The sequence below is a fragment of the Gobius niger genome (assembly GCF_951799975.1).
Source record: "Gobius niger genome assembly, chromosome: 8".
Classification (NCBI taxonomy): Eukaryota; Metazoa; Chordata; class Actinopteri; order Gobiiformes; family Gobiidae; genus Gobius; species Gobius niger.
Genome location: NC_136859.1, coordinates 6,700,555 through 6,844,733, shown reverse-complemented (window position 1 = coordinate 6,844,733; position 144,179 = coordinate 6,700,555). Strand labels below are relative to the sequence as shown.

Genomic DNA, 144,179 nt, shown 5'->3' with positions numbered 1-144,179 from the left:
TTTCGTAGAAAGGCGGCGGAAGTTGTGACTAAGACGTGAAGCCGAGGTGTGAAAGTGGTGCACAGAACGGGGAGCAGAGCATGGGGAGAAGATGAGGTGCAGTCCCCATCAGAGACGCTGCGGTCGGGACGCCGCGAAGCCAGGCTCCCCACATCCTGGCAAGACATGGACTCGTACAGGGATGTGACGTTCACGACTCAATCGGATCGGATTTTTTTTCTATCGTTGTCTTTTCGGTGACATTACAGCCGAGCATTCACCACGGTTAGATTGAATTAAATGTGGGACAAAGTCTAATTTATAATCATGCGTCACAGTGTTGCGGTTCTCAAAAAGATCATCCAATTGACCTTGAACTTTGGGTTGCCAGATGTCACGACCAAAACAGACGATGGTTGATCTAAATATCTGTTACAGGAGCGAAAGCATGAGCAGTCGATCCACTGTGATGTGTGGGTTGCCTTGAAACTGATAGTGGATGAGTCAGTTTGAGCAGGAGAAAGTGCACGGTGAATGAGTGTTTCAGAGCACGAGCGTTGGGACAATACCTTTGGCTGCGCTCAGGCGTGCTGTGTTTACATGCATGAGTCCCATGTGTGTTCATTAAAGGGACTATACAGAGTTTAAAATGTTAAAAATAAGTATTTTCCTCCCCCTACATGTTCCAACAATGTCCTCATGTGTAGAATGAGCTCAGACCTGTTCACCACAACTGCCTCTAAAATCCTGCACTGTCACTCAAAAAGGTTTTAATTCGGGTCCGAAGTGCCGTCATGCGCGAGCTTAATATAGAAGCTTACACGTATGGCCTGAGGTGGCAGTAGTGAGTTTAAAATGGCATCTAGCCCCTTTAACATACACTGTGTAAGAAATAAGTACATAATATACAAATACAAACCTCGTGTGACAGGTTGATTTTGGAGGCTGGCTGACATTGGGCAATGAAGAAAATAATACAATAATGATGTTAAGTACAGATAAAAGACATATTTTGTCTATGATGCTATACTGAGCAGTGCAATAACATTATCACAGAGCTGGAAAGGTATGCAAGAAAAAATAAAGTTGATATTTGTGCGTATTTGACCTTTGTAGTGACCCAGCGGCTGTCAGCGTGGCGTCTTTACTTTCGATCACGGTGGTCTCTACAATGTAAGTATGTAGGTGAGTGCTTTATTTGTCATTGTACAATTGTACAAAATTACGTTCAGGTGTTAGTCCGGAGCCGCTGCAACTGAGCGCTGGCATTTTTCTCCAACCTGACCATGTTTTTGGAAGTCGGGGAAACCGGAGTACTGCCTCTTTGCTCCTCTTAAATGGTGCACCGCCTCCTGGGTCTGTCCCTGTTTCAGAGCGTGGTGTCCTGCACTGCTAGGCTCCTCCTCCTCCTTCTTCCTCCTGCACAGCTCCCTCCGCTCCAAAACAGTCTTTCACCATCTTCTCCTCGTTTGCCCATTTTGTGTTTCCTGTATCGCATATTGTGATGCCTCCACTGTGCTGCAGGTGTGGGGGCTCTCGGTGCCTCTTCAGAAGAAGAGGTTTTCTGGTGAAGTGTCTGTTTGCTGTGAAAATTACCTTTTCTTTATCATAAAAAGTTATGCAACTTTTAAGGCAAAATCTTTTGTTGGCACTGAGATGCTTTTGTTATTCCAGGACCCCAAAGAGGGCTGCTATTCACCTTGTTCCAGATGTTCCATTGGGTGCCTCCATGAATTGTGCCCGCCCCTTCACTTGTATTAGTTTACATAGGACTGAAGACATCAAGAGAAAATCAGTTTCTACACATATACAAAGCCGTTTTCAGGCCCGCGCAGAGAAACAGTGCAGTGTTGACTTGTTGGAGCAAATGAACACTAGACATTTTACACAAATCAATCTACGAAACATTAGATTTTATCTGCAAACATCTTCCCTCATGTCCCCCCTCCTGTCTGTTCACTTAGTGAACAGACAGGAAGGAGGAAGTGCAGATCCATGGCAGAAAGAGGCAAAAGTGGGCTGGGCGGGATAAGGTGAATAGGATTAAAGGACCTAAATGTGCTGAAAATGGTCCCCCAAATGTTGCCTAAGTGTGGGCAGGACCATGACATGAGTGTATTACGCACTACACTCTGTTGTCAGCACCCTAATCTCACAGCAAGAAGGTCCAAGGTTCAGTTCCCAGGTGGAGATTGCATGAGTGTTTTGTGCAGGCGCTCTAGTTTTTCCCATGGGATACTGGCTATAGAAACACTGAACTGCTGCTGCCCACTGCTCCTGACAGGTTTAACCCCGAGGATGGGTCAAATTCTGAGGGCAAATTTCCCTACGATGACGAGTTAAGCCCCCCCTTGAGTCTTGAAATTCCTCTCCCCAGTGCTTTTGCGGCAGATGAATTCCCCTCCGGTGCAGACTCAGCAGGTGCCGGTCCCCAGCCCCAGCCCTCCGCTTTGGGGCAGATTATGTGGCGGCACCCGCTCCTCTGTGGTGCATCCGAGCTTACATTGTGAGGTCAGTCTAAATATGTGCTTATGAGAACATGACGCAGGTCTGCTCCGGCCGAACCACATCCGCAAACTTCTCCTCCTTACGACACTGAAAAGGGACCTACAGCTAAGTCTCACCATTCAGGCACAAATCATCCTGTGTGAGCGTATGTTCATTATCTAAAATGGCTAGTTAATGTCCCTCAATACTCCTCTGGAAAAGCATCTCGTCACTGAATATCCTTTATTTGCAATCTTGTTTTCCATCGCTACAAGCTCCATTTCTCCCATTTTCTCCATAATTGTGCAATAAATCTATAATTGTGCAAAGCAGTTCTCTTTGAGCTTTATGTTTTCATGCTGACACACTACAGCAACGGTCCACAATAAGAGGCATCAACATGGAACAACCTTAAAAACAATTCAACACACATGGTTCAGCTCTGATAAAGACAAAACCACAATCAATGTAAAGCACACAAGCAAAATGAGGTGAATCGCTGCTTTTAGGATGTAAACACGCTCACCAAGACCTACTGGGATATACTGTTAACCCTGTACTTTTGACTAGATATGCACAAATCCATCTCCAATACCAATATTTGGGGCTTGAGTATGTGCCGGTACCAACTGAGTGAGTGCATTCAAGAAAAAATATCCAGACTGTGCTACACATTAAAGCAGGGGTGGCCTGGCCCTCCAGCATAGAAGCTCTGGCCCTCGAGACGATCTAGAGAAATAACTTTACTCAAATCAGAGATCGAAGACCTGTTAATCTCTTAATCCTCACCTGAACCAAGCTCCTTTTCTCCAGTTTGGCCCAAATCTAAACAAACAAACAAAAAAGAGGATGAAAACTCAACAAAAGAGCGACAAAAATGTGACAAAAATGTGGTGAAACAAAAAAATAAAACAACTATGAAAACACGATAAAAATGTGGAACAAACACAGCGGCAACACAACAAAAAAGTTCCTAGCTTTCAAATGAGACTGGCCTGGCCTATAGGCTTTGACCTGTTACCTGCCGTCGACCCCTAACCCCCTTAGGGATTAGTTAACCCTAATCAGGATATAATTAGGATATGATTACGGCAACTGTAATGTAATTGTGTTTCACTCACACAGATCTCACACATATTTTTTAGAAACTAGAAGGTCTTGGCTTTCAAATGAGGTATCACACTGGCACATACAGTGGGGCAAAAAAAAGTATTTGGCCAACAGAAAGTCTATGGGGAACTGACCAAATACTTTTTTCCCCCACTGTAGGTTGTAAGCTCTCCAGTCAATACACTTTGAAATTTGGATATCAATCATTGTTAACCCTAATCCTAGTCCTAAACGTTAACAGGTTAAACTCAAATCCAGAAGCTTTTAGATTTGGGTTAAGCCGAACTGGAGAAAATGCAAGAGGTTAAAGTGCTCAAAAATGTGAATCATACAGTCAATTCAGTGTCATTTCTGAGCAGAATAACAATGTACACCTGGCAATTGTTAAAAGTGATGCTTTACTTCAGGTGACAACTGGGGGGTTCGGCCCTTTGTCTTGAATGAGAAAAATCGGGCCCTCCACCAAGCAAACTTACCTACCAATGCATTAAAGGAACAGGCCACCATTTTTCCATACTGAGATATGTTCTTACCTGAGCTTAGACGAGTTGATACGTACCTGTCTGGTCTTTGTGCCCATGGAAGAGCTTGGTCGCATCTAGCTTCACCCCGTTTGGAGCCATAGGAATACACTGGGAGAGGCCAAATGCGAACAACATCTTTGGTCATTGACTGAGGGCACGCACAAAGACCAGACAGGTACGCATCAACTCGTCTAAGCTCAGGCAAGAACATATCTCAGTATGGAAAAATGGTGGCCTGTTCCTTTAAGATGTTTCATATTTGGTTTGGCTTGAACAAATTCACTGAGATTAAGTCGAAGAAAGGGGAGACACTATACAGGCAAAACTATTTTTTTTTTTTTCAGTTTTCAGGTTTTGGGCCAAATTGGTCTCTGAACACATAAGCTTTCACCGGAAACAGAAAATATACCTAATCTTCACAATGACATGTTTAGATATTGCCCTGATTCCATGTTTGCCCATAGACTTATATGGGACAATGCAATTTCAAGGGCCTTTTTCTCAAAACACATTTTTCCGTCATTATGGCGACACTATGTCCACGTCAGTAGGACCGAAAGACTTCAAATTTTCCAGCCTTGGACTGAACAATATTTGGAAGATTTTTTCAGAGGGATTTTTTATTATCTAATCCCTAGCCTGATTTATTGAGTTGTGAATGTCAAAAAATAAGGCGAAAATAAAATTTGTACACATTTTTCCACTAAAAAAACGATTTTTTTAAAAAACTAAACAAGATATCCAAAATCCCCTGTGAAAACATCTTGGTAACTCATTTATCAATTAAATGAAACCATAAATTTGAATGTAGCTCTATCCATTATTCAGATTTATTCGCCGAAAAGATGTGAAATTTGGGGCATTTTTAGGCATTAAGCACCTTGTTCTTATATGAAAAGACACAATGACAGAAAACTTGAAATGTATTTTTTCCTCACATATTTGCCAGTAATCTACAGCAAAAGTTTCAAACTGATATATGTAAAAAAAAAAAAAAAAAATCCCTATTCACCTGCAATGTCTCGCCTTAAGTGTCTTCTGTGTCAGTGCAGTTTTCACCTCTAGAAAATGGCGCGTGTGGTTCTTGTCCGACTCTCGCAGTTCAGTTTTCATTGTTCCCTTGAATGAATACTGAATATAGAACAAAAGAAAAAACATCATAACAAAAGTTGAACCTGCTTCAAAACAAAGTCTAATTCCCTTGATCGTTATATAACGGGGTTTTTTCCCCCCTTTTTTTTAACGTTTTTAGTTCCTCATTTGTACAAATAATTTAGGAAGTCACAAAAAGGTAGTGACAGTTACATAGTTGCATCACATGTTCAAAACCTGATAAAAATCTGTCAAAAATGCCCAATCTCATGACTTGAAATTTAAAAAGTAAGTGCACAACCTTGTTACTCCTTTACTTCCATCTGAGTGTACAGCATGTTTTAGAAGCTCTGGGAAAATCACCCAAAATACCAACTTTAGATTGCACAATTTACCTCGTGTTTGAAAAGTGAATGGTTCAGACAGGCTGAAAGGGTTGTGGAAAACGAAAGTGAATTTTCAGTTTCTTCCACTGTGGATGCTTTTCATTTTGACAAAGCCCAGTGCAACTTGTCTGTGTTCAGGGGGCAACACTTTAACACTTTAACTGGACATGATTTGCGAGGGAGGCCATTTGAGCGCTGAAATGATCAGATAGAAGTCCAGTGAAGTGGCGCTCATCAAGTATGGGCAGCCCTTTAGCTTTTTGACATTTTGCCATACTATGGACCATAAACATGAATGTATTTACTTGAAATTTTATGTGAAAGACACACACTAAGTGACACACAATCGTGAAGTGAAATTTATACATGATTTAGAGTTTTTTAAATAAATAAAAAAATGAAAAGTGTTTTGTGCAAAAGTATAGGCACCCTTTACTAAACTTACTGACCGAGCAAGGACAGCACTGACCAGAGCTGTTACCAAGAAGCCTCTGATGACCCTGGATGAACTGCAGAGAGACACAGCTCAGGTGGGGGTAACTGTCCACAGAACAACTATCAGTCACACACTGCACAAATCTGGCCTTTATGACAGAGTGGCATTTTTTAAATAAAACCATAAGAAGTCCTGTTTGCTGTTTGTCAGAAGCCTCCGTGTGTCTTCTGACAAACAGAAAACGGGTCTTCTTTTGGTTTTCTTTCAAAAATGCCACTCTGTCATAAAGGACTGATTTGTGCAGACTTCATGATGCTTCTGCTCCACAATAATCTCTTCACAGACTTCTGAGACCATCAAAGAGCAGCTGTATTTGAACTGACATTAGATTACACACAGGTAGACTCTATTTAAGTCAACATGTGATCATTCAGAAATCATCAGGAAACCTCTGAAGGCAATACGAGCGATCACTGTTATTGTTTACTTCCGCAATTTTCACCGGATGTTTTGGTGAATGGTAGGCAACAGCTGATGCATCCAGGCCTCTAACTCGGTTTTATAAAATGATAGATCTGTTACAGCGCAAGAGAAGCAATGCACTGTTTATGGACATTGTTTTTGCTGATTATAGGATTTTAATAAAATGTTTATTAAATATGAAAATGTAAAATGCCTACCACGGCCAACGGATGTGACGACATTGCGATCGCTCGTATTGGTTGCACTAAAAGGAAAGGGGGAATATACTTCTGCCTTGCCTTGCCATTTCACTTCAGGATTGTGTGTCCCTTAGTGTGTGTCTTTCACATAAAATTTCAACTAAATATATTTATGTTTATGGTCCATAGTATGGCAAAATGTCGAAAAGTTAACCTCTTAACTCCCGCCTGAACCGAGAGGATCTTTTTCCTCACGTTATCAGATTTTTTTCCATCATTTTTTTGTTGGGTATTTTTTTTCATTCTCTTTCATTTTTTCCTCACTTTTTTTTCATTTTTTTTCCGTCAAATTTTCGTCTTTTTTTTGTGTCAAATTTTAATCACATTTTTGTCATTTTTTCGTCATTATTTTGTCACATTTTTGTCATTTTTTTTGTCATTTTTTGACACATTTCGGTCATTTTTTTGTCTTTTTTTTGTCAATATCTTATGACATTTTTGCCACTTTTTCATACATTTTTCATCACTTTTTTGTCAATGTTTTGTCACATTTGCATCACTGTTTTCGTCTCAGTTTTGTTGCTATTTTCACAGCTTTTTTCTCACTTTTTTTTCATTTTATTTTTTCATTTTTTTCAAATTTTCGTCATTTTTTGTCACATTTTGTAACATTTTTTTGTCAAATTGTTATCACATTTTTGTCACTTTTTTTGTCATATTTTGTCACATTTTTGTCATTTTTTTGGGTCATTTTTTGGTCACATTTTTGTCATTTTTTGTCACATTTTGTCACATTTTTTTGTCAAATTGTTATCACATTTTTGTCAGATTTTTTTTGTCATATTTTGTCACATTTTTGTCATTTTTTGGTCATTTTTTTGTCCATTTCTTATGACATTTTTGCCAGTTTTTCATAAATTTTTCGTCACTTTTTTGTCAATGTTTTCTCACTTTTTTGTTACCTTTCCATCACTGTTTGCGTCTCAGTTTTGTTGCTATTTTCACAGCTTTTTTCCAGAAGCTTTTGGACTGGGGTAAAGCCAAACAGGAGAAAATGTGCTCGGTTCAGGTGGGAGTTAAGGGGTTAAAGGGGGGCCCATACTTATGCACACCACTGTACCTGGATTGGAGCATGTTTCAATAATACTGCACATTAATTTCATCTTTCGCTCTCAAAACGCCAGCCCACACTCTGGTAAACGTCACACGGAGGAATCTACAAATCTCTTCTGTATTGGTCCAGACAACATCCACAAACTAGTGCTAATGCTGTTCATGGTCAAACTCTTAATTGTGCAGATTAGCATGTTTGCCCATTGATAATCATTTTCACAGTGTCAAAGAGGACGAAGTGCACCCTGGGCTGGCGTTATGTACAACTGCAGAGTACTTTGTTCGTATAACTATGGGTATTTTCTAGACACATGCTTTATTTTAAGTTATCAAAGGGGTTGTAAAAGGGGACTAGATATTACGCCAGGGCGAGTCAACATTTTTTCAGTCCAATACCCCAAATTGAATGCAAGATGAAGTGGGGGACCCGACTTTCCTTCCGTGTATCACATTGGATTTCTATTCCTTCTGTAGACACGTACATTTATAAATAGACAGGTACAGGCTCCGCCCCTACTTCATAACTGAGGCCCCTTTTTTGTTATAGTGATTTGACAGATAAATCTACATTTCTAAAAAATATTGATCTAAACTGAACAATTAAATCAAATAGGCTCCTGTCACCACCACTGTCGGGACCAGCCTTTTGCTTCACATCTTCCCCTTTTTGACTTAGTGCTAGATTGTCGGCTCAGGTGGGACGATCTGCTGTGAAAACTTCAGCTTCCAAGTCATAAATTAAGGTAAGGAACGTAATGTGTTATTTTCATTTTCAGACTAATCATATTGTATAGCGTTGCCAGGCCGTAATGTGAATGTTACCACGTGATAAAAATTGGGAACAAGATGAGGCCCAACAGTCTAAACAATCGGAAAAACTGTCCCGGCTAAACATCCCACTTCACTTTCATTAGTTCCAGAGGTACGTAGTACTTACTTTTACTTGGGTAATATCATCAATGTCAAATATCTGTTCTCTTACTTCAGTAAAAAAAGAAAAGACGTTCCACTGTAAGTTTTTAAGCAAATCTTCATCATAGCGACATTTTTTTTCCCGTAATTCTTTGAAAAAAAAAGAAAAAAAAAAAAAAATATATATATATATATATATATATATATATATATATATATATACCATATATATATATATATATATATATATATATATACCATATATATACCATATATATATATATACCATATATATATATACCATATATATACCATATATATATATACCATATATATATATATATATATATACCATATATATATATATATATATATATATATATATATACCGTATATATAAAAGGAACACGGGAAACTAGAGAAATACCAGGGGCTCAGAGAGGAGCTGGAGAAAACCTGGAGGGTGAAGGCATCAGTGGTGCCCGTGGTCGTTGGAGCACTCGGGGCAGTGACCCCCAAACTGGAGGAGTGGCTCCAGCAGATCCCAGGAAATACATCAGACATCTCGGTCCAGAAAAGTGCAGTTCTAGGAACAGCAAAGATACTGCGCAGAACCCTCAAGCTCCCAGGCCTCTGGTAGAGGACCCGAGCAGGAGGAAAAGAAAAAGAGACCGCCCGCGGAGGGTGAGGAAGAGTTTTTTTTAAATATATATATATATATATATATATATATATATATTATATATATATATATATATATATATATATTATATATATATATATATATATATATATATATATTATATATATATATATATATATATTATATATATATATATATATATATATATTTGCATTATTTTATTTTTTTCTTCTCATAATATATATGTGCATCCAGGAAGGGGAGTTGCGCATTAAGCCCAAAAAATTAAATATTTTGGAAAAAATGTAAAGGCACTTCAGAAGTTCATATATCCACAGAGATACTCACATATTTCTTTATTTGGTTACAACATAGAGTGAACGCCAACACATTTCATGATCATGGCTTACAGTCCATTTTTAATTTGGGGTTTTTACAAGTTATGATGTAATACATGTAATGAGTCTATCGTGTATTAGTTTCACAGTTTACGTTGAATAGCAGAAGTAAATGCACTTTTTTATGAGATTCTAATTATATGGCGAGCACCTGATGTCACTACTAAAACAATAATCAGACTTTTACTCAGTTACTCAGTTACTCAGTTACTCACACTACACAAGTCAAATGTTCATCACCTGCACTATGACCAATTATCCTGTTCCTCTTTTTTGCACATTTCCCTGCCTGTTTACAGCCTCGAGTGTTTACTGAGAGATGATGTAACAAGTGAATTCCTCCACTGTGAGATCAATAAAGTTGTATTTTTATTTTTAATTTTGAGTAAAAGTATCTTATGTCACTCTTACTTGAGTAAATATTTTGGCCTCTCTACCCACCTCTGGTCATCATAAAACATGCTTTCTCTTTACCCCATCATTTCTTCACCGGTGGGGCGGGTGGAGTGGGGGGGCCTCATGGATTGTTTATGCCCACGGTCCTTCAATAGCGCTAGAACCGGCCCTGTCCGCATTCTTTTCCTCTGACAATGATTTCGCTTTAGAAAGTGAATGAAATAATAGGGAGAATAAACGGTTTCAGGCGGGCAATGAAAGCGAATTTCTCCTTTCCCCTCGCCTGCCTGTGTGTGTGTGTGTGTGTGTGTGTGTGTGTGTGTGTGTGTGTGTGTGTGTGTGTGTGTGTGTGTGTGTGTGTGTGTGTGTGTGCTTCTCTCCCTCACACCTCCCGCTCCCTCCCTCCGCTTCAGCTCATGACATCAGAGCGGAGTTTCCCTTTCTCCTCTGACTTCCCTTGCCTCTCTCACACACATAAAAACTAGCTCTCCGACCTGGCAGCGCTTCATTCACTCGCAGGAGACGCACGGGAGCTGTAATTTCTTTATTTATTTTGGTTTGCACAAGCCTCAGAGAGACTTCGCCCGGCATGGTAGCCTACAGCCAGACCCCGTCCACCCCTGCACCTGAGGACCTGGAGAGGGGGGGCGACCACCTGCAGCACCCGGACCAGACCCTCGTCCTGGTGCAGTCCAAGACCTCCTGGCTGAACCGGACTTGGCAGATCCTGGCGGTTTTGTTGCTCCTGGTGCTGAGCCTCGCGGCGGTGTTTGCGGTGGTTTGGACTTGGAGCGCGAGGTTAGACGCAACGGTGAGTTAGATTTTTTTTTTTTTAATTGAAACTTGGTTTGCAACTTGTAAAAAATGTTAGTAGAGCGACATTAATAAGAGAACTGTAGGTCTTGTCTTTGCCAGTTTATGTTTGTTCTGTGGACACTTGAAATAGCGAAATAGTAAAAAAAAAAAAGGAAATAAAAATGCAAGGCAATGTAAAAATGTACTCAAAAAAGTAAATTCCATTTAGGAAAAAAAAAAGTAATTTTAACTTCTTTACCCCCGCCTGAACCAAGCACATTTTCTCCATTTCGGCTTCACCCAAATCTAAAAGCTTCTTGAACAAAGCATCAAAATAGCAACGAAAACGAGGATGAAAACACACCAAAAAAAAAAAGACAAAAACACACCAAAAATAATTACAAATGAGCAACAAAAACCTGCCAGAAAAGTAACAATAACACAATAAAAAAGTGACAAATAAAGCTTAAAAAAACAAGGGAAAAAAGTGATGAAGAAAGTCAAAAAAAAAAGAAAGAAAAAGACGGCAGAAAACTACAAAAACGCTTTCAAATAAGGCCTATAAGCTGTAAGCTCCAGTTGAGAAGCTTTTAGATTTGGGTAAAACTGAACTGAAGAAAATGAGCTCGGTTAACTAATGAATTGACTGCATGTAGCTTTAAAGAGACTAGATGCAAGTTGGCCATTTTATACTCACTGCTGCCACCTCAGGTCTTACGTGTAACTGCACCTTCTATGTTATGCTCGAACCGAATAAACAACTTCTACACTAGGACATGGCTGGAACATGTAGGGGGAGGAAAATACATACATTTCACATTTTTAAACTCTGTATAGTCCCTTTATATTGTTTTAGTTCATTAGGCTAATTGCAAACACTTAATATCGCTCAATGTTTCGCAGAGAGAGAGCTGTTTGCGGAGTTTTAGTTACGGTTTATTGGCTCTGAATAAGAAGTTCTCATTGTTTGCGAAGATATAGACACAATGGATACAAGTAGAAGAGGTTTGGGTGGAGTCTAAAGGAGAAACAATGTGATCAACCGGGAATCTAATAGATGAGAGCAACATTTACGTTAGCGCCCCCTGTGGGTGAAACAGAAACTCCCGTCCATTGAGATGAATGGGCAACGATCGTCTGAGAGTTTAGAATTGCATTTGTTTTATTTATCTGTTGCTTCAGATAATTAATAGAGACGCCTGTTAATGCTTTTAAACTGAGCAGATGAACCCCATGTGATGATGTAATGACAGGCTTGTATAACTTTTTTTTTGCGCTTGTTGGTTTTTAATGTCACTACAACACTTAAATACTCCATATTGTGAGAGCGAAATATATGATTCAGTTTGCAGGTAATCTACTGCTGCTATTGCTAAGAGTAACATATGTTTTAAGACACAGTTAATCATTAATAAGGCTGAATATTTACCAATTAAAGAAGTCACAAAGGCCATGATATACGGCCACCAGGTGGAGCTGTTTCCCCTATATTGCCACTCTTTAAACTGGCTCTTGTTTTTACATCCCGGATCGACTATTGGCCATCTCCTGTGGTTCTGACACAGGTTTGGAATATTTTAGAAAAGAGATTTTGTAGAATAAAATTAGCAGTTTTCTTTCAGAGGGGGCGGGACTTGGCAAAAGCGCCACCAATGTTGCGCTCATTTATTCATTTCCTCGCGAGGACGGCTGTGTGTCAAAAGCAGGAATGTGGATGTGAATGTGGTTTGGCAGTTCAATCCCAGGACCGACCAGTGCAGGCTGGCGTTCTGTCCTTGTGCACGACACTTCGCAATGTGGTGCATGAGAGAGAGAGTGAGGAGGTTAGCATGAACGGGTGTGGAGTGGAGAGATCATGAACAAAGTAAGGCAGGGGTGTGATCTTGCTGGATTCTGGGCTGATTTGTCTTCTTTTTTTTCACTGGTCAAACAAAGGAAGGTCGAGTCTTTCCTCATAGAAAATCCCCCTTATTACAAATGCTAGTGCTGTCTGCAACATTGAACTAACAGGGGATTCTGGGGATTCAAGAAAATTACAATATAGTTCCCTATTTTTTAATTCTATTTATGTATTTACACATCCTTTGAGTACTTAAACAGGCATTTGATAGCCCATATTTCTCACAATCATCTTTAAATGTTGTTCTCTGTTTATGACCTTGCAAACACACTGGCTGACCATGCAAAAATCTGATCTGATCTGGGTTTTGCTGCCGTCAGGTCTAGGTTGAGCAACACTTTGTGCCCAAAGAATAAGATCATCCTTCCATCAGTGGATTTCTTCTTCCCTGATGACGTGTACATATTCCAAGATGACAATGCCAGGATTCATTGGGCTCATATTGTGAAAGAGCGGATCAGGAACATCATTTTCACACATGGAAGAGTCCAGATCTTAACCTGGTGGAGAAGACTTTGCACTGCGGTCACACTCTCCCATCATCAATACAAGATCTTGGTGGAAAATGAATGCAACGCTGGATCTAAAAGGAACAGGCCACCGTTTTTCCTCCATACTGAGACATGTTCTTACCTGAGCTTAGAGGAGTTGATGCGTACCTGTCTGGTCTTTGTGCCCGTGGAAGAGCGTGGCAGCTTCTAACTTCACCCTTGTTTGGAGCTATAGGAATATACTTGGAGTGGCCAAATGCTAACAACATCTTTGGTCGTTGTGCATGACTGAGGGCACGCACAAAGACCAGACAGGTACGCATTAACTCGTCTAAGCTCAGGCAAGAACATATCTCAGTATGGAAAAAACAGTGGCCTGTCCCTTTAAGCTTATTGAAACATTGCCACATCTATAGTAAAAGCTAAATGCGGTACAACAAAAAGTGCGTGTGGCCTTTTCTTTGTGTGGCGACTTCTTTTTTTTTTGGTCAGGCAGTGTATATTTTAATGCTAAACATTACTTCCAAGTTGTGTTTTCAGTGGTTTGTTGATGTTTTGTTTTGCCGGGTCTAGCATTGTCGACCCCGGATGTAAAACCTCTTTTCCATCCCTTGTAATCAATAATGGCTGTTTTGAGTTTTCAGTATAAATTACAGATTGGGATCTAAGCAGTTCAAGGAAATGCTTCTCTAAGTACTGTCACTTGACCATTTCAGCTCCCCATTTGCTTCTATTACCAATATTCTTTTAGTCCATGTGCCTTGAGCATATACCATTTAGTTTGCAGAGACAGGCCCGAACAGCTTTCTCTTGTTTTCCACATGTTTTTTAAAGTTCCAAATCTTGAAAAACTGCCCAAACTCTGCTCCGTCCTTGGCCCTTTTCCAAGCGCATTAACCTGAGTCAGCAGAATGAGCGCAGGGAGGGCCAGGAAACCAGCAACTCCCTCTGGAAACATATTATGAACGACGCTACAATAACAATCCACTATGTGTGTGTTTCAAACGGACAAAGAGGCGAAACTTCCAGATGACGGGACGACTGAGAGCCTGCAGACATCATGTACTTTAACTCATTTCCTGGAGTATCGTTGTGAAATGGAAAGATTCGTCAGAAGCATCATGTGGAGATGATGAGTTTAGACATTTTTAACCACAATGGTCCTCCTTTTAGTCGTCATTGTGTACGATGTTTTTCTGGAAACGTCTTCACCAAATATGTATGAGCGTTTATTCCGGCTTGTGCAAAAAAAGCCTGACACACCTTGACTATTCCCACCAAATACGGACTAAACTGGGTCTAAAATTGAAATTCTCTCGAAGAACAAAGAGTTTTTTGACAAAGACGCTGCTTTTAATGTGAGACTTGTTCCTTTAGTGACTTGAGTGAATTGGATTTGATTTGGAAGAAGTTCCTTTTTTATTGTGGCCAAACTGTATCTGAGCAAACACATGACCTCAAAGACAAAGCACTTGTATTAACTACATATCGTAAGCCAGGGGTCTCCAACCTTCTTACATGATGAGCTACTTTTATGTAACAAAAGCAACAGAGAGCTACCAATGCTTATACTCTACTTTATGTACTTAAAGGGGCTGGATGGTGTTAATTTGGGTCCGAAGTGCCGTCATGCACAAGCTTAATATAGAAGCTGCAGTGATGCATAAGACCTGAGGTGGCAGTAGTGAGCACAAAAAGACTAACTTGCATCTAGCCCCTTTAAAGGAACAGGCCACCGTTTTTACATACTGAGATAAGTTCTTACCTGAGCTTAGACGAGTTCATTTGTACCTGGTCTGGTCTTCACGCGTGCCCTCAGTCACGTAAACACAGCACAGACGGCGTTAGCATTTAGCCTCCTCTCCTCTACAGCTCCAAACCAGGTGAAGATTTAAGCTACCAAGCTCTTCCACGTTTTCCCTTTTTAAATATAACACAAAAATTAAACAATGTGGATTTTCTAAGCGGATAAAAAAGGGGAACTGCATTGTAAGGCGTAATAATACCAGGAGTACTTCGGCGTCCGCGCAGTAAAGTGAAGATATTACGGCGCGGATCTCGAACTACTCCTTCTTTAAAAGTTTGCGGATTCTGCTCAAACTCTTCAGCACCCAAAGAAAATGAATCTAAAATGTGATTATGAAGTGTGTGTAGAAACGTTGAAAGCTTTGAGCGTGCGAGATCCCGTTATCAGCTGTTGTGGTATATTTGTGGTAATATTTGGTTAATGAAATGTGAGAAAATGCTTCGAATTTGAGAGTTTTGTGTCCGCCAAGTAATGATAATGAATATAATTTTGAAGAATTACCTGCGATTAATCAAAAATACAATGAAAAATGAATCTATTGACAGCACTAATATACTGTATAAGTGTATGCAAACCTGTTTTGAAATGCATTTAATTCTTGTATTCGATCTTTTCATTTTTCCTCAAATCCTAATGCTCCTAGACATGTAGAAAATGTTCATCTACATTGCAAATCACAAACAAAAGCCAGAAAACAATCCCTACACTACTTCTGCAAGTGACTGATAAAACTCCCTTTATTCTGCGCAGGTGCAGTCTGGCCAGAGGGAGGCGCTGATTCAGACCTCTGCAGAGAAAAGTGGTGAGTCCCGACTAAAATACGTCACTTTTTAAATGTGTTTTAGTCTCTATTTTGCGGGTCGTTAAAGTGAATTGTGTTCTGGTGCAGATCCACACTCCACTCTGAGGATCATCAGCAGCAAGGCCAAGGCCGCCATCCATCTAGAGGGTGAGTCCCCGCGCTCGCTATCTTCCTCTCTTTCAATACATCTCTTCCTCTTACTATCTCTGCCCCACTTCCTCCCCTTCTGTTCCGTTCCCTCCCTTTTTTTCTGCAGCTTCTCTTCCTCCTTCGCTCTTCTCTTAATAACAGTCTCACAAAGACCCTGTGCTGATCCACCCCACACTGGGTTTTCCCGGCGTTCATTACAGCCCTTGGCTCTTAATCAACACCCAACATGATACCCGCTCACTACAAATGTGCGGAGAAATCTTTATCAAGGTAAATCTGAACGTCGTGATGTTGATAATAGTCTCCATTCATTTCAAGAAGCCATTCAAAACTGGCTCAGTTGTTTAAGTGACCCCAGCCAGAAAAGTTATATTATCTAAGGGACAGTGTGTCTCAAGGGACAAGTCTATAAATTGCAGCTTTTGATTTAAATCATCTGACATGGCAATGGGACTGATTGTTGCATCATTTAATGAAAAGATGCCACAGCTCTCACTTGTGTGGCCTCAAAGATCTTAAATAAAACTCTAGATGTGGCCATAGTAGTGCGTAGGAACGAATGGCAGTTCTGGCGGCCATCTTGCGACTGGCCCTTCTAAACCAGTGCAATGTAATCAAATGGAAACACCATCTGCGTATTTCCTTGATACTGTTTTGATCTATTTTTACTTATTTCATGACTTGATTGTGACTGACCTTATGTCGCAAGAAAAAAAGTTTTTTGCAGTTTTTCAAGTTTCATTTCAGTTGCAGACTTCACCTACATTTGTTAATTTTCCTCTCAAACACTTCAAATCATTCACTTCTATTTATATCAAACATAACATTTGTTTCCTCCTTTAAAACAGTATTTCTGTCCTTTTTAACACGACATGACCAAAATTCTTTGAAGATGGGACAGTAAGACAATGCATGCTAGCCACTGAACCCTGGGAGTGGATGGAGAAAACAATAATACGATTTTCCTAAATCCAAGCGTGTGTCCTGGGGTGACCGAGCCTTCTCAGGGGCGGCCCCTAAACTTTGGAACAGCCTTCCTCTGCATGTGCGCTCGGCTCAGTCTATAGAGGAGTTCAAAACCAAATTAAAAACTCACCTTTTCGCTTTGGTTTCCCTTCGGTTCTATGTAAACCAGACACAGTTTGTACCTTTACCTGTGTTTAAGTTTTATTGTGTTTATTGTACATATTACTGTACTTTGGTCGACTATGGTTGCTTTTAAATTTGCTTTATACATAAAATTGACATTGACATTGGCTAAACAACACGACTAAAAACGAGACATTTCAAATAAATTACATCCTGACTGAGATACCTCGACTTAGAAGTAAGACAACCAATCACAAGCAATGTGTATTTCACATTCTGCCGTTGAACCAATGAAAATGTGTGCCTGGTTTTGCATTGGTTATTAAAGGGGTTAGCCTTCCCAGCCAGTCACAAGATGGCTGCCACGTTTGCCACGTCAACGGGTGTCATGTCCGAGTTCTATGAGATACCTTTGTGTTGCCTGCTCCGTTGCTGGGCTGTCAGGGTAGTTCTGGGTCAAACTGACTGAAACCCAATGAGTTTCCGCACGTTTAATTCCCCCTGCTGCCAGAGCAGGGCGCTCCAAGCTTCACTTCTGGAAAATCGCCCTCTCCAATCCATTTTCCTTAGTGTGTGAGGCCTCTTTAAACCGAATATTCTCCCAACTAACCCCTTGTCCCGTCTCCTCACAGGCAGTTACGATGACAGCGCCCCCTCTGGTCTGCAGTGGCACAGCGGGCAGGGCCAGGGCTTCGCTCAGGGCGGAATCGGACTCCGAGACAACCAGATCATCATCCCCGAATCTGGGCACTACTTTGTCTACAGCCAGGCGTCCTTCCGGGTGTCCTGCCAGCAGCACCCCCAGAACCAGCGCCCCGGCCCGGACGAGGACGGCCGGCAGCGCAAACCACTCAGCCACCGCGTCTGGAGGTAATTGACAGTTTATGTAGCGTAATGACATATCTGTCATTACAATATTGGCTCGACAGTTTTATTACATTTTTGTCGTGTCATTGCGTTATTGCCTCATGACGTTTAAAGCGACACTGCGGAACATTCCACTCAGTAAATGGCAGGAAAGACAAGTATCCGTTGATCAGCTGATTTGTTCATGTATTGTGTAAAGGGCCTATACATGAATTTTTGATTACAAACAATGACAGAGAATTCGTCACAGGGATGAGTTTATAGGAACATTTCGCAACTTGCAGAGTCACTTTGACAGAAATGCTACGAAACAAGTTCATGAATATTTTATAAAACAAAATAATGACGTGATATCGCAGGGAAACGAGCTCTCCAGTTCACACGAATGCATGAATACATGATCAGGTTCTCTTCCATATGCAAAAAATATAAATTAGTATAAAAAGGAATTGTCTTGGCTTGATTATTAGGAGCGCGTTTTAAGTGTTACAGCGGCTGCTCGTGTGACATAGTGAAATGTTGCCTGGAATATTCCATAGTGTGGCTTTAAATCAACCAAAATCATAATGTTTGTGGTCCTTATTCTGCTATTGGCGGACCTTCTTAAAGGGACAGTGTCCATTTCAGTTTTATTGAGTATTATCTAACCAACAGGTGTAAAATATGGATCAAGACACGAAAGACTTAAAGCAGTACTAAGTAACGTGTTTACCTTAATAAATCCTTTCCGTAGTCCCTGTGGGGGTAAAACAAGTGTTAATGGGATGATTGGAGGGTCTTTCATCTCCCCCTGGTGTCTCTGGACAGAAAACCATCTTTGCAACTTGACTGACACCGGACCGGAGCCACCAATACACACTAATGGAATCACGAAGAAGCGGCTAGCAGGCTAACGGGCAAAGCTAACTGTGGGCTAGCACCACTTTAAACAGTATTTACAGCCAAGTTTGAGTGAAAAAAAAAATTCCATTGTGTTATTAGATGCACAATATCCCTCTCTCCCTTCGTCTTTTCTGTCAGCGTAGTATTTACTCTCCAAGACAATTAATAAGCAAAAAAAATCGCAACTTGCTACGACACCTGCAGTTTCGCTTATGGCCTCTAGGGGCAAGAGTTACTTAGTACTGCTTTAATAATCCCACTTTAACAATGAAGAGGACGCATTTTCAGGATTAGGAAATACAAAGCAAGTTAATCGTAATTTATAATGGACTAATCATAAATTAATGCTTTAACCTCGTAACTTCTTAACCCCCCCACGACAAAGACGTGACAAAATAGCAAGACGAAAACAAGACGAAAACTAGGATGAAAAGAGCGACAAAAACGTGACAAAAAAGCAGCAAAAACGAGACGAAAAAGCGACAAAAATGAGATTAAAGCGAGACCAAAACAAGACGAAAACTAGGACGAAAAGAGCGACAAAAACGTGACAAAAAAGCGACAAAAACGAGACGAAAGCAAGACGAAAACAAGACCAAAACTAAGATGAAAAGAGCGACAAAAACGTGACAAAAAAGCGACAAAAACGAGACGAAAGCAAGACGAAAGCAAGACGAAAACTAGGATGAAAAGAGCGACAAAACGTGACATAAAAGCCACAAAAACGAAATGAAAAAGCAACAAAAATGAGACCAAAGCGAGACCAAAACAAGACCAAAACTAGGATGAAAAGAGCGACAAAACGTGACAAAAAGCCACAATAACAAGACGAAAACGAGATGAAAATGAAAATGAAAACACAACAGAAAAGCGACAAAAAAGCCACAAAAAGTGACAACAATGCAAGGAAAAGGATCTGTTTAGATCAGTTGTACAGTCGAGAAGCTTTTACATTTGGGTAAAGACGGACTGGAGAAAGTGTTAATAACAAAAATGGCCGCTCATAAAGGTTCACAAATGAATAAAACTTAGCTCTCTAACATTTCTTCATAGTGAGTTCATTGTGAGTCCGTTGTTAGTTCATGATTATCTTGTAAGTCTGTAATGGCCTGTGTCTCCTCACAATGATCTGAAACAAAGCCTCTGTGTTTGAACGTGTCCAGGTACTCGGAGTCCGTGGAGGGCGAGGTGTCCCTGATGAGCGCGGTCCGCTCTGCGTGTGCGGGGCAGCAGCAGCAGAGCGGGGCGGAGGCGGGGCACGGCTGGTACAACGCCATCTACCTGGGCGCGGTGTTCCAGCTGCACAAAGGGGACCGACTGTGGACCGAGACCAACTCGCTGTCCGAGCTGGAGACCGAGGAGGGCAAGACCTTCTTTGGGGTCTTCGCGCTTTTCTGAAAACGAGGACGATGTCGGAGATGGACGGGGAGTCGGGGGCGGGAATGAAGTCACGCAAACATTTTATACGATTCGAAATGTCTGTAGCTCTAAATTAGACCAAAACCTTCACCTCCTCTGACCCATCGTCCACCTCCCACAACGACCGAAGAGACATTTTATACTTTATTTTATTCATCATGTCGGTGAAACATGTTGGTCTCCATGGAGATAAATTCAGACTCATTTAAACTGTAGCAGTTTGAACTCAATGTGCACTTTTTATTATTTCTCTTGTATTATTGTTACTGTTTTCCTGTTTATGACTGTATTGATTGTACTGACTCCTCTTGAACACAGGCGTTTGGTCTGTGGCCTCTTCCTGTGACTGTCCTCCCATTCTCTTTTATTTAATATTTATTTTGTATTTATGTCGGGGCTGTGGTCTATTTATGTAATAAAAGTACAAAACTTAAGCAGGTCTTGACTGTTTTTCCACATGTCGTACCCAGAGTATGGAGTGGGGCTTCAGACTGTTCAGACTGATGGTTTGGTAGTTGGTGCATTACTTTCCCCTGAAGAATCCTGAAAACAGGACTGATGACCAATACTTCAACTGGGCAATTGCCATCTAATCTGTTTTCATTCATTTATTATTGTATAATAACTTTACATAATAAATAGTTTGACAAAGAAGCCACATCATTTTATGGATTAAAAAACATATTATTTATTTATTTTTATTTATTGGTTTATTTGGTGGGGACACTAGAACACTATCGCTCAAATTCATAAGACCATGACTAACGGCGGGTGATTTTTACCCGAGATAATCCACCCGATAAAATCAAATCTCAAAATCAAAATCTATCAAAACATGACAACACATGACACATTTGAGTCGCGTTCTTTTATACTAAACTGTGTCATGTCTAATAAAATGAAAGAAAAGCATCATGAGAGGACCAGATAAAAATGGGAACAAAATTACTGGAAAATTAGGAATTTGGGAACAAAAAAATCCTAAAAAATAAAATAGTGAAGATGGAAACTTGGTTTTTGGTCGACCCATTCCTGGGATCTGTGAGACTTCTCTGGTTCAGGCTCAGTGTCCGTGGCACAAACACTAAACACAAAAACTAAATATGTCATATTTTGAATGGGTGTAAATGATCAGCTGACTAAAATAACTAGGTGTTACTCACTTTCTGTGAGGCCTGAGACGCCGACTCAGAGAACAGAGAACGTTCATGTTTTTAAGAGCAGCTCAAGACCCGCCTTTTTAGGTTATCTTTTAACTGACATCCATTTATTTAGTCCGAATATATAATATATATGGGAGGTTGTGCCAGGCGTATTGTTTTAAATGTTGTAAGCACTTTGTGATACCTTTCGGTATGAAAAGCGCTTTATAAATAAAGTTTGATTGATTAATTGAACTCTGCGACAGGAATGTCAACCTTAAAAGGGAACAAGATTGCCTGATTAAATACACTAACCCTAACCTTCCTTCTATCACTATCACTGGGTGAAAATCACCCAAACATGTGCCTGTAGGAAAAAGTGAAAATCACATAATGTATTTGCTCGGGTGAAAACCACCCGGCAATAGCGTTCTAGCGTTCTAGGGTTAATGAATACCCATGGGTCTCATGCAAAACACGCCACACCAGATTGTAGCTTTGGGTTAATTTCCATCCGTCGTCCCACCTGTGCCCTCTCAAACACACTCTCATTCATCCTGGCCTTGTGTTGTGAGTATTAGGGGGAAACCGCCTGGAATACCCAGAAGAAACCTACGCAGACATAGGGAGAACATGCAAACTCACACAGTCCATGTGGGAACCGAACCCGGGACCTTCTTGCTGTGAAGCACAAGCACTAACTGCTGTGCGACAGTGCCGTCCACATTATACATTACATTATAACACTTTCACTTTGCTGCACAACGTCTGAGACAAGGTCGACTGGTTATGCCACCCCTGCAACAGAAAACAGCTTTAGGTGCACAAGCTCCGGTATGTGGTGGCCGTAGTTAAGGCGCTCACCTCACATCAGGGAGGTGGTTTCCCATGAGAATGGAGAGATAATGCTGAGCCAGAATGTAGCAAACAAGCTTGTTCAGTCGTAACAGCTGTTTCTAGTCTCGCTTCGAGAACACAAACAATCCAGCTCTTGTTTAGAAAGCACGAGTTACGACTAACTAAACCCATTACATTGCATGGTGAGTAATGCAGTGTGACAGAGTGGACACATTAATGTAAAAATCTGTAATAAACAGGATGCTTCTTTCCCCCCACAGCGCCTCCTGTCGGTCACTCGCACAGAGGTTTAGCTCGGTTTAGACTAAAAGCAGTGAAACGTAAACCTGCAGGTGAAGTCCCACCAAAACAAACTGCTCTCAACTGTCTGGTCCCACTGCAGCTTTCCCTTTGAAAAATATGCACAGTAAACTTATCCTCCAGCGAGGTGAAGCTGACCATCATTACGAGGTATTACGGCTTGTTTTGAATCTTTATTACCCTAAAGCAGGTTAACTATCCCAGGGTTTAGATAGGCAGCAGTTAACAACTATATTATAATGCCACAACCATAAAATGTCTTAATTAATGAGGGAAAATTTCAAAATTCAAAACCAAAAGGGAATTGACAGAAAACAGTAAATACTCATGTACAATTTCAGCCAAAACTGCAGCTGAATGTGTTTGGGACAATGATTTCTGTATTGGTGATTAACTTGGGCAGCAAAATTAATCGAGCAATCTCATTATATTCCAAGAAATGTAGATTTAGTGCCAGCTGGGATCCATCTAAATCTTAAAGCAGTACTATGTAACTTGTTTACCTTAATAGTTTAGTTTAGTTTAACAAAAACTTAGACAAATTAAATGGCTTATACTTGAACAAGAACTTAAGCCTTTCCTCATCGGACATTTCAAACAAATGTATAATAAATCTTTTCCATAGTTCAACGGGGTAAGTGTTAATGGGATTATTGGGGGTCTTTCATCTCCCCCTGGTGTCTCTGGCCAGAAAACCACAATTGCAACTTCCCTGCACCGGGTCGGAGTCACCAATACACACTAACGGAACCACGAAGAAGAAGCTAACAGGCTAACGGGCACGGCTAACTGCGGGCTAGTGCTACTTAAAGGGATATTTCTGGATTTTTGACATAGGGCCTAATTTCCTAGTTATCCAGAGCGTTGTTGATTTCTGGGGATATTTTTTTTCTTTAATTCATGCAATCCTTATATGAGAAGAGTTTAGCGGTGCTAGGCTAATGCTAGGCTAGCGCAAGTCCATGGTAACTAGTAGCCGTATGTTTGACACTCCAGTGTAATTGGATGTACAATATCCCTCTCTCCCTTTTTCTTTTCTGTGAGCGTAGTATTTATTCTCACGGACACTTAATGAGTAAAACAAATGGCAACATGCTACGACACCTGCAGTGCCGCTTATGGCCTCTAGGGGCATGTTACTTAGTAATGCTTTAACAATATGTACAAGTATTTTCATACTGAAATTTCCAGACTTAAAACTATCAACTGATTTTTATTGTTGTGTAGTTTTCTATCACAGCAGTATTAACACATTGTAACCTTGTGCTTTGTGTTCAGTTTGGGCTGAACAGTGTGACCAGAGTGATACAAAAATAAACACTCCCGTCAGACCACCCATAGTACTGTCATTAAAGGATTAAACAATGAAAGATGCAAACCTTTAAGGATATTCAGAACAAACAGTGAGCCACCTGCAGCAGCTCGAGCCTGAAACACTATACAACAAAGCCACTGGGACACCTGCACCTCCCGCCCTCCCTCCCCCCCTCCCTCTCCCTCCCTCCCTCCCTGACAGGACATTCCAGCGCAGTGCAGTAGGAGCAAGATCGCTGCATTCTTTTGCCGTGAGCTCAAGCTGAGGGGGAATTTTCGGAGGCTTTGGTTTTTACAGCAGAGTCAGAGTCGGGCCACAGCCACAGCCCGGAGCGGGATTTCCCCAACAACACACAAACACGAGCGCCTCCCTCCCACTCCGACTCCTCTGTTCAGCTGATAAAGGAGAGACAAAGGACCGATGCACCAAGCCAAAGAAACCACATCAAACAGTGACCGATTAACCATGGCAGAATATTTGTACAGCAATTTCAACAAAAAGTGAAATTACCTCAGAAGTTTGACATACTGTATAACCAAGAGGCTGTGGAAAGGCACGAGTTACTTTAACCTCAGACTGATATGAAAAACACCTACACTCACACTCTCACAGTTGATCAAGATAACACGCCTACATAAAACATCTGCAGGTAAGAGAGTGCTTCAGGTTCAGGCTTTAAAGTGTCATTGAGAGCAGTGTGTTTCAGTTCTTTCAGACTCCGGAAAGCTCTCTAAATGAAGGCCTTAACCCCTTAACTCCCACCTGAACCGAGCACATTTTCTCCAGTTTGGCTCTACCCCAGCCCAAAAGCTTCTGGAAAAAAGCTGTGAAAATAGCAACAAAACTGAGACGAAAACCATGATGGAAATGTGACAAAAAAGCGAGAAAAGATTGACAAAAAAGTGAGAAAACATTGACAAAAAGTGATGAAAAATTTGTGAAAAAGTGGCAAAAATGTCACAAAATGTCACAAGAAATTGACAAAAAATTGACGAAAAAAATGACAAAAATGTGACAAAATGTGACCAAAAAATTACAAAAATATGACAAAAAATTTAGAAAAATGTGACAAAAAAATGACAAAAAAAATGACAAAAAAGTTACAAAAATTAGTTGAATACCCAACAAAAAAAAAAGATGGAATAAAAATCTGTGGGTGTTAAGAAGTTAAATGCTGATGCTCCATTATTTGCTAAAAAGCTGTGTCCGATTTCCTTTTCGACGTTGAAATTTCCCCTAATTCCCCTGTTTGATTGAATGTTTGCACATCATGAGAAATGAAATAAGCACAAATATCAAATTACTTGAGTGTGAGTACGGGCAGGCAGTGGTTGGATGGAGTTTGGAGCTTGGACTAATTGCTGAGTCCACAAACATCTGCTTCTGATCTGAGGCTGAGAGTCCCACCCACCGCGTAAATAAACACCCGGCTACGCTCCAGGGACGTAAAGGCAGAAGTTAAGTTAAACTTATCCAGGGCATTTGACCCATTCTTTCATTACGCTGCACATTTCCTGCAATGACAGGAAGAAGTTGGGTCAACAAATGGGAGAATAGTGAGATGTTAAAGCTTTCAGACTCCTCCAGATAGTCTGAAGTTCGAAGCAGCCAGAGGGAAAACAAAGAAAAAAAGTACTTTCTCCCACCACTACTTTAACCCCGCCTGAACCGAGGGAATTTTCTCCAGTTCGGCTTTACCCAAACCTTAAAAGCTTCTCGACTGGAGAGCAACATTGTAATGCCTCATTTGAAAGGGAAGGGAATCTTATTTGTATAGCGCTTTTCATATGACACAAGTCACACCCGCTTCACATGAAAGGGAGGGGGTTCTGTGGCTTCATTTGTAGCCACAGTTTCCCCTGGGGCAGACTGACAGAAGCGAGGCTGCTCACATCTGCACCAACGGTCCCTCTGACCACCACCAACCACTCACACATAGGCATTTGGGTGAAGTGTCTTGCCCAAAGCTAAGATGAAAGCTAAGATCTACAAACGATTGGAACTTTTTTTTGTAAAATCGTCAGTGTGTTTTTGTCACATTTTTTAAGTGTTTGTGGCATTTTTTTGTCATATTTTTGTTGCATTTTCGACCCTTTTTTGACGCTTTTTTATCTTGCTTTTTTTTTTTAGCTTAAAGATTTGGGTAAAGCCAGCTTAGTTCAGGTGGGGGTTTAGAATAGATGAATAGATTTTTCTACTAAATAAAAATACTGAGAAATCAAGGGGAGCAATGTGGTTCAAAAGCCCATAAATACTTTAAAAACTGACAATGCTAACTGGAAGCTAACGTTAGCTCATGCTACTTAGGCTAACGTTAGCAACAAGTGTGGTTTTTTCGCTTCAACTGAACAACTTGCTGTGAAAAAAACATCCATATGGACTCGATTTCGACTTGACTTTCTTGGTGTGTGTTAAATATGTTTATCGTCCGTCAGAAAATGGCTAAAAGTGGGAAAAAATGTGATTCCCATGAGACGTTTTCTTCCCCCTCGGCTAGGCCACGCCCCCTTGTCTGACGAGTTGCCGTCTGCATCCAGGCGAAAAAATGGAACAGAACTTGACTTTCTTGTTCTGTTCATTAAAGGCCTCTCCTTTAATGAACAGAACAAGCTTCATTATCTTAAATCACTGTGCCTTAACCGAGCACATTTGCCCTGGTTCGGCTTTGCAAATGTTCAAATTTAAAAGCATCTTGACTGGAGTTAAACGCCTATAGGCCAGTGTAATGCCTTATTTGAAAGCTAAGACCTATACTTATAATTTCACTGGATTTTCTAGCACTTTTATGGCTTTTTTGTTCTGTTTCTGTCACTTTTTTGTCGCTCTGATGATGTTCTTGCTTTGCCATTTCATCCTTGTTTTCGTTTCATGTTTGTTTTCCAGGAAGCTTTTAGATTTGGGTAATGAGAAACTGGGGGAAATGTGCTCGGATCAGGTGGGGGGGCTAAGAGGTGAAACTACTTCCAAACTTTCCAAATGCTTTCCTATAACATGCACTTTTCACAAAGCAGAGGGAAATCATTACAGGACTGATCGCTCTACCAGCCGGCTCCGAGCTAACTGTTTTTAGCGTTGGTGCTACTTCCAGGTTTACAAACACTCGTAATACGCTGGAAATACCACGTTGCGGTCTCTTCACGAATAAACATTTTACTGCCGGGGGGCAAAATGGACTTTACGCTGGGCCCGATCACGGGTTATGATTAGGGTTAGGCTAGTTGACTCGCTGTAACATTTGTCCCGGGCAAAACACCCTCACATTGACCCTGGACGCTTAATTACTCTGGTGACATCAGATCGACCTTGTTGTTGCATGAGTAGAGCAAAAACCTCATTTTGAAGTACTGAGTGTGCATGCGGGACAAAACATCATGAAATAAGCATAGTACGGGGTAAGCTTTGTCATTTAGGGGTCAGTGTAATGTGGGTCAGTGCAATATCAGGTCTGTCTGGGCATGCGCAATATTGGGGGTTGTGCAATACAGTCGATGCATTTTCGTTACAGATTTCAGAAAACATTTTCCCTCGTTCTCCGTTTAACCTCTTAAATCCTGCCTGAACAGAGAGCATTTTCTCCAGTTTAGCTTCACCCAAATCCTGTAGGCCAGTGTAACACCTCATCTGAAAGCTAAGATCTACAAAACTCATCTAAATGGATCTTTTTCCTCACGTCATCAGATTTTTTTTCATCTTTTTTGGGGGGGTATTCAACTCATTTTGTAACTTTTTTGTAAATTTTTATTTTTATTTATATATTTTTTTAAATCAATTTTTTGGCATTTTTTGTCACATTTTTTGTCTTTTTTTAATCAATTTTTTGTCATTTTTGGTCACATTTTTTTGTCTTTTTCTGTCCATTTTTGTCACATTTATTGTCACATTTTTGTCAATTTTTTTGTATTTTTTAAATCATTTTTTTTGTCATTTTTTGTCACATTTTTTTGTCTTTTTTCTGTCCATTTTGTGTCACATTTTTGTCATTTTTTCATCACTTTTTTGTCAAAGTTTTCACACTTTTTTGTCACATCTTCATCATTGTTTTCATCTCAGTTCTGTTGCTATTTTCTGTATATAGTGTCTCTGTATGTTTTTACTAACTTGTGTGTGACACCAACCTGCCAGGGGGTCTCCAGATGGAAAATTACATAAATGATATTATTATATTATCACCAAAGGGGTAACACTTTATTTTACACTACCTTGATAAATTGTACCTAACTAAATTTAGTACAGTGTAATGTGCTCTGTAACAATGTGTAATAACTTGTGTTTATGGGTTAGATACACAATGGAATAATGTGTATTTGTAGTTTGTAGGTATAATAAGACACAACTCTAACCCTAACCTTAAAGCCACACCGCGTAGAATTTTAGCCAATAAATAAAATTGAAATACAAGCACTTATTTTATGACAGATATTTTCATCACTGAGAAATACCTCATAAATGTACAAACAAACATTTATGAGGCTCACCCCTCCTAAGGTATGACTGTAAACTTTACTGGGAGTGGGTACGTCTCCAGCTCGTCTCCATGGAGATGTGACGAAAGGCAGTAGAATTTGAGATTTAAACAGGTTTCTCATCCAAGTCCATTCTTTTATTACACACTGCAGAAACAGCATCCTCTATGTCATTAGGAACAGGTTTTGTTTTGCCGCAACAGCACAGTCCAAAATGTTACGCAGTGTACCTTTGAGGGTCTTGTGTCCTAACACATTATGTTCTCACTAAGTACTAATACAAGTGTAGTACAAGTGTATCTAGCCAATAGGTACAAGTTATTACAGATTGTCACAAAGCACATTACATTGTACTAGATTTAGTTTGGTACAATGTATCAAGGTAGTGTAAAAAAAGTGAGACCATAAAATACATACATATTTTTTAATATTCTGACATGAAAACCAAGATAGCCAAAAATCTCCACTTCAACCACTGAAAAGAGAAAAATAAATACTTTCACTTTTTGCCTTTGGTCAACATCACCATGGAGACGAGCTGGAGACGAGCTGGAGACGTCCCACTCCCAGAAAAGTCACAGTCAGGTCATTTTTCAACTAAAGATAAAACTAAATAAAATAACTGTTTGTACTTTATTCTAATTATCGGGTAAAATGTTACACTTTGTGGCTTTAAACACTATTTTTATGGTATTTTCTGAATGATTTTTCAATATATAATTCCTAGTCTGATGTATTGACCTTGTACTCCAAAACATAATGGCAAAAACTGTATTTAAACATGTTTCTTTTCTCTGTTCACCTGCTGCGTCTCGCCTTAAAACCTCACATTCCTCAACGTTAAAGAATCTCCTGAAGCTCATGACTTTCACGTCTTTAATGTGTCAAATTTGAGTCTTTGGTGGATAATTCACTTATCATTGACCTGTTTAAATGCTTAGAGGAAATAGGTTTGCATAAGTTTCTAAAGCAGGTGATTGTACTTTTTCCATGACCCAAAACAGCAGCAGCGCATCGACTTCCCTTAGCAACATCTCAGAAAGTTGTTTGTCAAACTTTGTGTCACCTCGGTGTCCGTGAGATTTACGGCTGTGGGCGGGTTTGGAGTTTCCAAGCGCTCGGATCGACCTGACTCCGGACTTCATCGCGCTCGCTTGCACTTTCTCAACTTCAGAGGTATTTTCAGAGGCCATAAACAGCCGGTGATGTCATCGTGTCATCATGTTAAGTGTCGGCTCAAATGGAACTCTATACAAACCAATACATGTGTGCACAAAAGGGGGCAGCAGAGCGAGGGAGGAGGAGAGTTCAGCCTGGTGGATGAAGCATTTGTGTCAAAATAAACTAAAATGTTCACTTAATTGTGTAATAAAAACAGATTTTGTAATAAACTCATTATGTTGTGCTATATTTGGTAACTTTGCATTATAAAGCTGTTTGTAAACACTTTATTCATCATTTATTACTCATCTTTACGACCATTGTTTACCCTGAAAAAGCACCCGGATAAACAGTAGTGGACAGTCCCTGTGTCTGGTAAAGGTCATTAAGAGCTCAGGTGAGGAAAAGGGTTTTGCCGACACATATTCACGGGCTGAGCAATAAAAGTAATTACAACTTATTAATGATTAGCAAATACTGGAAAGCTTTGCAAGATTTAGAAATGATGAAATGAGTATTTAAAAATAGTGCAGTCATAAAGTGTTCCCCTTCCATTGTGTTGCTTTATGAAAAAATACAGTCCCTCTGAAATGGCAGGTGGGGGTTAAGAACAGTTGAATAGATGACAGATGGTCGAGTGGGCCCTGTCCTGATCATTGTTGAGCAGTCTGACACAGTCCACAGAGAAGAGCTCGATCTCCAGAGAGCAGACGATGGCTTCTACAGGGACAGACTTGGAAATGACAACCATAAAAAAGGCATAAAAAAATAAACTGTATTTATCTGCCATGAAGGTTCTTGAGTCATCGTCTGTACTCTGTAGTAGGAGTGTCGGACGTTTCGCCTCTCATCCAAAAGGCTTCGTCAAGGTTCGCTCAGCCCACAGCCCAGATAAAGACCACGGGGAGGAGTTGATCTTGGCCCAGCTCGTCCCTCGCATGTGAGAACAGAACGGAACGGAACGGAACGGAACGGAACGGAACGGAACGGAACGGAACGGAACGGAACGGAACTGAACTGAACTGAACTGAACTGAACTGAACTGAACTGAACTGAACTGAACTGAACTGAACTGAACTGAACTGAACTGAACTGAACTGAATAGAATTCGATCAGCACTGCCCTAATCTACGATGCTCACTGCTAATTACCTGCATATTGATCTGTCGTTGGCTGAGGGGCCGCCCCATTAGCCCAAGTCCTGTCTGCCGGCTGTGAATGAGATGAGCATAAAGTGGGAAAGATTAAATCTGAGCCCGACATTCCGGTTCGAGGAAGGATTTTCTTTCTTGACGGCTGTATTTATCCAAAAACACCGAAAAGTCTGCAGATTAGGAACGGAAATGTCATCTGCCCTATACTCAGGTAAACATTTCCGGAAACATTTGTACAAAAATGTTCTCATTAATGTGTGTTGAAGTAGAATGCCAAATCAGGACCAAAACAAATGCTAAAATGTAGGCTAAAGGCTAAAAAAATAAAAAATAAATGTGTAAATAACAGTCAGATGGAAGAGCTCAGAGATTTAGTGATGTATTGTGGCTTCTTGAGTTATGGATACTGCCTTATCTATTATCGCAACATTAATTTGGTGATATATTGTCCCTATCCCTATCTGACCCACAGGCATGAAAGACCTTTGAAAGCCAAGCAATAGATGATGCATTTACAAATGTCGAGCCAAATCCACCTGTGGTATCGGTCCCACAGTGGGCAGTTCAAGGTAAAGTCTAAGAAGAGTTCTCGCTCCGGTTTGTCCAGGTACAGTCCTGGCCTAGTTTCATTCTGGTATAGAGAAATCCCAAAGTATGTGAGCACTTCGCCTGGGGCAATATTTAAGACGATAAAGAAAGTGATGTTATTCAATGTTATGTCAGCACTGTTGGCAAGATACATTTTAAACTGTGTGTCAATTTGATCTCTTTATTTGAACTCGTTCACCTGGAAACAGACATTGCCTAATCTACACAATAAACATCATGCAGGGACTATAGGGAGTTTAAAATGTTAAAATTATTTATTTTCCTATTATGTTCCAGCCATGTCCTAATGTGTAGAATGAGCTCAGACCTGTTCACCACAACTGCCTCTAAAATCCTGCACTGTCACTCAAAAAGGTGCAGTTACACATATGGCCTGAGGTGGCAGTAGTGAGTATAAAATGGCCAACTTGCATCCAGCCCTTTTAAGTATTACGCCATAGATTTGTATGGGAAATGTTACTTCCAAATACGTTTTCTCTAAGTGCACTTTTTCCAACTGTGGCAGCAACATCTGCCCTTAGCCCTGGCTCAAAATTGTTCTATTTGAAGTCAAGTTTCTGTCAAAAGTATTTGTCAACACATTAAAACCTGAATTGGAAGAAAAGTCGCAGCACATTCTCTTTATGTTTCTGAGGATATTCTACCGCAAACCAGGCCTGGATCCACAGGGGTAGAAAAGGGCGCGTTTAAAACTCTTGCATCCTCAGCATCCGTGCATCCATCTATTATTGCACTGACATTAATTTGGTGATATATTGTGCCCGATCTGACGCACAGGCATAAAAGATCTTTGAAAGCCAAGCAATAGATGATGCATTTACAAATGCTGTAAATGCATCACCGATACCAAATCAACCTGTGCTATCGGTCCCACAGCGGGCAGTTCCAGGTAAAGTCTAAGAAGAGTTCCAGCTCCAGGTATAGTCCTAGCCTAGATTCATTCGTGTTTAGCGAGATCCCAAAGTATGTGAGCACTTCGCCTGGGGCAATATTTAAGACATGATTCATTGTTATTCAGTGTCATCACTGTTGGCAAGATACATTTTAAACTGTCAATTTGATCTCTTTATTTGAACCCACTCACCTGACACTGCCTGATCTACACAATAAACATCTTCTTATTGCACTGATTAAGTATTACGCCATAGATTTGTATGGGAAATGTTACTTCCAAATACATTTTCTCTAAGTGCACTTTTTCCAACTGTGGCAGCAACATCTGCCCTTAGCCCTGGCTCAAAATTGTTCTATTTGAAGTCAAGTTTCTGTCAAAAGTATTTGTCAACACATTAAAACCTGAATTGGAAGAAAAGTCGCAGCACATTCTCTTTATGTTTCTGAGGATATTCTACCGCAAACCAGGCCTGGATCCACAGGGGTAGAAAAGGGCGCGTTTAAAACTCTTGCATCCTCAGCATCCGTGCATCCATCTATTATTGCACTGACATTAATTTGGTGATATATTGTGCCCGATCTGACGCACAGGCATAAAAGATCTTTGAAAGCCAAGCAATAGATGATGCATTTACAAATGCTGTAAATGCATCACCGATACCAAATCAACCTGTGCTATCGGTCCCACAGCGGGCAGTTCCAGGTAAAGTCTAAGAAGAGTTCCAGCTCCAGGTATAGTCCTAGCCTAGATTCATTCGTGTTTAGCGAGATCCCAAAGTATGTGAGCACTTCGCCTGGGGCAATATTTAAGACATGATTCATTGTTATTCAGTGTCATCACTGTTGGCAAGATACATTTTAAACTGTCAATTTGATCTCTTTATTTGAACCCACTCACCTGACACTGCCTGATCTACACAATAAACATCTTCTTATTGCACTGATTAAGTATTACGCCATAGATTTGTATGGGAAATGTTACTTCCAAATACATTTTCTCAAAGTGCACTTTTTCCAACTGTGGTGACAACATCTGCCCTTAGCACAGGCCCAAAATTGTTCTATTTGAAGTCAAGTTTCTGTCAAAAGTATTTGTTAGTTTTAAACAAGGTAATTAGATTATTCAACAAAGCAAACCCACACATTTAAAGCAGAACTAAGTAACTTGTTTACCTTAATAAATCCTTTCCGTAGTCCCTCTGGGGGTAATACAAGTGTTAATGGGATGATTGGGGGGTCTCTGGCCAGAAAACCACAATTGCAACTTCGCTGCCACTGGACCAGAGCCACCAATAAACATTAACAGAATCACGAAGAATAAGCTAACAGGCTAACGGGCAAAGCTAACTGCGGGCTAGCGCCACTTAACCTCTTAACTCCCACCTGAACCGAGAGGATCTTTTTCCTCACGTCATCAGATTTTTTATCCATCATTTTTTTGTTGGGTATTCAACTCATTTTTGTAACTTTTTTGTCATTTTATTGTCATTTTTTTATCACATTTTTGTCACATTTTTGTCATTTTTTTTGATACATTTTTGTAAAAAAAATTGTCACATTTTTATCACATTTTTGTTATTTTTTGTCACATTTTGTCATTTTTTTATCACATTTTTATCACATTTTTGTATTTTTTTTGGTCACATTTTGTCAAATTTTTGTAATTTTTTTGTCAATTTTTGTCAATTTCTTGTGACATTTTTGTGACATTTTTGACACATTTTCATAAATTTTTCAGCACTTTTTGCCAATGTTTTCTCACTTTTTTGTCACATTTCCATCATTGTTTTCGGCTATTTTCACAGCTTTTTTCCAGAAGCTTTTGGACTGGGGTAAAGCCAAACTGGAGAAAATGTGCTCAGTTCAGGTGGGAGTTAAGGGGTTAAACAGTATTTACAGCCAAGTTTGAGTTAAAAAAAAAAATCTCCATTGTGTAATTGGATCGCAACTTGCTATGACACCTGCAGTTGCGCTTATATATTGTTGACAAATGTTCGTGGATAACTGTGAACACAAAACTTGGTTAGTAGCGAGGAAAGTAACAGGAAAGCCAGAGAGACACAGCCCAAAGCCCAGATCCCAGTGAAAAAACATGTTTTTATTGATCCATCTGCATACACATATTAACAGGTATTACTCTTCTATAGTGAATATAAACACCTCATTTACCCCCCTTTTATTGACATGTATGTGCAAGATAATACAACATCTCCCCATGATAATGTCGGCATTCATATGTTACACGAGTATTTAGATCTGTACAGGTTTATATGGCCTTTTCCATTTGTGTGTGCTCCGAACCCTGAGCGAAAAAACTAACTGCGCAAACCAAAGGATTAAGGTGCACCGAGAAATTATTATTGTTATAAATATATTATTATTACTGGTTAAAATTGCTTCATAAACGTGGATATAGCCCATCTAGGTGAACGGTGGTGCAGAGAGACGGTTCATAAAAGTGGACAGAGGCTTCACAAAGCATCGCACACGGCAGCTTAAAAAGAGATGTTAAAGGTAAAGGTAAAACATTCAATTCGACAGTAGCTCATGGTTCCAAAAGGTCTCGTCATGCTGTTGTTGTGTTCTTTAGCAAAACACTTCACCTACCGGACAGGTAGCAAGCTGGCTAGGCCGGGGAACTTTTCAGAGTTTGTTCGCCTATTCAATGTATTTATCCTTTAGCTGTTAGCATTAGCCATTAAACAGCGCAAATTCTGGAAGATGTTTTCAGCTGTTGTCAATGTTATGCCTCATTAGAAATAATTTCAGATTTTACAGATCCATTTAAATTTGACTTTAGATAAAAGTTTTGCATAGGCTACAAAAATGTCCTTTGAGCTACAGTTAAAACTCAGAAAATTTGAATATCATTAAAAAGTGAATTAATTTCTGTTATTCAACTTAAACTGTGAAATATATGATCAACTCATTACATGCAAGGTGAGATATGAATAGCCTTTATTTGTTATCATTTTGATTGTTAAGGCTCGGCTTGTAAAAACACCAAATTAAAAATTAGAACATTCTGAAAATGGATTGTAAGCCATAAGCATAAAAATTATATGTAATGAGTCTATATCATATATTAGTTTCACATTTTAAGTTGCATTACGGAAATAAATGAACTTTTGAACGATATTGTAATTTCCGAGTTTCACTTGTAAATGCTAAATCATATTCAGTTAAGTTTCTGCTTTTTTATGGGGTCCAATACACATCCAAGAGCCACTAAACATCTTCTTATGAGATGTTCATGATGAAGAAACCACAGAAATGATATGAATGCCATGAAATGGACACACCCGGACAGACTGTAATATAGGGAAGGGTGACCAGATTTCCACATTATTAGGACACAATGGGGCTTCATGGGGGAGCCAAATGATGACTTTTTAATCACTTGCCCTGACTCCATGTTTATAGAAGTCTAATAAAATTAAATGGACCAATCAGCATTGAGGTGACAGACTTTAAGCTATTAAATTGGTTCAGGCTCTATGAAAACTTTGTGTTTGATGTACACATGGCCAAAAGTCATCAGGTTTCAAGTAAAAATAAACAAAAAACTGGGATACATGGGACAAATCAATGGTTTTGGAGAAATCTACAGGGACATGGGACAGAGGGGCTCAAAACTGGGACTGTCCCGGGTAAACTGGGACATCTGGTCACTCTAATGTAGGGACTGGCTTCTCTGTGTATTTGTAGTATGTGGATAGAACGCTCAGTTGAAACGGGTCCGGGCGTCATTGGCTACAGGCGTAGAAAACACACAGGTTTTACTGAAAAAGGGTCAAGAAAATAAGACATTGTGACTCGGAAAAGATAGATATGGCCATTGTGTTCATGATGTTAAAATAAATATTGTATAGTTTATTGCTAAATTATTTACGAAGGCCTGAGTTGCTAATAATAATGACAACTTTTTTGGGGGTGGGAATTGTGCTCATCATGTCATTGTTAAGTGATAAAATATAAAGATAAATATATACTCTATATTGAAGTTCAAACAGTCGCTATATTGTTATTGCAATTACAAACATAAATCTAAAATAAATAAATAAATAACATGCCTAGAATGTAAACTAATTAATGATCTCATGTTGATTTTCACCTTCTGTCCACTTTTACAGCGAGAGTCTCCAGTAACAAAAGCAGTGCACCTTTCATATTCAAACAAAGGCAATGTGGAAATAAAAATACAAAACAAAGTCACAGAGAAAATCCATTCAGATTGTCTCAAAAACACCCCCTTCAAAATAAAAGCCCCACGACGATTCCGCGTAACAAAAACGTATAAAACTTTGAGGAACAACTGTGCTTTCTCTGAGTGACGACAGGAACCAGACCACTTTACTGCATGCTGCAAAAACATAAGGTACTCTCAGTCCGTTTTATGGCGAAGAAGTGGGTACGGGACCGTCCCTTTAAGAGCCGTGAAAATGATCAAACACACTGTGGCCACATGACAGAACGAAACGTACGGTTAGCTATTTTTAACATTGAAGTGTATGGCTGAGCTAACATTAGCGGTTAGCTTTCATATTGGATTGACTCCAGGTTCAGTATTTGGGAAAATCGTTTGCTTTTCAGTAACAGTATCCAAGTGTAGTAGAAGTAAGTTTTCGCCTCGCCATAGTGCCGCAATGATTAGCTCCTGCCTCAGATTGTCTCTAGCTCTCACAATACCGGCTCCTGCGCATCATTATAAGTCATACAGTGTGCTCATTTTAACTCGTTTCCAAGCTAGTATGCCGGCACGGTAGCGGAGCGGTTAGCTTCACAGCTCCCGGGTTCGATTCCCACCAGGACGGGGCCTCTCTGTGTGGAGTTAGCATGTTCTCCCCGTGTCTGTGTAGGTTTCCTCCGGATTCCCCTACCACTAAAAACATGTAGAATAGGTGAATCCTCCAGCCAGGTGATTCTGACCACCAGCCTGGCTCCCTATCATGGACATGGGTCCCCGGGCGCGGCACTGCCGTCGACCACTGCTCCTTACAGTTTGCCCCAGTGGCATTGAAGGATAGGGTAAATGCAGACAGAGCCGTGGGAAGATATTTTAGCTATGGTGCTGAGGGACAAAATGTACCCCCAAAACGCTTTTTCTGCGCGTATTTCCTATTTATTAACCTCTTAACTCCCACCTGAACCGAGAGGATCTTTTTCCTCACGTCATCAGATTGTTTTTCCATCATTTTTTTGTTGGGTATTCAACTCATTTTTGTAACTTTTTTGTCATTTTTTGTCACATTTTCGTATTTTTTTTGTCACATTTTTGTCAATTTTTTGGTCACATTTTTATCACATTTTTGTAGTAATTTTTTTGTCACTTTTTGTCACATTTCCATCATTGTTTTCGTCTCAGTTTTGTTGCTATTTTCACAGCTTTTTTCCAGAAGCTTTTGGATTGGGGTAAAGCCAAACTGGAGAAAATGTGCTCGGTTCTGGTGGGAGTTAAGGGGTTAATATTGCCTGCTGTTCCCAAACTATCCAACATGGGGTGCTGCAGCCCCCTCAGCACCCTGGGTTCCCACGGCCTTGAATGCAGAGGACAAATTTCCCCACGGGGACAATAAAGTAAACAAACAATCAATAGTAGCTTATCGATAAAAATGCACGCAGTTTTCTGTGAGTCACATGACAAAAACGTCAACAGCCGCCATATTGGATTATGTTTCTAAGGCAAATAATGTCAAACTGAACCAAACAGAGCTACTAACAGCTCACCTATCCTGGCTTTCTCACTTTTATTTCTGTCACAAAGAACAACAAGAGAGATTTTAGACTCTCACCCCAGGTTCTAAAAAACCTTTCCAGCTGCACCACTGAGGGCATCCTGAGCGGCAGCATCACAGTGTGAACGGGGGCTGCACTGAGCAGGATCGCCCTCGGGGGAAAGTGGTCCGGTCGGCAGAGAGATCCAGAAGATATTTACACCCAGAGATGCCGATGCAGAGAAGATCGTGAGGGACACCAGCCATCCCATAATAACACAACTGAGAGGATGAGGAGAAGCTTCTATCCTGAGACTAGACTGCTTCATAAATCTGACTCCTAGAACCTCCCCTCGTAGTAGTATTATGTTTTGTCTATGTTGTTGTGACATGGCACAAAAGAAAAAATCAGTGTACTGTGTATGTGTGGGTGTGACAAACTGACTAAGAACAGCTATATTATGCCTAAAATGCTGACGAATGACTAGCTAAAGTGATTAGCATAAGATAAATCCGCAAAATCGACTCACTAACCAAGTTGCTTTTATGGTTTTGGCCTTTCTGAGCACGTGTGAGCAGAGTATACAGTAGCAGTGAGTTGTTGTTTTCTCAATGCAAAAAAACACTCGATGACTGTCTTTCTGTTGTGACGGCGGCGCTCTGTAAAAACACGTGACCAGTCTGTGTGGTTTATGTTTACACAGTGAATCAGATTATTTACTGTAAACACTACCAAACAAAATGCTAATTCAAACCTCAAACCAACAGGTGCTTCTGTGACCTTTGGGGGTTGACTGTAAACATTAATCATGGCTCATGTATCACTTCAGACTATTTCTTTGAATGGCATCATGTAATCATGTACGTAAATCTCTCTAAATGTTTATCACTAGTTTGCAGAGGTGGTCAAAGTACTAGATTGCATTACTTGAGTAAAAGCACGGATAACACTGGTTTAAAGGACAGGGACAAACCTTCTTCCTTGTTGTTGGTGGCATTGACCGCATGTCTGCACAGCGCCACCTAAAGTTCTGTAGTGTGCATTATAAGGATTTAAACTGGTGAAAAATACACAAAAAATATGTTCCTTTACATGTGATGGAGTAGAAAGTATTATAAATTAAGTACTGAATGCTTCTGGTAGCTTGTGCTGGGACTGCCTGCAACTTTATATTCTCTGAACCCGAGTTACTTTCCTATTGCGCATCCAAATATGTGCATATGTGAGGGCATCTGACATTAAATTATACATCTGTCAAACAATGGGTAATCCTGGTTTGATCCTTGTTTAGACTCACTTGGCGATAAAGCAAACAATTTCCCCAAAACCCTCAACCATTTCCAGCTGAGCGCGGTTCATAAAATGGACAGATAAGAACAAAAAAAAGTGAAGCCAGAAGATTGGAATTATTGCAAATCTCTGTACAGTGATAGGTCGTTATAGCTGTCAATCAAACGTAACCACGTCTAAAGGAAATGCGTTAAAGCCAATGGGACTGGATGCGCACGTGTAGTATCGCCTGACACATGAAGAGTTTGGGGGGTGAGATGCGTATTGCGGCCAACCTCTAGAGGGCGACACATCTCCTGGCTTCACTTTGGGCTTTTACTCTTTTTCATCAGCGCACAGTTCAGAGCAAAACCCGAGGGGAAACGTTACCCTCTTGTGGCCACTAGTGATATTACAACTACCAATTGCAATTTTGACCAACATGAGTAGATAAAGCCCTGTGAAACAAATGGGGTTGGGACAAAAGACTAACCAATTAACCAATAGGGCTGGGGTCTCCAGTTCTTTCCGAAAAGGCTTTCCACATTTCCACAGAATCTTGAAGAGTCCAATTTGATAACTGTCAAAGATTGAGCTAGGATTGGGTGGAATACGATCTGCAAACATTTGGGCAGATATAGTCAAGCTTTAAGAAGAAACGATTACTAATAAATACCCAAATAACTAAGCTACTTTGCTACTATCTGTCCATGGTGCAGTCCACCCAGTCCTACATTTGCTATGGAATCTAAGTACTGTATCTGTTAAAAACCCTCAAACCATAAGCTTACAGCTAACAGCTTACAGTCATAGCTAACAGGGAACAAAAGAAACCCCTGCCGTAGTGTAGTGACTTTGGGCGAGACACATCAGCCCTGTTTGTCTCTTAATAATGGCCCACACACTATTACACTGCCTGACCAATGAAAAAATAGGTCAAATAGGTCAAAAGATCCAGGGTTGCATGCATTTTCCCCCGAGATCTTGTACTGATGATGGCTGATACGAGCTTGTTCCAGCACATCCCAAAGATTCTCAATGGGGTTAAGATCTGGGCGCCCTTTCCATTAGGGAAGAAGCAATCCACTGATGGAAAAACCTGGTGGTCATTCAGGATGTTCTGGTAGTCAGCTGATCGCATTCTTTGGGTACATAGTGGGTCATTTATCAAGGCAGGTGCTGAAGCTAAAGAATATGCAAATTGGTTGTCAAATCTGATATGTAAATAAGACAATACTGTGTGAGTAAAAACCAATGGCTGCTCTGCTTTGCGACGATGACACTAGAGGCCGCCATTGCTGTAGTACCTCCATATAGCCGCTAGTCTCCCATTAGAATGCACTGGACTTTAGACACGTGAAAAACAATTTTAGAGCCTGGTCCCTAATTTTCTTAAACTTTCTACAGCTTGATAGATATTCCTCCTGTGATAACACTGTGACAATTAAGGGGACCAGGCTGGTTTTCTTAAGAACCTTTTTCGGTAACACTTTACATTACGGGCCAGTAAGTCCTTGGTACTTACAGTGGTAATACAGTGGTAATTACAGTAGTATTTACACTGGTAATTCTAGGTACTTATTGTAGTTCTTAAAGGATACTATAGTGAGAATTACAAGTTGTGTACTTCTAGATTCAGGGGTAACTCTTAGTAATGAAAATTGTACTTCTTGTTTTCCCTAATGCTGTTTTATGTTGTTTTATAGTCACACAAGCCTATAAATTACGTCTGTGTGTAGAAGTACCACATTTACTACTTATGAATTGCTGCTGTAGTGTTCTTGAATTACCAATAAGTACCATAGATGTATCACTGAAACTACTTAAAACTATCATTTAAAGTACCAAGAGAAGTATGACCTTCATTACTAAGAGTTACCACTGTATCTCATAGTAATGAGAGATACAGTGGTAACTCTGTACCTCCCTAACCCTAATGACTAGTAATTATTGACTTTTAGTACCACAATAATAGCCTAGAATTATCACTGTAAATACTAGTACTTACCACTGTAAGTACCACTGCAAGTGCCACTGTAAGTACCACTGTCATTACTAGTAATTACCACTATAAGTACCACAGACTTACCGGCCCGTAATGTAAAGTGTTACCCATTTTTCAAAAGCTCATACTAATGATGGCCGGACTGTTAGCATTGGAGCTGCTGAGTTTACAGTGAAGATCCCGCCCTTATGTCCTTTTTAGGAACATGCTTCGTCAGAACTGGGTAAGAGGAGTCTGTAAATCAGCCACGATTTCCCCTTTGAACGTGGTCATTATGGTAAACGGGGAGGAGTGAGCAGGAGCTTTTTTATTTTTGGTCAGGCAGTGTATTTGATCGGTTCAATCCTGTTAAATGAAATGTAGTTTTGGCCTGGCAGTGTACGTTTGTTTTGGCTCGAATTTCCCCCTTCAAGCTTAAACAATAGGCTAATCCTCCAGCTGGGAACAACAGACAAAGCTCCAGATTTAAAGACATGTCCCTGGGCGGTCACTGACAGAGAGGCGTAAAGTAGCAGCCACATCTCTGTCAGTTTGCCCCAGAGCAGTTTTCGGTGCACTGTTGAAAAAGAGTAATCAACCTCTTCACACACAACAAAATCTTAAACTTGGCCTTTCACGATTCATTATGGCTAATTAGTAATGCACATTCCCTCCTCGGAGTCTTTGTCCTTTTTTGTAAATGTTCGTCTTTCTCTGAACTCAAAAGTGTTGCAGAAGTCCTGTGCTTTCCCCCCCCCCCCCCAAATCGATCGGACGCAGACCGCATTCACAGAGGAGATGGCTTTAGCTCCACGCCGCGTCTCCAAACGAACCGACTCGTGTTCCAAATGTGTGTGGGCTCTCACTCGTCCAGGCGTGGTGACAGTTCAAGGGCCAGAGTCCGTGCTTTAAACATGGTGAAGAGTCAGTGAGCTCAGTGCGGGACGGGGCCAGGCCTGACGCAGAGACTGGATTCTCGTTATCCCCGTTTCAAATTACATTCTAGGATAATATTTCTGTGGGAGCTGATTTTCAAGCAATATGGTCAGAGATTGATATAATTAATTGTTGTCAAAGGAAACCAGAAAGAAATAAGTATAGTTTGGGTATAGTTTGGCCACTCGGCGCAACATTTCACACAATAAACTGCTTATATACAATTCGTAGCTTTCCTGGGAACGGGACATCACTGGCTCGTTTCCATGGAGATATTGCTGCTTTGCTGGTCTGGCAAATCCAGAATTATGTATTTCTTAAAGACAGGGATATCAGCCTGGAAAACTCAAACGAAGTCCCCACAATAACAATCAATGGATGGTGCACAATCGGCGGTAACTGATAAAAAAACGCATCAACTGGAGGTGAGTTTCTTGTTTACAATCCTGTTCAAATATTAGTTCGGAACCGCTAATAACATCGCAACAACAACACATGTCCGCCATTCGCTGATTGGTTTGTGTGTAGCCGGGCAGCTGCTTTGCTTTATGCAAGCGCTCTAATTTGGATGAAGGATGGTCACAAACATCAGCTTTCACTCTGAAGCCAGACACTGCTGTATAACAGGCAATTAAGAGATTGGTCAAGAAGCCTATGATATGGCGTCATGGCAAAATCTTGTAAATTTTAGTATTTATAAATGTTTGAACAACTGTGGGCTCAACATTGCTGTTCTCTGGGTGGAGATTGTGTGCTACCAAAGTTCAGAAAATCTTTGGGACGTCCAGCCTCTCCTTCAAGGGGGCAACACTGTGGAACTCTCTCCCCACTGGACTGAAACTACAGACTAATATTTACCAGAGAGTTTAAACAGGGGCTAAAATCAAGCCATAGTTGTTCTCCGAGCAATATGCCAAAACCTGAGAAGTTCTGCAGTGTGGCCTAAATTATTCTGTTATGTAGCAGTCTGATGTAGCCTGGCCTTAGCCATCCGTCAACTCCGGTCAATTATGATTTCCCTACATGTACGTCTGGGTCTGATCTCAGTGGCCTCGTTACATCGGTTGAATTTCAACTTCCATTCAGCGAGCGGGGGAGGCGGGTGTTGTAGGTGACATCAAGCATTTGTGCTGCATTTGCGCTGGTTGTAGTTTGGCAATGGCGGCGGATATGAAAGTAATGGGAGCTCTTCAATCCGTTCTGACTCGACTTCCAAATATTCAGAAATTGAAACTGAAGCCTTGGAATACACAAGGAATGCTAGAGAAAATCAGATCCAATCGTTGACCCCTCCCACCTGATAACGGAGCTCAATTGTGAAGATCCAGACCCCTTTATGAAACAAAATGAGGGTAGGATAGAACCAGGATGAGTCTGATGCTGAATTGATTTAATTTCATTTACTGATCGTAAAAAGTCTACTCAGATTACCCATTAAAAGTTGAGATTTGAAAGGTTTTGCAAAACAAAACAAAACAAAATTCCTGCTAAAATCGTTTCCAGTTCACATCCTTGATTATATAATGTACTTTCTAAAATATTGCGTCAGTATCTGTGCCAGGCCTGGAGGTGTTTCCTTCTCCAAAAAGCTGCCTGTGGTGTAGAGCTCTCCAGTGAACAACTTGTGCTTTGGGCCCATAGTACTGCGTGTCCATTCATGTTTATACACTCTCCTGTTTAGTCCTGTAGGTTGAATTCACGTTTTTTATATATTCTGACGGTGTTTAAATCTCAGACGGAGGGCGGTGGCCTGAGTTACTGTATAGGAAATATCCACAAATCATTTCTCTGATCATTTTTTGGAAGTGATTGGCTCCATAAACGCAATATCTGGTAAAGAAGGGATACTATGCAAATGATTGAGCTTTTTCCTCACGTTACAATGTTGTTACTTTGCTTAAAACATACTTAGAGTTTGATTAATCTTCGAATTTTCCACTGCAACTTTTCAGAGTGAAGACCCTTTATCTTGATGCTTTTACAACTACTTTAGACACTTTTAAAACAATGTATTTGTCTAAAAAATACACTTAAGATTTCATAAAAATGCAGTTATTCAGTCCACCAGCAGAGGGTGCAGTTACTCTTTTTGTGCAGGGCAGTAAAGGAAAAAGAACACTTTGCATATATATATAAATATGCTAATCAACCATAGTCAAGTGTCTCGACTGTATAATCAGAGAAACTTCATTCAAATCTCTGTGTGACGTATATCATAGAGTGGGCTGGCGTATATAAGAGATTTTATAAAACAAAACTCCAGGTATGTTTTTGTAACATGGTCAAAAGCTCAAAAAAGTTGGTATTAGAGGCCATTTAAAAGGCAAATTCTACGATAGATTTCCTGCCCTTTAACCTGGACTCTGGTGTCTTTGAAAGCGTGAACACAACCTACGTCTTTATCAATCCGTCCCTCGTCCCGTGGTTCACAGTGAGAGTGACTTGTGTTCCCTCCATGTTTGAAAGCTCGTCTGTACATTACGTTGTTCGGTTGTTACTTGTAGAGCAGCGGGATCTGGCTGCTGTGGCAGTGGTTGCGGCTCATCTTGCCCTCGCTGGAGTAGACGCTGGAGGAGTTGGAGTAGGAGTTGGGGGGCAAGGGGTGGGCGTCCGACGGGTAGCCCGGGGGAGGCAGCAGGGACTTGGGCTCGTTTTGGGGGGCGCTGTTGTGGTGGTTCTGGGCGGTGGAGGGACGGCGGCGGCTTCTCAGCGCCTGACGCTCGGCCAGCTGGTTTCTCAGAGCAGAGACGCGCTCCTCTTTCTGCAAATACACAGAGAATATGTATATTGTATAGAGTTATTCACATAATCGAAAACATTTATGAAGGAGAACAGAAACATCTTTCATTCTATAGGTGATTAAGTGTGGATTACAACATGCTTGATTCAAGTTAGTCATTTTATACTCACTACTGCCACCTCAGGTCTTTTGCGTAACTGCAGCTTCTATATTAAGCTTGTGCATGACGGCACTTCGGACCCAAATTAACACCTTTTTTGGGTGATAGTGCAAGATTTTAGAGGCAGTTGTGGTGAACAGGTCTGAGCTCATTCTACAAATTAACAGGAAAATACTCAGTTTTAACATTTTTAAACTCCGTAAAGTCCCTTTAAGTCACTGCTTCTGCTTGCCAGAGTCTAGAGGCCAACAAACACTACACCATGCTGATGTGTGGTAATAAAGCTCTTCCATTACTGTCTATGGGCGCGCATTCACCAGGCATAAGACACTGCCATGATTCGTATCAGCTGAACTGGGACGTGGCGCTGTGGAGGGCTGGATACAGTTGAACGATACCAGTTTGGGATTGAAAAATACGTTTAGGTGTTACTGGTATCAAAAAGATATATGCAGGGTGACAGTGGCGCAGATGGTGGGCTGACCTCCTGTATGATCTTCTGCAGCTCCCTGTTCTCACTCCTCTTACACTGTTTGTATCTGAGTGTAAAGCTTTAGTAGATGCTAAAGGTTGTGGACTCCTGACCTCCTGAATGATCTTCTGCAGCTCCCTGTTCTCTCGCTCCAGCTGTCGGGACTTCTCCTCGTCGTTGTTGTTGGTGGAGGAGCCGGTCTTCAGCGTGTCCTGCTGCTCCGACTGCCATTCGCCGCGAGTGATCAGGCGCCGCATCTGAAAGATTAGATCAAAATGTGAAACATGGGACAAATGAATTCACCACGAAGAGCCTCTCATTGGATAATTATAGTTTGTTCAACAATGTTTGGAGTCTAAAGATGGAGTCCAGACCTTGGGTACGAAGAGGACCACGAGGGTGATGTACGCGGAGAAAACCACAGCCAGAGCCGCAAAGGCGAAGGAGGCGTCCTGCTGAGAGGACAGGATCATGGTGACAGGAGCGGTGATCAGACACAGGACCTGAGAGCAGAGGAGACAAGGAGTTAGGAGAGAGGAGATGCCATACCGAGGAAACTGTGCAGCAGCATGAAAACAAATACAGTTTTACAGTAATACAAATGAGATGTAGAGAAGAAATTAGCTTCTCATACAGTACATAATATTGCAGAGATGTTAATTATCTAAATCAGCTGGATGTATTTGATATAAATTCGATGACGGAGACTCCCATGAGATGTAGAACACAAGGTAATTTTATTCATACACTAGGCAGATAAAAACAGTGAGTGTAGAAGGTTTTGTGTATAATAAACAGTGTAAGATAAGATAAGATAAACCTTTATTGATCTCACAAAGGAGAAATTCACTTGTTACAGTCGGCGTTACTTCACAGTCTTATTGTACAGTCTGACAGCAGTGGGGATGAAGGCTTTGCGGTTGCGCTCCGTCCTGCACTGAGGGTGTCTCAGTCTGCCACTGAGAGAGCTGCTCAGCTCTTCTACAGTCCAGTGCAGTGGGTGGGAGGTGTACGTAACATGCTTAATATGAGATCTGCATGCTTTTAGATTCACATTCACAAAACATCATGTTTAAAAATGTCCTGCATACAAGGCTCTACTGACACATAAATAGTCCTGCCATGTCAAACATTTGTAACTAATGTTGTGCTGCTGAGTTGAATATTCGAGGTAGAGGACACCAAAGACCAGCAGAGGGTGCTGTTGTAACAGGAAAGAGAGTTATGCTTGAAAACTGTCCTGTACCAGTTATATGGGGCCCCATGGGGGTACTTGAACGTTTAGCCGGGGGTACTTGGAATTATTTCAGATGCAAAAAAAAATAAAATCATTTCAAAATTAATTTAAAGGGAACATTCATTTTAATGATCTTTTTCAGTCAAATCTCTGAGTCTGGGAGTATTTTAGCTTCATTTTGAAAACAACACTCTTTTAAAGAGTTTAGTTGATTGGCAGAATTCTCTAGATTAGGGGTAAAAATGAATGACTCAAGGGGTCCGTGGGGCAAAAAAGGTTGGGAGCCACTGCTGTACATGTCCTTTAAATACTGTGACCGAGTATTTGAATTGGATTAATTTATGTTGATTTTATGCATGGATTAGTCTTGAAAAAGGATTATCAACGGAACAAGCATTATTCAAATTAACATAAATTAGAGTAACTTCTACTTTAATATCTTCACTTCCTTCACTGTCCTTGTTTTTCCCCCAGCCATGAAGAAACGGACATTTCGTGATGAAATATCGGCTTTAGATCAAGCAAAACCAGCGTTGGGAAAGTTATAGGAGTGAGTTTGGACCACGACAGTTGAAATGTACAGTTATTGCTCGTAAACAAAATAAAATGGTGTCTTTAAATGTTAAATCCACATTGTAGGAACAGGCCACCGTTTATACATTTTGAGATATGTTCCTACCTGAGCTTAGATGAGCTGATACGCACCTGTCTGATCTTTGTGCGTGCCCTCAGTCACGCAAGAAGACCAAAGTTGTTGTTAGCATTTGGCCTCTCCCAGCATATTCTTATAGCTCCAAACGGGGCTGAAGTTGGAAGCCACCACGCTCTTCCACGGGCACAAAGACTAGACAGGTACGTATCAACTCGTCTAAGCTCAGGTAAGAACATATCTCAGTATGGAAAAACGGTGGCGTGTTCCTTTCACCCTTTTCGATGTGAGGCGATTTATAGAAGCTGAACACTCACAGCCACGTTGTAGATCGCCATGCCGACGGCGCGGTGGTCGTTGATCTTCTCCGTGGACACAGATTTGGTCTCGTAGGCCAGGAATATCCCCAGGAGCAGGAGCAGCCCTTTGTATCCGTACACCACCCCTGAGGAGAGGGAAAAGAAAGGATTTAGCAACCCGATAATCCCTCAGAAAATATTTGGTCTCACAAGAACCAGCTACGTAAACCAAGACTAAATGTGGACCAGGTCTAAAGAAGAATAAGAGTCTGGCACAGTCACGTACCCAGCCAGGTGTTGATCTTGTCGGAGCTGCAGTGTTCGAGCAGGGGCTGGATCAGCACGTCCAGATCTTCTTTAGGAGCCTCCTTCGTGAACTTCTGCTCACAGGAGAGAAGAGCGTTGATGTTTCATGTCTGATAAGTTAAATAACTGTGTGCGCTGCGTGTAAAGTGTTGGTTGTACCTCGATAGTGATGTGCAGAGGGTCCACTATCTGCCAGATCATCAGGGACAGGAAGTCCACGGCCAGGAGCACCCCCGCTGTGGCATAAAGCTTCCACGGCTCCAACGGCTGCTGTGGAGGAGACACGAGCAAAGATAAGGCTTTTTCCACAGCAGTAGATCCGACAGCCTTCTCAACCTCTCCACCACTTTCACACTCGAGTTACTTCATAACTCTAAAACAGAAGCTGCACATAGAGCTGTTCGACTTGTAAGATTTAAAAAATGAGTCCTTCACCTTTCACATCTGTAACAACAAATTCGCCATTTCAAGCTTTTGAATATGCATAATTGCCTCGAGAGAAGAAAGGAGAGAATCTAAACCTCCCTGAGCTCAGATTAACAATACATCAGCCTCATTCCTGTTCGTAAATAAACCCCAGCTGGAATAATCTGGGTTTAGAGATTCACAACAGTGTCCTCCAGGCCCAACATGACACTCAAACTGTCACACTTCACTTTCCTAAGTATCCATCCATCCATCCATCCATCCATCCATCCATCCATCCATCCATCCATCCATCCATCCATCCTCCCGATTCTAACCTGTTGGTCTCTCATAAGGGGCTTCTGAACCGCTCTTTGTCTGACCCATCACTTAGGACCTGTTTGCCATGGGAGACCCTACCAGGGGCACGAAGGCTATGTTTCAATGGTTAGCCCATGGGCCTATGGGTAGGTTAAGTCGACCCTGGGCCTGTGATCCACTTTCGAGTCCCGACCCATCAGTTGAGAACCACTGGTCTAAGCTAATCCCCAGAGTAAATGAATGGCAAAGCACTGGTGCTCTCAAGACCAGGAGAGAGTAAATAGTGTAGCTGTGTTACAAAGTCAACTTTGCGTGATATTTGAGAGGCTGCGGGCTTTGCGGGCTGAATGGAACCTTAGTTCGCTGACGAAGCCTTTTGGATGAGAGGCGAAACGTTCAAGACTCCACCCACTGAGTACAGAGGACGACTCGAATACCTTCATTGAAGATGGACAACTCCTGTATGACTGAGAGCTTAGACGGACATTTGGGAGGAAAGTTCATATAATACAGTGAGTAACGGTCAGAAGTTTGCTTTTTTCATGTATTTTTTTTCTTTTTCTGAAGATTATTTACATCGTAGACTCTCACTGAAGGCGTTCATTTATGAATGACCACAAAGGGGCCTGATCTTGAGTTTCCAAACGCAGACTGTAGAAAAACTTTAGCGCAGTCGGGGGGCGCTATGTGATATCTTCAGCTTCATACCTGCCGCAGTGTGGCTGGACAGAGGCTGGACAGACTCCCATGGCGATGTGATGCACAGCAGTGGTCCTTCCCCAAGCTTGAATACTGGAATATTTCCCTGTGGCGGTGGAGGGTTTTGATCATGTGTCTGAAGCAGAAACGTGTTTGCCGAGTGCTAGAGCCTGACCATCGATATAATCGGGAGCTGATGCATAAAAAGTGTTTCCAAACTTTTGGTACTGTATGTCATAAACTTAGACATTGGAACTCATTTATTATGAGACGTTGCTGCATTCAAAAAGAAAATAGTAGTGGCTGCTCTCCAGGCTGGAGACGACCTACTTCTGCTGAACCCAAACTTTCATCAACCAGACGGCCACTGACTTCACGTCACCTCTGCTGTGGGACTTCAGGAAAGACTTTTCTGTGAGTGACCTGACACATTTTAGACCTTTTTAGACTTTTTCCCATTGAATCATGGTCTGTCTGTGGCCTGTGCGCAGAGAGGAGGCAGCTCAGAGACACAGTGAAGTTCTTTGTAGACGGCGCACAGCAGCAGTGATGGAAGAGTTTTACATAAATGAACAGAAGCTGCATCTCTCGCTCCGTCTCTCTCCTCTTCTCTCCGTCTCTCTCTCTCTGCAGTAATCCTTCCTGCTTTATCAGAGGACGCCTCACGCCTCTGGGACCATTAAACTTCAAACAGTAAGTTCAGCTCAGGGACTTGGCCAACTTTAAATTCCTCCCATTTCAAATCTCCATATGATAAGAGCAGGAGCGAAAATATCAATTCTGAAATACAGTCAAGTGTAATATTCAGCCATTGCACAAAATGTACCGTGTGCTGGAGGAATGGCCTACAGTGCTTTGCTTTACGTCGGTGGGAGAATCTCAAAGAATCTCACCCAGACACTCACAGAAAGACCTCACACAAGTCGAACGACTAAAGCAGCAACTTGGATTTGAATTCAAGACGAGACAATGAATAGGGACTTGGTCAAACAGTGCTTCATAAGGGACAATTTATTTGCACTCTATACCTGTACATTATGTATATGAGAAAATATTGATTGCAGGTTTTCTATAATTTCATGTCTCCATTTAAAAATAAGGCCGTTTGAGCATAAAAAATTACAAAATTGTATATTAATTCAGCAACAAAATTTAAGTAAAGGATAGAGCCAGGTTATAAACACTTATTTTTGAAAGGATCTTGTTTTTTTGGATAAGCTAGTTCAATACTCATCAATCAGACTATATGACATTAAAAAATTCCCTCTGAGCAAATTTTTTTTTTGGAAAGTTTGGAGTCTGAGGGGGTTGGAGCGTGGAGATGTTGCAAGTGTTTAGGAGTTTCGCGGTTGGAAATTACCATATTTTGAGTCTTGTTAGGCAGAGTGCGGCGAACATTAAGAGATATCCTGAACAAATCCAAAGAGCAAGTTTACTAAACGTCATAAAACAAACATCGTAAAAGGGTGAGTTTGGTCTATTTTTATTTTGACATAAAAACTAATGGCCAATAATATCCAAACTGAATTGAACCTAAATATGAAAAGCCAATGTTCGCCATAAACATGTTGTTGCCCGGTGTGTTCTTGTAATAACGACATTGTGAGGACTAGCTTGAGTTTTTAACCAACAGAGTGAGGACATTTTTGGAAAGTGAGGACATTTTGGGTTGTCCTCACTTATTTGAAGGACTGTTTGAGGGATAAGATGTGGTTTTAGGGTTAGGCTAAGAATTGGGCTTAGATTAGGGTTAGGATTAAGTTTAGGGTTAGGGGTTTAGGGTTAGGGGAATACATTATGCCTATGAGTGTCCTCACTAACATAGAAGTACAAGATTGTGTGTTAGTGTGTGTGTTCTTGTAATTACGACATTGTGAGGACCAGTTTGAGTTTTTAACCAACAAAGTGAGGACATTTTGGTGGGTCCTCACTTATTTGAAGGACTGTTTGAGGCTCAAGATGGGGTTTTAGGGTGAGGGTTAGAATTGGGTTTAGATTAGGGTTAGGATTAAGTTTAGGGTTAGGGGCTTAAGGTAAGGTGTTAGGGTAATACATTATGTCTATGAGTGTCCTCACTAACATGGAAGTACAAGATTGTGTGCATGTGTTACCTTCTTCTTCTCGTTCTTCTCATCCTTCTTGGTGAACAGAGTGTGGACCCACCAGATCTTGGTGAACATGCTGCCGTAGGCCACACTGAAGCCCAGGCCGAGCAGCCACAGACGAAACTACAACAGAGGCATGGAAATGAAAGTGAGCGATGTGAGGCGAGCTCATGTATAGAGGCACAGCACAAAGTCATTCAAGGTGCTGCAGAACAAGAGGTATATGTCAAAAGTGCGTACAATCACAGGTAAGGAAACGAATGAGCCTGGATTTGGACATTGTCAGAGGTAGGGTTACTGTGAAGAACAATGATATGTTTATAATAGTGTTAAGGGCTCAAGGGGCTACTTCAGTGTATGATTAATAAATATTCGATTTCAGAAGTAGTGTGTGCTGGATCACCTGGCAGACGACGGGGAACTGTGAGCGGTGGATGTGGTGTCCGTCGATCCCCAGAGGAAACACCGCAGCCAGAGCCATCATACAGCCCACGGCCGTCATGTTGTTCAGGTACGGCTGAGAGTTCTGGATGTACCTGCGACCGACAGGAGGAAACAGAGGTTAGATGTTGTTGTTCTTTTATTCGGGGCTGAACAAATGATTATTATTGCAATTTTAGGTGATGCGATTTTCATATAGCAAGAACAATGTTGCATGATCTCTGAGGTGTTACTTTTAAGCCTTGTTTTGGTCCTATTTTTGTCTGCTGAGTATTTTAGCTTCATTTTGAACACAACACACATCGAAATACCAATAAATCAGAGTTTAAAGGATAATTGTCTAGATAATTGGCTGTTCCTTCGAGTTAAGGGGCACTTTTAATTAACCCCCGCCTTAACCAAGCACATTTTCTCCATGTTCAGCTTTCCTCAAATCTAAAGCTTCTTTACTGGAGAGTTCACGGCCTATAGGCCTCATTTGAAAGCTAAGACTGCGTTCTAAGCGCATGTTCACTTTTTTGATGGATTTTTGTCCCGTTTTTGTTGCTTTTTCGTAACTTTTTGTCACTTTGTTGCGTCTTTGTCTTTTTTTTGCCCTGTTTTTGTCATTTTTTTTGCACCTTTTTGCTGCGTTTTTTGATGCTTTTTTGTCCAGCTTGTTTGCTTTTTTGACCCCTTTTTTGTCACTTTTTTGTCATGCTTTTGTTGCTTTTTTGTCATCTTTTTGTCACTTTTTTGACCCCTTTTTTGTCCCGTTTTTGTCACTTTTTTGCCTTGTTTTTGTCACTTATTTGCGGCTTTTTGCTGCGTTTTTGCTGCTTTTTTGTCCAGCTTGTTTGCTTTTTTGACCCCTTTTTTGTTGCTTTTTTGTCATGCTTTTGTTTCTTTTTCGTCATCTTTTTGTCACTTTTTTACCCCTTTTTTGTCATTTTTTTGTCCAGTTTTGTTGCTTTTTTGTCACTTTTTTGTCACATTTTTGGCGCTTTTTTGTCACTTTTTTGCCCTGTTTTTGTCACTTTTTTGTCCCTTTTTTGCCCTGTTTTTGTCACTTTTTTGTCACTTTTTTGCCCTGTTGTTGTCACTTTTTTGTACCCTTTTTGCTGCATTTTTGACGCTTTTTTGTCCAGTTTGTTTGCTTTTTTTGTCACATTTTTGCCGCTTTTTTAAAAATGTTTTTGCCGATTCTTTGGTGACGACTCGTTTTCATCCCTATTTTGGTGCTCATTTTCAAGAAGCTTTAAGAAGAAGCCAAACTGGAGATAATGTGTTCGGTTCAGGTGGGAGTTTAAGAGGTTAAGAGGTTAAGAAGTTAAGAGGTTAAAAGGTTAAGAGGTTAAGTGGAAAGGAAAGACTCAGACCAAGTCGTGCCATAAAGTTTGGGAACCAGTTACTAGAAAACAATGCACTGATACGAGCTCTGAAGTCTGGTGTATCTACAACCAGAGAGGCAGAGAGGCAGCTGAGGTTTGATTTGATGGGGAGCAAAGGGAAAGGATTGTAGAAAGGCCAACACAAGGGAAAGAATAGAATAAGCCATTTTAGATCAATAATCGTGTGTCTTTGAAACAGGCCAATGGAGACAAACAAACTATTCAGCTCGGTGCCTCAATCCGGCCTCTTCGGTGAAACGATTAAAAATAATTTGAGGATTTGCTCCCAACGGAACAGCCCTCTCCTAATCTCAAACGCTAATACATCGGAATGAGTTTGACCAGGTCAGACAAAACAACACAGCGTTGAACATCCCGAGAGGCTGCTGGGTTCAAATCCCTCTTCACAGATTGGTCATGAGAAAGTGTGACGCTCAAAGGCACAAGGCCCGAGGCAGAGAACAGTGAAGATGAGGAAAGATAGTGAAAAGAGATTAGAACTTGCCAGAAGGACTGGATTTGGGTTTATTATTAGAAATGTTTAGTCAAAATGTTGTCAGAGATGATGACTACTGCAGTAAAGGAACACACAAGAGCTACATTAAACAAAACAGAAGCTTTTAAGGCGAGACGCTGCTGGTGCATATGGGAAAAGAATCATTTAGAGATATTTTGAGACAACTTTTGCTTTAGAAAACTGGCATAAGGAAATGAAAGTATTGCTAGTTTTCATGTACTAAAATGGACTAAAATTCACAACATTTCATATATTTTTAGTGACAAAATCTAAAGCTAGGTGTATAATTTTGAGAATATGAATGAATGGATTTTGTGACTTTTACCTCTGTCCTCCCTACTGGTTTGTTGGTAGGAAAAAGTAAACTGAGTAGTGCCTTTATTTAACCTGTAACCTGCCGCCCCCCCGATCAGGGGACTAGGATTAGTTAGCCCTAATCAGGATATAATTAGGGTTAAGAATGGCAAATATAACGTAAGTTGTGTTTCACTCACACATATTTTTAGAAACTAGAAGGTCTTGGCTTTCAAAATAGGTATCATACTAGCGTATAGGCTGTAAGCTCTCCAGTCAATACGCTTTGAGATTTGGAATACATTTATTCTAATCCCTACTGTGTTTTTATTACCGTATTTTCCGGACTATATGTCTGTTTTTCATAGTTTGGCAACGGCAATATGTGTTTTTTTTCTTTTTCTTTTTTTTAAATACAAAAATATAATTTCACATGCCGCTAGAGGCTAATTGAGCAGCAGAAAGAAAGTTTGGAGTGAGCTAGAAAGCGGAGGTTACTCTTACCGCAATGAAGTAAACAGAAAAAGCTAATCAGGGCTAAAAGCTAGATGGGCACAGCTGGAGGAACCAGTTTGCAAATGAGAGCTTGAAAAACGTGCTGCCGGGAGAGGCTTGTCAACGGTGCAGTTACGCCTCCGTGCCCAGGTCGTTGCCAAAGCGATTGTTCAGAAGTAACACCGAGGATGAGGATTTCAATGATTTAGTGATTTGGAGTGACATGGAGAGTTTGGTTTGTTCTTTATACTATAGTTATCTGAACTGTTTACGTGACGTTAACCAGACACCTGTTTATTTTATTGTTTATGCTTCATGTAGCGAACCATCAATGTGTTACATTAGCATATACGCCTATTCAGCCTATTGTTTTTTTCTTCATTAGGCATTTTTTGGCTGGTGCGTTTGGCTGGCTTATACTCCGGAGCGACTTATAGTCTGGAAAATACGGTAGTCTACAAAACATATCTCCACTCTGTCAGTGTGACTTGAACGCACCGGACGTTGCTGTTGTAGATGTTGAAGGTGAGGCAGACGATCCCGAGGAGGATCCCCAGGCCGGCGAACACCGACACCGCTGCAAAGAGCTTCTGGGAGAGGTACCGGTACTCCTCCCTCACCACGGTGCGGTCAGCAGGCGGCCCGGCACCTGAGGGAGGCCAGAAACTTTGTTATTTAACGTAAAGCAATAAGTACGAGCAAAAAGTCAGGAAAGCTACACATATCACCCCAAGACGGGCATTATCATTGAGAGAGGAATACAATAAATACATTTTGTCAATTTGAAACACATGCTGTAGATTACTGACATAAATATGAGGGATAAATGTATTGCCAGTTTTGTTTCATTTAATCTTTTGGTTAAAAAATTGCCCTTTTTTCAGTAAAAAATCTGAGCCAGGTTCAAATGTATGCTTCTACTTTTTTAGAGGGGATTTTGGATATCTTGTTGAGTTTCGGATTAAGTTAGTTGAAATGAAATACTGAGAAACGTCAACATACTGTAAAGCACACGACTAATAAATGGGGAGTCTCTATTTATGTATTCATTGGTTAATTTGGTTGGGACAGTGCAGAAACATGCCACACCGGATTGTATCCATCTGTCGGATGAATTGTTTTGTGCTGGATTGAAGCGACCATTTCTGGGTCACACGGTGTTAATGATTACCATGTGACTCAGGAATGGTCGCTTCAATCCAGCACAAAACAGGGCCCAGCAAACGTCTCGACCACCCACAGAAAACTGGCGCTTCCTCGACCACTTGCCGACTTCCTTCTATATAGGAAACTTAAAGGAATAGGCCACCGTTTCCTTAGCTTAGGCGGGTTGATACGTAGCTGTCTGGTCTTTACGCGTGCCCTCAGTCACGTAAACAGAGCACAGACGGCGTTAGCATATAGCCTCTCCCATAGCGCCAAACTCAGGTGAAGCTAGTTGCTACCAAGCTCTTTCCCTATTTAAAATATGGTTACATGAGCCTTTACATGATCCAAGTATAGTCACAAAATTAAACATGTCGATATACTAGGCGGATAAAAAGGGGAACTATATTGCAAGGCGCAGTGATATTACTTCGCCTTGCAATATAGTTCCCCTTTTTATCCACTTAGCAACTAACTTCACCTCAGTTTGGAGCTATGGGAGAGGCTCTATGCTAACGGCGTCTGTGCTCTGTTTACGTGACTGAGGGCTCGGGTAAAGACCAGACAGCTACATATCAACCCGCCTAAGCTAAGGTAAGAACATATCTCAGTATTTAAAAACCGGTGGCTGTTCCTTTAAGGCTGGACAGGTAAGAAAGCAAGATCAGTGATTGGAAGGTTCCCCTGTCTCAGTAGAGAGAGCGCATCTCTCTACTGTGGTGGAGACGCGCATCAGAAAGAGACTGGATGCCATTTTGGATAACATCTCCCATGCCCTCCATGGTGTCCTGGCTGCTCAGAGAAGCAGCAGCAGCATTTCACTCACTGCTGCCGTAAGGAGAGGTTTAGAAAGTCATTTGTGCCCACAGCCATCAGACTTTGTAACCGCTCTTAACCCATCTATCTATCTATCTATCTATCTATCTATCTATCTATCTATCTATCTATCTATCTATCTATCTATCTATCTATCTATCTATCTATCTATCTATCTATCTATCTATCTATCTATCTATCTATCTATCTATCTATCTATCTATCTATCTATCTATCTATCCTGGATATGTAGGACCTCAGGAGCTGCTAAGAAGAGCCAGTAGAAAGATTACTCAAAGATGTGTGAGTGGCACACAGCTCCATGTGTATCCACCCTCTATGTTTCTGATGATAGAACAACATTGTAACCTGCAAAACATCCCCTTTGTGGTAAGAAAACTAGCATACTGATTGTATTTCATCACATATAATATATTTAGTCCCAATAAAACCATCCATTAACAGCTCTACAGTATTCTCTTTAGAATTGTAGCTTTTCCCAACAAAAACATCCCTTTAAGTTATGAAAACAGTTCAACACGACCACATTTCCACAGACTAAAGCGTGACCTCGAGAACCTGCGAATCTGCGCCTCGACGAGTTTCCAATTAACCCCGTGACTCTGCCCCCTACAGGTCAAACAACACATTAACCGCTCCCCATTCAACTTCCTTTTTACCCTGTTTATCCAATTCAACATTTAATAACACCTTGCGCCGCGGTGCATTGAGCTGATAAGAAATCGCTGAAAAACATCAATTCAGCTGCGTTTTGTCATCGGGGGGGAAAACACATTTTATCCGAGCGCAGGTGCTTTCCGTACAACTGCACCTACTTACAACGGCAGGAATAAAATAACAACATAATGTGCATTTTTTTGGACGTTTACCAAGACAGAATCTTGATGCATAAGCGCGGTTTTGTTTTAGCCAGCTCAGCAGAGATTGCGGTAATGTAAAGTAAAGTCAAGGGCAAATCGTGAAGGCTGTGCAGTCGTTAAATGTCCACAGGGGGCGGATTAGGAGCAGAGGTGGACCGGCGATGTGGGGGAGGCTGAACCACGGAGCAGGACAGGTTGTGAAGGAAGGATATTCTTGGTAAAAATGTAAAGCCTATTAGTTATGTAGAAAAAAACTCCAAAGTGGAAGGTTAATGGTCCGAATGATATGGAATAACATGTCAGCAAGAACAGTGGGGCTTCTTCATTTAGATTAAAGGTGGATGTGGCAATAGGTTTTACTCTTAAACAGCTGGCCATGTCCCTTCCTTGTTTCTAGCTTTCATTAACTCTTCCACACATCTTTCTGGCGTGCATAAATGTGCACAAATACTTTACAATTTCAGACCGCAAAGTGGATTTTCCCATCACGGAGGAACCATAATAAGAGGCCACAATGTATTTCATCGTCTACTTCTGACCTCAGGCGTGAGAATCTGATGAAAGAGGTCAGCAAGCAAGAGAAACAAATTATGAGTTAAAGGAACAGGCCACCGTTTTTCCATACTGAGATATGTTCTTACCAGAGCTTAGACGAGTTGATACGTACCTGTCTGGTGTTTGTGTGTGCGCTCAGTCACGCAAAACAACCAAAGATGTTGCTAGCATTTGGCCTCTCCTAATGTATTCCTATAGCTCCAAATGGGGTGAAGTTAGAAGCGACCACGCTCTTCCACGGGCACAAAGGCAGGTACGTATCAACTCGTCTAAGCTTAGGTAAGAACAGTATGGAAAGACGGCGGCCTGTTCCTTTAAGCATGATGGTATAAATCACTTTTCTTTTAACCTCTTAGGTCCCACCTGAACCAAGCACATTTTCTCCCAAATCTAAAAGCTTCTTGAAAATAAGCGCCAAAATAGAAATGAAAACGAGATGTAAACAGACAAAAAAGTTACACTTACAAGAAAGTGGCAAAAACTGGTAAAAAAAAAAAAAAAGAAGAAAAAAAATTGTCAATATAGCAGAAAAAATGGTTAAAAAAAAGCAAAAAAAAATTGTCAAAAAAGCAAAAAAACAGTTGTCAAAAAAGCAGAAAAAACGAGTCAAAAAAACAGAAAAAAAATGTCAAAAAAACAACTAAAACCCAACAAAAAGCTGGAAAAATGCAACAAAAATGTGACATAAATAGAGCAAAGAAAGTGTCACTGTGATAACGACGCAGTCTAGCTTACAGATGAGCTGAACAAAAAAATTGGATGGCACAAAATTTCTTCAATCTTAATGAAAAGAAAACAGAGATGGCATTATTTGGTAATTTTAACGCTGCAGATTTTGCTCTGCTTGGCCCACTTGCTCCTTATGTTCGTCCATCTGTGAGGAATCTTGGCATCATGTCGGACAGCTCTTTTAAACTACACAAGCAAATTAGTTCAGTTATCCAAACTAGCTTTTTCCAGATGCGCCTGTTAAGTAAAGTCAAATCCTCCATTCCTCCAAACGAACTTGAAAAAGCAGTGCATACACTTATTACCACTCGTTTAGACTACTGTAATGCTTTGTACTGTGGTTTGGACAAAGCGTCCATTAAGAGGCTTCAAATGGTCCAAAACGTAGCGGCCCGCTTGCTGACCGGCACCAGGCGACGTGAGCACATTACACCTGTGCTCGCCCGTCTGCACTGGCTCCCTGTCTGTCACAGAATCAATTTTAAGAATCTTTTAATTGTTTTTAAATGTTTAAATGGCTTGGCACCTCTGTATCTGTCTGAGCTACTATCTGTCCATGCCCCGTCCAGAGCACTTCGCTCAGCTGACCTGCTCATTCTGGATGTGCCCAAAACGCACATGAAAACCAGAGGAGACAGAGCTTTTTCCGCTGCTGCCCCCCGACTGTGGAACCTCCCTCCCTTAAAACCCACCTCTTTACACAGGCTTTTTAATATGTTCAACTGTTTCTCCATTGTATTTTTGTTTAAATTTGATTTGACGTAAAGTTTATTATGCCTTGTTTGTATTTGTATTCATAGTTTTTATCATCTGTTTGTGTTGTGAAGCACTTTGGGCAGCCGTGGATGTTGTAGATGTGCTATAGAAATAAACTTGACCTTGACCTTGAACTCTCCAGTCAAGAAGCTTTCAAATTTGGGGAAAGCTGAACATTACAGCGGGAGTTAAGAGGTTAAAGGGCTGTTTAAAGGTGCTGTTTATCATATTGGGTTGTTAGTCTCAGGCGTTGTATGGTTTGCCTTGCATATCAGTAAGACTTGAATGGTCCGTAGGGTTGCAAAGGAGCGGAAAATTCCCAATAATTATCTGGAAAATGTCCGAGAACTTTTAATTGGAACTTCCGATATGAAAACGCTTTACAAACATGATATTTTTGCATTTATGTTGTTGAATAAACAATTGGCGAACGTCCCATTACCGGTGGTTATGTTTCTGGACCATAATACACGGACCCAGAGAAGAAGTGTGAGGACCATATCGTTATTAAAAACCTAAACTTAACGGCGACGTCTCTAACTCAGACCCTGACAAACGGTGACCAACACTGTACGAGGAGTGGGCGGAGCCAGTACCCGACACAGAGCTGCTTTAAACGGACCTAAATTATAGACTTTTAATACTACACAGCTGTATTACAATGATATATGTAAGATGGAAACAAACATGGAATGAGTCTGTTAGTCCAAAAGTCCAGACATTGCAAAAATGTGATAGATGTTTCAGTGTATGACTATCAATTCAAATATTTATGCCTCAGTTTATATGTTTCTGTAAAGAAGCGACATTCAGTTGTGTTAATTCCTGGTTAATTCCGATTAATTCCCAAATATTTCCGTTAATTTCCATAAATTCCCATGGTCAGACTTATGCAGTGTCTTAAATTCCTGCCCTGACACCATAGTTTTCTCCAACACAAACAATACAGTGGTCTTCAAACTCAGACAACCTAAAGACCTATAACATGTGCCAACCCTCGTCCGTCCGTCAGCTGGATCCAGCGTTTCCATGGACACGAGCTCGGAGCGATGGGAGCATGAGGTTGTTATGGCGACAACTGATGTAGAAGGACACTCGAGACAGAAGTAACGAGCCTCCAGACGCTCTTTCATGACTAAACGAGTGAAGGGTTGAACTACATTTTGTTTAGATTTACAACTTTAAGTCCTATTACGTTTATGAATTAAAACACGGCATATTGTTTTGAATGGAGAGAATTGTTGAGGCCCCTTGAGGTGTTGGCATCTATAAAACACGTTTTTTCTTACTTTGAGAGCCGGAGTGCTTTGTGTGTGTGTGGGCGTCTGTGTGTAAGGAATTTTATGTTAAATATTTATATCCGGGGGGTCAAACCTCCGGCCCGCGAGATGATTTAATCCGGCCTCTGTCCTGTAGAGCACAAAATGCGGAGTTATGTGACTTACAAAGAATAGGCAGAATGCTCATTCTAGCCAATAGGGGGCATTAAATAAAAAAAAAAAAAGCAAAGAGTTCCACACGTGTCCATCAGAGGGCACTGACATAATATGAGCTCAGGGTGTGAACAACACATTATATAGCCACGTGGTAAATGGACAGTCTGCCCTAGGGTGGCTGTGGCTTCAATAACAGTCAAGGTGTGGCTTTGACCAAATCATAACTTAATAAGATTCATTTACTGGAAAAATGTTCTCTATTATATGTGGCCCGTGACCCGCCGTGGGAGCTGAATTTCGGCGACCCCAAATGAGTTTGACACTCCTGATTTAGTATATTTAGGCACATCACTGGGCCTTGAGGACCTAAAATCGTTTTTTGGTTGTTTTTTGTGGCATGTTGGAATGACAAATAAAGTACCTTGAACCCTGGTGTCAGCGCCTTCTACGGTGAGGCGCTGACACCGTAGAAGAAAAACAGCTCAACTTAACATCTTTGTCTGAGGATTAACCAATGGCCGCAGGAAGCTCTGCTTTGTGATGACAACACTAGGGGCCTCCATTCCTTTAGACACGTTAAAAAAACACTTTCAAGTCTGGTTTCTAATTTTCCTAAACCTTCTACAGCTAGATATTCCTCCTTTGATAACACTGGGTTAGTTATAATTAAAGAAGCCAGACAGTTTTTTGTAAGAAAATGTTAAGAAATCTCCCTACTAATGAGGGCCGGACTGTTAGCATTGGAGCTGCGTGTCTATGACCGAGCTACACGTCACGCAATGGCCGAGTCTACAGTGAAGATCCCGCCCTTATGCTCTTTTTACGAACATGCTTCATCAGAGCTGGGGAGTCTGTAAATCCGCCATGATTCCCCCCTCGAACGTGGTCATTGTGGTTAACGGGACTGCGTTAATGTTGTGAAATACTACTCCAGGTCTGTCTTTGACGAGGAAACAACATTAAAACACCTCCAGAAAGTTGATTTTGCATGATAGATCCAGTTTGAAGAATGGATCCTTGGTCGGCAAATTTGTGACCACCAGGGGGCGATTTAGTTCACAGACACATAATGATTATTTTAAACTCCTGTTAAACTTTTTGAAAACTTTACCACTCTGTCTCTCCTCTGCTCTCTCTTCTCCCACCAGTCTCTCGCTTAAAGCTGATAAACGTTTGGGCCTCGTGGGCTCGCAGTGGACGGATTAGAGCCCGCACAGTTCAGAATAGCGTGTAGCCCCCGGGACAGACTGAAGACACATCAATATAAACAGACTTAAGGAGGAGCGGGGTTTGGAGACCACTGGGACCAAACACCGAGGCTCTGAAGGAGATCGATTCTGGAGCAGAGGCTTATTGATAAAACATTTGCAGTGCACTCAAACCGGCCGTTCACTTTGGCCCGCGGCGGCTTGTTTTCATTAAGAGTATTCCCTCGTGGGACGTCTGGTGATACAAGACTAAAAGACTGGGATTTACACTATATTGTACTTTAAAGAATGGCTGAACAATGAATCGCCATCAAATCAAAGTCACAGTTTTAATGGTCAGGATGAGCAAATGGCAAATTATTTCCAAACCCAAGAACTGACTTCCTGTTTCGATCCAGCACGCCAAAATAAAAGCACACATCTCATTGATTAGTTCAACAGGTACTTGTAACATTACAAGAATATAATTATATACACACATTTTAAGTGTTTTGACTGTTAATAGTTAGGCAGAAAGAAAGTTGAACTCATGAACTGCTGAACTAATGAAAAACATGGTGCGTTTATTTTGGCGTGCTGGATCGAAACAGGAAGTCATGTCTTGGGCGGCGTTGTTATGCTTTGAAGTGAGTCAATTGTAAAAGCTTGTGTATCTTACAGATTGACAGGCTCATCAAAATAATTACTATGTCGACTTATTGTTCAATATATGGCAAATTAAAGGCGGGAAGTGGGATAAAACCCAAGTTGTCATCCATTAGTATATCGTAAACTCAAACATTTGTTGGGAAATAATGCTCCTGTATAAATTTCATGAACTTGCAGGCAGGTTTTCTTTTTTATTTCTGTGACCCTGAAAAGTGAAGTTGTGAAATATGCCTACAGGCTTGTCCCATGTGAAGAGTTCCCACAAATAGGTTTTACAAGTTGTGTTTGGACCACAACTAACACTTTCATTTAGTGGCCTATTTCCATCCATTCATCGGGCCTTAAACAACAAATCTATTGGGACTTATAAGTGATATTCATTTAAAGCCACACATTTTGGATTCTGTTGCCAACACAAAACTGGTGCTTTTTGCAGAGGATAATCAAAGAATGGGTTTGGATGAGGACCAAACCTATTTAAAGCTCATATCTACCTTCTCCAGCGGCGTAAAAATGGTCTTCAATATTATTGTTTATGACGATATTTTACTGCCTCAACTTATCTAGCTTTAATCTCTTACCCCCCGCCGTAACGCAGCGCCTTTTCTCCTTTTCTCCAATTCGGCTTTACCCAAGTCTAAAACCTCCTCGACGGGAGCTCACAGTGGCAAGAGTAAAGCCTCTTTTGAAAGCTAAGAACTACAAAACTGTTCGGGACTTTTTGGTTGCGTTGTCGCCACTTTTTGTCACAGTCAAGCATTTTTTTGTAGTTTTTTTGTTGTGTTTTCGTAGTTTTTGTCATGTTTTTTTGTCGGATTTTTGTCATTTTTTAAATGTATTTTTGTAATTTTGTTTTCAAATTTTTGTGATAGATTTTTTATGTATTTTTGTCATATTTTTGATGTTTTTTTGTCATTTTTTGTTGTCATATTTTTGTCATTTTTTGACATATTTTTTGACATTTTTTTACATATTGTTGTCGGATTTTTGTTGTTTCTTTGTTGTATTTTTGACGCTTTTATGTCATTTTTTGTCGTGTTTTTGCAGTCATGTTTGTGTGGGTTTTTTAATCACTTTTTTGTTTTTTGTTCTTATTGTCATCCTCATTTTTGTTGCTGTTTTTACTCTTTGTTCTAGAAGCTTTTAGATTTGGGTAATGCCTAAACTGGAGAGAATGTGCTTGGTTCACATTATTGTGACAGGCCTGACTACGGTTCATAAAGAACTGCTGTGACCCATTGTTAGAAAAGCAATGACACCATATTACTCCTGTATTAAGGATGTTGCACCAGCTTCTGGAAATGAAAAATTATTCATGAATATTTCATAAGGCTCTCTTTATGTGACCTCCTAACCAAGTGTGAGCCCCATAGTCTTAGATTTACAAATGTCCCAGAGTATGGACTAAATATGTGAAGCTTCATTTTCTCTTCTGTAATTCCCAGCTTTGAAACAAACTACTTGAAAATCTCGCCTTCAGACCTCAATTAGCATTTTTAAGTCAAAAACGGAATAGTCTTCATATAAATAAAGTGTATTCCTTTCCCATATGTGATCTGTAAAGTCATTTTTATCTCTCCTGCCTGATTCACTGAGGCTGTGAGCGCTTTGGCGTCAGCTTTGGCTAAACATCCCCTTCACGAGCACATGGGAACACTGGGCCTGATTACATGTGATTCTGAAGATTACACGTGTTTGAGTCACCAAACCCTCAAACAGATTGATCCAGATGAAAGGACGCTTTCTGGAAGAGGATTTCTGTAGCTTATTGACTTTTATGCAAATGCTCTGTTTCTATGGTCTTCTCTCGTTAAAAATCCCAATGAAACTAACTGTCTGGCATGATTTTTTATTGAGATCAGCCAAATTCTCCCTCGGCTTTGACAGAAACTTTCAAAAAGATACACTGCCTCGAGAGAAAAAAGCATGAAGTCATATGAAAAGGCCCTGTTGTTTTATTCACACTACAGTTTGAGAACCACTGCTCTTTAAATTTTGAAATACAAACTGAGAGAAAGTTAAAACTCACCGATCCAAATGTCGTTCCCGAACCAGGACAGGTTCTTCTGAGAGCTGTCATAGTAACCAATCTTCTTATAAGTCCCTCCTGAAAACGTGAAAAATGAGTTCATGAGATCCATAAAATATCATTCTTCTTGAAGGGAAGGTAGCACCGAACACATCGGCCGTATCAGCACATGTATCTTAAGTATCTTATTGCAGCTCTGATGTGTGGGCCTTTCTCACAGACGAGAATCTGCGACAAAAAGTTCATTCCTTCATCAACGACAGCACAGAGAGAGGCATTGTCCTTGTTAAACGCTGTCAACAATCTGAGCGAAACCAAAAACAAAGTCATCATCCCTTCACTGTAGTGTTTGAAAGGGACTATACAGAGTTTAAATATCTTAAAACTAAGTATTTTCCTCCCCCTACATGTTCCAGCCATGTCCTAATGTGAAGAATGAGCTCAGACCTGTTCAACACAACTGCCTCTAATCCTGCACTGTCACTCAAAAAGGTGTTAATTGGGGTCCGAAGTGCAGTAATGCACAAGCTTAATATAGGAACTGCAGTAACGTGTAAGACCTGAGGTGGTAGTAGTGAGTATAAAAATGCATCAACTTGCATCTAATCCATTTAAAGGTGCAAAAAAAAAGTACATATTTGTGTGTATTTGACCTTGCAGTGACTCGGAGGCTGTATGAGTGGTCAGCATGGCACCTTTAAAGCGAAAACCTTCCAAACAATTGATCCTGGAGCGTCCTAGAGACCACTGTGACGGAAAGTAAAGGCGCCATGCTGACCTCTCATACAGCCTCTGGGTCACTACAATGTCAAATACAAATATTACTTTTTTTCCACATAAAATTTGCACAATGCACTTTTAAAGGGGCGAGATGCAAGTTGGTAATTTTACTGCCACCTCAGGTCTTACGCGTAACTGCAGCCTCTATATTAGGTCCGTGCTTGACAGCACTTCGGACCCAAAATAACAACTTATTGAGTGACAGTGCAGGATTTTAGAGGCAGTCGTGGTGAATAGGTCTGATTCTACACATTAGGACCTGGCTGGAACATGTAGGCGGAGGAAAATACATAATTTTAACATTTTTAAACTCTGCATAGTCCCTTTAAGCCTGGGAGACAATTCTTTGCATCGGTCAAGTTTCTGTTTCCTGTGAAAGTTATGCATTCTTAGGTAGGCCTAGAGCAGGGGTAGGCAACGTCAGACCCGGGGGCCAAATCCGGCCCTTCAGTACAGAACCTCTGGCCCTTAAGATGATTTTGAGAAACCTTACTATACAAATCAGAGAGTACTTTTAACATTATTAGAGTTAAATGGGAGAAAAAAAGGAAAGAAATACTGTCAATGGCATTTGAAAGAAGTGCACTGGACAAACAATAATCGTTTTAAGGAGGAAATGACATAAATCTACTTGAATTAAGAGATTAAATCTAAGGTTTGAGTAGATTTGATCTGGTCTTAGATGAGATAAAACCTCTAGTAGTAGTTATTCTCTTAATTCAGATAATTTTGTGTCATTTCATGTGAAAAACAATTATTTGTCTGATTTCAAGTGGGTTTTGTTCTTGTTCCATTGGCGCTGTAGCATTTGTATCTTGGATTAGTTCAAACAGACTCAAATTCAACATGGAAGTCATTTTAGTCATTTATCTCATAGTATAGGATGGTCATTTTTCCAGCGTTGTGCTTTACTTTGGGCAAATAATCAGCGGCTTCGGCCCTCGGTGTATTTTCAATAAAGAAAATCGGCCCTCCGCCAAGAAAACTTGCCAACCCCTGGCCCAGAGCAATAAAAATGTGAACAATCATGCCATGGTACAGATGTTCAAACATATCAATAGGGACAAGGCAAAATGTGATCAGGCGAAATTTGCACTGTACCATCATATTGTGACCCTAATCTTTATTCACATTAATGAGGGAGAAACATAAATGTGTGATTGAAACAGCTGCAGAAATCCAAAGTCTGTCTGTCTGCTTTGATCCATCCGCACAGTCTGTCACTCAGAGGAACTCTGCCCGGAGCAGAAATCGGTAAATAAGGATCTTGCTAAGTTGTTTTACCTTGTGCAGTATTTCTTTAGGCGTGTTTTTACCTTGTAGCTGTTCGATGAGCGTCATGGCCATCCTGGAGCCCTGAGCGTCGAACACCACTTGACCCTGAGGCACAACAGAGGACCAATAGTTTAGATTGTACATTTGTCTGCTTCAGTTAAAGTGGACCATGGATAAAAGATGATAACGCAGACTCACGGAGACGCCCTCGAACGAGCTGGTGTTGAGCGCCCGGTAGATCTCCGCCGTGATGTCGTGGTTGTTGTAGTTGAAGTCCTCCAGGCGTCGCCCTTTGGCCTTGAGTCGCTCCGAGGTTTTGTTGAGAGCCAGAGCCATGGCCCACACGGCGTCGAAGGCCAGCGGAGCCTCCTGGAAGCCCCCAGTCTCCTCCGGGTTCTTCCCCCCAAGACGAGACATCAGCTCCTCGAGGAACTCCTGAGACGTCTGCGAGGAAGACGAGGAACAGTCAGTCCTTTGCATCATCTGAATTCACCCTCTGCTCTGCATGAATTCACACAGGATTAGAATCACCAAAAAATGGCTAATGTCCTCGGAGTTTCTCTGCCCGTGCGAATCAGCCATGTTGGTGAAGTTTTTAACCAATGTGAGAGCCAACAATCCAGACCATTTTTCATGATATTTGTAGCAGCGCAGCATGTTCTAGCTATGGACACATGCTATAGATACAGACGGCATCTCGTCATAGAAGGGGGCGTGACTTCGCCGAGGGGGAAAATAGAATCTTTAGAGAAACGCAATTTTCTGGTGGAACTTATGGAACTTATGAACTCATTTATCACATAAATAAAGTCAAGTGTAAATCGGACACATATGGATATTTTCTCACAGCAGATTGTTCAGTAGAAGTTAAAAAACGGCAGCTATAGCTTGCGCTAGCTAACCTTTAGCATTAGCCCAATGCTAACATGAAGCATCAACTTAGCATTCTCTGTTATTTATGTATTTATGGGCTGTTGAACTACTTCTCCTCTCCATGTCTTTGTATCTTTTTTTAGTAGAAAACTATGTTCATAATTCAGCGTTTGTTAAAGTAGTTTTTGAATAACTAGAGAAAGTTTTGATTTTTCTCCAAATTGTTTCAAACATGACCATATATGGCCGATTCCAGAGGTGCCGTCTGTATCTATGGCTCGTTTGAAAGCTGAGACTCTAAGCTCTCCGTGGGTGAAACAACTGAGACAGTTTATTCTATGTGCCTCGGTTCCTGAGAAATCCTAAGCTAAACAGAGGCTAGTTTAGATCAAAAGTATTCTGTATAGATTCTCTCTCACACTCTCCTTCCTGATGAACTCCTCTGTCCTCTCTGGACGGACACTAACATTATGGGAAAAGGCAAATACCTAAATATTTCCGTTTTAAGTCAATTTTCCAGGACAACATTGTTGACATGTTTTAAAACATTGCGTGTTATCGATCGCTTTTTATCGCGTGTGCATTTTAACAGCCTGGTTCTTGGATTGAAGACTTAACCCAGATGTTTCTCAGTCGTCCTCGGATCAATTTTGACCATTTAAAAAAGAGAAATGTTAAAATCTCAACTGTTTCGATCTTTCCATGGGAAGCTGCTCTGCTATGACTTTCCACAAGTTTTTGATCGTCATTTATTTCAGTCCTGTTCATCACAGAGCTTCCAAAATAACACGTAAGGTGTATTAGAGTGTCTAGTTTCGTAATTTAAAAAGAGTCTTTCTGTTTTTGGCACTCAATGTGTTAACAGTATATTTCTGTCTGCATTAAAGCTGCATCAAAGCATTACTTTGATCCAAATGCTGTTTTTTCCTTCCATTGAATACGTATAAAAGAGAAAACAAACTACAGTGTTACACAGACATGAACCGGAGGACGAACCCGTTTTTGTGGCAACGTTAGACGAACAACTTGGGAAGTCTGAGGGAAAGTCTGGACGCGTTTGATGTGAAGTTTAGACGGAGGAGGCTGCATCAGAACTAACATTAAAAGAGAAAGGCGACTGCTGTTAATGAGAAGAGACAAATCCCAGAACAGATGACGTTCAATGTGGAATGCGGTAAGAAACAGCATCAATGCAGCAAAGCACATACAAACAAACCTGCCCCTTAGGAAAGTCAGCCTTCGCAACACGGATGCATAAAAGTATTACTGTTCTCATTCAGTGTCATTATCTGGCCATCATTGCTGGGAAAAAGTCTGTAAAAATGTGTGAATTATTGACATTGCTTATTCCGAGGTCCTGAGGTCGGAGCCTCATGGATCACGGGACCAATTTCAGTGGGTCGAGGGACTTTGCATAATCACGTTTGATAAATGTTTGTTGATTGTCAGACAAAACATCATCATTGTTTTTTTGGCTCACAGAAACAAAGAGAATGTGTATCAGTCACTTCGAGTCTCTCTCTAAAACCGAAAAATAAGGTTAGAAATCTAGGAGCCACATCAAAGCAATAACATCAGCAGCTTTTTACCATCTGAAAAACATGGGTAAGATCAGAGGAATAGTGTCAAAACCAGACTTAGAGAGACTTATCCATGCACTTGTCTCCAGCAGGTTAGACGACTGTAACGACTGCTCACTGTCAGAGCTGCAGAACATCCAGAACCAGGAAATATGACCATATTAGTCCAGTGCTCCGGTCTCTGCACTGGCTTCCTGTCGCTCAGAGAATAGACTTTAAAACAGCTCTGCTTGTTACGAGTCTTTTCATGGTTTAGCACTAAAATCAATCTCTAACATGTTACAGCCGTATGAACCATCTCGGGCACTGAGAACTTCAAGGAGGGGTCTCCTGGTGGTTCCCAGAGTCAGGACTAAACACGGTGAGGCTGCGTTTCAGTTTCACGCAGCTAAAATCTGGAACAGTCTTCATGAGGATGTGAGACAGGCCTCAACTCTGACAAAGTTCAAATCCAGGCTGAAAACAGTTCTTTTTCCTAGTGCATATGAAAACTGAAAGCATTTTATCTGCACTCTTGCTCGTCTCTGTAATTAATACTTTTTTATGTAGATTTTTTTATTAATTAATTGTTTTCTGTCAACTGTGAAGCACTTTACATGGATATTTGGGTTGCAGCTTGCAAGGTTTCACTGAAGGCGGGTCCTGAGACAACATTGGTTTAGAACCACTGCTTTACATTTCCAAGGTAAAATATTCCCTTATAGATCCAAACATCTCTTAAAGGGACTATACAGAGCTTGAAAATGTTAAAATAATGTATTTTCCTCCCCCTACATGTTCCAGCCATGTCCTTATGTGTAGAATGAGCCCAGACCTGCTCACCACAACTGCCTCTAAAATCATCAACTGTCGCTCAAAAAGCCGTCATGCATGAGCTTACTGTAATATAGAAGGTGCGCATAAAATGGCAAACTTTCATCTTCAACATATTGCAAAAGCAGAAAAGCATGTGAAAAGTCTTTGCCAATTGGAACCATTAAAAATGCACTTTTGGTTCAATTGTCTTACTCGCAGCTGTACCTATTCATAAACACTATTACAATCTCAGTCTGGAGTGTTTTTCTCGTTTGCAAATGATTTTTTGATTTGCTTTGTACACGCGAGTCTTTCTCCTTCACCCCCTTGTGCCAGTGTGTCGTCTCATTGAGATTCCCACGCTGCGTTTGGCATTTGAATGCACCGCTGGAGACAGGAAATGAGCTGATGTGGCTGCACTCTATCAGAACGCATCTTTTTCGAAATCCGCCTCGTCCTCACAACAGGAGCGCGGTTTTGAACAGACGGGAGCTGCTTATCGGGGAAGAGGGGAGCGAGGGAGGGGGACGGGGAGAGAGGGGGTGAGGGGGAGAGAGGAGAGAAAAGTGAGAGGAACGGATAATATTGTTGTCCTTCCGCAACAATTATTATGTGAGCTGATAATATCTTAATGCGAGCTGCTGGGAGTGGGACACCCTTTTTCTAATTAATTAATATCTTCTGTTTTCTTTCAGGTTCCCTTGATTCTCCTCTGAGAACTCAGGTTTCATCCTGCCGCCATGTTCCTCGAAGATGATCCTTTCCATTTTGATCCTTTTCTCCCCGATAGCGTGTTGTCTCCAGTTCGACTTCATCCAAATCTTAAAGCTTCTTGACTGGAGAGCAACAGTGTAATGCCTCATATGAAAGAAAACTGATTGCAACTTTCCTGTCACGCTGTTGGTGCATTTTTGTCACTGTTTTGTCTCTTTTTTTGGCGCTTTTTTGTTGTGTTTTCAGAGGTTTTTCTGTCACCTGTTTGTTGTGTAATTGTAGCCTTTCTGGCACGTTTTTGTCGCTCTTTAGTCACTTTGAATATGGAGTAGGCACTTACAAGCTTATTGCTTTGGCCTCCCCCATTTTGAGCATCCACAACTGTATGCGTTTTGAAAGACAAAATGAATTGCTCCAAATAAAATAAACTAAAACCAAAATAAAATAAACTTTTTTGTTGCATTTTCATCCTCGTTTTTGTCGCTATTTTGATGCTTTTTCAAGAAGATTTTAGATTCCAATCTGGCGAAAATGTCCTTGGTTCAGGTGGGGCTTAAGAGCTTAAAAACACTCTGTAAGAAAGTAATCTAAACCGCTTAGTCGATCAGTAAAATTATAGATATTTTTTTCATGATGCTAAGCGGGAAAAGAGCTGTGAAAATTGTGTTGCTTCATAAATAGTGTATAGACCATACACCGCGTTCCAAATGATTATGCAAATGACATTTTTCTCTGATTTTCTAAACTGTCAACTCCAATGAGAGTCAGCATAATTTTCAAGTCTTTAACTGGTAGAGGATCATTTAAATGAGGTTGAAAACAGTAACAGTATTTTTTTTCCAAAATACATATAGTAAAAAACTAAAAATATACTGTTCCAAATGATTGTGCAACTCATCGTTTCAATACACTTTAAATGTATGAGAATGGTCATTTGTTGAATTTGTTGCATTAGGAGGTCATATTTACTGAAATCAAAAGCTATTTAAATCAAAACATCTTAACAGGTGAAGCTATATTTTAACATAGGAGCCCTTCTTTGATTCTCTGATAGGAGCTTCAAAATTCTTTAATGCATTAAAGTTGTGAGTTTTTGGAGAGTTTCTGCTTGGATTTCTTTGCAGGATGTTAAAATAGCCTCCCAGAGCTGCTGTTTGGATGAAAACTGTCTCCCATCCTCATAGAAGTTTTTTTGTTGAGGCTCCAAAGGTTCTCAATAGGGTTGAGGTGAGGGGAGGAGGGGGTCCACATCATGAGTTTCTCTCCTTTAGCAGCCGGTGATGCAGAGGTATTCTTTACAGCAGGACATGGTGCGTTTCATGCATGGAGATGATTTTGTTCGGGAAAACACAGTGATTCAAAGAGCCCTGAGATACAACACCATCCATGAGTTTCATTGAAAACCTTTTTTTTTTGTTTTACCTTTTTTACACTGAAATACAATTTGCATAATCATTTGGAACGTATATGCGTATATAGGGCATACAAACATACTATCACTGTTTTCTGTGGTGTTGAAAGGTCAAGGGTTATCTCGGGATCTCGGGTTTTGAAAGGATGCTGCCTTCATGTGGTTTTGTAATTATGGTAAATCCCACTAGCAGAGCAGAAAATTGCACATGAACGCTGCCTCATCTCATATTTTTCACTGGGAAACTGGGAGATTATTTAGATGCTTGATGTTTCCTTCATGTGCTCTGGTGAAGATGATCCTTTCCAGTTGTGAAGTGGAAATTACGAGTGCTTTTGTGTTATAGTAAAGAAAAAAAAACCCCACAGCAATACAAAGTCGTCTACAAACTGAACTACCGCTATTTTGTATCTGCTTTGATCGGGAGAACTTATTATAAAGTTTGGCGTTTTTCATTTTACATTATGATAAGTGGAAAAAGAGCCTATATTCAAAATGAACAACTAAATGCACAGTGTCGGCTTCATAACAAGGTGAGAGGTCAAAGGTTATCTCATCTCGGGAACTCGGGAATCTAAATTATCTCCCGGTTTCCCCGTGGATAATATGAGATGAGGTGTCGTTCATTTGCAATTTTCTACTCGGCAAGTGGTATTTACCATAATTACTAGACCAGATGAAGGCAGCATTATTTCCCGAGATAACCTTTGACCTTTTAGCTGATTGAACACAATGCGCTCGTAAGTTCCACTTTACAACTTCACAACAGGAGGTGTTCGTGCAATTTATACACAGCAAGCGGTATTTACGGTGATTTATGCGACTATGAAGGCAGCATCAGCCTATGAGCCTTCAGCACATTAGCCATTAGGAGTTTGACAAGGTATCGGTTTTCCGATATATCGCGATATTTTGCAGAACGATGCAATACTTTTCCCCGTTATTGATACTTTTGATGACGGCATGCATATTAATGAGGCAGCAGTGCGCCACTGTCAACAGAGGCCAACAGTGATCAAGAATTCAGGCAGGACAGCAGGGGGCAGCACTACAGTTTTAAGCATTTGGACCAAACAGTCACACAAATAAATTACTTTTAATTATAGTTTTCATATGTATGAATAGGAGTAATTTGGGGTTGATTTAGTCCTTTTAAAATAAGACTGTGGTTTCGTGTTTACTTAAATGTAAATGAAGTCACTGACAGTGTTGGTGGTAACGTATTACAAATGTAACGAGTTACAAAAATATGTCACTTTTTTCAGTAACTAAGGACATATTACTGAAACTAAATATGGGAATATATCAGTATATAGTCATGACAATTCAAGTAACTCAAGTTACAAGTGCACAACAAGCGCAACAACAAAATTTTACATCTACATAGAGGAACAAGTTTTTCCCTTTGATAAAATGTACTTAAAAAAAAAAAAAAAAACATTTATGTAAAATGTAAATACTGTCTGTAAATATTATGAACTGTATTGTTTTATGCTTTTTGCAGTGTTTTGTAATTGTATGTCTCGGGGACTGCAGATGGAAATTAGTTTTCCAGAGGTTCCCAGCCCTAGTAGCCATGTGGACTTAATGTAAGTAATGTAACTGCAGGAACAAGATAGTATCAGTGAAATACAGGAACTAGGGCTGATGAATACTCTGCCTACGGTTCTTTCTGCAGGCGGCAGTGGGAATAACTAAGGAGCAAAAATCTTTCAGTTTCAATTTACGCAGTGGTTAGCGGCTTCAGCACGGCGGGATGAACACACTTTGAGCAGAGAGGCTCAGAACCAATACAATGTTGGATTATGGGCTTTAAAAATGTGTTTCGGAATTTAACAATACTACCCTTTAAGAGGGAAGGAAGAACAGATCAAAGCTCTGAAACATGTGAAGGTAAAATAATTCAACCTCTAATCCTAGTGTCCGACTTCATGAACCTTGAAAGTTATGCATTGCAAAGTTGATCTGTAAACTGAAAACAGAAAAATAACTGTGCAAAGGATTTATATCTATGCTCTTTGTAGTATGTATAGGGCGATCCTGCAGACTTTCCTAGTGGTGATAAGGCATATACTTGATTATGTAGAGTAGACTACACCACTGGAGAAGAGGGAGAGAGGACAGAGACAGGAGCTGCTTATCACACAGAGAAGAGGAGCAGAAAAGTACGGCGTGAATTTGTAAATGAATGTAGACAACATCCACATCGTAGGACAGAGGAGATGAGGAAGGAAGGAGGGAAACACGATAAGATTCTCGACACATTTCCTGTTCTGTGGGGATGTATTGTTTGCTGTGTTACCAGGTTGGAGACTCCTTTGATGGTCTCCGGGTTGAGCATGACGATCTCCGTGGTAACGTGCCCCTCCACGGCCTCCGTCATGTTCTCCACGGTGCAGTTGATGGCGGGGTCTTTGATTTTGAACCAGTTGTCCGCGTACCATCCGATCAGGAACCACACGTACTTCTTCCCGTACAGCTTCTCCTTGAACACCTGCAAATGGCAACAAAATTCTAATGGTTATTGTTGGTTTATTTGGTCAGGGCTGTGCAGGTTTAATGAACACACATGGGACTCATGCATGGAAACAAACCAGGCCGTAGCTTCTCAAACACACTTTCATTCATCTTTTATATGGTAAAGCCCCCTCAGACTTTGCTCCAGTATTTGTTCTGTAGTACTGCAGAGAGAATCCCAGAAAGAATCTCATAGAGCAGCCATTAGCATTTAACATAATGAACATTTTCTCCTTTAGAAATGTTTGTATGGCTGGTTGGTTGGATTTGATCATGTGGTGTGAACGGTGGTGCACATGAGGGACAACAGTGCACCCACTATATGAGGCTCATACACCCATATATATATTAATATTTATTTTTAGACATTTATATGGTTAGTCTGGCGTTATAAGTGATTTTCCTCAGGTGCACTGTGGAGCGGGTCAGACTGTTTTTAATGCAGGCTAGCTGATACCATAGAAATGCGCTAGCCTAGCACTAGCCTAGCACCACGTAACTCTTTAAACATAAGAACTGCATGAATTACAAATAATAACGAGGAAATGAGGCCATATGTCAAAAATCCTGAAATATCCCTTTAATGAGTTAGCAGTGCTCCACACCTATCATGGTCAATAGAGGCCAATAATGGTCTATAATTCAGTCAGAACAGTAGAGGGCAGCACTACAATTTTAAACACTTGGACCAAACACTGTCACACATATATAATATTTCTAATAATAGTTTTTATAATTATAAATAAGATACATTTTGGGGTTGATTTATTCCCTTTGAAATAGGACTGTGATTTCGTGTTGCTTTAAATGTAAATGAAGTGACAGATCTATGACCCATTTTCATTGTGTTGTGTAAGTCAGGGATAATTTATTCACTTATTTATTTAAGAAAAAGGGAGACAAACAATGGGCGCTGGCTGCTCTGCTTTATGCCCACGACACAAGAGGCCGCCATTGCTGTAGTACCTCCATATGGCCGCTAGTCTCCCATTGGAAAGCATTGGACTTTAGACACGCTAAAAACAACTTTGACGCCTGGTTTCTATTTTTTAGACACTAGACTAGGCTCAATGTTCCTCCTGTGATAACGCTGGGTTAGTCACATATTAAGAATTTTTGAAATCTCGTACTTAATGAGGGTCGGACTGTTAGCATTGCAGCTGCGCGAGCTACATGTCACTCAAGGGCAGAGTCTACGGTGAAGATCCCGCCCTTATGCCCTTTTTAGGAACATGCTTCCGTCAGAGCTGGGGAGGGGGAGTCTGTAAATCCGCCATGATTCCCCCCTCGAGCGTGGTCATTATGGTAAACGGGGAGGACTGAGGAGAAGCTGTCTATTATATTACAGTCTATGGAGACAAAGCACATGAAAACAAATGTAAATCATGAATAATATATCGTATGTAAAAAAAAGTTGCATGTTTCTTAATAAAATCTGATCTGTGGGTTCTTGGAGAATGGAAGTAAAATTACGAAGAAAAGAAAAAAATCGAATTAAAAAGTACAATTTTGCTTCAGTATAAAAGCTATTGAGAGTAATAAGCGAGTGGTATTTTAGGAAGAAGTTATCTGTTATTACCAGGTGTAAACCAGCACTGATCAAGCTCAAACGTCCTTTATTGTGAAGTTTCTGATCATCAAAACAACTTCTACTGCAGCTTTAGATCCAGCAACTGAGGTCACAGCCAGGTCACCGAGGTTCCTGTCTGTTCATGTTTGCAGGATAGGACCCCAGTGGACCCTAACATAATCCCGCTGTGAAGCAGGAGCCGATTTCCGTTAATATCCGTTTAAAGATGCAAATTCGCTCTTCCTCCCACTCCTTGGCGCTGACTGACACACGGCTCGCACTGGGCTGAATAATCAGTTTGATGACGGAGGAGTTTTATTTGAAACCAAAACATAATGTGCTCTTATGTAATATGATTGATGCGGCTTGTGTTCGGAGAAACTGTTCAGCAAGCTATTAGTAAAATGTGACAGGCGTTATTTGAATTTGTGCACTTAATTGTGGAGATTGCTTGGGATGATCTGTCGCTGCCCTGGGACACGTTTCCAGATCGTGAGTGGGATCTCGGAGTCCAATACATTTCTTGTTTCTGTCGGTTTGTCAATAGAAATAGTGTAATATGGATTTACAGTATATAGAATGGATCATCTCAAAGGCCTTTTCTCAAAATGCTTTTCTCTATCTTTGGAGAAGACAGGCCTGATCTTGTGTTTCCAAATGCAGATTATCGCGTGAGATCTTCCAGCTCCAGACCTGTCGCATTAAGTGGGCTGTACGTGGGCTGGACAGACACCCCTGGCCAATGGTGATGTTATGTAGAACAATCGTTTTCCTCCAACCAGACTCCTTCCACGTCCGGGAGGAGCCGAGGGGGAGGGAGGGGGTTGTGGGGGAGAACACGTGCTTTTGTTTGGGTTGCATTCGACTTCTGTAGCAAGAGTCGACCTGATTTTAGACAGTGGACTAGTCATGTGTTCTCTCTCTCTCTAATTTCAACGTTAATGTCAAGGTGGAACCCCTTTTCCATGTTTCAGTGAGACAATAAACAGCGTTACACCATAGCAGACCAGCGGCTAGTTGTTTACCACTGTTTTAGTGTCTACATAGAGTTTCACCAGCGTAATCACTTGCCCTCATCTGAAATCGAGACAGTTTCCACCGTCACTGCAGCCCATCGCGCACACGCAACACGCAAATCTTATTCACGTGGAATCAACTACGATCTAACACTCTGGGACCGAAAGCTTGTTTACTTCAGACCAAGGAAGATGTGAGGCCAGATGAGGCCGGGAGGAGAGCGAGACAAACGGAGGAGGAGAGGGGGAACAGGGATCTGTTTGTTTCTGGAGGCGCAGGTAAACACTGAGCATTGCCTAAAAAATAAGTTAAAATCTAGGATATGGTAATAAGCCACTATATTGTATATTAACTCAGAAAATACGCTGTAAAGCCTGCTTATATGTGAGCTTACATTATTGCATGACGGATTTGGATGTGAACATATTGTAGTTGTTAGTTAAGCGATATTCCTCTGTTGTTAATATGATGACGTCATCACACGACTAGTCAGTTGTCGTTCATGCCCTTGTGTTAACGCGATTATGGCCGTGTGCAGACCAGCGCGACCAGAGGTATACTCTCTTTCTCTCGTGACACCGAATACGGACAGTGTTTAACTCACGGTGGGATAAATAAAGTTCTAGTCTGACCTAACAGAGCTAATAAAAGCCTTTAATGCTAAACGAAGAACATGAGACAACGTGATGTAATAGGGCTGCTCGATTATTGAAAAAATAATAATCACGATTATTTTTGTCATAATTGAAATCACGATTATTCAAACGATTATTTGTTGCCTTTAAAAAAAGTCTTTATTTTATTTATATATTTATTAATAAAAAAAACTATGCCGAAAATTTCTGTTTTCTGACCAGTCATAAAAGTACAAATGATTTCAAGTATGTCTTAAGAGGAGAGGTCTCTGTTTCAAACCTGCCCCCTGCTGGCCAGCCCTCACACCTGCGCAAGTAAACTGAGCAGCGCGGCCTGATGACATCATCACACAGCGCTGTTTGTTTTTATGTCAGGCAAAAGCATGAGCCATGGCACGTGAAATGCAAAGGAAAAAATAACCCCAGCGCCATGAAATAATGCAAGTCTGCTTTGCAAAAAAATAAAAAAATAACAAGTAAAAAAAAAAACATGCTAATTTTGGAATCGTTTAGTGTAATAATCGAAATTGTAATCAAATTTCGATTCATTGCACAGCCCTATGATGTAACAAGGAAAAGATGTGAGGCTGCTATAGGAGAGCAGTATTCTCTGTGCCTGTAGTAAACTACACCTTAGTCGACCTTTTTTTAATATACGGCGCCCTCTCGCCAGTGGTGCAGCAGCTGCGCCCATGTAAGATGACCAACTTGTTCAGAGCAACGCTGTCCTTGCGCCAGGCGGAACTACTTTAAGCAGTGCATGTGGAATTTTAAGTACTTTTTCTTGTTGTTAAGCAATTTTATGATTAATACGTTTGTTCTGTCTACTCACCTACATTTTGAAAACGCATCTATTTTCACAGTGACCCTTTTGTGACCTCAGTCGGTGAATCTGAAGCTGGTTTAGACCTGGTTAAATTCTTCCAGAAAAAAAATGCTGCACATTCTTTCAATAGTCTAAAAAAAAAATACTTTTTACTTATAAAGTGGATCTGAAAGTGGATGCTTTTGTTCTTTTACTTCAGTAGAATTTTAGTCAGATACTTTTAATTGAGTAAATTTGATGCGCCACTTTTCTGAAATAAGACAATTAAGTTATTCTTCCACCATTGCCCATATATTTAATAACAGATTCAAATTTGTTGGTACTTTATTATTTCTCTCATTTGTAATCGATCCGCTACATTTGTTTAGATTTTCCTCTCTTCACCAGCATTGACTTCTCCTACGGTCAAGATATTTGTAAGAGAATAGTGTTTTTTCCCCACAGATTAACCTAAAACATGCACGATAGGTAATCCTGCAGCTATAGGTAGCCCTCACTGAGATCCTGGCAGTATCTTTCTGCTCGTGACAGAGTTAACGTTAATGCAAAGCAGTATTACCAATGCTGTACCAAAGCAACTGCGGATATCTCCAAAAGTTAACATGGTAATTTGTATTTTATTTAGCAAAGATGTCAAAAACTCAAGGTCTCGCTGTTAACAAGCGTGATTTGCATACTGCTTTATTTTATTATTCAAAACCTCTCCCCTGATACAGACAGCTCCTTCAAATCGCTGCTTTGTCTGACACTTGTGTGATAAATTTGATAAATAAGACGCGCTCTCTCCTTGACAGGCAGAGGGTGTTGAGTGGCTGCCAGAGAATAAGCCGTTGAGACAGCTCATTAGACGCCGCACTTCAGCCCCGTGTTCGGGTCTGCAGGCAAAAGACGCGGGACACAACACTGACCTCGCAGAAGACTTTCCGCGCCTCGGTCTCGTAGAACAGGCCCACGATGATCCGCGCGTCCTGCCGCTGTCGAAACAAACGAGGAAAAGCAAAGTCAGAACACTTGCGCATGTTTGAGTAATCCTCGAATCTTCACCAGTGTTTATTCTTAGTGCTTACACAGTACAGTGCTCCTCCTGTTCCAACATAACTGCTATTGCCCTCCTTGCCTACGATCTCATGCAAAACCTAATCCGTATTTATTCTTTTTATTTTATTGACAGCATTTACATGAAGGGAGAGGTGGGTGGAGTAAGAGGCTTATGACCAGAGCCGTTTAAGATCAATATAGCATTTTCTAATTGAGACAGTATATCCTTCAAAAACCTTCTTGTCACTGCCAGCTGAGGTCTTACACTTAAAAGCTTGTGCATGACGATGGAGGTAGTTTTTGAGTGACAGCGCAGGCTTTAAGTGGCAGTTGAGGTGAGTAGGTCTACATATTAGGACATTGCTGGAGCATGTAGGAGGTGGAAAATACATAATCTTAACATTTTTAAACTCAAGATAAAATATCAAGGTAAATTGATTTAATTTATTATTTTATTTGTTTGTTTATTTGGTTTGGTAGTTGTTCCCATGTTGGGCAAGTTAGTTTAAAATTGTGATATTCTCTATTGGTAGTAGCTTTAAAAATGTAATGTTTGCATTACATGTCACTGCCACAAAAATGCTTAGTAACACTACTTCGGGTTACTTACCCCCAACACTGTCAAAAACATACCCAGAGTCAGATGTTCCTCTGATCTCTTATTTCCTATGGTTATATTATTGCGAGAACCGTCCTCAACTTAAAGCCTGCACTTCTAACACTGGAGCGGACAGAACAGTTTTGTGTTCAAAGTGTATTATCATGGCACAATAAAGAAGCAAACCACGCTGTATGTTATTCTAAATGTTTGTTCTCACTCTGTCATTCTCACTGCTGCCTGCGGGGGGAGCTCTAGACAAACTCCAGACCAGCCCTGGGCCGTGTTTCTGAATTTCTGTTTGTATCTGTTTTAAGATAGTTTCGGCCTAACTTCCTGTTTCCTCTGCTTGTTTTATTTCTTATGAGGACTCAGCAATGTCTTGCTGAAATATATTCTGTCATTAAGTCAAAACAGCACACACAGAGCAGATCATTCCTGACTCAAATAGGATGCAAATATATACCTCACCAGACGAGACTTCTGTGGTTATAAATGTATGTGTTTTGGACTAGAAGCTAAATGCTAACGTTCATCTTTAAAATAGCACAATCTAAATCATTATCTTGACTCTTGACATGAATGTAAATTTAATCCATTGATTCATTGAAGTGTTTTTATCTATTCATACTTTGTATTCAAAAATATAGAAATTAAATCAAGGGTAAAAGCAAAGCAGATTCTTAAAGCCAAAGTCATTTAAGTCAAACTACTAAAAGAAACAGGCTAATAGCCCAAGTCAAGCTGCGCTCCTTCAGGCGAAATGCTTTTGTGATGTAAATTACCGTAATATTTTTCACATCACTCCCAGGAAACTGAATTAATCCTCCTTCAGCCCAAATAAAGCCTGACAGAGCCGACTTTCTGCAGCTGAGAGCTCTGCGTCACAGCGTGGATAATTAGCATGTCGCCTTCCTCTGCCGGCTCTTATCAAACGCCTGTATGCTAATGCTAATGCCTTTGAGCGGGTTTGTTGTTGTGCTGAGAATTATTGAATGAGGAACCTTGAGGTTTTTGACAGCCACGGTCGGGTCGGTGAGGAAGCTCTGCCGGACGCTGATCTCGATGCCCGCTTCCTTCGTGCGCTGCTCCAGGTCGTCCAGCGTCTGCCGGACACACAATAAACAAATACATGAATACATTTACAGTAAAATACATAGTCTGCTGAATTAAGGGACAATTGTTTTCCTATAAAAGTGGACGACCATGCTTCCTAATGCTGACCATATTTACTATTCAGGGTTTCTGCTGGGGATTTAATAGCATTAAAAAACATTTGCTCCAGGCATGTCCTATTGGGAGGAGGCCTCGTGGAAGGACCAGGACACGCTGGTGGGACTATGTGACCGAGCTGGCCTGGTGTCGCCTCAGGGTCCCCCCAGAACAGCTGGAGGAGGTGTGCCTGGGCATCTCTGCTGAGACTGTTGCCCCAACGACCCGGCCCCGGATAAAGCGGAAGAAAATGGATGGATGGAAAAAAACATTTATTCTGTCATTAACATTAAAGGGACTATACGGAGTTTAAAAATGTCAAAATTCTGTATTTTCCTCCCCCTACATGTTCCAGCCATGTCATAGTGTGTAGAATGAGCCCAGACCTGTTCACCACAACTTCCTCTAAAATCCTGCACTGTCAGGTCCGAATTGCCGTCATGCACGAGCTTAATATAGAAGGTGCAGTTACGCGTATGACCTGAGATGGCAGTAGTGAGCAAAAAATGGCGAACTTGCATCTAGCCCCTTTAACCCCTTAACTCCCAACTGAACCGAGCACATTTTCTCCAGTTTGGCTTTACCCCAATCCAAAAGCTTCTGGAAAAAAGGTGAGAAAATAGCGACAGAACTGAGCCGAAAACAATGAAGATGTGACAAAAAACTGACAAAAAATGGACAAAAACTGACAAAAATGGACAAAAAAATTATGAAAAAGTGGCAAAAATGTGACAAAAAAATTACAAAACAATTGACAAAAAAATGACAGAAAGTGACAAAAAAAATTATGATAAATTTACAAAAAAATGATGATTTTTTTTTTTTAAATGGCAAAAATGTGACAAAAATGTGATAAAAATTTGACCAAAAAAAGGACAAATGTGACAAAAAGTGACAAAAATTTTACAAACAATTTGACAAAAAAGTTACAAAAGAGTTACAAAAATGAGTTGAAAACCCACCAAAAAATGATGGAAAAAAAATCTGATGACATGAGGAAAAAGATCAATTCAGATGAGTTTTGTAGATCTTAGCTTTCAAATGAGGCGTTGCACTGACCCACAGGATTTGGGTAAATCTGAACTGGAGAAAATGCTCTCGGCTCAGGCGGGAGTTAAGAGGTTAAATTAAACATTAAATCTACATTTATTTGAAAATGCCATGAAGGGACTTCTTCATAAGTTCAGTGAAAATACAACATTTGGGGTCCAAAGCATTTTCAACTGCAGTTTTACATAGATCTTTTCTCAAAACCTGCCAGTGATGTTTGTTTTGTCCAATGTTAACAACTAAATGTATATCCAAATTGGTCACAAAGCTAAAGATACCATGAAAACCAGTTATATCCGTTATGGTTTTATTATGTCTTGTTCTGTATTTTTGTACTCCTAGATATTGAAGCACTTTGGGCAGCCGTGGTTTTTGTAAATGTGCTGTAGAAATAAAGTTGACCTTGACCATTTGCATTGATTGCAATAACAGTATTGCAGTTTGGCATTAAAATGAAAGCTGTGCTAAATCGACTCGAGGTCCGCACACTTCACTTTCGCATGTGCAGTCATTGCCGGTGCTTAATTTGGAAGTTAGTGATTTCAGGAACACTTTTGGATGGATGTGATGGATTCGGGGAATGGGCCAAACAGTTACAGGAACACTCTCATTAAACACCATTACGCTAATGATTTTCCTCACGGGGGCAATACATTTTCTACTACAACATTATATTGTCTCAAATCTTTGCCAGATCCTCTAAAATAGTTCCTGGATCCATAATTAAAGGGGCTAGATGCAAGTTAGCCATTTTATACTCACTACTGCCACCTCAGGTCTTATGTGTAACTGCAGCTTCTATATTAAGCTCGTGCATGACGGCACTTCGGACCCGAAATAACACCTTTTTGAGTGACAGTGCAGGATTTTAGAGGCAGTTCTGGTAAATATGCTTATGTATATGCTTATATATATACTTTAGGACATTGTTGAAACATGTACGGGGAGGAAAACACTTAATTTTAACATTTTTAAAGGGACTATACAGAGTTGAAATATTTTCAAAGTAAGTATTTTCCTCCTTCCTCCTACATGTTTGAACAATGTCCTAAGGTGTAGAATGAGCCCAGACATATTTACCACAACTGCCTCTAAAATCCTGCACTGTCACTCAAAAATATGTTAATTCGGGTCTGAAGTGCCGTCATGCACGAGCTTAATATAGAAGCTGCAGTTACACATAAGACCTGAGGTGGCAGTAGTGAGTATAAAATGGCTAACTTGCATCTAGCCCCTTAAAACTGCGTATACTCCCTTGAAGCACTGGTCATTGCTCTTAAAAATAAAACATAAGAAAAGGTTGTCTATTTATATTCTACTTATGTAGCAGAGCTGATCAATGAATCAATAATTGCCATGTTATTTCAAAGCAATAAATATTGTTTAGATAATTGTTTATTCAGTATGTGTTCAGTATGTTGAAATTGACTGACTTTTACTTTATCGAGTATTTAAATCACTATTTTGAGGGCCAGAAGATATACGCTTGAGGGACGGATTTGACCTTCCTCTACCCCTGCCATAGAGGAAGCACAGTCACAGTTTGTTTTTGTACTAGTTGTACTACCTAGTTTTGAACAAGGGGTCGGCACTTATAAGCTTTTGCTTCAGTCGACTCCCTTTGAGCTTCCATTAACTGCATGATTGTGAAACTCTGGAGAAAGAGAAAATGTTAATTGCTCAAATAAACTACAGTGCAGGCCATCCTGACTTCCATAGTTCACTATCTATTCAGAGAATAAACAAACAGTAGCCTGTACAAAGCTGTAGACGATTGCACACTTTCAGGAAAGAGACCGGAGTAAAACGAGCCTTCACAGACATGTTGTACTTGTTATAATATATTTATGATGTGCTCTGCCACCAGCCGGGCGGGACTGAATGAGTGAACGAGTGATACTGACGGAGGTGAAGACTTCGGTCGTCTGCTGGATGGTGGCGATGCGCGTCCACTTCCACTTCTGGAACAGCTGCACTCGGGTGGGGTTGTGGAGCGTGGCCGAGGGGTGGGTCCGGAAGAACGTGGGGAAACGCTGGCGGTTCGAGAGGGCGGGAGAGCTCGAGCCGTACGACAACTAAAGACAGACACATATCGATTATCAGACTTTGTACCTGATGAGACAAGTGTGATGGTAGTACTAGTAAACAACAGTGTTATCATAGTAGTGGTGAAAGAGAGGTTCCCCACGCATGGAGCCTCTCTCAGTAGTGATAGTATTTGTGGTAGCATTGCAGTAGTAGTGATAGTAATACATACCACTATAAGGTTCCACATGCGCGCGGCCTCTCCCACTATAGTGGACACTCCGCTGCAGCCCGGCATCAGGACGATCTTTATGGGCTCCGTGTACAGCAGGTCGTACAGCAGCTTAGTGGCTTCTCCGGGGTCACACTGGAAAAACAGGCACATATATGTTCACATTGTAAATATGATAAAGGATCAACTATATATGTTTGTTGATACATTTAACCAGATCATTCCAATCATTGCCAATTCCAGACTCACCGCTGTACCAGGGATTGAATCTGGTCACCGCAACATCAACCCCATTTCCCACAGCAGTACATATGCGAGCAAACAGGAAGTGGAGTAAACCAATCAGGCGTCATTAGCGGTTCTGTGTTAATATTCACACAGGATTATGAATCACGAAACTCACCTACTGTCGATGTATTTTTGGTCATTTACCACCGATTAGAAAGAAGCTCACTCTCTCTCTCTCTCCTGTGCGCCGTTCGTAGATTGTCATTGCTCGTGAACATCATGTGACCCCAAATAAACATGATTTTGAGTTTTCTGATGTCGCAAATGGATGCCGTGGGTCCCAGACCGGGGCGGACTGGCCATATGTCCATTCTGGAAGAGCACAGAAGGGCCACTGGTTCTAGGGCCACCGGTCTGGCCTCTCACTTTTCTCCTTAACCTCTCACACCCTGCCGTAATGGAGCTTTACCCAAATCTAAAAGCTTAAAAGAAAACCATCCAAAAACGCGGATGAAAACGTAACAAAAATGCGCCGTAAAAGCAACAAAAAAGTGACAAAAACACAACAAAATGTGACGAAAACGTGACGAAAAAGCAAAGAAAAAAGCGATGAGAAAAACATGAAGAAAAAAACCAAAAAAACAGACAAAAACACAACACCAAACAACAAAAACGCATCGAAAAAGTGACAAAAAAGTGATAAAAACATGACAAAAAGTTACCATCACTTTTCTAGATTTTAGCTTACAAATTAGGCGTTACAGTGTTGCTCTCCAGTCAAGAAGCTTTTAGATTTGGGTAAAGCCGAACAGGAGAAAATGCTCTCTGTTAATACGGGAGGTAAGAGGTTAACATGTCTTTGTGGAAGTGTCGCATTTACGCTAATTTGGGCCAGGCTGGTCAGAGTCCAGGGCTGTTTTTCAGTCTCAGTCCGCCCCTGGTCCCAGACTGATATCACGCGAATCCGTTCTGTATTTTTCCTAAAAGAGTATGCCAGCTGTAGCCCAGAGCAGCCTAAACACTTATTTTGGAGGCTCTGCACACTCTCCAAACTCTAAAAAACGCTTAGTACACATTTCTGATGCCTTTTTGATGCTGTCATACAGTCAGAAATTTGGTTTATTTTATGTAATGAGTCATGTGCTCTTGTGTAAACCCACCACTCATGTTGGGGCATGCATATTGTGTATATTTTGTCTATTCAGTTTAGCTCATTTTACTAAATCCAGTTTATTCTTGATCTTATTCTATCTTTCCGATACCTTCATAGACATATTTTCATTACTGTACATAGATTCACAAGGACTAGGTTTAAACGGACTTATCTGGACTTTAACTGAACTTAGATAGACGATAAATACACAAAACTAGTTCTAACCTCCATCAATGTCGCTCGCACTCATAACCTCACTTTTTGACTTTGAAATATTGATTCAACTCAAAGAGAAAATCCCTTTAGATTTGACCAAGAAATAACAGAGACATGACCCAAAAACAAACGCCTCCGGACAGAAAGAACAGGGGGGCTCAACCTGATTTAGTCCAAAATATGGAGCAAGTGATCCGTCCTCGCTGCGTTACAGTGGCAGAGTGGTTAGCCCGGGGGAGAGGGCGGCACGTGGCAGAGGAACTGTGCCACTGCTGCTGTGATTAGCCCCAGACAGTTTGGCGCGTCGCGTTTGAGGCTCTCGATAATGGATCAAAGATGGCGGCCCGCTTTGATTCGTCTGCGGCGTGTGGTGTGAGCGCGGTCATGCTTTAAACAGGCGAAGGACGGTGAATATTCAATCATGAGAGCAGAATGAAGCTTACAGGAGACTCAGGCTGCACCATGATGGAATCTGCAATTGGTTTGAAGCTGTGACACTCAACCCTCCACAAAGCAACAAGAGGCAAAAAACAAATACATTTTCATACATCCATTTTTTTTTTCTTCTGATGTTGGTCGTCGGTCATTTTGTTATATTAGATATCAAAGCAGATGAATAGTTCACTCAGATTTCTTCTTAAATGAACACAACTATCTTGGTGTTTTGAAAGAAGAAAAAATGGCGAAAATTGACCCGGGGTCGGAGGAAATTGATCCGCCTCTGCTCCATAAGAAACATCCATCCATCCATCCATCCATCCATCCATCCATCCATCCATCCATCCATCCATCCATCCATCCATCCATCCATCCATCCATTTTCTTCCACTTGTCCGTTGCCAGGTCGTGGGGGCAGCTGTTTGGAGTTGCCCATATCACACCAGCCCACCAGCTCCTCCTGTAGGTGGTGGGTCCACATAAGGTCAGCCTCACGATTCTCAGGCCTGTTGGTCTCTCATAAGGGGCTTCTGAACCGCTCTTTGTCTGACCCGTCACCTAGGACCTGTTTGCCCTGTGACACCCTACCAGGGGCACGAAGCCCCCGACAACAGAGCTCCAGGATCATTCAGGTGCTCAAACCCCTCCACCACGTTAAGGTGGCGGTTCCAGGAGGGGTCCATAAGAAACAATGAATAACAAACTACAGACAATTTTAAAGTACAATTCTATAGTTTTTGCATTGTTTGTTGCTGGTTCTGGGTTTGGTTGAGACAAGAAAATTAAAATTAAATATTACATTATATAATTTTTAAAGCAGTACTTACAGTAGTAGTTTGCCCCTAGAGGCCATAAGCACCTCTGCAGGTGTCATAGCAAGTTGCTAGTTTTTTACTTATTAATTGTCCATGAGAGAAGATACTACACTGACAGAAAAGACACTGGGATAGAGGGTTATTGTACATTCAATAACACAATGTAATTTTTTTTTCACTCAAACTTGGCTGTAAATACTGTTTAAGTGGCGCTAGACCACAGTTAGCTTTACCCATTAGCCTGTTAGCTTCTTCTTCGTGATTCCATTAGTGTGTGTTGGTTGCTCCGGTCCGGTGGCAGTCAAGTTGCAATTGTGGTTTTCTGACAATCTTGTGCCACAAGATTCTTCGTTCCTGAGTATGAATTGAATATTGTTTTTTCTTTTTTCTTTTACTGCGCTGCATCCAATATACTCACTGAATAAGAGAAATATTTAGTTTATAGTTACCCACCAATGTCTACATAATATATAGGTTTGCACTTTTAAATTGGTTTTGTTTCATTTAGTAAAAGAAAAATGTCATCTTTATTTATTGTAACAATTTGTGCCTCGGCCCACCCCATACTAAAGGCACTCTTTGAGCTTAAAATAAAATGTTTTTCTGTAATTTATTGAACAATAAGTCGAGATCGTGATTATCATAACAGACCTATATGAGGGTCTAAAATCCTGGGTGTGCAGGACGTGGGGGATGTAAGAGTCGTCTCCACTGTGCGATGATTCAAAGCGAGTTGTGTAGTGATGAAGCCGGTGCTGCTTGTGAACAGTGTTTATATTCTCGGTCCTGTTCAGTCCTGGGCTGTGTTGCGTTTGACATTGGTACTCTGGTGTTGCATTTTGTTGATGACACGCCTGACAGAGATCATGGCTGCAGCGAGATGACGGCTCAGACGCTGCTGATGTCTGTCGCAGCTCATCTTTGTCGTACCACGGTTCTATTTTTAATCTCGTTTCTTGTCTCACTGTACAACCTTTTTTTTTTTGCTATGACAGACGGACAAAATCGTGCAGTATTCACCTGGCTTTTCAGGGGACAGAGGCGTATGTCATGCATTTTTTGGATCAATAACACACTGGAGGATGCATAGAAATCAAGGTGTGTTTTGAGATTATCACCAAATACCAAGAGAGCACATTACCCCCCCTTTACACCACGACTTTATATTGTCTCAAAAGTTGTTCTGAAATGCCTTTGATTCTTGTGTTGGTTTCTCAGTTCATAATTCAGTATTTTGAGACTCGATCTCCACATGAATCTGAAGGTCACCTGAGCTGCGGCACCGGAGAGGGCCAATATTTGACTGTAAACATCATGCCCTGTTAATCCTTTAATGATTTTCCAAAGTAAGGCGCTCATTGGGATTCAGACCAGGATTAAGAGCAGGATCTAGACCAGGGGTTGGGAAGAGCCGGCGTGTCTGACAGTGACAACAACATTACTTTTCACAATACATTCACATTTTCGATTGCTTTTTTTTCAGACCATATTTTGTGTATGTTCACCACCACTCAAAAGCTTGGGGTCACTTAAGATGTCCTTATTTTTTAAAGAACAGCACTGATTTTCTTTAATGAGGATAACATTTAATGAATCAAAAATACAGTCTGGACATTGTTAATGTTGTGAATGCCAGTTCTAGCAGGAAACGGGTGATTTTTAATGGAATATGTGTAGAGGCGCCTCACTCCAGTGTTCTAGTGGCGTTAGCTAATCATGTTAGAGGGTTAGCACATGTGAACTAATGTCCAATTTTTTTCTCTGAAAGGCGTCCAAAAGTGGAGACAATATTCGAAAACATGAGTGTGATGTTGGCCAATAGAAAGGACTTTCAGGCTGAATCCAATCACTGTCAAATACTGATGAGGAAAATCATTTGTTCATTTTCATTTTGGAGATTTCTTACAAAATAGTATTTCTTCCATAGAGTTGTATTGGCCTCTGCCCTCCACCTGACAGTATGACGTGCAATTACGCTAGCACTGCTGAAAACTGCATCAGAGAAGCTAAAGAACTGGCCTTCGTGACCCCAAACTTTGGAAAGCTGTAAATGTTCAACAAGTTCAACAAATCTCTAAATCTTTTTTCTGGACCCACAAATTTCACTAGACGGGACAGCACAGCGTGAAATGGAGGGAGCAGGGAGAGTCATTCAGCAAACTTGAAATTCAAAGACAATCCCAGTGTATCTGTAACTATCATCAGTCAAACGTTTGCCGATATCAAGCCTTCTTTGAAAGGTCAGATTGTCAGTGTTTAAGTCGTGTTATAGACAGTGAGCGCAGTTGGCTGTTTCTCACCACAGCAGCAACAACACTCGATGATACACACCAGCATGTGTAAGATTGACAGCTTCATACATTTATTAAGACACAAGACATTACTGAGCTTCTGCTGTCTTTTCTTCTGGGATCATTCGCCTCAGAAACACGGATAATGTAACTAAGATGTCGACACATTACTCATTGCTAACAGTTTAAATCCTTACCCACCACCGTAACCAAGAATATTTTCTCCAGTTCGGCTTTACCCCAAATCTTAAAGCTTCTTGACTTTAGAGTTAACATCCTATAAACCAGATTATACCATGGTCTGGGTGAATACTCGATTCTGATTGCCTGGAGGGTGCGTTAAAAAGTGATAATGTACACCTAGCCTGGACACAGTTAAATCACGTTATTCGCTATATCACTCCACTGCAGCCGTTTCCATAGTAACGATGACAAATTGAGCTGGAACTAGTTTCAGGTAAAACTTCGTCGAGTTATTTCTGATAATAGACACCTCGTCGTGCATTATTCCTTACGTAATGCCTCATTTGAAAGCTAAGACCGACAAAACTCATCTAAGCTTCTTCCTTGTTTTGTTTTAATCGGTTATGTAGCGTCTTTGTCATGTTTTTGCTGCTTTTTATGTATGTAACTAATAAAGCCACAAAAGGTGACGAAAACTTAAAGGGACTATATGGACTTTCAAAATGTAGTATTTTCCTCCCCCTGCATGTTGAGCTCAGACCTATTCACCACAACTGCCTCTAAAATCCTGCACTGTCACTAAAAGAGGTGTTAATTCAGGTCCGAAGCTTCATACAGAACCTGCAGTTACGCGTAAGACCTGTGGTGGCAGTAGTGAGTATAAAAATATGCAACTTGCATCTAGTCCCTTTAACAAAAACTGGTGCCCCATCTGAAAGCAGTAAATTGGTAAGAGGTTTAACTCCAAATCGGAAGTGCGTCAGCGTCTTCCATGATAAGAAGCCTCCGAATTGGGCTGTCGGTTTGGAAGGAGTTAGGAAAAGGAGCCTGTATGCTAACTAGCATGCCTCCTTTAGCATAGGGACCTCTGATGCTAGCTAATCGGTGACTAGGAGCTATGTGCCATCCCATAAGCCGTGCATTTGTTTGGCCTGTCTGCCAATAACCTTAAAGAAGAAGAAGTAAAGAAACAGCTGTTGGTGATGTCACTTCCCCTGTGTTTTCTGCCCTCGGTAAGGACGGTCGAATCGGGAAAATGCTGCTGAAGCTCTAGTTCACTAACTGCATAGGGATCTAACAGTTGACCCCATGAAAGATTAAGGATTAGGACACAAAGGCTATAATTTGATGGTTTCGGACGCAGCCAAGGAAAGATCTTATGTCTTAGCTTTCAAATGAGGAGTTACACTGGCATATAGGCTGTAAACTCTCAGGTCAAGAAGCTTTAAGATTTAGGTAAAGCTGAACTGGAGAAAATGTGCTCGGCAAGGGTTAAGAGTGTTCATCGTGTTCAAGTGTGATTTGTGTGTGATTTGTGTGTGTTTTCTTGTACTTAAGACATTGTGAGGACCGGTTTGAGTGAGGACATTTTTGGAAAGTGAGGACATTTTGGGTGGTCCTCACTTCTTTGAAGGACTGTTTGAGGGTCAAGATGTGGTTTTAGGGTTAGGGTTAGAACTGGGTTAAGATTACGATTAGGATTAAGGTCAGGGTTAGGGGCTTAGGGTTCAGGGTTAGGGTCTGGGTAATACATTATGGCTATGAGTGTCCCCACTAAGATAGCATTACAAACATGGCTGTGTGTGTGTGTCCTCTTATTTGTCAGTGTTCTTGTCGTTGTCAGATTAGCTTTCCCATTGCAAGACAAACAGAGAATTAATTTGCATAGCCCTTATCTTTTTTACCATGAAATAAAGAACAAATGTAACACCATAGAATTTGCATGCAGTGCCTCACTCAAAACCAAGACATAAACATGTGTCCATTTTGAAATTTTACTCACTGTATTTGGTTAATTTCAGAGTGCTGTTGGTCCCGATAGTGAACCAGGAATGTGTTGCATGTTTTCCATTCACAGAAGAGTCTAAATTCCTTCACTTTTCCATCCCACATACCTCTATTCCTCCCCCTTCCTTTTCTCTTCCTCCCCCTTTCTCTCTCTCCTCCTCCCCCCGTTTTCTCCCTCCCTCCCTCCCTCTCTCCCTCACTCACTCACCATGCTGTTGTAGTGTATCAGCTCCAGCTCGTAGTCCGGCAGGATGTCCGTGCGGTTGTTCACCAGGTCCATGGCGTACTGGGCGCTGGGCAGGCAGGCCTGACCCCCGGGCCAGCCCCCGCTCATGGGGAACAGCGCGCCGATGTACAGCTTCTTCTTCCCTGCGCACGGAGGGGAGAGGGAGGAGAGGAGAGAGACGATCAGCACCACGGACAGGGGCAGGAGCCGCGGGGACCCAGGGAGGACAGGCATCGTCCAAGAGGTCAGTTCGAACGACTCGGGAAAAACTGTCCGGCTTATGGAAAACTCAAAAATTAGTCCAATCTGACTGAAGGGAAAGTATGCGCTGAAAGATGAGTCCACGCTCTAGTCAAAAATTGGGGACTTAAGAGTAAAGAAATCAACTTTTAGTCCAGCAAAGCCTCTAGAGAAAATTCCCCCCACAGGTGCAAAGTGTCTGCAAAAAGCTGGAATAGACTTCTCCAATCAACCAAGACCCGCAGTGAGAAACGGATTTCAATTCATCTCATGCTGTTTGTTTAATCCGAAGTCACACTGCCTTTGCTCTGTATTCTCCCCACTTTTCTAACTCATCGCTTATTTATCTCTTTTGGTGAAAAGTGCGAGTTGGCTTTTTTTTTTAATGCAAAGGGACTCGTTAGCGAAGTTTCACAATAACATAACAGAAAAGCGCGTGGTTAGTAAGTGCTTTAAACCTGCCGAAAATAATAACGCTATTTCCTTCCGTTGCATCATTTCATTGAAAGTGACTCTTAAATTATGGATGATAAAAGTTCCGGCTCGACATCTGGAGTTCATGTTAATTTATAACCACACAACTTGAATGATCTGCCGATTCAGTGTGTATTTATGTCAGATCATTTCAAAGTGTGCGCATATTTCCAAGCCCTTCTGATCTGTTCTCTCTACATACTCTGTAGATTCTCTATATTGGCATCGAAGTAATCCATGGTTTGTCCGTAAAAGTAACGTGTTGCTCGTTGTGATAAAATCCAGCGCGTGTCTTCGCTCAAAATGAACCCCCAGCGTTTTTGTAAAGTCCCTTGGTTTTGTTGACGTCCTTTTACGCGCGTCAAAAATGAGCGACACGCGCGAAAGGGAAAAAAACAAGCGGAGAAACGGCCGGATGAGCGAGAGGCAGGAGGAGAGGAGGAGAGGAGGAGGTTTGGAGTCCGCGTTTGACAGGAATGAACAGGAGGAGGAGGACGAGAGGGAAGCAGCGTGGTTCACTGCAGCAGCGGGAGATGAGAGAGAGAGGGAACGAAGAAGAGAGAGACGATCAAGTGAAGAGAGAGAGAGGGGGGAGGAGGAGAGACGCACGAAGCGCATTCAACACTTTTAAAAGAAACATCTGCGCGCTCAAAGATTGACGGGGCTCCTATAGTTTCCTAACTTCACTGATCAGCCTGTGCATTGCGCTGTGTGGTCTCATTAATTGGAGCTCGCCTGGCTGGATCCAGGGCCGGTTCACAGCATTTCAGGGAACAAAGCTGCAATGATATCCCCTTCATAAATGTCTCTTACATAGTGAAGTGCGCAAGCTGTGTAGCCTTCATTTTCCTGGATGTTAAATAGTTGTTTGGGGTTTGGTGCCATCTGGTGGTGAAAAGGCACGGCCGTAACGTGCTTTCATAGAAGCTGCTTTGGAAACAATTTTAGAGCCAATGTAGAGCCTATGTAAAGCAGGTAAAAGGACATTTTCAGATCAAAGTTTTGATGCTGTTTGTCATCAAAAATTAAGGAAATGATGGGGGGGGGGGGGGGGGATTGGGGAAAAATTGTGAAGAATAAAAGTGGAAAAATATAGATACAGACGGCATCTCTGGAATCGCCCAATATGGTAATTTTTGAAAACTGTTAAGGGGGAAAACAATTTTGAAAAAATGTAAATTTTCTCTAATTATTAAAAAACTACTGTAACAAACGCTGAATTATGAATATGGTTTTCTACTAAATAAAGATACAAAGACATGGAGAGGAGCAAAGTGGTTCAACAGCCCATAAATACATGAATAACGGAGAAAGCTAACTTGATGCTACATGTTAGCATCGGGCTAATGCTAACGGTTAGCTAGCGCTTGCTACAACTGCCGTTTTTTCACTTCTACTGAACAATCTGCTGTGAGAAAATATCCACATGGGCCCGATTTACACTTTATTTATGTGTGAAAATAAGTTGATATTCCACAAGAAAATGGCTAAAAAGAGTGGAGTTTCTCTAAAGATTCTATTTTCCCCCTCGGCGAAGCCACGCCCCTTCTATGACGAGATGCCGTCTGTATCTAAATAGTGGAAAAGTTGGGGGGAAACAATTGTAGGGGGGAAAATGGAGGGAAAAATAAAAAAAAATGGGGAAAAGTGAAAAAGTTGGGATGAATTTTTGTGAAAAAAAAGTTTGAGCATTGATCCAAAAAATGAAAAATGTGGAAAGTGTTTTTTCTGCCCTTTTGTCTGAAGTTTCTTGTTTCACCTGAAATACATGATACAAATGTAAAAGGCACCAAATGGAAAGAAAAGGAATACATTAACATTATTCATCTGTATTATCCATTGAATTACTCACAGGTTTAACTATACTCAAATCGGCACTAACCAGAATTTTAAGTTAAAGGTGCATTATGCAACTTTTCATGTGAAAAACAAAGTTGATATTTTTGTGCGTTTGACCTTGTGGTGACCCAGCGGCCAAACCTTCCAATTGTTTGGAAGGTTTTCACTGCTGACGGACCCTCTCACCAAAAAACCTACAAAAAAATGGATCCTGGAGCGTTGTAGAGGCCACCGTGATGGAAAGTAAAGATGCCATGTTAACCACTCAGCCGCTGTGTCACTACAAGGTGAAATACACAAATATCGACTTTTTTTCCTCATAAATAGTTGCATAATGCACCTTTAAGCCCAGTCGGCTCCAGTGGTATGCTGGGTAATTGAGTAAGTGGGATTTTTTCTTTTACTTATCATCATAATTGGCGACATGGTAGCGCAGCAGTTAGCGCTCTCGCTTCAAGGTCCCGGGTTTGATTCCCACCTGGACGGGGCCTTTCAGTTGAGTTTGCATGTTCTCCCTGTGTCTGCGTAGGTTTCCTCCGGGTACTCCGGTTTCCCCTACCACTAAAAACATGTACAATAGGTTCCCCTCTGGGGCGAGGACTCCCCTGAAAAAGAGACTCTTAATCTCAGTGGGACTATCCTGGTTAAATAAAGGTCAATAAAAATAATAATAAATAAATTAATGGACTTTCATAGTCGCCATCTTGTGTTCATGGTCAGACTGCAGGTCTGACTTAAGATAACATTGGGTTATAATTTGTTATATTGATGTAACGTGATATTTCTGATATTTCTGAGGTCACTTTTTCATGCCGTCTTCACACTGTGATCAACCAGATGCAACACAAACCTTCTTCCTTAAGCTTTTTTTGCCAGTTCTCCGTCTCTCTCTGTGATTGACAAACGCTCACAGGAAGTGCTTAGACTGAGAGGAAATACTGGCACCACAAAAATAGGCGGGGCTAAATAATGTGAATAGGGTGCTGCAGTAGCCTGGGCCACTGTTTAATTATACTTGAGAGTGAATACATAGTAGTAATGCATAGATAAATAAGTAAACCATACTCTTGTTTATGTTAATCTATCAAATAGGGATGTAGGCAAAGACAAAGAACATTTGTGTTGCGCTTCTCTGTCACTGATCTGCAAAAGAGAGATAAAGTTTGACGTTGAACACCCCCCAGCACAAGTTTATGAACTGTCCAGTCCAAAAGGAAGCAGCTATCTCGGTTAGTTCAGTCGGAGCTAAATCTCCGTCTGAAAGCGGGCAAGTTCAAATCATAAAACACCCGCCCTGCACTGGTCAGTTCGCTCATTTTAATGAAAAGCTTGGTGACGACATGGATAACACTTTGCACTTGCTTAAGTTGTTCCAGAATCGAACCCGAGACCTTATTGCTTGAAGGCGAGCGCGCCAAAAGCCGATCCACCGCCCGAAACTAATAAGGTCCTGCAACGTTTAATCACTGCCCAGGACCCGTTTCAGTCCCTTATCTCCTCCGCTCCGAGCAGTACCACATTACAAAGTTTTATTGTTCGATAACTCATGCACAGACTTTAATGCCTCTGGTTAAACTCAGAGGAGATGGGCCCAATATTAAAAACAGAAGAAGATCTTTATCATCATCATCATCAGGCTGCCGCCGCGAGAAACATGAAAGATGAGAAAGAAACGGGAAAATTATCAAAGTTTAGGGCTTATTTTCCCAAACGTTCCCACTTAAAATGCAAACAAACGATCATATTTCAGCCCCATGAAGGTCTTTGCACACGCTGGTGGTTTCACTTTCATTACAGGAGGTTTGGCCGTAGAGCGATTCATAAAACAAGAGTATTGTTTGTATAGATAGATGGATCCAGATTAATATGATGCTTCTAAACCTGTCAGTATTGAACTGTGACAGCAGGAGGCACTGCATGAGGGGCGTAGGGATTCAATCAGGACATTCAGGGAGCTTGTTTTGACAGACAAAAATTAGCAGATTCCAAAATCAAAAATGACAATTCTCTGTCTTTTATGGTTCAGAAATGCTGCTATGCAACATAAACTTATGACCGATTTTCACCGTAGTGTTTCTCCGCTCCCCGTGAGCCCCCCTCAGTTGGTTAGGGCTCATTGAAAAGCTTTGACTGAGCTCTGACTGAGCTCTTTCCAACGCGAAAAAAATTATCTATCGGCCGGACCCTAATCTTGATGCTACAGTATTGGTTAACCACTTAACTGCCACCTTAGGGTCAGAGTTAGGATTAGGGTCAGATTTAGCAGTTATTTACATCCAAATCTCAAAGTATAGTGACTGGAGAGCTTACAGCCTATATGCCAGAGTGATACCTAATTTGAAAGCCAAGACCTTCTAGTTTCTAAAAATATGTGTGAGATCTGTGTGAGTGAAACACAAGTTACAATACATTTGCCGTTCTTAACCCTAATTATATTCTGATTACAGATAACTAACCCTAACCCTAGCCCCCTGATTAGGGGGGCGGCAGGTAACAGGTTAATAAGCTATTAATAAGCATTAGTCATTTATTTATTTGCTAGGACAGAGCATATTAACATAACAGCTCAACTGCAAAATACTGTAATGGGCCATGAATAATATTCCCATAAAGGTGTCAATGAATTAATAGTTTTTATTGTGTCTTGCATAACACCAACAGACAGCAGTAGACACAATATAACTGGGGTCGGCAAGTTTGCTCGGTGTAGGGCTGGTTTTCTTCATCGTCAACCAAGGGCCGGACCCTCCAATTGCAGCAATAAAGTAAAGCATCACTTTCTACATGTGCCAGTGTTGTACATCATATACACTGTAAAAATGTCCATCTTAAATTAGATAAATTACTTAAAATCACTTGAATGAAGGTTTTTTATGTAAAATTTGAGTCGGTTTGAACTCATCTAACATTAGATAAATATGCTAATACCAATGGAACAAATAGAAATCCCACTGGAAATCACCTTTTACTGAAAAAAATATTTATTATTCACTTACTATTATTCAAAAAACTTGTGCTTGTTCCATTGGCAAGAATAGGTTTTATCTGCTCTAAGGCCAGACCAAATCTACTCAAACTTTAGATTTAATCTCTTAATTCAAGTAGATTTAAGTCATTTCTACCTATTGATGAGTTTTCTTTTGGATTATGGCCTAAAAGGGTACTCTTCTAAGACATTTCAAGGAATTGACAGTATTTACACATTTCTAGAGTACTTTAACAGGCATTTGATCTCTGATTTGGGTCATAATATTTCTCAAAATCATCTCGAGGGCCAGAGTTTGAGCATGGAGGGCCGGTTTTGGCCCCCGGGCCTGACGTTGCCTACCACTGCAATATAATATACATTTATTTGAATAAACAAGTCCGCCGCCTCATACAGGCTTTACAAACAAAATAAGCCAATTTAAACACATTAAAATTAAATGTTGATAATCTGCTCATTATACTATTATCTACAATATACACATTTTCTCCAGTTTGGCTTCACCCAACTTTAAAAGCTTCTTGAAAAAGCATCAAACACGAGACAAAGACACGACAAAAACGTTTAAAAAACACTGCATCACAGGCCTTAGCTTTCAAATGAGGCGTTACACTGTTGCTCTCCAGTCGAGAAGCTTTTAGATTTGGGTAAAGCTGAACTGGACAATTTGCTTGGTTAAACTGGAGGGTAAGAGGAACTTTAATCCCAACCCTAAACAGATTTCTTGCTTATTGATACCTTATTACTTCCATGTTAATACCTAAGGACGTTATTTATCCCATTTGATTAAGAGCAGCCTCAAATAAACAGGCTCATAAGACACACAGCAACCAACAGACGAGCCTGTGCATTGCCTAACTTTTTATTTTCTGCTATTGACTGACTGAGAACCGACATTCAAAGAAAACCCCGGCTCATATTTCTGCCTCTCTCTTCTGAGACTGACCTGTATCTGACATTAATAATTCAGCCTGAACTTTAGCCGCCGCTTGACTCCCAATCGATTCAGAAATGCCACGTTTAAAAGGATTTCTCCAACTGTGAGCTGTGCCCTCCATTTAACAAGAACCCATTTATAGAGTTAGATAATTGTCCTTTTCTGTTTTATTCTTATCGGGTTATAAAGGGCTTCCCAGACTGAAAAGACCTATTTATGCTGCGAGTCTTTGGTTGGTCCCTATATAGCCCCGGTTCTTTCTTCGCACTTTCTTTTAAAAGCCTTTATTTCAAGGAGCTATTGATTTGAAAAGGCTTTATAAAAAAGCATAGCGTGCCGGGTGTTTCTTGGTGTTACGTGTAGTGGCCATCAAGCAGCCTTCTTCTGGGCTGTTTAATGGTTGCTCTGCTTTAGTCTTGATTGCAGGGGTGTGCTGGGACCTCATTTCGGCCCGGGTGTTTTATAATTTAGACCGGCCCACATGCCCCTGGGGTTTTAGCTCACCTCATAGGGCGTTAAGCTCATAAAGGGTGTAGGATTGCTCATAGTAGATGACACTTTCTCTTTTCACACGGGCCATCACATCTGGGCCTGATATACTGTTTGCCTGGTGGTCGTGGCAACAACTACATTTCCACAGCATAGGCAACCAGGAAGTGGAGTGAACCAATCGGCATTGGCACTAACCAGGCTAATATACTGTAGCTCCACAATCAGTTTTGAGTTGAGTTGCAAAAGAAAAATATATCATTTATCCACTTTCACATATGGGTTGCAATTCGCGAATGCCTTTTTTCTGCCCCACCGTGTACATGTCTCATATAGCAGCCCAGTGAACCTGTTACTTCCCCCTGATCAGTGGGATAGGATTGGGGTTGGGAACGGCAAATCTCATGTGTGTTGGGTTTCATTCACACAAATCTTGTACATATTTTCAGAAACTAGAAGGTCTTGGTTTTCAAATGAGGCATCACAATGGCATAAAGGCAGGGCCACCTTATCCACTGGGCTTGCCTGGGCTGGAGCCCAGCGGCCTACAGTAGTCAAGGGCCTATCAGATTTCAATAAAAAGCAAAAACAAACTCCAATTTGTTGATTTTTCTGTCAATCACTTTACATTTGTGGCATGCGTTAAGGTTAGGGGGGCCTATATTTCATGGTTAGCCCAGGGGCCTATGGGTAGGTTAAGGCGGCCATGCATGTAGGCTGTCAGTACACTTTCTGTCCTCGCCAGCCCTCGTCCCACAGAGCAGTGATCGAATCTGAACTGAGCCCGATAGGCATTAAAGGGGGGTATTATGCAAAATCGACTTTTTCAAGCTTTATATCATGTTATTATGTCATGTCATTCCCTCCTTAAATACATGCCTGAAGTGTTGCCTTGGCACATTCATGTATTTTTGAGTAATCTGTAAAAACTCTGATGGCGGCCATTTTAGGGATAGGTTTGCCTGAGTCCTCCTAGGAACGCCCCCACCTCCTGGAGACGCCTCCGAGCTTTCGTCACCAGCCGTGTAACCAATCACTGCTCCTCAGCAGAACCCCCTCCCCACTGATGCCACAGACAGCGTGTGGAGGGGGCGTGTCGGAAAGGGTCAGAGGTTCTTAAAGAGACAGAGGCCTATTTCAAGACATTTTGAGAGAGCAATTTTATACATGGCAGTTATTCTAATTTACTGCATTTACAGACCAACAGAAGGTTTTGTCATCATTGCAGTGTGATATAGACTGGTGCTATGTGATTGAAAAAAGCATAATACCTCCTCTTTAAGATATTTGTGTCCGAGTCACAATTAAAATCAGGGATGTGGGAAATAAATAGTGCGGGGGTCCGTGCACTCAGTCCGTGCGCTTTGGATAAGCCGTTAAAGCGAATGGCGATTGAACCTATCAACCTGCTAAAAAAGAGCCACGTTTGCCCTCTCTCTTACAACACGGACTTACGTGTTTTATTTTATTTTTGATAAAAGGATAAATCGCTAACCATTTCTGACAGTACCGGATTCAGACACAGACGCACCCTCCCTAAAGTCAGACAGAAGCTGGTCACTTCCCTGGAGCAGGTCTGACCGAGCCCGTCGGGTTCCAACAGGTCCCGTCGGACTCTAGTATGGATAGGCATAGTTGGAGAAAATAACTAACCCTAAACCTAAGATGGCAGATAACGGTTAAAGCCTATAGGCCTATAATACTAACTATACTATACTATACTAATAACTCACAACTGTGGTGAGTCCATTATTCCTTTCGTTTTCTCCTGGCCCAAACAGGCTGTGGCCCACCGCAAAACGTCCAAACTCTTCTGATTACCTGCCATTGCCTGATAGAGCCCTGTTTCAGTGGTTTAGTCCTGATTTAGTTTAGACCTAGTTGAGTCTTTGGTTAATCCAGGATCAAATCTTGCAATTTAACAAAGTGTTCCCTCAACTGTATGACCCATTATATCGCTTTGAAACCTTTTGAGGCAACGCAATCCGAAAATAATGGATAGGGCCAGGTTTATTTTGTTGACATTAGATACGGGATTTCGGATATCTTATGTTGTCTATAAATAAACTAGTTCTAGTGACAATATCAGGAAAAATCATCCAGCTGCTCTTGTTATTTGTGGTTTTAAAGATCATTAAGTCTTTCCCCTGTACTTTAAGCCACAGATTTAAGTTTATTAAAGTCGTTGCGCAACACTTTCATTAAACCGCTGAAAAAAAATGGCTGCCATCGTCTCCTCCGGCTCTGACTCATAAACAGGAAATTTCCGCTCTTCGACACACGATCTGCATAACCCCCACTGTAAACACCAGCGCTTTAAACTCAATAAACGTCACATTAGTCGCGGCGGGAGAGAGACGTCTTCAAATGTTCCTCCGATGATTCACCGTTTAATGAGGCAGAACTCATTCGTTTTGGAAAAGACTCAAAGGAAGTCTGATGTGGTTTAGTTCTCGCTTAGCCCTGGTTTAAGGGTTTGTTTCCGGACCATTCCCAGTTTTGTCCAAGATTGGAGATGGAATTAGCACAGTAGCTACTTTGTGTTAAAGCCAAAAGAACCACAAACTTCCACCTGCCCCGACTTTGTTTAATATGTTTTACTCCTCAGTAATAAGTCCGGTCTATGAGCTGCTGAGCTCATGGCTCCATCTCCCCAGACGCTTCCCGTTCCCCTCAGCAGGACAAAGGTTAACTGTGCCCCAGACTGAGAGCCTCGCTGTCGGGTCCTCTCCAACAGATACACCCCTCCACCCCCACTACCAGCTTTCATAATTTAAGATTTACACCGTATTCACGTTATATAGGGCTTATTGCTTCTTATTGCACCTACAGTAGGACTACGTGTCTTAGCAATTACTCAAATTAAGATATTTTTTGTATGGTTGAGCTCAGTGTTTGCAGGCTTGATAATGGGACTTTATATAAAACGATCATTTAAAAGTAATGGCCGAAGAGGTTTAGAAAAGTACTGTGTGCAACTATGACTGAACTTGGGATTGCCTTAAACTGCATTTGATATTCTTCATTTGAAAGCTAAGATCCTCCACAAGTCCGTGCACACGAGAGAGAGACTCAATAACCATTGAAGTGATGGAAATAACAACAATAACAAGGTGTTTTGTTAAAGAAGAAGCAAGAAAAACGTATTTGTAAGTACTGATGATTATCAGTAATACATAACCATCAGTATATCTCATACCTTAAAATCTATAAATTTCTCTTATATTTTTCTCTCTTAAAATCATTACATAGAGTCTATCCCAGGTGTTGGCTCTGGGGCCCAATATGCACTGCCTAAAACGGGGGAAAGACACCTACTATATGTATATACAAGAAGGGCCAAAGTCGCCCCTACACCTTCTGAGGAGACTGAGGTCCTTCGGAGTGAGCAGGCCTCTGCTCAGGACTGTTTATGACTCTGTGGTAGCTTCTGCTCTCCACTACGCTGCCGTGTGCTGGGCCCCGGGCAGCACAGAGCGGGACAAGAACAGACTGAACAAGCTGGTCAGGAGGGCCAGCTCCGTCCTGGGCTGCCCCCTGGACTCTGTGGAGGAGGTGAGGGACTGGAGGGTGTGAGCCAAGCTCACCTCCATCATGGACAACACCTCCCACCCACTGGGACTGTAGAGGAGCTGAGCAGCTCTTTCAGTGGCAGTGGCAGACTGAGATACCCTCAGTGCAAGAGGGAGGGCTACTGCAAGACCTTCATCCCCTCTGCTGTTAGACTGTACAATAAGACTGTAAAGTAACATGTGCAATAACACCCTTGCAAAACTACGTGCAATAATCTCTGCATCGGCACCACTTTATTCTCTGCATTCACTTATTGACCCACTGCACTTGGACAGTAACTTTGCACCGCCAATGCTCACCTTGATATCTACTTTTCATACTCTATTCTAATCCTATTGTATTTTTTTCTTATTTTTTATATTCCTGCCCCATAAGATTTTTGCTCCTACTCATTGTACATAAGATACCTCCTTTTCTACTCTTTAATGTTTGCACATTTCCTGTCTATTTTGCACACTTATCTCTCATCTTATCTTATGTTAACTACAGTCTATTTGAGAATTCTACTTGTTTGAAACACAGTTCTAGTCTTGGTCTGGCCCTGGTTCAAAAACATAATGCAGCCCCAGCATCAAAAAGTTTGCCCATATCTGGTCTATACACTTTACTTATACATGTTACCGGGCTGCCGACCCACCCGGGCCTGTTTCTGTTCTGTCCAAATCATTACCAGGACGCATGAGCCCGACCCAACCTGACCCAACCCGACCCCGCTCACTTTTCCCATTGAATCGGCGCAGCCTCGCTCCTAATGCGTTATGTGCAGCTCCTTTTCTCGGCTTTCACTGAACACCAGCACCGCCGAGAGCACCTGCATTCTCATCTCAGCGTTTACTTGCATTTACATCCTTTTACGCTCTCACAGGTCAACGAACTGCTGCTTTTAGCCCACTGTGAATTGAACAGTCCTGAGAGAGGGGGAATATACTGATGGTCCCACTGTAGTGCTGGTATCAAAGAACTGCTCTCCATTCAGAAACGTGACCCGCCTGTTTAAGCATGTGTCTCTACGTATTTCTCAGTATTTCTCCCTGAAATTTGGATAACGTGCTAATGAATGCATCCCGGACTTGATGGAGGGACTGCGCAGAAGTTTGCACCAGTAATTTACAAAGTTTGCCTTGAGTTGATAAACTTGTTTTGACAGCTACAAAACAGAGTTCCCAAACCGGTGCCCAATTATCCCAGTGTGCATTTAGCGGCTGACCCTTTGGCCCTGCTGGTCTTCGGTCGCCCCAGCTCCACTGAAGCGCTCACACTGTGTCGGGATAAGGGCTTGTTATAGTGTTTGAAGCTAAAGCCAGAGGCCAGCTTCAACTGTGTGAACTTATAATGCCTCTAATGCAATGATTTCAAACTTCAAATGCCAGTCAAGGAGCACCAAACATTAGCGCTCTTTCTTATGTGACTGGATAAAACTATCAGGAGTAAAGCAAAAGTCTGGGGCAGTGCAGAAGCAGGTCCAAACAAAGACTAAAGCAAGACTTATCCGAACTAAACTAGGACAAAATAAAGTCTAAAGCAGAACGAAGGTGGACTGAAGGAGGAACCTTATTTGCAAATGCTTTCAGACATTTACAAAGTGGTGAATTATGTCTTAAATGCACCTAAATGAACATGTTTGGGGCCAGGCCAAAATGTTAGTCTGGAGCCCTGGTCTAGTCTTTGAAAATTGAACATTTTAGCTGCAAAATGTCAAACTGACAGCTTGGACTGGAGGCTATGAGGAGGCAGGTGACCAGACATTAGACTCGTTCAATTCACATTCTGTGCTTGGCAAATATTATCACTTTAAAGAGGCCTCCAAAAGAAAAAGAACAAAAGGTAATGCAGTACAAGGTCTCGACTAGTTTGTGTCGTGGCGGGCCAATTTTCAAAAAAACACCAAGGGCTGGATCTCACCATAGTAGCCTAAAACAAACCACTTTTTTCTGCCAATCCCAATGTTTTACATCAGTGGTTCTCAAGTGGCACGACTTCGGGACCCACCATTACCCCAGGATGACAATCCACGACCCAAATAAAACTGTGATTTGTCATATATCAAAGAAAATATTGTAGTTTCCACAGTTTTTTATTGAACAAGCCGTAGAAGAGGTTTTAAGAGATCAAAACAGCCCAATAACATTCATTTTCACAGACTCTGATGTGTTTCCACGCAAAAAAGTTCCCTATAGACTTGCGACACACTGAAAATGTTTCCGCAACCTACTTCCTAGTTGAGAATCACTGGTTTAGCCTATATATTGTATGACCAAGTGGGATGCTCTGCCAGGACATTTTTAAATACACTATTTCTCGTATTTTTACCTTAACAAGTATATCTTATTGGCAATTCATCTTGAGGGCAAAAGGTTCTGCATTGGCAGGCCAGATTTGGCCCCCGGGCCTGACGTTGCCTACCCCTGTTCTAAACTATCAGTTGATACACCACTACTACTCTCCTCCTTCAATGTGGATATATCAAACACAACTGGTGGCATAAAAACGTGGAAATTTACACTGCATTTCTGAGCAGGGAATGGCACGGGTAAAAGATGTACAAAAAAGAAGTTGATTTAGCATGATGTGAAGAGCGCACTTCTGCCCTCTGGTGGCAACGAGGTAGTTTTTGGACAAGAAGGCAGGATATGTTCACACACAAATCCACAAATCCTTAAAGTTTCATAACTGACATAGTACAAAACAGAGACTTTCTTACCTGTGTAGTTCCTGTCGTCTGCAGCAAAGAAAAGAGGAGAAAGAACGATTAATTAAACATCGCAATACAAGCAGAAAACGAACTGTCAAATGTAAAATACAGTCATACGATCTGGTTTTATTGTGTGTGTTAAGGGAGGACATCCATGTAGCTGCAAAACAAATATATTGCTTTGTAATATCCAAATACTGTATTTTTTAGGTCACAGATGCAAAAGATCTGTGCGTATTTCAGCCCTTAAGATTGGCAGTGATTCTGTCAAACAAAGCAATGAATTTAGAGGCAAAGATTTCAACATAATAATTGTTAAGCAATGTCATTATTTTACAAGCAATTTAGATTTAACTCCAGTTGGAATCAATTTGAATGCTTTTAATGACATTTGAGGCCTTACTTTTTTACTCACAATCACTCACTTTTACAGAGAAGTCATAATATTTACTCAAGAAAGAGTAACGTTACTATTACTAGTGTGCGACTAATGTTTTCATGTAAAACTAGTAGAACAGAGAAAGCATAAAGAAATATAGGATTCAGATATTTCCAAAGAATACACCATAACCCCTTTGGTTAATTGCTTTTAAACATGAATGGTTCTGTGTGTATGCTGTGGTGTCTGTCTCCCCCTACTGGTCTTGAGCAGAAGCGTCGGCCTGCTTCTTGCACATCCCTTCTGTGTCCAGCAGAGGGCATTACTCCCTCACACATGTCTGTATAAAAGCGGTTTGAATGAATGAATGAAGGTGTATTGTATTACAAGTCAAAAGACCATCATTTCAGGCTCACAGGTAACAGTGAAAGTCCATCTAAAGTTAAATAGTGAAAGGTAGATCATCACGAGGACACACAAGTTTCACACACGATCTCATTAAGTGGACGCCGTGTCTCATTTCAAAGCCAGTCATCACTCGTTTTTTATCTCAAACACGTTCATTTCATAACAGATGGCCTTCATTCCGACAGATTATTTTACAAAATCTAAAATAATTAACACCAGGTTTTGAGAGCAAGCATGTTTCGAGGCCTGAGCTGTGATTGGTGAAATCACTGGTCTCCATAGCGACGCACTGTCGAGGGAGCAGGTGCTGAAAATTACCTTGAAATTGATGTTTTCAGGTTTAGGACACGCTCATATTCACAACAATTTACATCCACTTCCGCCAAATAAAAAGGCAGAAACGTCGACAGATGGATTTATTTCTCCGTATTTTGTTCATTATTGTTCTTCACAGAGAGAGTCAAGGCATGAAAACTCTGACTGAGCAAAGGTCAACACGACTTTGTTAGGATTGGTGAAGGAAAGCAAAGTTGTTTTGGAAATTGCATTGAAAATGACGTTTTGAAATTACATTTTTTAATTTAAAGGAATAGGCCACCGTTTTTACATACTGAGATATGTTCTTACCTTAGCTTTGACGAGTTCTTTAGGACCTGTCTGGTCTTCACCCGTGCCTTCAATCACGTAAACACAGCGCAGACGACGTTAGCATTTAGCCTCTCTCCACTATAGCTCCAAAACAGGTCAAGATAGAAGCTACCAAGCTCTTCCACGTTTTCCCTATTTAAATATGGTTACGTGAAGTGTTCCACTACAAAGTATAATTACACAAAATTAACCCTCGTGTCGCCTTCGTGGGTCTCTTTGACCCGCTGGTATGCTCCGGGCATTTGGATGCAAGGTGACACAAGGGGGCGCCCTTCCAACCTTCTCAGTGTAAATGTGAGTTGACTTTCTTCAGAGTGAGACTTTAGGTCAGACACCATGAGTGACAGTAACATGACGCTAAATACAGTGAGCTCTTTGTTTGCAGAAAAAAGTCAGAGGCCTCATTGCTCTTCAGTCACAGACTGAGAAGTGAAGAAGGAAGTCATGGAGCTTCTGCTTTAGACAGAACGTCAGACTTCTGCTGCATATAGGGGTCATATTATGTCATATCAAATGTTGTAATCTGTAAAGCACTTTGTGATACCTTTTGTTATGCAAAGTGCTTTATAAATAAAGTTTGATTGATTGATCATATTCTGAAACTCAAATCTGAAGTAAAAACATAAATGGAAAATAATTAGTTACAAAAATGCTGTGTCTAATCAAAAACATATATTTTTCTTTAAATTACTCTCATTCTAAAAAAGAAAACCCAAACAAACCCTTGTAATCTGTATCTGCTGTAAAGTCATGTTTGTCCCAGTTCCTCTGAGTCGTGGTGCAGCAGGACTGATGTGGACAGATGTTACAGAAGAAGGTCATGAGGTTCATTTCTTCAACAGTTACTATAGTAACTATTTTCTCCAAAGTAAAAGTAGATCTACCACAGTCCTGTCCACATCTGTCACGGTCCACCATGACCCACCACGACTCAGAGGAACTGGGACACACATGACTTTACAGCAGATACAAATGAAAAGGGTTTGTTTGGGTTTTCTTTTTTAGAATGACAGTAAATTTAAATAAAATATATAAAATAAAATAAAAAATACAATTTTTTTTTGATTAGATACAGGATTTTAAAATATTTTTCTTTTTCTAATTAAAAAATATTTTCCATATATTATGTTTCTACTACAGATTTGAGTTTCAGAATATGATCAAATCAATGAAAATCAAACTTTATTTATAAAGCACTTTTTATACCGAAAGGTATCACAAAGTGCTTTACAGATTACAACATTTGATATTATGTAATATGACTCTTATATGCAGCAGAAGTCTGAAGTTCTGTCTAAAGCAGAAGCTCCATGACTTCCTTCTTCACTTCTCAGTCTGTGACTGAAGAGCAATGAGGCCTCAGCGGTTTTACTGGAAACAAAGAGCTCACTGTGTTTAGCGTCATGTTACTGTCACTCATGGTGTCTGACCTAAAGTCTCACTCTGAAGAAAGTCAACTCACGTTTACACTGAGAAGGTTGGAAGGGCGCCCCCTTGTGTCACCTTGCATCCAAATGCCCGGAGCATACCAGCGGGTCAAAGAGACCCGCGAAGGCGACACGAGGGTTAAACAATGTGGATTTTCTAAGCGGATAAAAGGGGGAACTATATTGTAAGGCGTAATAATACCAGGAGTAATTTGGCATCCGCACAGTAAAGTGAAGATTACTGCGCAGTAAAGTGAAGATTACGGCGCGGATTTCTAACTACTCCTGGTATTATTACGCCTTACAATATAGTTCCCCCTTTTATCCGCTTAGAAAATCCACATTGTTTAATTTTGTGTAATTATACTTTGTAGTGGAACACTTCACGTAACCATATTTAAATAGGGAAAACATGGAAGAGCTTGGTAGCTTCTATCTTGACCTGTTTTGGAGCTATAGTGGAGAGAGGGAGAGGCTAAATGCTAACGCCGTCTGCGATGTGTTTACGTGATTGAAGGCACGGGTGAAGACCAGACAGGTCCTAAAGAACTCGTCAAAGCTAAGGTAAGAACATATCTCAGTATGTAAAAACGGTGGCCTATTCCTTTAACAACAGTAACAACATAAACCTCAGGCTCTCGTGCTGGGACGTGTAAGAGCAGATGGATAAAAATTTCTAAACTGAAGCCAGTATCCATAGTCGACTGATAAATGTTTGTTTTTCAGCTTCTTTTAGACTGTTGTATTAGTGTTTTGTTCATAAGAACGACTTCAACTTTTTCAATCAGTTTAAGCTGTTGAGCAGCGTGAGAGATTATGGCCTTGGTAATTTCCCAAGAGGAAAAGACAGATAAATCGAGACCGCTGGATGTTTCTGAAGCGACTGGTCACTTCCTCAGGGCTGTTTTTGACTTTCTAATGTTATCTTCCTGGATGTTTGAGGATTCTACAAGAGTTTAGCTTTGACTGCCAGATTGCTTTGATTTCCGGCTCCCTGACTAGGAAAAATACGCTCAAACTGGAATAACATGTAAACTCAGAGATCCGAGTTCAGATACGTACAAGGTGATGACAATGGTGAACGTTACTTTTGGTCGAAACCTTCAAAGAAACGTCATTTAGCATGTTTTAAATGATATTTGCTGTGAAAAGAAAAGTTAATTTAACGCTAGCATCTTTTTAGCTTAATGTTGTAGCATTAGCCGCTTTGTTTATTCAGCTGGATCGCTCTGAGGTCGTAACTTTCACCAGGAATGCAGCATTACTTCAATCAGAAAGATTCAGCGGTCTTAATTTTATCTGACTTTTCAATATAATGTATGTTTTTTCATTCTTTTCTTTTACATTCCAAGTCTCACTGCATTCTAATATAAAATGCATCGGTATCGGATCACTATTCCGACACTAGCCCAGGTCTAATGGTATCAGACGTCTTCACAGGGTTAAACCTATCAGTAGTACCTCGCTGGACGATCAGACCCTTGTGCATGTACATGAATGACGGATACTCACAGAGGCAGGTGGGTTTGGGCGCGTCCCATTTGCCCAGTTTGGTGCAGTGGCTGCTGTTGCGCCCCTCCAGGAGGAAGCCGGCGTGACAGCTGTAGTGCAGGACAGTGCCCTCCACCGGGGGGCCAGAAGGGGGCAGCACTGTCCCCTCTAAGATACCGGGAGGAGACACAGAGACGCGGCCGTTCTCCAGGGAGGTCCAGACCCGCGGGCACACCAGCACTGAGAGGAGAGGGGAGGATGACAATTAGAACATCACAAAGGCTGCATTTGTAAAGTAAAATCTGCTGAGAATTAAAGATCATTACATCCTCGATCAAATCAAACTATAGCCCCTATAGCCCACATCTGACCCCCCAAAAAAGCTCAAGTAGAGGAGTTCAAGTGTCTCGGGGTCATGTTCACGAGTGAGGGGGATGGAGCGTGAAATCGATAGACAGATCGGTGCGGCGTCAGCAGTGATGCGGTCGCTGTGTCGGGCTGTTGTGGTGAAGAGGGAGCTGAGTCGGGAGGTTAAGCTCTCAATTTATCGATCACCTATGGTCATGAGATTTGGGTCATGACCGAAAGGACAAGATCGCGGACACAGGCGGCTGAAATGAGTTTCCTTTGCAGGGTGGCTGGGCGCACCCTTCGAGATCGGGTGAGGAGCTCAGTTACCCGGGAGGAGCTCGGAGTAGAGTCGCTGCTCCTTCACGTCGAAAGGATCCAGCTGAGGTGGCTCAGGCATCTGTTCCGGATGCCTCCTGGTCGCCTCCCACGGGAGGTGTTCCAGGCAAGTCCTAGTGGGACAAGGCCTCGTGGAAGACCCAGGACACGCTGGTGGGACTATGTCTCCGAGCTGGCCTGGTTTCCCCACAGAACAGCTGGAGGAGGTGTGCGTGAATCGGGAAGTCTGGGCATCTCTGGTGAGACTGCTGCCTCTGTGACCCGGCCCCGGATAAAGCGGAAGAAAATGAATGGATGGATAGTTTAATTTTCACCTTGTTTGGTCCTGTTTTAGCCTTGTGGTGACACATGATAAAACAAACAGTGTTGGTCCAGACGAGGCTGTAATCTTGCACACAAATAAACGTCGGCTAAGGGTTGTGTGCTGCAAGAATGCTTCTTCTCTGCAGCCCCCTCATCTCTTCCTCCCCTTTACATCACGTTGCTGCAGACTTCATTCAGCATTTAGGCTACTTTTTAAGCTCTCACAGGACAAACTACTTCATTTATCCAACTGTGAGTTAAACACTGTCCCTGCCCCAAGAGAAAGAATATACCAATGGTCCCGCTGTGGTTGGTATGAAAGAGCACTGGGCTCTCCACGCAGCAATAACATGATCAAAACACCAGTATACATTCACTCTACCCCACAGTCCCCGCCCCACCGCCATAATCTCAACATTCTGTGGGAAACACTGGCACCAGCACAAAAGCCTCTGCCCCAGCTTCGGCTTGGGTTGTTGAACAAAGCCAAAGGAAATATGAGACAGGCACAGGTATGGACAATGATCAGTGGACAGGCATATAGATTTCCCAAGACAAATTCCCCACCATTTAAGTTTATCTTGATCTTGAGCTCTATTTTAATTCTTGTTCCATCCATCACAAGTGTCTCTCCACTTTCCAAGGAGATGCCACCCGTCAAGAGCCCACAGTTCCAGCAGAATGAGCGAGCATCTTCTAAAACTGTCTCTCTCTCTCTCTTTCTCTGTTTCCTGAATATATTTTTCTCCCCAGCCATCTGGTGTTTGTTTGTTTATCGCGCAGAAGGTGGAGTGGGCTTCATCTAAAAATAACACGCTCCAAATCAGGGCCGTAATATTCATAAACATAATCATATTTATGTAACGAAGGAAACCCCATCGCAAACGGAGTCCGGGGCCAGAGGAGGGAGGGGCGGCTGCTGCAGAGGAGAGGGGGAATGTAGGTCGAATCGACATTTAACAAAGAGAGATTAAAACTTGGACTAAACCTTCCAACCGCTACACCAAAAACTCACTCACTCACTCACAAAGGCAAGGTGGCTGACGTGTCTTGCCTAGGAGCAAATTGGAACGTCTTCTTTTGGTTGTGCTGCACAGGCATTCAGGCTTCTGTCCCACCTGTTTGGATAATGCTCCACTTTCCAATGTTGCCAAGTGAATTCATTGTGTGAAAAAGAACAAAACCAGATCATATCCGTGTACTCGGTGCGGACAATATTTGGTTTCCTAGCTTTCCTTCATAGACAAAGGTTCAACTCCTGTCCTTATTATGGCAACACAAAAATGTACAAATTGTTGTTTTCATATATTAGGCGACACACTTACTTATTTTACTTGAAGGACCCCCGGAGGGTCTGAACAGATGTCATGTTTGCACTGAAAGCTGTGAAGGAGCTCTTTCTAACCTACTCTGGACACGCCTGTTCTTTTTCTTACCTAACGACAATGTCACGGAGAAAAGTGCTTTTGGCCACGACAGGACTTTATTCAACCTTCCTAAAGAAGAGGCCACTCGCCAGAAGTTGGAATTTCTTTCCAGGATTCAGCGACTATCAGCCAAAATAGTGTTTTTCTGTGACTGTCTCTGATGGATGTTTGGTGAACCTTCGCCAGAATCAAAATAACTTTTATAACCAACGTGAGTCCCATAATGTAAACACCTGATGAAGCGGCCATGACACAGCGGTGAGTCAATCAAAACGAGTGTTAGCATGTGTGTGTTAGCGTGTGTGTTAGCGTGTGCGTGTTAGTGTGTGTGCTAGCATGTGTTAGCGTGTGTGTTAGCGTGTGTGTTAGCGTGTGTGTGTTAGCGTGTGTGCTAGCATGTGTTAGCTTGTGTGTGTTAGCCATTTATGAAGCTGTGTTGCAAATGTCAACTCCTTATAACTGCATTGTGAAGTAAGTTCACTTATTGCTGTGATATTTATATTTCTTTTACTGCTAATAATGCGTGGGCGGATCAGCTCGGAGAGAGGGTCAGAGAGAGAGTTAACTGAATCGAAGCGTCGTGTCTTCCGGGTTTGCAAAATACCCCCAGAAAATACTTATATTCTCACAAAAATAGTGCTCCATAGTGGTAGAGGTACAATATATCATATAAATGCCTATATTTTACTTTGGAATGGCTAAAATAGCGTGATACAGATCCTTTACACGATTTTTTGTCATCTGCCGCGGACCGTGAAGAGTCCTGCTTCTGCATGGGATAATCCAAGCAAAACTCCAAAAACACGCTGCACACTGTCCTTGTGTTCTTGTGTCACTGAGCCCGCATAGGAGATGATGCTAGCAAGGCTGCAGGCACACTGCTACGCAAAGCAGCGCGAATCCGGCGCAAACGCGACCCGGATAATGACAAAAAATATATATATATATTGAAGGAAAATGAGGCGCGGGCCAGATTTAATTGGTTGGCGGGCCGGAACTGGCCCGTGGGCCGCCTATTGAGTAGGCCCGGACTAAAGCATTGCAATCAACTTTGTAAGCCTTAGCTTTAAATTAGGCGTTACACTGTTGCCCTCCAGTTGAGAAGCTTTTAGATTTGGGTAAAGCCAAACTGGAGAAAATGTGCTTGTTTAATGCAGGGGGTAATATAGATTCTATCAACCCCGCACATTGTGACATCCTGTCCCGAACAAGGGGCAGTTTGTCTCAGTTGATTTATAGCAATAAGAAATAAAAAGGAGGAAGGAGGAATAGCACTGCTGGACAAAATGTTTCTCCTGTTGTGCATTTTTCTTCACGTCCTGAAGATTTGAGAGTCATTTCAAACAACCACAGAACCTAACTCTAAACCACATTGTTTTTAGGATTCAGGACAAACCCGTCTCCGCAGAATCGTCGTGTTCACAACAAATAAGAATCTTGTTATCTGCTCATTATTCCTGCGCCTTCGTTAAAATGTGCCGCCAGCGTTTGATGTTTACGCGCTGCCCCCTGGAGGATGCTTCGTTCGATGCGGCGCCAAAACATGGCAGTAAAGTAGGACAATGAACGGTCTGAAGTGCTAATGTATGAGTCTTACATAGAGTTCGACTGTGAACCTGGTTAAAAAACAAACCCAGGCGATGTCTACCGAGAAGTCTGCCAGCTCCAAATGTTTTTTGTTTGCTTGCTGGTTGTTTGGTTTTGTCTTTCCTGACAAACTGGAGACAACTGCCATCCCATCATGTTTTGTTGCACTTCGACTCAGTACCAGCCTGTCAGACAAAGGCCAATCAGCGCTCATTTTGGAACCGCCTTAACCCCCTGGGCCGAAGCAATCCGGCTGCTGATACTAAAGTGACGTGAACACACTGCTTAGCCACCTTTTAGCAGCTTCTTTCCTCTAGTGTTAAAAGCTCCATCAAAACGGTAATTGTCCAAAATGTTCACCTTGTGGCCAGTGCGCTCTCCTGGCTTTACGATTAACGGTTTCAATATTGTGAGAAGCACCGTCCCAAACCATGGGTAAAGGGTTTGGGTTAAACTGCCCTGGAAGAGGCCTGTAATGTATCGCCAATAATACTGCCTTGCAATTGATTCTTTAAATCAAATTCAGTTCACAATGCACATTGAACAAACATAGCAGTGACTGAAGGAATATCTGAGGAAAAAATAACTTTATCATAGTGAATGTGCTGTGTGAGTAATGTAGATTTAGATCTGCAACAACATCCTCTGTACCACATTTGAGGAGCTTACAGACAAAGGCAGTGCCATGTCTCTCACTAGAACTCTTCACTGTCCCACCATAAGGCAGCTCTCTTGATTAACTCTGAGTGATCTTCTTGAACGCCGACTGTAACAAGGGAATTTCTCCTTTGTGAGATCAATAAAGGTTTAAAGGTTTATCTTGATATATATAGTATAAATTCCAATATAATGCATTTTTCTGACCTTTGACTTCTGTGCTTCTTTTATTTTTCGGACCATTTGATTTAAAATCTGAGAACCTAGAGGCCTTGAGAGTCTCGAGGTTCATCTCCATCTTGAATAGGGCTGGGCATAGTTAAATGATACCAGTATGGTATTGGGGGAAAAAAAGGTTAGGAACGACTGGTATAGAAAAAATCTAAGCATCGACAGCAGGTACCGAAACAATATATATTTTTAGAGACCAAGTTTAGATGCTGTTGGTCCAGGGACAGCATTAAAGGAACAGGCCACAGTTTTTCCATAGTGATATATGTTCTTACCTGAGCTTAGACGAGTTGATGCGTACCTGTCTGGTCTTTGTGTGTGCGCTCAGTCACGCAAAACGACGAAAGATGTTGTTAGCATTTGGCCTCTCCCAGTATATTCCTATAGCTCCAAATGGGGTGAAGTTTGAAGCGACCAAGCTCTTCCATGGGCACAAAGACCAGACAGGTACGTATCAACTCGTCTAAGCTCAGGTAAGAACATATCTCAGTATGGAGGAAGAACGGTGGCCTGTTCCTTGAAGGGAAGTTACTTGGTTGTTTCAGCTCAAATAAATGAATGTAAAAGAAATGGTCTTATATGGAACAAATTAACCTTTTTTTCTCTGTTTTATGGTTCTAGATGACAAATATTTGACATAGCTTTCATAAAAAGTGTCGTTCAGGTATCGGTATCGAAAACCAAGTATCGTTCTATATAACAGTACCCAGCCCTATTTATATCTTCAAGTTGTGACAGCCAAGGACAATAGACAACTGACGAGCAGAGACCAGGCTCAATGTAAACAGAGACTCACTGATGATAGAGGTTTTGTGTCAGGCTGACATTAGAGCAAGTCCAATAAAACAATACAGCTGGACAGGATTTAGACAGCTGACACTGTGAGATTCATCTACAACACTTGGGAAAGATTTAGATGACTTAAATCTCTTCCAAGTGTCACAGATGAATCTCAGTGCCTCTAAATCGAGACATGTCCAGCTGTATTGTTTTATTGGACTCTCTCTACTCTCAGCTTGTCAGAAACCTTCTATTGTTAGCGAGTTTCAACAACTGTTTATCTTGAGCCAATTGCTTATTGACCTTTTGGCTTTGACTCATTAACATGAAGTCATTAAAGGAGTAGATGGAGATGAACCTCTCGAGAGATGAACTCGGTCCTCGATGTTGGTTCAACCTCTAATGCGGTTGTTGTTTAGTTTCTTCATTTCTTTGCATTCATTCATCTGGTTATACTGTAGGTGAGTCAATTCTGGCTGAGAGAAGCTTTTTCGTATACAGATGGGTGGCACCATTACAAATTAAACCCCTCCTACTGGATCTACTATGTCTGCTTAACCCCTTAACTCCCACATTCTCTCCAGTTTGGCTTTACCCCAGTCCAAAAGCTTCTAGAAAAAAGCTGTGAAAATAGCAACAAGACTAAGATGAAAAAAAATATGGAAATGTGACAAAAAAGTGAGAAAACATTGACAAGAAATTGATGAAAAAAATGACAAAAATGTGACCAAAAAATGACAAAGATTTGACCAAAAAATGACAAAAAAGGTGACAAAAAATGACAAAAAATGTGACAAAAAATGACAAAAAATGTGACAAATGTGACAAAAAAATGACGAAAAAATGTGACAAAAATGACAAAAAATGGACCAAATTTTTTTTTAAAATTGACAAAAAATGTGATCAAAAATTGACGAAAAAATGACAAAAAAATAACAAAAAAGTGACAAAAAATGACAAAAATATGACGAAAAAAAGTTACAAAAATGAAAAAAATCTGATGACGTGAGGAAAAAGATCCTCTCGGTTCAGGCGGGAGTTAAGAGGTTAAACACACTCCTCTCTCAAATCCAATCGCAATATTTGTCAGAACATTTCAACATCGAAAGCATATCACTGGCTTGTTGTTTAGTGCACCATGAAAACCAGGATTTGCAGAAGACGTGCTGTTCCCTCACAAAGCCTTCAACTCCAGAGACTAAACAGGGAACAAATCCTGCTCTGTGATTGGTTGATGCCCAGAATCCCGAGCACTGATTGGCCGGTTCTCCCTCACGCAGAGGCAAGCGCTCGGATGCATTTCGATGGAGGATTTGATGTACCGCACAAACTGAGGCCGGACCACGCAGTGAGATCAGTGGACTTACAAGAATAAATACAGGCGAAATCTTGCTTTAGAGAACTGTGGTGTTCAGAACTGATTTAGACTCGGCTTTGCCTCGATTTAGGACTGGATTAGTCTAGGATTAGTGCAGTATGCTGAATAGTGTCTCTTAAAGGGGGGGTATTTTGTCAAATCGACCGTGTTCCATGGTCCTCAGTGTATCGCTGACTTGTTGTGCCCCCACTCCTCAGAGCTCGCCCTTCAGGTCTTTAGGCCAGAGTCTCCTAAAGATCCAAAAACTAATTTGGCCCCGAACTCTGCAATGACTTGCCCCTGTCCCTCCGTGTGCTCAACGCTGTGGACTCTTTTAAAAAGCAATTAAAGACTTTTCGATTTAGGATGGCTTTTGGCTGCTTTTGGTGCTTTGAAAAGAGCTTTACAAATAAACTTTACTTACTAACTTATAACCGTGGTACAATGTTGTTCTCTCATCAAAGACATACCTGTTGTGCTTCAACCCACCCACACATCTTTGAGTAATCTTTGAATCTTTCCCAGAGGCCGCTCATAAAGCTTGTCCGTATCCAGGACAAGCTTTATTCTTTCCACTTCCTAAGCTTAATCCTTTCATCGCAAAGTAAAAACACTCACTATAGCCTCACTGTAGCCACATGAGATTTTTTTCTCTCTTTTTTTCTCTTTATTGAAACAGCTGTGGGGCAAAGAGGAGCGAAGGAAGGGGGAGGGGCTTGCAGCAAGATAGCTGAAAACCAGGAAGGGAAACTACTGGATATTTTGTGCTGTTTTAGATCAATATTGCATTTTCTAACCAACAAAGTCTAAGATTGTGATAAAGATGTGTTTGAGTTCATTACCGAATACCTGCAGAAAGCATAAAAGTGTTTCCCCTACCATTATTTTTATCACTCTCTCCCTTTCATCTTTCTGCAGTTCAACTTCAAAATAAATCCAACTGGTGTGTATTAACACCATGTTTGACAGTGAAGTGTTAGTGAAGTGGAGTTCCTTACAGCAGCTGCTGTGCAGGCTAATGTCCGTCCACGTGCCGTTGGGCAAACACTTCCGGACTTTGGGCCCCACGATGACCCTGTTCCCGCGGCAGATGTACTCGATCTCATAGTCCACAGGCAGGATCTGGATGCTGCGGATCTGAACAGAAGAACAGGGGAACTGCGTTAGTTTCACAGTTATACCGAGCACTTGTTCCTTCCTGAGGATTTTCAAAATAAAATGCAGCAGTGGTCAAAGTACTTGGTTTCATTACCTGAGTAAAAGTACAAATACAACTGATCAAAAATATATAACTCCAATAAAAGTTATCAAAGTAGAAAGTCCAGATCCGTATAAACAAGTGTTACTAATAAAAACTTAAAAAACACAAAAGTTGGGCCTGAATTCACCCATCTCTACAGCTTTTAAAATGAACAAAAGCCAAATTCAATGTTGCTTTGGAGCTTTTATAGAACTGTAGTGGACCAGAAAGTGTTACTGTATATTTACCATTCAAATGTAGTGAAGTAAAAGTAATAAGTTCTCAACAAAAATACTGCTCAAGTAAAGAAAAGATCCTTCAAAGCTACTTACTTATGTATCTAAACAAGCAAAGCAGCTTAGGACTGATTGGACTCTTTTATTTTCCTTGGGATGATTATCGGTAACTCTTCCAAGTCAGTAGTTGTCACCTAGTTTTATTCAATTGCTTATTTATTGATTTACTTATAAAGGACCAGTACGTGTGTGCAGTAGTTGGTGCTGTGCCGGGACAGTTACCTGCTCCTGGGTCAGGCCTCTGTAGCGGATGCCTCCTTCTCTGGGCGGTTTGATGATGCCACAACCTCAAACAACACAAGAACAAGTTTATTCCACTCAGTTTGATGGACTGACACCTCATTCACTGTAGTGTTTTTGAAAGTTATGTTTGGGATTTAAGTCAATTTTCATTTCATCGTATTCCTCTTTATCCTCTTTTTACGGATCGATCAGTAAGGTCACTCTACCTTGTCATGTCATACTTGTAATTGGGGACGACACAACTCAATGTGAGAGACACAGTTTTGGAAAGAGATCCCAAAATAGAAATTCTGCCCATGTTTATTTAATGATAATTATTTGGAAGTGATTGGATTTACAAACTGCCACATTGTTCATCTCATGACTATGAGTCCTTTCATCTGACCAACTAACCAGTTACCATAGTTACCAGAATACTTAGCTGCACCGACTCCATTTTAAATTATAGGCTGTTTCCGATCATGTGACGTCATGTGATCATAACCTAAAATGCATCAGAAATATGGCCTGGTTTTGTTACTGTGGCATGAAACGCCTTTGTTTAGTGGGTGATTCTCACGGACAAATGCCATCATGAAAATAAAAACTTACTACTGACTATTTTTTTGGGGCTAATGGTGCGTTCATGTGGTCCTCGGGAACTCGGGCGAACGACTTCCCCAGTTGGGGAATTCACGTGAATGCTCAACTGGGGAAAATGACTGGGGAGCTCGGGTCAAAGCGAGCTTCTGATTTCCGCACCTGACAGTGGAAATCAGCTTTGTTCTTTTATCGTCTAATGTGAGCTTTTTAGTTAAACACTGCTGCTTTTTTGGGTTTAGTGTGAGCTGTTGTCATCCTCATAGTAACAAAATTGCGAGTGAAATGCCCTACATCAATGTTAGCGTTTTTAATCAACGTTTTTTTTAACTAACAAACAAACGTTTAGCTTTTGAGATGCTAACACATTTAAATGATTAGCTCAGCTAGTTAATAACTCTATCATAGCTCTATTACAACTCTATCACAACTCTATCACAACTCTATCACAGCTCTATCATACCTCTACCATAGCTCTATCCCAACTCTATCATAGCTCTATCATAACTGTATCATAACTGTATCACAGCTCTATCATAGCTCTATCATAACTCTATCATAGCTCTATCATAGCTCTATCATAGCTCATAGCTCTATCCCAACTCTATCATAGCTCTATCATAGCTCTATCATAGCTCTATCGTAGCTCTATCATAGCTCTATCATAACTCTATCATAGCTCTATCATAGCTCTATCATAGCTCTATCATAACTCTATCATAGCTCTATCATAGCTCTATCATAGCTCATAGCTCTATCATAACTCTATCATAACTCTATCATAACTCTATCATAACTCTATCATAGCTCTATCATAGCTCTATCATAACTCTATCATAACTCTATCATAGCTCTATCATAGCTCTATCATAGCTCATAGCTCTATCCCAACTCTATCATAGCTCTATCATAGCTCTATCATAGCTCTATCATAGCTCTATCATAGCTCTATCATAACTCTATCATAGCTCTATCATAGCTCTATCATAGCTCTATCATAACTCTATCATAGCTCTATCATAGCTCTATCATAGCTCATAGCTCTATCATAACTCTATCATAACTCTATCATAACTCTATCATAACTCTATCATAGCTCTATCATAGCTCATAGCTCTATCATAGCTCTATCATAACTCTATCATAACTCTATCATAGCTCTATCATAGCTCATAGCTCTATCATAGCTCTATCATAACTCTATCATAACTCTATCATAGCTCTATCATAGCTCTATCATAGCTCTATCATAACTGTATCATAACTGTATCACAGCTCTATCATAGCTCTATCATAGCTCTATCATAGCTCTATCATAGCTCTATCATAGCTCATAGCTCTATCATAACTCTATCATAGCTCTATCATAACTCTATCATAACTCTATCATAGCTCTATCATAGCTCTATCATAACTCTATCATAGCTCTATCATAGCTCTATCACAACTCTATCATAACTCTATCATAGCTCTATCATAGCTCTATCATAACTCTATCATAACTCTATCATAGCTCTATCATAACTCTATCATAACTCTATCATAACTCTATCACAACTCTATCACAACTCTATCATAACTCTATCATAACTCTATCATAACTCTATCACAACTCTATCATAGCTCTATCATAACTCTATCATAACTCTATCATAACTCTATCATAACTCTATCACAACTCTATCACAACTCTATCATTACTCTATCATAACTCTATCATAACTCTATCATGCCTCTATCACAACTCTAGCATTACTCTATCACAACTCTATCACAACTCTATCATAACTCTATCATAACTCTATCATAACTCTATCATAACTCTATCATAACTCTATCATAACTCTAGCATTACTCTATCACAACTCTATCACAACTCTATCATAACTCTATCATAACTCTATCATAACTCTATCATAACTCTATCATAACTCTATCATAACTCTATCATAACTCTATCATAACTCTAGCATTACTCTATCACAACTCTATCACAACTCTATCACAACTCTATCATAACTCTATCATAACTCTATCATAACTCTAGCATTACTCTATCACAACTCTATCATAACTCTATCATAACTATCACAACTCTATCACAACTCTATCATAGCTCTATCATAACTCTATCATAACTATCACAACTCTATCACAACTCTATCATAACTGCATCATAACTCTTGGGAGCATTTCATTTCTGGATATTTGGTAGCTGATGCAGGACGGATTGAAGAGCTTCCTTTACTTTCGTATCCGCCGCCATTGCCAAACTACACACCGTAAATGTGGTGCAAATGCCTAACGTCACCTACAAGCCCCGCCTCCCCCGCTCGCTGAACGGCAGGTGGAAATTCAACCGATGTAACGCGGCCCCTGAGATCTGTTATGGTAAACATTGAGACTACATTAAATGACCCAGACGTACATGTAGGAAAATTATAATTGACCGGAGTTCACGCATGGCTAAGGCCAGGCTACAAAATCCCCACTTTCCCACATAAAAACCACGTGAACACAAACCAACTGAGGACAATGACGTCACATCTCGGGAAAATGAGCATCCCAGTCCGCATGAATGCACCATGAGTACAGAAACAAGATCTCTTTTTACCCATGTCTGTGCTCAGTTTGTAGGATTTGAGGTCATTTTTAAACCCAGAACCTTTTTTTTGTTCATTACCGCAACATATACTCAATGCTAATTCTGAAAAAAATCAAATAGAAGAAGAAGTAGAAGTAGAAGAAGAAAAAGATGAAGAAAAAGAAGAAGAAAAAGAAGAAGAAAAAGAAGAAAAAGAAGAAAAAGAAGAAGAAAAAGAAGAAGAAGAAGAAAAAGAAGAAGAAAAAGAAGAAAAAGAAGAAAAAGAAGAAAAAGAAGAAGAAGAAAAAGAAGAAGAAGAAGAAGAAGAAGAAGTAGAAGAAGAAGAAGAAGATGAAGATGAAGAAAAAGAAAAAGATGAAGAAAAAGATGAAGAAAAAGAAGAAAAAGAAGATGAAGATGAAGAAAAAGAAAAAGATGAAGAAAAAGAAGAAGAAAAAGAAGAAAAAGAAGAAAAAGAAGAAGAAGAAAAAGAAGAAGAAAAAGAAGAAAAAGAAGAAAAAGAAGTAGAAGAAGAAGAAGAAGATGAAGATGAAGAAAAAGAAAAAGAAAAAGAAAAAGAAAAAGAAAAAGAAGAAGAAGAAGAAGAAGAAGAAGAAGAAGAAGAAGAAGAAGAAGAAGAAGAAGAAGAAGAAGAAGAAGAAGAAGAAGAAGAAGAAGAAGAAGAAGAAGAAGAAGAAGAAGAAGAAGAAGAAGAAGACCTGCTTTATGGTCATGAAAAACCATTGTTCCGGTAAAGACATTTTTTGGATGGCTAACCGGCTTTTCTGAAACCCAAGGTCTTTATTTTGCGCTTGTAGCACAAAGTGAAGGATTTGGCCCAGGATTTGCCTCCTCTGTGTTTGTGAGCAGAGCGCTCTGTTTGTTAGCGCCTCACCTCCGGAGGACAAGTCGTGGAAGTTGAGGACCAGAGGCGGCAGAGAGAGGAGCAGCAGCAGCCGCAGCGCACACAACACACCGCGGGCCATTTCTGAAACAAAACAAACGCAGAAAACAGTTCAGTTTGAGAGGGAGGCTGAGAGCGATGTTTTCTCTTTTTAAGTCATGTGTCTCCCAAGGGTTTTACATCTTTACAATAAGAACTCCTTACCTTGAGAGTGAGGCGCATTATTAAACAAATATTCAAAGTATCAATCTCACAACTGGGAAAAGAAAACATGAATAGGTCAGGATTGTGTCGTCAAAACCGCTCAGATCTCTAGGATTCCTGGCACTTCCCATAATAATAAGTCAATGTTGGAGACTTTAAAATGCAACATACTTTAAAGCATTAGCTTTAGCTGTTGCATGTAGTTCCCAGTGGTTTCCCTGGATGAGTTGTTCTTATTCCACAGCTCTTTTCTCTTGTCTTTAGAGTTCAGGACTGTGATGTCATATCGCTAAGCATGATGGGATCTATAGCGATAATAAACTAATGGAGACTCTAAAAGGTAAAATACTGGAGTTATTGTTCACATAAAAACACCTGGACACCACAGTGTCTTCAATATTTATATTGTTTTTAACTAATCTTAGTCTACGGAATATGTATGCCAACAGCCACAAACATGGCGGATCACTATGGTAACAGTGGATTTTCCCAAACTCTATATGTTACACTAATAAGCTACTTCTGGGTCCAAACTGTTCAGAGTTACATAGAGAAACACAGCAAAAAAAAAAAAAAAAACTCTATCTGAATCTCCTGATGAAATAAAACGCCAAAAACTGTTTTCCACTAACTAGAATAATGTATCTCACCATTTCTCCAGGCAAAATGAAAATATTTTTCTATTTAAAATAAGCCTTCAATGTGTATGGAAAAAAAAAGTGATCATTAATGTCAGAAAAGCATTACTAAAGAAAATCCAGAGTAAATGTAATTTCTGTGTGAACTAAACCCTAATGGTGAAAGTTAGGGCTAAAGTTATGTAGGACCTGGAAGTAGAGTGGTGACATCATCACTTAACAAACATATAGTGTTTTAGCTATTCTATATGCTTCATTTGCACATTTTCAGTAAACCTGTATATCTAATAGACTGTATAGATGCTAGGGGGCGTGGCCTAGCGAGGGGCTCGTTTTCAACAATGGCCGCTGGCTGCTCTGCTTTTTGACCATGCAAGGTCTGAGTCTACAGTGATTATGCTCTTCTTTGGAACATGCTTTTTCAGCGCTAGGGAGGAGAAGTTTGTAAATCCGCCATGATTCCCCCCTAGAATGTGGTCATTGTGATAAACGGGGAGGAGTGAGGATGAGTTGTCTATTATTTTTTACAGTCTATGGTTTTCAGGTGGGCCATTATCATATTCAGCACTCACAAATCAAGTCATTATGAAAGTTTTCGGCAGATCACCCACTGGGAGATACAAAACGGCACTCGAAGTTAGCGGTTAGCATGCAGGATGAAGCTAACGTAAGCATTATGATTAGCATTCTCGGGTTTATGTTCAAAATCGGGTTGATCCACTTTGTATCTGTGTCTCTGTTGCTTTAGTTGGTAGAAACTAAATCCATAAGGCAGCGTTTGTTTGGAGAAAAAGCTGTTTTTACTTCTTTGTTTAACCCCCTCGACATGGCATTCGTCATCTGTATCTCCATCTTCTGCACTCAAAACAAAAGGCCAGAGGTTTTTAAGTCACCAAACTGTCCACTGTCAAATTCTCTTCTCTGCAGATTTTTTTCTGAGTTTGCCTGAAATACCTGAAATTCCTGAACCTACTTTATATTCGGAGGTTATGCAAAACCAATTAAATTCCATGTACGTTCAGAAAAAGAAGTTCTGTGTTAAGGAGACTAAATGAATGCGATTCTGTGCTCGTTCGTTTGTGCTCGCTGGAGGAGAGCTCCATCTGTCTCTCCTCTCATCTGAACACGCTTCGGGCTCACAGCCAAAAACTCATTGTTTCCACGGCCCTGGCTCCGGCAAGAGAAAATGGTCGACGCGGTTTGGACTTTGGGAAAATCCAGAAATATCGCTGAGGAGGGAAGAGCGGAGAGTCGGGAGTAAAGAGCGGATAGCTAAAGGTGTTTCTCACTTCGGTCGTGACGAGGGTGGGGGGGATTCGTTTGAAAACAGGCTTTAGATGTGGAATGTTTGTGTAAAGTCAGATGTGCCCAGATTAAAGTGGTTTGGACGACTGGAGGCAGCGCACAGGGGCTGAGATATTGTAGTGAGAATTTATCAGGTTACATTAAAGGTAATTTTGTATTTTATATAAATGAATAGGAATAAAACATGCAAAACCAGACGTGGTCATTAATAAAGGAAATTGACTTCAGTCCTGTACTTAAAGGGACTAGAGGGAGTTTAAAAATGTTAAAATGATGTATTTTCCTCCCCCTTCATGTTCCAGCCATGTCCTAATGTGAAGAATGAGCCCAGACCTGTTCACCACAACTGCCTCTAAAATCCTAGCCTGACTAATGCCAAACTAAAATCACAAGTGATATGCTGGGCTGCAGGTTCTAGAATATGATGATGTCACCAAGTCGTTGCTAGAAAGAAAATGGATGGATTAGAAAAAATATAATTAATATCAGTCACTGGGTCCATGATCTCTCTGTACAAGACCAAAAATGTCCTCAAAGACAAAATAATTTTTCCTCTAAGTAATAGTTTAGGCCTTTAGAACGATGTCTGCACGTAGCTGTAGACTTTCGAGCTAAACTATTTAGAACACAGGCTTTTGCTTGATTGAAACATGGTCTGCTGTAAATAAACGTTTTGTTCTTTAAACAAGCAACAAGCTTCTGTATGTTGAATAGTGCGTCATCGTCTTGCTGTTCCTCCTCGTTCTGTGATTGGTTCCCAAATCCAAGCAAAAATTTCGGCCATGGTCCCCAGTGTTGGAGGATAACATTAAATTGCTATTTATCATACTGGGTCAGGCTGTACAGCGGTACTATCTCTGTCATAGCCTTGACTGTGGCGCTCAGACTCTCAGCCACTGAATGTTTGCTTGCGTGTCAGTATGACGTTCTGAGAGGGTATTTATCCCTTTTCTGTGGAAGCATAGACAGACTTGAATGGTGGGACTAGCGTGATGTCTCGAGTTCATGTGTCCGGGTCCCGCACCGATGGTAAATAAACTTCTCCTGTATAAGACATCCAGACTTCTGCCTGTTTTTCATCTATCCTTTCGAACACCATTGTTAATTCTCTAACACCCAGGCTGCTGTGAAGTTCGAAATGATTCGAGCGCACACAGCAGCCTGGCGTTAGCCAGGCTAATAAAACCCTGCACTGTCACTCAAAAATTCGGTCCAAAGTGCCGTCATGCACAAGCTTAATATAGAACCTGCAGTTACGATTAAGACCTGCGGTGGCAGAAGTGAGTATAACAATTACCAACTTTCATCTAGTCCCTTTAAGTAGAGGATCTGTACTTGAGTAGTTTTTGGTTAATAGCTAATTAGCTGTATTCCACTAAAAAACATGCTGGAACATGCTCTATAGGACGAGATTATCATGGATTGTCTTTTGATCTGAGTAACTAACGTAAATAGGGAGGAGTGAGGAATGACGGTCTACTAATAAAATGTCTATGGCCTGTCCGCATCCTGTGGCCGAACAGAAGGTCAGATTTCTTAGCGTTTATGGTCTGCTGTGTTCAAAATAAAGCCATAAAATAAACTTACACTCAAACCTTTTACTAACTTTTAAAATGATATTGCCCAAATTCACCTTCTGTTCGGCAACACGACAAGGCCAAAGCTTATTTCTCGTTGTGAGAGAGAACATCTGCACAGCGCCACCTACTGTTCATATAACATGCATTATTAGACTTTTAAAAACAACCAAGCACATGGCCAAATTAACTTTTTACTTTTATAGAAATGAACTGGAGAAGAACGTGTTTTATATATCTTTCAAAGGGAAAGTCGAGCCCAAAATCTACTCAAGTAAAGTACAGATCCTCAAAAACTCTGAAGAGCCTTTTTAAAGCCATATTATAAACAATGATTTTAGCCACAGGACCTGGCAACCCAAAGCTATTCTTTCTGATTGCAGGGGGACATGAGGAGTTGTCCCTGTCCGCTCTGAAGCGTCTGTCCCGGGGAGGAGAGAGTCGTTGATGAAAAAGCCGACGAACACATGGACAAGCTCAGGTAAAACGAGCAGATGGTTCACAGACTGACAGAGGAGGAGCTTTAGAAAACTGGCTCATTTACATAAAGATGAACTCGAGGGAATAATTAATCGGGATATTTAATTAATAGGCTTCATTACGGGCATAACAGTCCCCTCAAGAGATATTCTCAAAACGTATAAATATGTTGTAATGTTGTAAGACATTGCTTTTCTGTTTCACTTTTTAACATTATGTTCAGAAATACTATAGTCGGTCACCACAAAACACAAAGAATTAAAAAAGAAAAACTGAAAACGTCCCGATTATTCATCCCCTTTAGTCAGGACTTTGTGTTGCCTCAGCTCTGACTCGTCACTGATGATGAGGCTGGAGAAAACATGATTTTGAGACCATTTTTTTTTACACATCCAGTTGCTGCCACTACTACAGTATTCACCTCTTTCCGGAGGCTCGCGTGGGCGCCGCCATGAACTGTGCCCGCCCCTTTTCTCTTATCAGTTAACATGAGGCTGGAGCAAAGCTGTTTTTAATCCACGCAGAGAAACGGTGCAGGGTTGACTTGTTGGTGCAAATGAACGTTAGACATTTTACACAAATCAATCGACTAAACATCCGATTTGAGCGGAGAATATTTTCCCTCGTTCTCCGCTTAAATGAACGGGCTTCGCGCTCGACCGGAAGTGTCTGTACAACGGAAGTGCCGAGACAAAGCAAAGAGAGGCTGTTAGAAATGTACTGTTCATTTCCTAAAACATGTCTGTATAATTGGATGGTGTGTATTAACAGTGTATAGTTTTAAAGCCCAAAGAGGGTGAGGGAACAGATTTATCACTTTGAAGCCTGTAGATTACTAGCCTGATAAACCACACACACTTCATTCTGCGCGAAAGAAGGTGGGTCTGGCCATACACGGTAAACAACAACTGTCACAGAGAAATGACAAGGTTACGTCACTCGCTGCACCACTGTGTTGTTAGTTCAATTCACATTAACATTAGCCAAAACAAATCATGAATGAAGTAGTCGAGGATTTTGCCTCTACGCGAGTTTATATTCACTTCATGTTTTGTGAATTGGACTCCAGGTGTCGTCACGTCCACTATTTGCTAATTGGTTTATTTCAATGACAATCTGGATCAAGCTTTTTATTTGTTATGGCTTATTTTCGACTTGCTCTGAGGGGATTTGAATATCTTTGGAGAAGTTAGTTAAACATTTGTGAAAAATAAAAGTTTTGTTTATTCGGGTGTAACGCTTAAAGGGACTATACAGAGTTAAAATTATGTATTTTCCTCCGCCTACATGTTCCTGAAGTAACTGAAAACGTTACTTCACTATGGTAAATGGAAAATGATCTCAACTTATATAGCGCTTTTCCACCTACATTAGGCACTCAAAGCGCTTTACAGCAAGGATCCACTCACCCATTCACACTCTCATTCATACACCAATGTACGCAGACACTGGGGGCAATGTGGGTGAAGTGTCTTGCCCAAGGACACAACGGCAGTGTGTACTTTCAGGAGGTGAAATTCGAACCCCTGACCTTCCGATCATGAGACGACCCGCTCTACCATCTGCGCCACTGTCGCCCCTATGTCGCCACTATGAATTGCCGTCATGCACAAGCTCAATATAGAAGGTGCAGTTACACGTATGACCTGAGGTGGCAGTAGTGAGTATAAAATGGCCAACTTGCATCTAGCCTCTTTAATAAACCAGGCTAGGAACTAAACATTAACACATTTCTCTGAGAAAACTTAAAAGTATTGTTGAGTACAAGACTGGAGAGGTCAGAGTCTGTAGAAGCTTCTCAAGAGCAGATGTTGTGTTTAATGAAAAGTTCCATCTGAGGAAACTGGCCTAACATTTGTAACGTAAGCACATGCGCCTGTATTTCTCTGCACTCTTGCATCTGGTATCTACCACAAAGGAAAAGACCATATTTGGATTACAGATTGTTGTCCAGGAGATTACCTGCGGTACGTACATACCAAACAAGTCAGTTTTGTGAATGGATACATGTGGCAAAACACACTACTTCATTTTTACTTTGCCGTTAAAGGATGTTAAGGGAAACTAGCCAGAGTCTAAAAATTGGCCAATGTAATAAAAATGTATGTTTTCAGATTCCGAGTCTCGCCTTGAGTTGATAGAAATAACACCTCTGTGGTGTCCAACACTGGTTTGTAAAGCCTGAATGAAGCACAATACAGTGACTATAAAGGAAATAGTTGTGTAGGCAGGAGGTTTTCATTTACGATCTATAAAAATGAATCAAGAAATAAAACCATCAGTGATCAAGAATGTGTTCACAAGGTCAGAGATTAAAGGGATTTAACAGAGAAAAGAGAGAGACTTGTCTGAGGGATCCGATGGAGGAGAAGACTGTGAGGAGAGTCAAACCTCACACATGGCACATAAATGAGTGAACAGCAGCGGGCAGAAGCACACCGGCTGGAGGATCATGTTTGTGTGTTTTGAGCTGATGGAAACCCACCGAGACACAAGGAGAGAGCACACAAACCCCTCACACAAAAGCTCCACATGGTCCGGGGATTCAACTCGGGATTATACCGCTAACCACCTGCAGTTTCAATGCAACTTAACTTGGATTTCTCTGAAAAAAGACTCCCACTGTTTTAAAATATATCACTAAAAATGATGTAAACCGTAACATGAAAGGTCTCATATCCTTTGAACTAGAAGTATGTATGAACTGATGAGCAGTTGGTGAAACAGCTTTACAATAATCTGTCTGTGCACATTGTATTGTTGTTTTTCTATGCGTTTGGCAAAGCTGCTGCTAATTTTTTTGACAAATCTTCCCAAAAAATCTCCAAGAACTTCGTTTCAGCACCATGGACAGCTCCTCACTCAACAACACAATCCTGGCTCAGAGTTGTTTAACCTTTACTTCTGTCCTGGTTTAGACCTACTTTCTTCAATGGAAACACACTTTTTGAAGTTGTTGGGCAGACATGAATTTATCTCAAGAACTGTCCAGACTGTGGCGTGTATAAACTGAACATTCATCATTATTAACACAGTGCTGTCATGTACAGATTAGCCCTGAAAAGCATAGGCTAGTGTTTCCTGAAGTATGAGATAATTTGACCATCTATTATTACGCACATCCTTTACCACACAAACTGCTTCCATCGCTTCATTTTAATGTGCAACTTGACGCTCCGCATAAGAACGAGTAATGGAAACATAGTTTTCCAATTACAGCTCTTAATTCACTTCAGAAGTTGGTGCGCTCAGCTGAGGTGGATTTTAATTAAGCAAAAAAAGCACATTTTGGAAGATGGAAGTGCATTTATGAAACTCAAATGAGTTTGGCAGAGCTTATCTTTGCCTTTTGGCAGGAGTGAGCGGATCAAAAACAAAACAAAAAATAATCCCAGCCTTAAAAAAGAAAAGAAAACTCCAGCTATGCTAAAGAATGCAGATCTAATGCGTTCGTGCCGACAACAACAAAGTGCAACATGTGCAGCAACCTCCCTCTCTCTTGGTACAGCTGCGTTTTTTGCCTTTTTCTGTACATTTGTGTTTCTTTGTCCTCATAGTTTTACTGGATGCTTTTGTACGTCATTGCCGTGTTTTTGTAGTGTTCAGCAGATTTTATTTTTTTTTACTGCAAAGAGTCCATTATGGTCCTGAAACAGCAAACAGAGTTGGCCATGTTATACTCACTACTGCCACCTCAGGTCATACGTGTAACTACACCATGTTAAGCTCGTGCATGACGGCAATTCGGACCCGAAGTGACACCTTTTTGAGTGACAGTGCAGGATTTTAGAGGCATTTGTGGTGAACAGGTCTGGGCTCATTCTACACATTGTTGGAACGTGTAGGGGGAGGAAAAAACATAATTTTAACATTTTTAAACTGTCCCTTTAAGACATTTGAGATTTCTTCTTCTGAAACATTCCAAAGGGCACCAAGAGCCCCCCACACCTGCAGCACAGTGGAGGCGTCACAAGAGGCGCTACAGGAAACAAAAAAGGGACAAATGAGGAGAAGATGGTGAAAGACTGTTGTGAAGCAGAGGAGCCGACCAGTGCAGGACACCACGCTCTGAAACAGGGATAAACACAGGAGGTGGTGCACCGTTTCAGAGGATCAGAGGGGCACTGAACATGCAATCCAAAAACATGCTGGTTCAGGTTGACTCACAGTGGCTCAGGGCAAACGCCTGAACACAATTTAATTGTACGGCTGTTCAAAGATAAATAAAGAACTTACTTAATATGTGTCAATGGACGCAGTAACAACACTGGCCAGCAGGGGGTAGAGTGTCAATGCTGGATAGTGAACCTTAATGTTGTCAAATCCTAATATCGCAGATTAGGTTGTGATATTGATATAATCTAAACGTGCACTCTGCGTTTTAGTTGTTCTGCTTGCAAACGGCGTTCATCTCGGGGCTTTTCAGCATGTGGTAAAAATGATGGCTCTCATACTAATTGTAGCATGTTCAATTTCCCCTGCTGCTTGCTCACCAAACTTTGAGACGCAATACAACAAAACCCTGGCTCATAGCACTTTCTTTTCATAAATATAAATGCTTTCAATTTCAAATTTATAAACATGTCACAGCAGAAGCGCTCAAAAGCAGTTTGATAAGCCACAATTAACCATATGTCCAAACATTATTTATTTCATACAGTTTTATGTAAGAGATAATGTATAGAACGCTGGTCATTATCGGGAAAATAAGCACCGACAGGGCGAAGCGGAGGGGCCTTATTATACGGCCATTTGCCAACTGAACACACACAACATAGACTTTACACACTTACATACACGTACGTACACTTTTATGAAGGTCGAAAGGTTTATCTAGTGACTTCCGCGACAAATAGTTCCCAAAAGTTTGCGCGTTGCTCGGCAACGTTTTGCTGGGCTAGAAGCAGCAAGGCTAGTAGCTAGCCTAGCTGCTTAGTTGAAGGCGCAGTTGGAGGAATGGTGGTGAATCTCTTGGTAAGTTGAAAGTCAGACTCACGCTAACTTCACGAGCGATTCCCCCAACTTCTCTCGCAGTGACGGGGACAGATAGTGTCGCTACTACGTACGCGCGGAGTGATATGAAAGCACAAACTCCGTTGCTATTGGCAGCGGTCATTATTTTTTTCAGAGGTCCTTTATCAAAAAATAAGGACCGGTAGAACGTTGGGAAATCCCATTCAAATCAACGGAGCTTCTACTTACGTTGTGAAGAGCTGTATAATAATGTGTGTTAATAATAAATATTAAATTTTTTCTTATGATTATAGCCAATGCTGTGTCTTTTGGATTACATTACTACTAAAATATAAATTACTTTAACGCTAAACATGTTACTCAGTAGGCTTATTTTTCTTTTTTACTTTTATAGACACCTAGTTTTGCTCTTACTGTTGCACTTCTACATGAGTAAAACTGTATCCAAGTAGCGTTACTCTTACTCGAGTAAATATTTTGTCCACTCTACCAACTCCTGCCTCTTATCCACTACCTTCTCCCATATAAAACCCGTAGACCTTATTTCAGCACCACGGACAGCTCCTATAGCACTAGCCATTGCTTTCGGGACATTTTTCAGCGCCATAACATCGCTTTAACTTTTGTATTTTTCGCTCGGTGCTGGCTGTTTACCCACACCGAACACTCCGTAGGGTCACGGTGGGGACTGCCTGGCTGCCTTAGCTACGTCCTGACGCCTGTAGGGACTGCTTTATTACGCACGGCCTGCCTGTGTATGTATCTCCTCCACGGGCCTCCTGTAACACCATCTCCTTCCTCCACGCCGTCCCACGCCTCGAAACGCCGCGCTCGACTGAGAGCTTTGGGGGGCGAACATGGGGCGGGGAGGGGGGGTTGGGTGAAACACGACGTGACGCGCTCGTTTCGACAGCCGTAATCTGTCAAAACATAGGTGAGCTCGTAGAGTGGGGCCTGCGATGAACACACACACCTACGACCGCCTCTGCGCGCGCGCTTCACGGGCTGGGATTTAACGAAGTGTGGCGCGTCCGAAGCGAGTCCCAAGCGCGTTTTTAAAAAAGCACTCACCCGCGGTTCCACGCGTGGCAGAGCGGGCACAGTCAGCGGATTCTTCGAAAGCGGGGAATGTGGATCACTCGGGTCCGATGTCCATGATTCTGTCGGCTCCTTCGGGCTGAGAGAGAGTGGGAATCCGATCGTAAAAAATAAAAAAAAAAGGGACAAGCGTAGAAACGAACGGCAGCGGCGGAGAGAGGGGCTTCTCCGCGTTGTTCCGGCGGTGGATGTGGCGGCTGACACCTGGACGCGGGCACGTACGGGACACTCGGACACGCGCGGGGTGGTGGACGGATGGACGGGTGGATGGGGAAGTGATGTCCGCCGCCGCCGCGCGCTCACTCACTCACTCACTCCCCTCACGCCGCTCGAGCTGCTCTCACGACGTCTGGACGCACGTAGCGTGTAAGCCCCTCCCACTCCTTATCCCCAGTATTATCCGTTATCCTCAACCCCCCACGAGCGCTTCCCCTCCCAATAGTTAACTCATTTAACATCTTACCACCTGCCTTAACCGAGGGTATTTTCTCAAGTTCGACTTTACCCAAATCTTCTGTACTGGAGCTTACAGCCTATCGTTAACGCCTCATTTGAAAGCTAAGACCTACCTGATGTTTTTCCTTGCGTTATTGTCTTTTCCATCTAATTTTTGCCACTATTTTGTTGAGTCTATCTGTACTATCTATAATAAGACGTCAGACCGTTAAAGTGCATATGACACATTAGACACATGTTTTACTCAAACACACTGAACACAATTATATTTCAGATTTTGCTAAAGATTGCACCCAGTTTTCTTTAGTTTGGCCATTTTTGTGACACTTGTAGTTTCACTTCCTTATAGGACACTGACAGGAAGTGACAAAGACAGAGGCAAACAATTTTAACCCCTTAAGTCCCACCTGAACCGAGCACATTTTCTCCAGTTTGGCTTTACCCCAGTCCAAAAGCTTCCGGAAAAAAGCTGTGAAAAAAGCAACAAAACTGAGACGAAAACAATGATGGAAATGTGGCAAAAAAGTGAGAAAACATTGACAAAAAGTGACGAAAAATTGATGAAAAAGTGGCAAAAATGTCACAAAAATGTCACAAGAAATTGGCAAAAAAATGTCGAAAAAAAGACAAAATTTGACAAAAAAATGACAAAAATGTGACAAAAATGTGATAAAAAAAATGGACGAAAAAATGACTAAAAAATGACAAAAATTGGATAAAAAAAATAGATGAAAAAATGACAGAAATGTGACAAAAAATGACAAAAAAATGACCAAAATGTGATAAAAATTTGACAAAAAATTTACCAAAAAATTAAAAAAATTAAAAAAATGTGATAAAAAAAAAATGACAAAAAAATGACAAAAATGTGACAAAAAATGACAAAAAAGTTACAAAAATTAGTCGAATACCCAACAAAAAAATGATGGGAAAAAAATCTGATGACGTGAGGAAAAAGATCCTCTCGGTTCAGGCGGGAGTTAAGAGGTTAAACTGTTGCCGTGCCGACCAACTTAAGTCAATGGGAAATGAGTCAAAGTGCTATAGAACGCTACCTTCTATGTCACTTCCTGTCAGTAACTTAAAAAAATCAATAAAAATAAGGTATCACTTTATTTTACAGTACCTTAATTGTACCTAAGTAAATTTAGTACAATGTAATGTGCTCGGTTACAATGTGTAATAACTTGTACCTGTGGGTTAGATACACAGTGGATTAACTTGTATTAGGAATAATATATATTTGTAGTTTGTAAGTACATAATGTTATAAGACATGAGACTCTTAGGGCTAGGGCTTAAGATTAGAGTCTTATGTCTTATTACATTATGTACCTCCAAACTACAAATACATATTATTCCATTGAGTATCTAACTCATAGGTACAAGTTATTACACATTGTTACAGAGGACATTACATTGTACTAAATTTAGTTAGGTACAATTTATATGAGTTGTGTAAAATAAAGTGATACCCTGATAAACTTGTAACTGATGTTATCCTTCTAAATAAGTCATATTTTCAAAAGCATTTAAAGCCTGTCATATCCACTTTTAGGTTAGAGCTTATGTCTAATGTACCTCCAAACTAGCTTATTTTACTTTAAAAAATATAAATATACTGCCAGACCCCTAAAAAAGTTGCCACATAAAAAGGTCACACACTTCCAGATCCAGCGTTGCATTCATTTTTTTCCACCAAGATCTTGAAAGGAGTGTGACCCCTGTGCAAATCCTTCTCCAGCACATCCTAAAGATTCTAAAGATTTTGACTCTCTGGCGGCCAATCCATGTGTAATCAAAATTGTCTCCTGTAATCAATGTCTGTATATGATTAAAAACTTACCTGCAAATCTTCCAATTCTTGGGTAAATCCTGAGGTGGATTTAATGCAGACGACAAATTTGGGACAAAGTTTGCACTATAACCCCCAGCATCAGCACATTCTATTATATGGACACTCGGCTTCTTTCTGGGGTTTTCTTCTCTCTCTGCTTCCCTTCACTTTAGTTGATGTGTCCCAGGGCAGTGTAATGAATGCACTCACACATGAGCTCACCCATTCATAACAGACATAGGGCAAAGCATGAGAGAAAGAGAGGGAGAGGTGATAGAGGAGGAGAGGGGAAGGAAAGAGAGGGGGAGATGATAGAGGAGGAGAGGGGAAGGAAAGAGAGGGGGAGATGATAGAGGAGGAGAGGGGAAGGAAAGAGAGGGGGAGATGATAGAGGAGGAGAGGGGAAGGAAAGAGAGGGAGAGATGATAGAGGAGAGGGGAAGGAAAGAGAGGGAGAGGTGATAGAGGAGGAGAGGGGAAGGAAAGAGAGGGGGAGATGATAGAGGAGGAGGAGAGGGGAAGGAAAGAGGGGAGATTTTAGAGGAGGAGAGGGGAAGGAAAGAGAGAGGGAGATGATAGAGGAGGAGAGGGGAAGGAAAGAGAGGAAGATGATAGAGGAGAGGAGAAGGAAAGAGAGGGGGAGATGATTGAGGAGGAGAGGAGAAGGAAAGAGAGGGGGAGATGATAGAGGAGGAGAGGGGAAGGAAAGAGAGGGAGAGATGATAGAGGAGGAGAGGGGAAGGAAAGAGAGGGAGAGATGATAGAGGAGGAGAGGGGAAGGAAAGAGAGGGGGAGATGATAGAGGAGGAGAGGGGAAGGAAAGAGAGGGAGAGATGATAGAGGAGAGGGGAAGGAAAGAGAGGGAGAGATGATAGAGGAGGAGAGGGGAAGGAAAGAGAGGGAGATGATAGAGGAGGAGAGGGGAAGGAAAGAGAGGGAGAGATGATAGAGGAGAGGGGAAGGAAAGAGAGGGGGAGATGATAGAGGAGGAGAGGGGAAGGAAAGAGAGGGAGAGATGATAGAGGAGGAGAGGGGAAGGAAAGAGAGGGAGATGATAGAGGAGGAGAGGGGAAGGAAAGAGAGGGGGAGATGATAGAGGAGGAGAGGGGAAGGAAAGAGAGGGGGAGATGATAGAGGAGGAGAGGGGAAGGAAAGAGAGGGGGAGATGATAGAGGAGGAGAGGGGAAGGAAAGAGAGGGAGAGATGATAGAGGAGGAGAGCGGAAGGAAAGAGAGGGGGAGATGATAGAGGAGGAGAGGGGAAGGAAAGAGAGGGAGAGATGATAGAGGAGGAGAAGGGAAGGAAAGAGAGGGAGAGATGATAGAGGTGGAGAGGGGAAGGAAAGAGAGGGAGAGATGATAGAGGAGAGGGGAAGGAAAGAGAGGGAGAGATGATAGAGGAGGAGAGGGGAAGGAAAGAGAGGGGGAGATGATAGAGGAGGAGAGGGGAAGGAAAGAGAGGAGGAGATGATAGAGGAGGAGAGGGGAAGGAAAGAGAGGGGGAGATGATAGAGGAGGAGAGGGGAAGGAAAGAGAGGGAGAGATGATAGAGGAGGAGAGGGGAAGGAAAGAGAGGGGGAGATGATAGAGGAGGAGAGGGGAAGGAAAGAGAGGGGGAGATGATAGAGGAGAGGGGAAGGAAAGAGAGAGGGAAATGATAGAGGAGGAGAGGGGAAGGAAAGAGAGGGAGAGATGATAGAGGAGAGGGGAAGGAAAGAGAGGGGGAGATGATAGAGGAGAGGGGAATGAAAGAGAGGGGGAGATGATAGAGGAGGAGAGGGGAAGGAAAGAGAGGGGGAGATGATAGAGGAGGAGATGATAGAGGAGGAGATGATAGAGGAGGAGAGGGGAAGGAAAGAGAGGGGGAGATGATAGAGGAGGAGAGGGGAATGAAAGAGAGGGAGAGATGATAGAGGAGAGGGGAAGGAAAGAGAGGGGGAGATGATAGAGGAGGAGAGGGGAAGGAAAGAGAGGGGGAGATGATAGAGGAGGAGATGATAGAGGAGGAGATGATAGAGGAGGAGAGGGGAAGGAAAGAGAGGGGGAGATGATAGAGGAGGAGAGGGGAAGGAAAGAGAGGGAGAGATGATAGAGGAGGAGAGGGGAAGGAAAGAGAGGGGGAGATGATAGAGGAGGAGAGGGGAAGGAAAGAGAGGGGGAGATGATAGAGGAGAGGGGAAGGAAAGAGAGGGGGAGATGATAGAGGAGAGGGGAAGGAAAGAGAGGGGGAGATGATAGAGGAGGAGAGGGGAAGGAAAGAGAGGGAGAGATGATAGAGGAGGAGAGGGGAAGGAAAGAGAGGGGGAGATGATAGAGGAGGAGAGGGGAAGGAAAGAGAGGGGGAGATGATAGAGGAAGAGAGGGGAAGGAAAGAGAGGGGGAGATGATAGAGGAGGAGAGGGGAAGGAAAGAGAGGGGGAGATGATAGAGGAGGAGAAGGGAAGGAAAGAGAGGGAGATGATAGAGGAGGAGAGGGAAAGGAAAGAGAGGGGGAGATGATAGAGGAGGAGAGGGGAAGGAAAGAGAGGGGGAGATGATAGAGGAGGAGAGGGGAAGGAAAGAGAGGGGGAGATGATAGAGGAGAGGGGAAGGAAAGAGAGAGGGAAATGATAGAGGAGGAGAGGGGAAGGAAAGAGAGGGAGAGATGATAGAGGAGAGGGGAAGGAAAGAGAGGGGGAGATGATAGAGGAAGAGAGGGGAAGGAAAGAGAGGGGGAGATGATAGAGGAGGAGAGGGGAAGGAAAGAGAGGGGGAGATGATAGAGGAGGAGAAGGGAAGGAAAGAGAGGGAGATGATAGAGGAGGAGAGGGAAAGGAAAGAGAGGGGGAGATGATAGAGGAGGAGAGGGGAAGGAAAGAGAGGGAGAGATGATAGAGGAGGAGAGGGGAAGGAAAGAGAGGAGGAGAGGACACACACGAGGAATGGGATATATATATATATTAAAAAAATAGATGGGGCGGCAAGAGGAGTATATCAAACCTGTTAAAACCACAAACACAAGCGTCACTCTCTCTCCCCTCGCCCTCCCCCATCCTGTCTCTCTCCTCTCTCTTTAAACTCCTCTCTCTCCATATTTTAGTGTCTGTCTGAATTATTCAAATCACACGACAGACAGGAACCTCTCCATAAGCGTTGAACTGAAACTACGCAAAATGCAACAATCTTCTACCGTCGCTAAAGCCAGTGGTTTCAAAGGCGTGTTATTTGAAAGTCGTTACATTTACACGTTTGTTTTTCATGCCAATGTATTTGTGGCAAAGGTCAAGACGCTCGTTATTCAAAGATCTGTATATTTTCACCAAACTTTTAGTATTGCCAACTAGCCAGATGAAGGTAGATTTCTATTTTGCCTGGCAACTCTTGCATTTGTAATTTATAGAGATTATTTTAGAACTTTTGAATGAACTTGGATGAATGGAGACAAAATATTGTGCAACATAATACATAAGAGCCGCCGGGGCAGAGTGAAAGCAACTGAGATCATGAAGGAGGTTAAGGTTAAGTTACCAGGAGGAAATCAGGTGGGAATTGAACCCCGAGACCTTCTTGCTGCGAAGCACAAGCACTAACTGCTGCTCTACCGTGCCGCCATAGGTGACAATTATTCCACTCATCTCTCAAGTCTTCAGACTACACGGCCTATTCTACCATTTCTAAAGCCATTGTTTTCAAAGGCGTATTCCTTAAAAGTTGTTACATTGACACATTTGCTGAGCTCCTTGGCTCATATTGTGCAAAACACTGACTTTCAGTATTGTAAACAACTGCACACGCATACCCCCCCTAGCCACGCCCCCGTTGTTCTGCATCTGCCTCAACACGTTTCCTCAAAGGCCGGTCATCCTTCCTGTCCCCAAGAAAAAATTCCAACACCTGACCTGGTGTACTGTGTATTTCCCATGTCTTTATGTTTTTATGTCTGTGCTTTTCCGACTTATTTAACCTCATTGTAATTTCGAATCATCTTCTTTTCATAAAGCACATTGAGTTGCCTTGTGTAAGAAATGCGCGGTATAAACATGCCTTGCCTGTTCATTGGACTACTGACTAATAATAAGTATTTGTTTTTTCTGAAATAAGTCAATTTGGCTATAGGAATTAATTTCAAGAAATCTGTCCATGGGGCAAGTTTTTCTACACTCAAAAGAAGATAATAAAAAATGAAATAAAAACAATTCTTAAAGGGGCTAGATCAGGGGTGGGCAATTCATTTTCAAAAGGGGCCACATGAGGAGCCTGAATTGAGTCGGAGGGCCGCACCAACAATAACTCAAACTTATATCGGGATATAAGTATAATATATCGGGAGTGTATCGCCGGGGTCCATGAACAAAAGCTCCAAAATAAAAAAAATGTTTTGATTGGGAAAATACATTGAGGACTTTTTTTCAATAAATCTATAATGATGAGTCTGGCAGGACTGTAGCCTCATAACAACGGCTTACACTTTACAAGCCTGTGTCACAAGTCTCTGCTACTTTGTAGTCAATATTCATTCACTCCGCACTCCGTGGTAGTAAGCTACTATTGTAGCCACAGCTGCCCAGGGGCAGACTGTCCATTTCCCACTTGCAAGTCACACAATGTGTTGTTTATATCCTTATATCTTATTATGCCAGTGCCCTTTGCTGGACACCTGTGGAATTCTTTACTTTTATTCTTATTTAATCTGCCCCCTAGTGGCTGGAGTGAGCATTCTGGTAATAATAAAAAAAAAAAAATCATAACTCCGCACAGGAATGAGCTAGAGACTTACTTTTTTTTTTGACATGCTTATGAATTTATGCCCTACAAGTTATGGGCCGGACTGAATCATCTCGCGGGCCGGATGTGGCCCGCGGGCCGTACTTTGCCCAGGTCTGGGCTAGATGCAAGTCAGTGACTCACTACTGCCACCTCAGGTCATACATGTAGCTGCACCTTCAATATTAAGCTCGTACATGACGGCACTTCGGACTCTTTTGAGTGACAGTGCAAGATTGTAGAGGCAGTTGTGGTGAAAGAGGTCATTCTACATATTGTTGGAACATGTAGGGGAAGGAAAATACTTCATTTTAACATTTTTAAACTCTGTATAGTCACTTTAATATAAGTGTAAAAACTTGCCTCATGGACAGAGTTGTGTCACCTGTTTTATTTCTAGATTTCTTTGTGCATAGGCTGAACTCTCTCCCCTCCCTATACTTCCACCTGCACCGGCCCATCAAAGACTGAACTCTACCTGCCCCCCCCCGCCTATAGGGAGAGCTTCATTTTCCTTTCACCAACTGTAAAACAGACATATTTGATGCGTACAATGTGTTTTATTGATTTGAAATCGTCCAACAGGTTAAAATGATAAAACAGCAGATTGTGGAAAAAACAAAGACGTGTATTTAAATGAACACTCAACAGCAGGCCGATAAGAGCTCATACCAGTGCAAAACGATTATCCAGCTGCAACTTCACTCTGATCAACAAAGTACAGACGGTTACACGGAATACAGCGTAAAAAAAAAAAGACGTTGAGAGTTTAGAATAGTTACTAAAGATAATATTGTTCTTTAAGTGGCTCCACTACGACGCAACACAGATCTGGAGTGGACACAGAGGAGAGTCGTCGCTTCGTGATTCGAATAATTATGAGGAAAAAGTTGAAATATTGTTTTTCCCCCTAAAATTGTTCAGCCTAATCTGATGTTATGCAAATGGCACCTTGGATTTAACACGACCATTCCAGAGGTGAGAAGCTGCTAACAAAGTGTCATCTGTTTAGAGGCTCGACACCAATTCAGAACAAGTGTGGACAGACGGGATTTTGAGGTTTTTAGTTTAGGGATCGTGAACAATATCTCCAATGGCAACATCATTTTCAAATTTTAGATACAGACGAACATTCTTCTATCTGAGTTTTCAGTCAAATTGGACTGGTTTGGAGGAAATAAACAAATTGAGATTTCCCTGTAAAGCATCGAGATCGAATTTAACCTCTTACCACCCGCCTGAACCAAATGCATTCTGTCCTCTTTGGCTATTATATAGGCCTGCGTAACACCTCATTTGAAAGATAACTCTTGCCCATAGAGGCCATAAGTGCAACTGCAGGTGTCGTAGCAAGATGCTATTTTTTAACTTATTGTCGGTGAGAGTAAATACTACTCTGACAGAGAAGACAAAGGGAGAGAGTGATATTGTTCATCCAATTACACAATGGAGATGATTCCACTCAAACTTGGCTGTAAATACTGTTTAAGTGACGCTAGCCCACAGCTAGCTTCGACCGTTAGCCTGTTAGCTTCTTCTTCGTGATTCCATAAGTGTGTATTGGTGACTCCGGTCCGGTGGCAGTCAAGTTGCAATTGTGGTTTTCTGGCCAGAGACACCAGGGCGAGATGAAAGACCCCCCAATCATCCCATTTACACTTGTATTACCTCCACAGGGACTACGGAAAGGATTTATTAAGGTAAACAAGTTACTTAGTGCTGCTTTAAGTTCTGTTTATTGTTTGTTTTTGGCTGAGTTTGCAGAAAATGTGTCGATCTCAGTCAGATGAAAACATATATATATTGTGGCTTCTGGCGATACGGACATTGTGTCACCTAATATCGCGATACATTTTTTTGGCGATATATATTATGCAGCCTTCTTCTCCATCACTTCTCAAAGATTCTCAAGCTCTGGACCCTGCGGCGGCCAACCCACCTCATGCTCCCTGAACCACTTTTTCACAATGTGAGCCAGAAGAATCCTGGCAATGTCATCTCGGAATATGCCTGTGGAATCAGGGAAGAAGAAAACCATTGATGGAATAACCTGGTCGTGCAGGATGTTCATCTGATCTCACTCTTTGGGAAGAGAGTGTTGCTGAACCCAGGCAGTGTAAAATCAAGTATGCGTTCACTGTACACGACTTAAACACCTCCAAGAGCTTCTAAACCACAGGGTCAGCAGCTTTTAGGCGTAATAATAGAAAGAGAAGATGAAGCCTTTGAGATTTTGCTGATTGCGTCCATTCGTTTTTTTAATTGTGCAACTCTAAACACAGACTTCAAAAAAAGAATGAACTCCGTGTCCACCCCAGAGCCGATCTACTACACATTTGCCAAAGGAAAACGTTTATGAGTAAGGCACACATAAAACTAATGTACAATTTTAATTTAAAAAAGTAAAAATATATTTGCAGACACTGTAAACAAGATAAAACTATACACAAAGACGACGACACAAACGAGAAATTAGCTTCATCCTGTCAGCTTTGAAACCTAGTGTTCAGGATTTACAGTAAGTGCGTGTTTTTTTTTCTTCTTTTTTGTTTTGTGGGGATTTCTCACAAAAGGCCGCACAATTTTCCAACACCAAACTGGAGGGAGCAGCATTCTAGTCATGTATCCCCACATAATAGTCAGTTTGAGACAGCGATAATAACGTTAAATACATTACATTTGACGCCGCCCTTGTCAGTCGATGGAGTGAGCGTATTTACAGCTAAATCTCACACGAATAAGACTTCAGTTTCGTACCGTCTTGTACCATAAATAGCAGCAGGATTCGCCACTTCACATGCGGTTTTGGTCGACGCAAATGTACACCGAGCTTTGAAAAATCAAGCCAGTAAAGTGTAATTAAAAAACAAAAAGATGCTTAGTTTTAAGACTATAATGACAACTCTTAATGCCTTTAGTATCTGGAGTGGATATAAGTCGCTTTGCTAAATCTACGCAGCAGTTTATTCAAGTACTATGGCTACTTCGAATGAAAGTTTAAGCAATGTTTTAAGCATGGTTTAGCCCTTATGTTTACGCTGTGGTTCTCCATTTAACGTGATGCGCGGTGAATTGCTGTGAGAAAGGTTGTTTCTTTCGCTTCGTCGACGCTGAAATTACAAGCAGCAGACCAGCTCATTCCACAGACCTTCTGCACGCTGTGAGTTTCAATCGTTTTGGTTTTTCTTTCTGGCTATACGGAGGAACAGAAGTGCCAAAAACGAAAGAAAAAAACAAAAAATAGATGGATGGAAAAGTCACGAGCCACAAAAAGACAAGCGCCAAGATCACTTAAGGTGGGAATGTGATGCAAAACCTACTTTAAAGAGGGGTTTAGGGACAATGGGCTTGTGGAACCCGGAAGAATGGCTAAAGGGTGTCCAAACTGCGGCCCACGGGCCAACTGCGGCCCAAGGCCCACTTTTAATTGGCCCACTGCAAATTCTAAAAATATAACCGTTTTTTATTTTTATTTTTTATAATTGAATATATATATAAAATAAATGAAAATCCATTAATAGAAAGCTGTGGTGAAGGCTGCTTTTTACTTTCAGCATATTTAATTAAAACATTTTATTGAATTTGTTAACTCTGAGGGATACTTCAGGTTTTCGGTAACAGCTAGCCGACACAGACATTTATATGGTTAGTCTGGTGTTATAAATGATTTGCCTCAGGTGCACTGTGGAGCGGGTCAGACTGTCTTTGATGCAGGCTAGCTGATACCATAGAAATGCGCTAGCCTTGCACTAGCCTAGCGCCACTCGATATCCCTTTAATACAATAGAGGTGAAGTTATATATCTGACCTCTACTGAGTGCGGCCCAGTTGTTTGTATATTTTTCTGTACGTGGCCCTCAGTGAAATAAGTTTGGACACCCCTGGGCTAAAGGATAGGGCTGGGTACTGATAAATACTTTTTCGATACGATACCTGAATAGATACTTTTTTTTTCCGATACCTATACTAAATTATTTGTCATCCAGAACCAGAAAAACGGAGCAATAATGTTTGGAAGATCTGCAAATTTACAATGTCGGGTTCATTGGGATACTCGGAGAAGGAAAAATTA

General features: G+C 41.2%; 2 protein-coding genes across 2 annotated transcripts; one reads left to right on the top strand and one right to left on the bottom strand.

Annotated features, from left to right (window-relative positions):
- The first annotated feature begins 10,667 nt into the window (after positions 1 to 10,667).
- tnfb (tumor necrosis factor b (TNF superfamily, member 2)) lies at positions 10,668 to 20,353 on the top strand. Its single transcript, XM_079561626.1, has 5 exons — positions 10,668 to 10,949; positions 15,882 to 15,933; positions 16,021 to 16,080; positions 17,805 to 18,042; positions 20,085 to 20,353. The coding sequence occupies exons 1-5, from the start codon at positions 10,728 to 10,730 to the stop codon at positions 20,317 to 20,319; spliced, it is 807 nt and encodes a 268-aa protein (XP_079417752.1). The 5' UTR covers positions 10,668 to 10,727; the 3' UTR covers positions 20,320 to 20,353.
- A 23,967-nt stretch (positions 20,354 to 44,320) lies between these two features.
- gabbr1a (gamma-aminobutyric acid (GABA) B receptor, 1a) lies at positions 44,321 to 133,493 on the bottom strand. The gene is made up of 24 exons (XM_079562010.1): positions 133,048 to 133,493; positions 122,790 to 122,882; positions 118,711 to 118,775; positions 117,951 to 118,089; positions 109,945 to 110,163; positions 105,580 to 105,597; positions 92,323 to 92,483; positions 85,003 to 85,137; positions 84,650 to 84,820; positions 81,488 to 81,589; positions 79,756 to 79,821; positions 74,585 to 74,776; positions 67,108 to 67,353; positions 66,951 to 67,014; positions 64,855 to 64,932; positions 55,149 to 55,299; positions 51,937 to 52,069; positions 51,540 to 51,656; positions 48,163 to 48,273; positions 47,984 to 48,077; positions 47,716 to 47,843; positions 45,887 to 46,015; positions 45,626 to 45,769; positions 44,321 to 44,901 (listed from the first exon to the last, which is right to left on the bottom strand). Exons 2-24 carry the CDS (start codon positions 122,878 to 122,880, stop codon positions 44,635 to 44,637), a joined length of 3,021 nt encoding a protein of 1,006 aa, XP_079418136.1. The 5' UTR covers positions 122,881 to 122,882; positions 133,048 to 133,493; the 3' UTR covers positions 44,321 to 44,634.
- Between the last annotated feature and the right edge of the window lie 10,686 nt (positions 133,494 to 144,179).

Excerpts from the sequence above, each read along its gene's own strand:
- gabbr1a (XM_079562010.1), bottom strand. The coding sequence starts at position 122,880 with ATGGCCCGCGGTGTGTTGTGTGCGCTGCGGCTGCTGCTGCTCCTCTCT. Across the intron at positions 47,844-47,983 it reads CAAGATCAACACCTGGCTGG|GGGTGGTGTACGGATACAAA; the intron begins GTACGTGACTGT and ends CCCTCTCCTCAG. Across the intron at positions 46,016-47,715 it reads TGGCGATCTACAACGTGGCT|GTCCTGTGTCTGATCACCGC; the intron begins GTGAGTGTTCAG and ends CTCTGCTCTCAG.
- tnfb (XM_079561626.1), top strand. The coding sequence starts at position 10,728 with ATGGTAGCCTACAGCCAGACCCCGTCCACCCCTGCACCTGAGGACCTG. Across the intron at positions 10,950-15,881 it reads GCGCGAGGTTAGACGCAACG|GTGCAGTCTGGCCAGAGGGA; the intron begins GTGAGTTAGATT and ends TATTCTGCGCAG. Across the intron at positions 15,934-16,020 it reads GACCTCTGCAGAGAAAAGTG|ATCCACACTCCACTCTGAGG; the intron begins GTGAGTCCCGAC and ends GTTCTGGTGCAG.